This window comes from Erigeron canadensis, chromosome 2 (genome assembly GCF_010389155.1).
Source record: "Erigeron canadensis isolate Cc75 chromosome 2, C_canadensis_v1, whole genome shotgun sequence".
In the NCBI taxonomy this organism is placed as follows: Eukaryota; Viridiplantae; Streptophyta; class Magnoliopsida; order Asterales; family Asteraceae; genus Erigeron; species Erigeron canadensis.
In genome coordinates, this window is record NC_057762.1 from 20,455,201 (window position 1) to 20,599,379 (window position 144,179).

At 35.1% G+C, this 144,179-nt stretch overlaps 8 protein-coding genes across 9 annotated transcripts in view; 6 read left to right on the top strand and 2 right to left on the bottom strand.

Annotated features, from left to right (window-relative positions):
- LOC122587051 (uncharacterized protein DDB_G0287625-like) overlaps positions 1–1,959 on the top strand; it is a 13,239-nt gene extending 11,280 nt beyond the window's left edge. The window contains exon 4 of the mRNA XM_043759121.1: positions 1,631–1,959. Coding sequence (XP_043615056.1) covers positions 1,631–1,660 — 30 coding nt within the window. The 3' untranslated portion in view covers positions 1,661–1,959. The remainder of the gene's footprint in view (positions 1–1,630) is intronic.
- Positions 1,960–30,471: 28,512 nt separating this feature from the next.
- Positions 30,472–31,380, bottom strand: LOC122587842 (uncharacterized mitochondrial protein AtMg00810-like). Its single transcript, XM_043760007.1, has one exon. It carries the CDS (start codon positions 31,378–31,380, stop codon positions 30,472–30,474), a length of 909 nt encoding a protein of 302 aa, XP_043615942.1.
- Positions 31,381–44,652: 13,272 nt separating this feature from the next.
- LOC122588811 lies at positions 44,653–48,930 on the top strand. 2 transcript variants are annotated; one of them, XM_043761019.1, is made up of 10 exons: positions 44,653–44,981; positions 46,125–46,190; positions 46,667–46,747; positions 46,828–46,881; positions 46,964–47,032; positions 47,332–47,394; positions 47,827–47,909; positions 48,023–48,088; positions 48,199–48,287; positions 48,717–48,930. In XM_043761019.1, exons 1-9 carry the CDS (start codon positions 44,748–44,750, stop codon positions 48,239–48,241), a joined length of 759 nt encoding a protein of 252 aa, XP_043616954.1. In that variant the 5' UTR covers positions 44,653–44,747; the 3' UTR covers positions 48,242–48,287; positions 48,717–48,930. The 2 variants fall into 2 exon arrangements, with proteins under 2 accessions (XP_043616954.1, XP_043616952.1); XM_043761017.1 differs by having other exon boundaries at positions 44,654–44,981; positions 48,199–48,278.
- Positions 48,931–49,380: 450 nt separating this feature from the next.
- On the bottom strand, positions 49,381–56,245 carry LOC122586894 (transcriptional corepressor SEUSS). The gene is made up of 10 exons (XM_043758914.1): positions 56,065–56,245; positions 54,206–55,377; positions 54,006–54,125; positions 53,739–53,787; positions 52,851–53,065; positions 52,704–52,772; positions 52,257–52,354; positions 51,473–51,566; positions 51,039–51,108; positions 49,381–50,536 (listed from the first exon to the last, which is right to left on the bottom strand). The coding sequence occupies exons 2-10, from the start codon at positions 55,181–55,183 to the stop codon at positions 49,890–49,892; spliced, it is 2,340 nt and encodes a 779-aa protein (XP_043614849.1). The 5' UTR covers positions 55,184–55,377; positions 56,065–56,245; the 3' UTR covers positions 49,381–49,889.
- A 13,603-nt stretch (positions 56,246–69,848) lies between these two features.
- Positions 69,849–76,489, top strand: LOC122588982 (small RNA degrading nuclease 5). Its single transcript, XM_043761207.1, has 14 exons — positions 69,849–70,096; positions 70,382–70,438; positions 70,526–70,591; positions 70,783–70,916; positions 71,294–71,400; positions 71,592–71,717; positions 71,818–71,888; positions 71,999–72,058; positions 72,400–72,455; positions 72,909–72,969; positions 73,081–73,348; positions 73,664–73,845; positions 74,510–74,805; positions 76,043–76,489. Exons 1-14 carry the CDS (start codon positions 70,013–70,015, stop codon positions 76,164–76,166), a joined length of 1,692 nt encoding a protein of 563 aa, XP_043617142.1. The 5' UTR covers positions 69,849–70,012; the 3' UTR covers positions 76,167–76,489.
- Positions 76,490–81,586: 5,097 nt separating this feature from the next.
- Positions 81,587–82,567, top strand: LOC122587843. Its single transcript, XM_043760008.1, has one exon. The coding sequence runs from the start codon at positions 81,587–81,589 to the stop codon at positions 82,565–82,567; it is 981 nt and encodes a 326-aa protein (XP_043615943.1).
- An 8,294-nt stretch (positions 82,568–90,861) lies between these two features.
- On the top strand, positions 90,862–92,267 carry LOC122590213 (transcription factor MYB54-like). Its single transcript, XM_043762547.1, has 3 exons — positions 90,862–91,018; positions 91,543–91,826; positions 91,863–92,267. The coding sequence occupies exons 1-3, from the start codon at positions 90,862–90,864 to the stop codon at positions 92,265–92,267; spliced, it is 846 nt and encodes a 281-aa protein (XP_043618482.1).
- Positions 92,268–104,104: 11,837 nt separating this feature from the next.
- On the top strand, positions 104,105–106,418 carry LOC122587844 (protein FAR1-RELATED SEQUENCE 5-like). Its single transcript, XM_043760009.1, has 5 exons — positions 104,105–104,898; positions 105,010–105,114; positions 105,256–105,674; positions 105,765–106,300; positions 106,374–106,418. Exons 1-5 carry the CDS (start codon positions 104,105–104,107, stop codon positions 106,416–106,418), a joined length of 1,899 nt encoding a protein of 632 aa, XP_043615944.1.
- The last annotated feature ends 37,761 nt before the right edge of the window (positions 106,419–144,179 follow it).

Genomic DNA, 144,179 nt, shown 5'->3' on the forward strand with positions numbered 1-144,179 from the left:
ACCCCCAAATATTTTTTTAGGTTTCCGGCGAGCACAAGAAAAAAAAAAAAAACAGTCACAAAGTACACGCTCCCAACGTTCACAAGGATCGGCCAAAACTAGCCGATATATATAGCCAATACTAACCGATTAAACTTGCCGATACAAGCCGATGGAGATGCTATAGTGTAGCCGATTAGCCGATGCTTGCCGATGGTTTTTGCCGATAAAACTAGCCGACTACACCCTTGCTCCTAAAGGGTAACTTAGCATTAGAAATTTTTACATAGATATATTTTGAGCAACATTAGGAATCAGAATGTGAGGGGGTAATATAGGGTCCAGTTTATGCCTCACATGATCAAATTATTAGCTGACCATGTCTCTCGTAATGGGGTCATCTCCTTCTCTTTTCCTTTCAAACTATGTTGTTAATACTCAAATATCGGTTATAACGGTCGAGGACCGATATTTGATATACCGGTTATAGTGGTGGTATAACGGTGGTATAACGGTGATTATAATAATATGCAATATATATAAATTCCAAAATAATTAATACATAATACTTAATAGTAGTATTAAAAGTCAAGCTTAAAAGTATTTGAAACATGATAGAGAAGTGAAGACAGAGAAATAGATGGATCGCTTGAGAAGTGAAGACAAAGGAGAAACCCTTCTGATTGATCGCTTGATTGGAAAATTAGGGCTGGACTTTTGTTTTTATAGGTTTATGTTAGAATTAGGGCTGAAAAATTGAGCTTTTATTTATTTAGGATTGGACTATTAAGTATCTATTGGTTTTAGGCCCCAAAAAAAAGAAAAGAAAAAACCTGTATTAACACCGTGAAGACCGATATTTAAAAAGCTAAATATCGGTAAATACCACCGTTAATATCAGAACCATTATTTTGACTGATATTTTGGGGAAAGATCAATAACCGTTATACCACTGTTATATCAACGTTATTAACAACATAGCTTTCAAATGAAGATACCGAGAGAGCCGACTTCAGTAATCATACCTTATGATTGTAGGTGGCAAAATGACTTGGTTATGTGACAGGTCAAAAAGGGTCCGGGTCAAAAAAGGTAGCTTTTTGAGTTTTGGTATGGGCAAGACGGCCCAGATCAGTTTGACCCTGTAACACTTTATATTAAAGATTTATAAGTGATTTCATATATATTTACCGTGTCAAATATGATTTTTTGGTTTAATGTCTTGAAATACATCTTTAGTGACTTCAAACTGAGTGGCCCAGATTAGATTGACCCTGTAACACTTTACAATTTACATTAAAGATTTATAAAGTTTTTTTTTTAATATCCGATTGGCTTGTGATAGATTAAAGCTATTCCCATAATGAGTCGAAGTTATCACTTTAGTATTACATTCCTTGGCTTATTAGTGAGCCGTGTTTTAAGTGCCTTTGCCTCTTGTTCTTTTGTAATGTCATGTTATTCTTATCCTATGTTCCGGATCACACCAGCTCACATTGATTTCTTAATTTTTCTTCATGTAATCATGTCTGAAATTCTGATATATTTGTTATGCAGGGAAATATCTTCTATATTAAAGCTGATTTGTCATTACATCAGTCATCATGTTTGTACAATTTTGTAGTAATTAAATGTCTCCTTATTCCTGTAGGCATATGTGGAAAGGCTTCTAAAAGAATAGCTGGAAATGCATAAGAAAGTCGACTTTTTGGAACATAAATGCTGGAAGTTGTTTTATAGGCATAGCTTGACAAATTACATTAGGTGTATGTTGGGTAATCGACTAAACGTGGGAAGTTTTTCTGTGGTTGTTAGAACCTTTATTTGCATTTGCGTTGTGATTTGCCTTTAACTTGATAAGCAGGCTATCTTTTTTTTTTTTTTTTTTGAAGTTTGAAAACATGAGTTGAAGCTCTGAGATGTTTGCAGGTTCTTTTGATGACATGTTTTAAGAGGTTATTTACATCTGGTTATGTTTTAGTTGTTTACGAGTTCAACATGATGAATTAGGTAGAGATTGCAACATGAACAGGTCTGGTAAGTAGCTTAAACTTATCAAAACATGTAAATATTCGGTATCGGATTTGAGATCAACTGGAACAATTTTTGTCTGCGATTTTATCAAAAAATACTTAGTATTTCCATTGTTCCATTACTTCCATATATGATTTACATAATTTGTAGCGTTGCAGTAAAAAAATACAATGGTCTAGAATATTAAATGTTTTACGGGAAATGATATATAATTGTATAAAATTAGCTTAACAATTATTCTAAACAATTTGATTATATAACCAGTTTAATTCATTATTTAAGGCAATTTTGGGATTGTTTGACTTGGATTTTATTTTATTAATACTGTATTCCAGCAAGGCGCCAAAGTAATAAAGATATAAATACAATTAGAATGAAAAAGTTGGATTCATTGACCATATTGGCTAATAAGATATACTACCATATTGGCTAATAAGATGATACACCACCAGAAAAAGGTCAACCCGATCAGGGTGCCGCTAATGATGGGCTCGACATGAGGGCAATGATGACTGACAGCCCAATACCAATACCAATACGTCACATCACGGGTATTAGCGGCGACGTTGCCGCTAATACTGCCACGTGGCACTTCAAGAATCATTTCTGCCAATCATTTGATCTGACGTAAAGGCGCAGACTTTGTCCCGGTCAGAGTATTAGCGGTTGAATTTCAATATATATGCATGCATTCTCAAAAGAACCATCACCTTTTTTTCATTCAATCGTTTACATTCTCAAAAACTATAGCTTTAGCTTTAGAAGATTTGTCGTCGTTATAGTAACAAATATATATCTTATGTGTATATATATATATATATATATTATGACTATAGATATAGATATTATACTTATGTGTAATTATATATATAATAAAATATAGAATTGTTTCAGATGAATAGTTTGGAAGATATTTGGACAGACCTAGAAAACGTATGTATTGAAGTGTCGGATGATGTGTTTGAGACACCTGATGCAGACGGTGAACTTGACTGTGAAGCTGGAGACTTAGAAACCGAGGAGGTGTTCGCTTCCGTCGAAGAATTGACGGAGTGGGCTCAAAGAACAGTAATGGAGTTGGGTTATGTTCTAGTCAGACGGCGGTCAAACAAAAACTCGTTATAGGTGGTCAATAAAGTAACACTAATATGTCACCATGGAGGACCACGCGATAAGAGGTTAATTAGGCCACCCAAGCGGTCCAACAAGATAAGCTGTCCCTTTACTTTGGATGGCCGCCCCGGGTATGATGGTGGTTGAAGGGTAACTGTTAAGGACTGGAGACACAATCATGATACAACTACCGATTTGCATGGGAATACATACGCGAGATGGATGACGGATGACAGAAGAAGAAAAGGAATTTGTGGGAAAACAATCGGATCGCGGTATGTACCCACGCCAGATCCTGGTCAAAATTGAATTTCCAGGAAACTTGACTCGAAGAGGAGACATTACCAACTTTCTGAAATCGAGACGGAGGTCGGGCCAAGCAGCGCATACTCCAATGCAGGTACAAACATCATATTAGTGATTATGTACTACGTTGTTGGAAGTGACTTATTTACTATATCTTGTTCAACTGTCGCAGGTTATGTTCTCACTGCTGCAGGAGAAAAACTACTTTTACCAGTTCACTACAAATAGTAAAAATGGACAGTTGGAGAACCTCTTTTTCATGCATCCAACATCAATGATCCTATGGCACGCATTTCCCTAGGTTATTGAAATAGACTCCATGTACAAAACCAACGTGTACAACATGCCGCTTGTTGAGATCATCGGCGTGACTACAACGGGGAAGACCTTCAGTTTAGCATATGAATGCCAGTTTAGCATATGAATGCCAGGCTGTCCTGAAATTACATATGAGCACTACCAGAGCTGCCAGCGTACATTCGACCTTACGTTGTCGGCGCACAGAATGTCAAAGGAGATGGCAGTTGTGGATTTCGAGCTACCGCTGTTGCTTTGAGGCTAGACGAGGGCTACGGTTCGGGGTGAGTTCGTATGCAGATGCTCGAGGAGTTCGAGGAGTTTGAATCTGACCTCCAGGGGTATATGCGAATGTATGGGCCTGAGGGCCCACGCATATTAGAGTCGCTGCAAACATCTTATTATAAAAATTGGCGACCCAATAATCATGTGGTTCCATATCCTCCTGGCCAACAAGTTGGGTATAATAATCAACTGCATAAGCCTACGTGACGCCCACACAGTATTCCCGATGCATCATGGCTTGGATCAATTAAAGTTGGATCAACCGATAACTATTGCTCCCATAAATGACGAAACCCATTTTGTTGCAGTGGAATTAGCAGGTGAGTACCCAATGGCTTACAAGAATCCAGAATGGACTCACCACGCAACCGGTCCTGCACGTGTAGTGGCATCAATGTACACACATCAAGAACAAGCGTTTCAAGAATGGATGTATGCAAACTGCCCAAGAATACCACCTGGGCCTCCTATTGTTATAAATGATTAAATTCATTACATGTTGTATGTAATTTTTTTGTATGTTTTTATTAATAAATCGAAGATAGATTGTATTATTTTTTTTTATATGTTTTTATATTATCTTATTTAATCGATGTTTTATAAAAAACATCATAGTCAAATATATACTTACATTAAAATAATACATATTCAAAATAATGATAGAAAACTTAGATAAAAATTGTACATATGCAAAATAAGACATATTCAAAATAACGATATAAAACTTAGATAAGAATATTACATATTCAAAATACTACATAAACTTTTTAACGGAAACCGTCTTCAGCTTGCAAATTATAATATGTTGCAAAGTCGATTTTTTTGGCAATCAACTTTAGCAATTTCTCAAGTTCAGAAGTTATTTCTTCGAAACTTGGTAATGTCGTTATGTATTTCTTCACTTATAATGATTTCGCTGCTCCTTTTCCTTATTTCTTTGATTTTCTTCTTATGTTCGAGTTTTCTTTGTTACATAAGAGTCTTACATTCATTAATTTTTTGATAAAGTTCATACCCGTCATCTATATCCTCTTTACATTGCATGAAATGTTACCGTAGGAGGTGATGATGGGCCAGATGACGATGAAGAAGCCATTAGCTTTGTTGATAGAGAGGGTGATCGCCGGAAAATGGGATGATGGCCGAAATAGAGAGAAAATGGTTGATGGTCGGATGCTAGTTTTTGTTGTTTGAATTGTCTGGCTTATGCGGGTAGTTTAAAAAGAAAATTAAGTTTTAGCATTAGCGGCGATTTTGCCGCTAATGCTTGTCACTATCGTCAACAGTGTCTGCAATCCGTCAGATGGGGGGTCCCAAGGCATTAGCGGCGACATCGCCGCTAATGTTCTTCACGTGGCACATCGGGGATCATTTATCTTGTATATATGTTGGGTATAGTAAAAAAAATTGTTGATATGTTTGTATGTTTATGTATCATGCTCAATTATTTATATAATGTAATAAACTTATGGTTAAAAATGTTAATTTCACATAAACCTACACATTTTAATTTACACCAACAAAACTTCCAAACTTCCTTTTTTATACTTCCACATACTGGATAAATCCTCAGTAAACTTTGATTTTGTTGTTGATGATGATATTGAAAAGAAGAAGAAAAAGTTGTTTTCATCAAAAGGAGGGTCATCTGGATGCGGGACCTCCACATGTAGTCCTTGGGTTCCCCTAACAATATTCCCAACCCCGCGGGTATGTCTCCATCAGGCCCCGAAAATGTGCAAAAACGCCTTAGTTGGCGGGGTGGGGTTGGGCTCTTGAAAAAGTATCCTCTCGGATTCCTGAAGCCGGGCCTGCACCACATTAAATCATAAACAAAAAAATAAGTTAGCTATACTTAATAAAAATTTACAACAAATAGGAATTTAAGTGTTGTGCAATAACTTACATGTAAGGGAAGAGCTCTTTGTTGCACTCTCCCATCGCGGTATGTGTGGGCCCGCAAAAGGAAATCAGCTGGGGTCTCCGGTTGCCCCTCATGATCAGCCTGTATATGCATTCATTAAAGTTAAATATATGTACGTGTATCTATATATAAATATCTACATATAACTTACTGCCCAAACATGTTGGTGCTGAGCGTAGGACTGGTGACTGTGAGTACTAACAAGATCATCTTGACCATGCCTGTTATTCGCGTTTCTTTGAGCAACAAGCATTCGGTTTTCCCTGGTCCAGAATCACAGTAGACCCCCCCCCCCTTCATACTTCTCGAGGCATTCCATGCGGCGGAACACATTCGAATTCGACGAGTCTATCTAACTCACCCCTTCTGATGAACCATGTCCCCTTGAATTTAGATTTTTTATCCTTGTAGTTCTTTAAGGCATCCGCCAAAATCATACTTTCAACAGCCTTACGTATGGCGTCATTTGGATCGCGATGTAGATAGAAGTCCAAGTCGAACCGTCTCTGCAATTTAGTAGTAATAGTTAGCATCTACCATATTTTTTTTTATGATGTATTCAATTTGTAAAATAACTTTTTTTTTACCTCGATCCAGGGAATAAGTTCGTCCCTGATAGGTTGGGGCACCTCTGTCCACGACTCGTAAGTATGCGGGACGGTAGCGACATATGAACCTAAATATCTCTTGTACCATTTGGCGTTTTCACTGATAGCCTGCCACATACTTTCACCGGCGTCAAAATAAAGAGGTAAACGAAGTCCATTCCTCTGAAACTCCCGCTCCTGTAACACCCCACCGTTGGCGGAAACATGAGGTGTCATGAAAAGTACAACACGACATGGAATTACATAGATACTGCTAAATGAAATAGAATATAATAAATATATTCCCAAAAACATGAGTTCAAAGTCATAACAGTGCTAATATAGCTTATTACAACCAAGTCCATAGAGAAATAATCCAAGGCATGTAGCCTTAAAGTCTGACAATAAATAAAGGAGCACTAATCTCTGAAGTCCAAGCCTAGCATAGCAGTCTTTCCCCCTGATTAGTTTGAGTACTTGAAAAGTATACTAAAATGTGTCAACACAAAGGTTGGTGAGTTCGTAGGTTTTAGTCAAAAAGTCTAATCATGAAATAAGTCTTTTGTCGATTCTTTTAGGTCAAACAAATATTTGTTCAATATAAAATGAGCAGAGTTACGCCATCACCAGTTTCAAGTCTCAAGTCCCAAAGTCTCAATGTCACAAGTTGAAGTCACGAGACCCAAAGTCGCAAAGTCCGGCCTTACGGTACCTGACTTAGTCCAAGTCTCAAGTCTCAAGTCCCAGTCTCAAACTCACACAATAAGCACGTCCAAAGCACAACATACAAACACATAATCACACACATACAAACAAGATCAGGGCTCGACAAATAGCACAAGTAACTCTATACGCACAGGCTCAATATTGAACATAAATAGAAATCGACAAAACTGTTTAAAAAGCACAAGTATACTTGCCACCCCAAAAACGTGTAAAAAGAGGGGCTACGAAACTCACCTGAAAGTAGCACAAGTATAAGTACACTAAGTCAACGAACAAGAACAGGAACAGTCAGTACACCTGAAACACGTTCAATATCTGTCCAACAGTCCTACATTATCCACAAGTCATCCAGTAAGTACCTACTTAAGTGCACAAGTCCATGTCCTATACTAGTGTCTTAGGAAATGCCGTTATACCTCGTCAAATGTCATAATATATATTATAGTCCCGTTGTCTTTGAAAATTGTCCAGATGTTACAATTGGATTAATAAAGTCACGTTTTATTGTTTATATCCCGTCAAGTCTTCGTATGGAACGTCGTAATAAAATATGTTAAGTCCAAAAAGTCGTATTGTTTATATAATCCTTATAAGATCCTTTTTAAAGTAAATGACTTCATTTAACTTAAGTCTTGTATATATATATATACATATGTAAGTCATTTTAAATTAATCCTCATATATATATATATACGTCCACATTAACTTTGGTATTAAGACAATTTGGTTTTAATTAATAACATGGCTTGAAATGACTACACCAAAATCTGATTTTGACCAAGAAAGCCCCAATTTTGACTTTGACCAAAAGACTCTAATTTTGACTTTTGACTAAAAAACCCTAACTTTGACCAAGTAAGAAACCTTAAACAATTTTGACCACAAAAAGTCCAATTATAACCCAAACCCTAATTTTGACCAAAGGACCAAAATAACATACAATAATTCTGCCCTTTGACCGGCGTTGATCGACAGATGACCGGCTCAAACCCAAAGACAAATCTAGATCCAAACACAATTACCAATTCAAACCACTTTTACAACCCGGATCTAAGCTAGATCTAATCGAAAACCAACAAAACAACTCGAAAATTACATGTTATTCACGGATTTAATAAATGTCGAATTTATATATATATTTTCGGGCCTCATAGGACAAGAACATGAATCAAGAACACATCCCAACCTCAAATCTTACCAAGAAGATGAATTTCGGACCATAGATTTCGGATTTCAAGAAGATTTCGGTTCAATGTTTTCGAATCTAGGGGATTTCGAATCTTACTTTTAGAAGTTAAGAGATTTCGGTTCATATAAACACATTAACATAACCAAAACCGAAAAGTTTATATATTGTTGTCAAGGATATCGGATCTATAAATATATATCAATATATATATCCAGAAATATATAAAAATGTATAACATTTTCGGATTTGAAAAGGGATTTCGGATTTTTAGAGAAAGGAGAAGGTATATAACCGTTTTACATATATATTCTTGTAAATATTTCGGGTTCTTATATATATATATCTCCTTATGATCCACAATATCAAAAGGCTTTCCAACGAAGTCCAACTTAGTGTCAGTCCGAATTTCGTCTATAGATACATGGTGTTCCTCTTCGGCTAGACATTTACGAAGATTCGAGACATGAAATTCGTCGTGAACTCCTTTAAGCTTTTCCGAGAGTCTCAATCAATAAACTGCCTTACCAACTCTTTTCAATACTTCAAAAGGTCCGATGTATCATGGTCCGAGCTTTCTATTGACAACCCTAACCATTCTTTTCCACGGGGAAACCCTAAGAGCTACATGATCCCCAACACTAAGTTCTAAAGGTCTACGTCTCACATCAACATAAATCTTTTGTCGTTCACGTTCTAATCTAAGTCGTTCCTTAATCTGAATTATTTTCTCTACGGTCTTTTCAATAAGCTCAGGTCCAACCAAATGACTATCACCAAAGTCGGCCCACGCGACAGGCAATCTACATTTCCGTCCATACAATGCCTTGAAAGGTGCCATATTAATTCTCCCGTGATAACAATTATCGTAAGAACATTCTATCAAATGTAGATGGTCATCCTGGTTACCTCCAAAGTCTAGGACACAGGCTCTCAACATGTCTTTTAAGGTCTGAATTGTACATTCACTCTGATCATCGGACTGAGGATGTACACCGTACTCATATCTATTCTAGTCCGAAAGGGCTTCTGAAACCCTGGCCAGAATTGAGAATTAAAGCGAGTATCTTTGTCCGAAATAATCGAAACCGGTACGCCATGCTTCGACACGACTTCCTTTGCATACTTTCTCACCAATTTCTTGGTGGGGTCCTTTTTCACGAATGGCCAAAAAAATGAGCAGACTTTGTCAATCTATCAACGATCACCCATATAATATCACGACTCTCCTTTGTCCCGGGTAGTTTGTAATGAAATCCATAGTCACACAATCCCACTTCCATTCAGGGATTTCTAATTGTCTGACTAATCTAGCAGGCTTCTGATGTTCTACTTTCACTCATAAACACGTCAAGCATTGACTTACAAACTCAGCAACATCCTTCTACATGTCAGCCCACCAATACAACTCACGCAAGTCATAGTACACCTTATCAGCACACGGATGTATCGAATACATTGAAGTATGAGCTTCGTTCATGATCAATGTTCTCAAATCACCAGTGAAAGGAACCCATAGTCTGTCCACAAAATACAAGCCGTCATCGTCTCTTTTATCCAAATGTTGTTCAATACCTCTTAATTCCTTCTTAACAAGTTCTTCAACACTAGCAACCACTGACTGTGCCTCTACAATCTGATCTCTAACACTTCTTTGCACTTTGATACTCATAACACGTACTCGTCTAGGCCTAATTCTTTCCTTACGGCTTAGAGCGTCAGCCACTATATTAGTTTTTCTTATGTGACAACGAATGTCACAATCGTAGACACTAAGTAACTCAAGCCATCTCCTTTACATCATATTCAGATCTTGCTGCTATATGCATCAGACTTTTGTATTTCGTGTAGATTACACACTTGGTTTTATACAACTAGTGCCTCCAGCACTTTAATGCAAAAACCACTGCTCCTAACTCCAAATCATGAGTTGTGTAGTTCTTCCCATAAACCTTTAATTGTCGCGAAGTGTACGCGATCACTTTGCCCTTTTGCATGAGGACACAACCTAATCCTTGACACGATGCATCATTGTACACTACAAGATCATCTGATCCTTCAGGCAGATTTAAAATCGGCGCATTGCACAACCTATCCTTCAAAATCTGAAACGCTTTTTCTTGTTTCTCGTCTTAAACATACGGCCTATCTTTCTACGTCAATTGCGCTAGCGGTAGCGTAATCTTAGAAAAATTTTCAATGAACCTTTTATAATAACATGCCAGACCAAGGAACTGTCTAACCTTAGTCGACGACTCTGGCGTTCTCTAATTCTTAACTGAATTAACCTTGCTAGGATCTACATGTATTCCATGCTTGCTCACATCATGTCTCAAAAACTGTACCTCATTCAGCTAGAATTCACATTTAGAGAACTTTCAATACAATTTTTCTTCCATCAACAGTTCCAGTTCCTTTCTCAAATGTTCAGTATGTTCCTCTTTTTTCTTTGAGTAATTTAGAATGTCGTCGATAAACAAAATAACAAAACTTGTCTAAATACAGTCGGCACACTCTAATTGTCAATTCCATGCACACTGTTGGAGCATTAGTTAATCCAAATGGCATCACTGTAATTTCGAATCGTCCGTATCTTGTCTTAAAAGCGGTTATTGGTATGTCTTCTTCATGTACACTCTATTGATGCTACCCTAAACATAAGTCAATCTTGACAAACACTTTGCACCTTGAAGCTGGTCGAACAAATCATCAATCCTAGAAAGAGGATAAAGATTCTTCACTATTAGCTTATTCAGCTCACGATAGTCAATACACGTGCGAAATGAATCATCCTTTTCTCTGATGAATAAAACACGCGCTTTCCACGGTGACTGACTAGGTCTAATAAATCCCTTGTCTTGAAGTTCTTCTAGTTGTACGACCAATTCTTGTAATTCAGTCGTCGCTAGTCTATAAGGAAATTTTGCTACATGAGCTACGTTAGGAACAAGACAAATACGACAATCAAGTTGTCGAGACAGAGATAAGTCGGGTAAATCATCAGGGAAAACATCTAGATAGTCACGAGCGACATGGTCATTGGTCAAGCTAACCTCATTTACAGACGCACTGATGACACAACCCTCAAAAGACTCAGATCTCTCGCTCTTAACTTCCAGTATCTCGCCATTAGGTAAGGATAAGAAAATGGGTTATGTAGGAAAACGTTAGCGTCGATTTCTCATAGACCATGAAAAAGATAAGGAAATGGTGAAAGTTACAACCCTTTTGGAACCTAATCTTCTGAATCAAAAGTTATAAGGGAATTCTAATAATTTTTGCACTACATAGTATCGTCGCATCGACCAAAGACATCCAGTCCATACCAATAATAACGTCAAAACTCCCCATTTCAAAAGGTACTAAGACAATAACGAAAGCATAGTCAATAAGAACTAATGTGCACAAACGAATGACCCTGTCTAGTCTAACTAGCTTTCAGTTAACCATTTGTACGTCAAAATATATATATGTAAGACTCGGTCTAATATTCAATAAGGAAACAAAACTAGTCGTGACAAAACTATAATCAGCCCTATAGTAAAAAGAACAGTAGCATAAAGATCATTCAGAAGAAGTTCCCTGTAGCACAATCGAATCATTACGAGTCCCTGTTGCATTTAGTACGTAAGTACGACCTCTAGTTGCTTGAAGTTGATCATCTCTATTTTGATGGGACCAACAATCTGTAATTGATTAGGATGAACTTCCACTTGAACCTGTCGCCCAACACACTAAACCAGCTCATTAGTCACATCCTCAGATCTCAATACAGCCTCTTCTAAGGTAAGCAGATGAACAACAGCCATAGTCGACCTAACCTGTGGGATCAACCTACGAAGATAATTTCTCGATTCCTTTGTTCTCGGAATTAACCAAATATGAAACAAGCCTTAACAACTCATTGAAGTGTGTAGCGTAACCAACATGATCAACACCAATCATCTTATACTCCAAAAGTTCTCGATATAATCTTATCAGTTCAGTTGCCATACAGAATTTTTTTTTTCGTCAACAACTCCTTAAAATTTTAACATGGCATCGCTTCGGCCACTACTCTTCCTCTGGCTCGACACTGACCATTCCACCAAGACAACACATCCAAGGTAAAGAAATTTGTCACATAACTGACCCTCTTACCAGGAGTACACCTACTAATGCCAATCACAGCTTCCATCTATCTAACCATTGAATAAACTTGACTGCTCCACCTCTGTCATCTTAATCTTGCATACCACAATCCTTGAAGTTTTCGTAAGTAAAACATCTGACACCACTTCTAGGATCTCTTTGTACATTTCCAATACGGATTCTCTCATCAGCGTCTTCATAGTGTCTTCATAGTATTCACTGGTCTCCTCATTCACTACTTACTCAACTTCAATATAAGTCGATCCTTCCTTCGTCACAATTCGTGTATTTTGTGTCAGGACAACATTGATGACTTGAATAACCGCGACAATTGTCTCCGTTCGCATTAGCTCTCATCTTACTGTTATTCCACACACGTTAGTATATCTCTAGAACGTTAGACGCGATGAAAGGCTCGAAAATGTCAACGTCTATGTCACATGTTACACTCAGCAAGCTCTCTCGTCTTATGGCCTAAGGGATGCTATCTAGAACTTAAACTAGTCATGCAATTTATGTCAATGCAATACATATATATATACTAATAATATATAACCCTAAATCACAGTTAAAATTTGGTTCGAATCTAACACCTACATCCGTTGCACTAGTTGTGTATGTATACAGGGTGTACCAGCGGTTAACCCTCCACACCCCTAGTACATCTAATGCAAGGTCGGATCACGGTACTGGTATGCTCTCTAGGTATTGGCTCGGTATGTATACAGAGTGTACCAGTGGCTAACCCTCCACCTAACCAACACCCATTAAACAGCCCACGGTAGCTACCACACTCTCACTACAAGTGCAATCACTAATGTCAATAATTGTCGCAAGGCATGGCGCTAATCATAGAACAGTTGATCAGACTTTTCTATGATTATCGCTATGCGATACTAGTTAGCGCCATCACTTCATCTTGCTCTAATACACATAAATAATCACAATAACACCAAAAGCACATAGTCACCAAATGATAGTCATAGTCAAAATAAACACAGGGATAATAAGTCTCAATAGGATATGAACTCAAAATATAAGCGATGAAAGTCCCTTTGCCACCGGATCACATGAGATTAAGTATCTAATGTATAAGTACGGAAAATCTTATACACTAACAATCAACACAATATATGAACACGAACACGAATATGAATAAACTGAAACCGTATATTACTTCGGTAAATGCAATTACAAGTAAATACCAAGTTCCTAAACACGAGAATATGGAAGAAACAAAAGCTAGAAGATTAACCTTAAACATAAGGTTTAATCTCTATTTATACTAATGCACATTGATCGTTGTCGTTGGACCCATCAAAAATATCAACTAAATACCACTAATTAGTGAGGGTAAGTCGAATATCGTTCCACAGGGAATCACGGGAAATTGTTAAACAAGTTTACAAAGTTAATTAATCTAGGCATAAACTTAAAATCGATTGATTGATTGATTTAGTTAAAACTAAAAATGATTATGAACTTAACACAATAATTCAATTAAACAAGATAGATCATTCTCATGCTCCCAATTATGTTTTCAAATATGTAATCTAACTTATACTCATTGGAAATCACATAGACATGATTCGTTATAATATTTGGATTGAATGAATTCAAGAATTAAATTGATCGGTTGTGATGATTCACGTAATGAAAACCGGGGAATTGACACAACTAGACTTCTAATTCATTGAAGTAAAACTACAAGTTCATGAGAGATTCTTTCAATAATCCATGATAAACAATAATTTGAAATCAAAAGATAGATGAATTTCATTCAAAGTCATAAACAAGTAATCATTCAAACAATCCAAACAACATTAGATGTAAAAGACTAATGAGAATTAAACATCTAATCCAATATGAGTATGAGAAAGATTGAACATAAATGGCTTACATAATTGTTCACATGAGAATGATCAAAAGAAAACCTAGCCTATCATCTTCATCATTGAATCTTCAATTTGAATTGTCATCTTCATGAATTGGTGATTTGATGATGATTTTGGGGTCTTCTCTATGTTAGGAACTGATATTGTGAGTGAAAATTATTAATTGTAACTTCCCAAGTCGTCAATTGAATGGTATATAACTCAAAGTTAATTAAAACCATAAAAATCGGGTTTCTGATCTGCAACTAGCGTAACCTACTACCCCCCTGGGCGTAAGTTATGCCCCTTGGATTTTCAACTGGCGTAACCTACTGCCAAGTCTGGCGTAAGTTACGCCCTTTGTAATTTTAGAATCCCAGATTTTTGCTTCTTGGTTCCTTGACTCGTTTCTTGATTCAATTAGCTCCATTTCATCACCTAGTGCCTGAAACACTTAACAAACATAAAGGTACCCCTAATCGTCTATTAAGCTTCACAAAACAACTTGATTTTACATCTTAAAATCATGCATTCTAGGCGTTTATCACATTCCCTTACTTAACTCTTTTCGTCCCGAAAAGACATTCATCATGTGTCAAAGCTAATTTACAATCCTATAATACTTCCTATCATGAAAGAAACACCATATAAGAATTATATCAACTATACATACTTGTAAACTCAATTTTCAAGCAACCTTCAAAGTACACTTGGGCAAAACTAAGCAATGCAAACCAAACTACATAACACAACCAACTCATGAGACTTACAACTATCAAAAGATTTACAACTAGCAAATAAAAATATATAAATGTGCAATTAAACCTAATAAACCTCAAATTCGTCACAATACATGCATCACACTCTCACAATGTGCACTCCCCTCGCTTCATATTTGAGTGAATTAGCAAAAGATGTGCCAATATATATATATATATAAAGCTCTCAACTCATTATTGCACACTAAAAGTCATAGGCTAGTAGTACACAAATCGAATCAAGACCTCATAACTCAAACTATTACTTCGGTATTCATACAAGATTGATGGAATGAAACACGGTAATGATTCTCAATTGGCGATTTACTAGAATGATTTTGAAACAATTCACTTTTGGTTCTTTTGGATCAACTTACATGGATAATTGACTTGAATTTGACTTTTAACCATATACTTTGATTTTTCAACCGGATATTTCAATTTGACTTCAATTTGTTCTTTCTTTGGATTCATTATCATAAACAACACAACTTTGAACTATTAACGGATTTCATAACGAGGTGAAGTGAACTATGGAGTGATTTGTATGATCGTTTTATGATTTTAAGCACATAATTCAAGCTAGAGGTCTCGACACGGTAAGTATACTAGTTCTAACCTAATGTACAATAATGATTCACACGGAATGAAAAAGACATATATGGTAGAATCGTAACCATAGAATATGATCCGAATCGAAATGCATACATTTGTCTCATACACTATAGGGATGGTGAGAAGAGATATATTTTACATCCCAGGGGGGGCTATAATTGGAGATACCATTGTTTCTGGTACAGAAGTTCCTATAAAAAATGGGAAATGCCCTACCTTTGAGTGCGGTTTGAACTAAATAAATGTGATACATGCATTATGACTCACAATTGGCATATTACCTTCAATTGTACATTTCTATGTTTTTACTTTCTAGCAACTCTATCAAGCGGCTTATAACTCAATCATGTCATGCAATCTAGCCTACACTACCTAGCTCCACTTACATGTACTCATCCAATCACAAGAAAATCTCATTTTACAAATATGTATAACTAATATAACTCGAACATTTTGGCTCTTTGATTCAATTTCATAATACAAGAAAGTAAATTAACAAGAAATTAACAAGAAATTTGAAATCTACCTATGAATTGAAAATAAAAAAACACAAAAACAAACAAATAGTCACATAATCACACAAGAAATAACAAAAATAAAAATGAACAGAAGGTACCAATCACTGCCGTGGACCTCGTGATCCAAAAATCGATTCCATCAAACCCCGATAGAGAGATTGGGCTTCAAATGGATCCGAAGCTGCTGTTGGTGCATCCGAAGTATCCTCGACCCGACCGACACAAGAATGTCGGGGAAACCATTCAGAATCATAACTTTGAGGATATGCTGGATGAGCTGCAGGATTAAACGGCTGTGTATAATCGTATGGTGGGGGAGTTTCTACATAATCAAGACCTGCAATGTGGTCCTGATGATGGCGGACCTGCTCATAATAGTCGAACTGCTGTCTTCTATTCTGTTCATGAGCATACGCCATAGCTAATTCATAACTCCGCCTCTGTACACCACTATGAGCAGTAATATCCCACATACTCCTCTCATAGGAGGTCCACTGATCATACTCCTGAGGCCTATCATAACCAAAACTCGGCCCTGTACCTCCTATCCCAGCTCCCAGCAAACCATCTCTTCTTCCTTGAACACCTTCTTGAGGCTTACTTGATTCACCCCTCTGACTAGCACCCATTGATTCCACAAGTGCTATTGCCTCTTCCCGAGTAACCCCCTGCTTAGGGGCTACCAAATACCCACCAACCTTCAAATCTTTAAGGAGTTTAAACTGTGGATGATCTTGAAACTCCCATTCATTCCCTTTCAACAATTTCTTCCTTGTATATGGAGTACCATCCAAAAACTGTAAATTGGTATCCTTTGGGACTACCTTATTGATTTGAAGTAGGCGAGAAATAAGTTTCGGGTGAGGGATGATAAGCTTGTTCCTCTTGTTCCTTGCCTCCCAAATATTAAACATCATAATCTGTCTAAGTGATAAGGCTAGGTTCCCCGTTACCAAGGCATATAAAAAAATAACATCCTGATGCCTAACCATACTTTTATCACTGGTTCTGGGGCAAACATTCCAAAGTAACATTGACATTATCAACCGGGGCAGTGGTTTCAACAAAGAACGCTCCAACCTAAATGTTGTGCTCAAACTGTCTCTTCTAACATCAAAAATCTCAGAAAGCATATCAATCCAATTAGGTGGCGTTTCCGCCCCTGCCAAATATTTCTCATCCACATAATCACAAGCCCTTCCCGATGTAGCACCCGTGTCAAATTTTGCTATTTTATCTAAAGTAGCAAAAGACATTATCACCTTCTTTCCATTTACCGTGCCTACTAACTTAGAAGACACAGGAGGTTACTACCATGAATTAATTCTAAGGTACTTAACCAATCCATAATACCATTTAAGTACACCTTAGAATTATCATTATTGGTCCAAACCAAGGCTTGTTTCCACCCCATTTGCTCAAAGGCCTCAATCATCCCAAATCCCTGAAATTCTGACAAATCAAGTGGCCTTTCCCCCAACAATTGATCCTCAAGATGTCTAGCCTCCCCCATTTTTTCTTTAAACAAAATCGGTTGCCATTCAAGAGGTAATGTAAATAAGGGGATACCTTGACGCCATTCCGGTTTATCCACTTCAACTTCCATTTCATCACTTCTCTGCTGTGAGTTTTTTTCTGATGATGATGATGATGATTCTTGAATAACCACTTGCCTTCTCTTCTTCTTTTGTTGACTAGAAGAAGTGTCACCTTTCTTGCTTAAATTCTTGAACATCTTTCCTGCCTTCTTTAGAGCATCCATGTCAACAACTAACACAAAGTAACAAACTTTAGCAAAGGTTAGTGAATTAAACAAAATTTAAGAAGAAATTTCAAAAAATTTGAAATTAAACTCACATGAATCTTGAAAATTAGGCTGAAATTAAACAAACAAAGATAGAGGTTTTGTAGCCCTCGAAAAGTTATGCAATTTAGCCTAAAGAATTGTTAGAATTGATGAAGAATTGAAGAAGTAATTAGATTGAAGGTTAGGGTTTTGTGGAAAATAATTGGGGAAGAAAGAATTGAGAGATAAAGATATGTTCAGATATGTGTGGGTGAAAAGAAAAAGAATTCTGGTTGTGGTTGTAATTAAAAGGTTTTAAAATTTTCTGGATTTTATTAAAATAAAAAAAATTTCGACCTTCTGTTACCGTAATTTACGCCAGGCAGGGGCGTAACCTACGCCGGTTCTGTTTTCTGTTTCCGTAACCTACGCTGGGAAGGGCCGTAATTTACGCCAGTTGTATTCAGACATAAGTCTCAGTTACACCTACTGTAACTTACGCCAGGAAGGGGCGTAACTTACGCCTATATGGAAATAGCCATTTTGGCGTCTTCGGAGGCGTAAACAGAGGATTTTTGGCATAAACTAAAACAAGCACTTCCAGGGCACCGTAACCTACGCCAGTTGTGGCGTAGTTACGCTAACATTGAACTTTTGCAATTCCTTTGTACCGTAAGTTACGCCAGTTAGGCCGTAGCTTACGCCCTTATGATGTTTTTTTTTTAACTACAGCCATAAATCATGTTTAACATTGATTGTAATTGTTTATAAAATAGACTCCCTTCCCCAACTTAAAGGCACATTGTCCTCAATGTACGCCCGAAATTAGAGATGAGTTACTCAACTACATAACTTGCAAAACGTTTTCCTTGTTCACCCAAACCGACCTTCCCCAACTTAATTCTCAAACATGAGTGTTGGGGATTAAGTTTTCATGTGTGATTATGCTACAAAACACTCAAACAAATAAATAAAAATGCAAACAAGCTAACTTACCGAAAATGAAGCTAGAAAACAAACAAACAACGGGTTGCCTCCCGTTTAGCGCTAAGTTTATTATCCTCAGCCCGACATTACCTCAATTTGATTTATGCAAGATCATAAGATGGTGGACTTGAGATGAAGTTCACCATTTCCTTTGTAGAGACATTAATGTCACTTTCATCCAAATAAGGCTTCAAACGATGCCCACTGACCATTTGCTTCACTCCATCCTTTGGATCCTCAATTTCAATTTCACCAAACTTTCCAACTCTTGTAATAACATATGGACCCATCCACTTGCTCTTGAGTTTTCCCGGAAAGAATTTGAGCTTTGAATTGTAAAGCCACACCTTTTGGCCAACTTCGAACACCTTTTTCTTTATTTTGGCATCATGAACCGCTTTCATCTTGTCTTTGTATGTTGATGCGCATTCATATGCTTCATTCCTCAATTCTTCTAATTCACATAGCTGCAACTTTCTTTCCTTACCTGCACTCTCAAAATCCATGTTAACGGCCTTAACGGCCCACAAAGCTCTATGTGCAAGCTCAATTGGAAGATGGCAAACCTTCCCATAAACCAACCGATATGGTGTAGTGCCAATAGGTGTTTTAAAAGCGGTACGATAAGCCCATAAAGCATCATTCAATTTTGTTGACCAATCCTTTCTATCGGGCCTAACCGTCTTTTGCAAAATTTCTTTAATTTGCCTATTGGAAACCTCAACTTGACCACTCGTTTGTGGGTGGTAAGGAGTAGCGATTCGGTGGTTCACGCCATACCGTTTGAGAAGTTTGCCAAACTGAAAATTTTTAAAATGAGATCCCCCATCACTTATGATCACACGAGGAATTCCAAATCTTGAGAAAATGTTACTTTGAACAAACTTGCAAACAACGGTATGGTCATTGGTTCTAGTGGCAATGGCTTCCACCCATTTGGAAACATAATCTACGGCCACTAAAATGTAGTAATTACCAAAAGAATTAGGGAAGGGACCCATGAAATCAATGCCCCAAACATCAAAAATATTAACAACTAAAATTGGTTGCATGGGCATTTCGTTTCTTTTGGTAATACTACCTAATTGTTGACACCTAACACATTTCTTGACAAATTCAGCGGCATCTTTAAAGATACTAGGCCAAAACAAACCACACATAAGAACCTTATAACCTGTCTTTTGACCGCTGAAATGACCTCCACATGCAAATGAGTGTGCATGAGTCAAAACCTCTTTAATTTCTTCTTCCGGAACGCATCTTCGCACCAATTGATCCGGGCTAACTTTGAACAAATCCGGCTCATCCCAAATGTATTGCTTTGCTTGCGCCAAGAATTGTTGCTTCTTTCTGTTAGGCCAATGTTCCGGTATCTTACCTGCAGACAAGAAATTCACAAAATTTGCATACCAAGGGACAACAGAAACGGTTAGTAAATGTTCATCCGGAAACGTTTCATTGATCTCCTTGGTTGATCCATCATCCATTGATTGAATCCTTGACAAGTGGTCCGCCACCACGTTCTCACTTCCTTTCTTGTCTCGAATCTCCAAGTCAAACTCTTGTAGTAGCAACACCCATCGAATTAGCCTTGGTTTTGCATCTTTCTTCTCCATCAAATGCTTGACCGCGCTATGATCTGTGTACACTATGACCTAGCTACCACAAATGTAAGAACGAAACTTGTCAAGTGCATAAACAACAGCAAGCAATTCTTTTTCGGTGGTTATGTAATTCAATTGGGCATCCGATAAAGTTTTGCTTGCATAATAAATCACAACGGGTTTCTTGTCCACCTGTTGTCCCAAAACAGCCCCAATTGCAAAGTCACTTGCATCACACATAATTTCAAAAGGCATGGACCAATTAGGTGATTGCAAAATGGGGGCTTCAACCAATTTGTCTTTCAAGGTTTCGAAAGCTTTTAAACATTCTTCATCAAAAACAAAAGGTACATCTTTTAGTAACAAATTACACAAGGGTTTTGTTATGACACTAAATCCTTTGATGAACCTTCTATAGAACCCGGCGTGTCCAAGAAAAGAACGGACACCCTTGACATTGGTTGGAGGGGGTAAAGTATAAATGACTTTGATTTTGGCTCGGTCAACTTCCATGCCTTTATTTGAAATTACATGACCCAAAACCGTCCCCTCTTGAACCATGAAGTGGCTCTTTTCCCAACTTAACACCAAATTTGTCTCAACACATCTTTTCAAAACTTTGGTAAGCTCATCAAGACAATTATCAAAGGTTTGACCAAAAATTGAAAAATCATCCATAAAGATTTCTAGTGAATCACCGACCATATCTGAAAAGATACTCATCATACACCTTTGAAAGGTGGCTGGAGCATTACACAAACCGAATGGCATTCGCCTAAAGGCAAAAGTCCCATAGGGGCATGTGAATGTGGTCTTGTGTTGGTCATCGGGGTGGATAGCAATTTGATTATAACCCGAATAACCATCTAGAAAACAATAAAACTTCTGACCTGCAAGTTTCTCGATGATTTGATCAATGAATGGCAATGGGAAATGATCTTTTGAAGTAGCGGTGTTCAACTTCCGGTAGTCAATCATACCCTCCACCTGGTGATGGGTCGAGTTGCAATTTGCTCACCACTATCTCCTTTCACCACTTGAATTCCAGCTTTCTTAGGTACCGTTTGTGTTGGACTTACCCATGTACTATCTGAAATTGGATAAATGATTCCAGCATCCAACTACTTTAGCACCTCCTTCTTCACAACTTCACGCATATGAGGATTCAACCTTCTTTGAGCATCACATGAAGGTTTTGCTTCAGAATCGGTGATTATCTTATGCATCACAATTGATGGACTAATGCCTTTTAAGTCGGCAATTGTCCACCCAATGGCCGCCTTGTATTCCTTGAGCACTTTTAGCAATGCCTTTTCTTGCACTTCTTCCAAATTTGATGCAATAATCACTGGCAAAGTTTGTTCTTCTCCCAAAAATGCATACTTCAAATGAGATGGGAGCTCTTTCAACTCAACTTGTGGTGGACTTTCAATGGAAGGCTTGAGATGAGTATCAATATGATCCGGTAGACTTTCCACCAAATGAGTCCATGGTGGTCTACCTTCTTGAATTGCCATGATCTCCCAATCCTTCTCTTCCTTCTTCAATGTTTCACTATGCTCCGCAATTAACCTGTCAACCAAAGCACAAGACTCCCGTGTGTCCTCCTCATTTTCATGAGAAATACACTCATCAATGACGTCCGCCATAAAGCATTCGTCACTAACTACGGGGTTAGGAACACTAGCAAAAACATTCAATCTAATCTTACGGTTGCCAAAGGTCATTTCAACCGTACCCCTTCTACAATCAATTAATGCATTAGCGGTGGCCAAAAAGGGTCTACCCAAGATAACGGTGGGTTGCCTAACATTACCGCTTGGTGCAAAATCAAGTACCAAAAAGTCTACGGGGTAGTAAAAATCCTCCACTTTAACTATGACATCTTGGACAATTCCCCTAGGGAGTTTGAGTGACAAATCAGCCATCACCAAGGTGGTGTCGACTTTTTCCAATGGTCCAAAGTCATATTGGTCATACAAAATACCCGGTAGGATACTCACACCCGCCCCAATATCCAAAAGTGACCTTTTCATTTTAAAATCACCAACTTGAATTGTAACCAAAGGTGCTCCTGGATCTTCGAGTTTGGGTGGGAGTATGCCCATCACAACGGCACTAACTTCCTCATTTAAAACAATTTTCTTTGGAAGCTTATGATGCCGTTTTTGGGTACACAAGTCCTTGAGGTATTTAGCATAAGCCGGAACTTGCTTAATTATATCAATAAGAGGTATATTGATTTTCACTTGTTTAAAAATTTCCCACATTTCTTCCTCATGGGGACCTCTTTTCTTAAGTGTAGGCCTAAGTTTTGGATCAATCAAAGCCAAAGGAAAAGGAATGGTATTACCCTCCATATCCTTTCCTTGTTTTCCAGAAAATTTTTCACTAGACCTATTGTTTTCTACCACTTTAAAAGACACTTTTTTACTTGGTTTAGGCAAAACAAATTCTGGTTCATGCTCACTATCTTGGTCATCATCAACATCCTCCACCACACCATCAACAAGTGATGATGGAGGTTCAACTTTATTATCATAAATCCTACCACTACGAAGGGTACTTACATTGTTTATCTCCACATTCTTGACATTTTTCGGACCGCCACTTTGATGTTGTGGATTGATCTTCGTGTCACTTGGTAGCTTTCCCGGATTCTTCCTTAATTCCGACACATCCTCTGCTAATTGACCCACTTGCTTTTGCAAAGATTCAACCGTTTTATCCCGAATCTCATTCTTCCTATCCATCTCTTTCAAGTACTCCATAATTTCCCCGGTTGACACCTCATTGCTTCCCGATGCTCCACCTTGGTTATTACCTTGTTGAAAGTTTCTTGGGTAACCTCGATTGAATCCTTGATTTTGGCCACCTTGGTAATTCCCTTGGTTGTAGTTTCGGCCTTGGAATGGTTGAAATGGTGCTCCTCCGGTTTGGTTATTTCCTTGAAAGTTTGGGTTGAGTTGATTTGAAGAATTTCCATACCGAAGGTTTGGATGGTTTCTCATTCCCGGATGATAACTATTGGAATTCATGTCAAATGATCTCTTTTCTCCATACACTTGATTAACTTCTTCAACTTGTTCCGAGATCAATGGACATTGCAAAGTCGTATGTCCAAGTTCATCACAACTTTCACAAATTGGATATTCTTGAGAAACATGAGCAACACCTTGACTTTCAACTTTCCCCAACTTAGCAAACTTCCGTTCCAAAGCTTCAAGTCGATCTTTGGTGGCTTGATCACTTGTAGATGATGATGAAGCTATTGGATGCCTTGCTCTCCTATTTGATTGAGCTTGTCTCTTTGAATTCACACTCATCTTCTCCAAGAATTCCCAATCAACATCTTCGGGATTTGTCAAGAAAGTACCATTGCTAATAGAATTCACATCTCTTTTCTCTTCCGGTAATAAACCGTCATAGAAAGCCGTGATCAACTCCCATTTAGCAATCCCATGGTGTGGACAAGTTCTCAACAACTCATTAAACCTCTTGAATGACTCATGAAATGTTTCACCCGATTGTTGTTGAAAGGTTCTAATGGAGGTTCTTGCATCACTAGTCTTTTGCATTGTATAATACTCATCCAAGAATTGTTGTTGCATTTCAGCCCATGTGAAGATACTACCCGATGGCAAAGCTAAGAACCATTGCTTCGCTTTATCCTTTAAAGTGAACTGAAACAAGACTAGTTTAACCTCATCCGGTGAGAATCCTTGACCTCCAATGGTACCACAAATAGCCTCAAACTCTGACAAATGCAAATAAGGCTCCTCCGTTGCTTTTCCATAGAAACTCGGTAATATACTCAAACATTGAGGTCTTACTTCAAAAGCTCTACCCCTCAACACCGGTGGTACTATAGGTGAAGCATTAACGGCTATGGTGGGTCGGAAATGACTATCAACTCCTTGTGGTGGAGGTTGATAGTTCATGTTTGGAGCAGCTCGGTTACGTGGTGGGTAAATTGGGTGGTTTCCATGACGGTTGTGGTTTGGTGGTCCTTGAGGAAATCTTTGGTTAAATAGAGGTTGGTTAAATTGCGGGTATTGGCGGTTTGGTGGTTGAACATAATCCTCCCCATCATTCCATTCATACCCATCCGAATGGTCATCAAACCTCCCATCATCCCAATTAGCAACTCTATCATACACATCCTCCGTATACCGTGATCTATCTCCAACATAGGTTGGTGTTCCAAATCGGTGAGGAGTTGTAAAACCACTCCTCTCGGATCGGGGTGGTTGTTGATATTGGTCTTGATGTTGGTAGTTTGGTTCAAAGTTGGGTTCATGTTGAATTCCAGCGGGTTGGGTCTTTGGTGGAATGTTTCTTTGTGAATTACCGGGGTCACTCATAGTTGCACGGTGAAGTACTCGGTTTCTCCTAGCTGTTTTCTCAATTTCCGGATCAAACAACAATGGTGACTTCTTCTTTGAATACCTCGTATGCATATACAAACAACCTGTAGCCTACACACAATGAACACACCTAGCGTAAAACTGAAATACAAGAATAAAAAGGAAATAAACAAACTAACAACTAAAACTAGACTACTTCTTTTTAGATTTTTCTGAAAATTTTAACAAATTAAAAACAAACTTTAACACTTTGCACACCGATTCCCCGGCAGCGGCGCCAAAATTTGATCGTTGTCGTTGGACCGATCAAAAATATAAACTAAATACCACTAATCAGTGAGGGTAAGTCGAATATCGTTCCACAGGGAATCACGGGAAAGTGTTAAACAAGTTTACAAAGTTAATTAATCTAGGCATAAACTTAAAATCGATTGATTGATTGATTTAGTTAAAACTAAAAATGATTATGAACTTAACACAATAATTCAATTAAACAAGATAGATCATTCTCATGCTCCCAATTATGTTTTCAAATATGTAATCTAACTTATACTCATTGGAAATCACATAGACATGATTCGTTATAATATTTGGATTGAATGAATTCAAGAATTAAATTGATCGGTTGTGATGATTCACGTAATGAAAACCGGGGAATTGACACAACTAGACTTCTAATTCATTGAAGTAAAACTACAAGTTCATGAGAGATTCTTTCAATAATCCATGATAAACAATAATTTGAAATCAAAAGATAGATGAATTTCATTCAAAGTCATAAACAAGTAATCATTCAAACAATCCAAACAACATTAGATGTAAAAGACTAATGAGAATTAAACATCTAATCCAATATGAGTATGAGAAAGATTGAACATAAATGGCTTACATAATTGTTCACATGAGAATGATCAAAAGAAAACCTAGCCTATCATCTTCATCATTGAATCTTCAATTTGAATTGTCATCTTCATGAATTGGTGATTTGATGATGATTTTGGGGTCTTCTCTATGTTAGGAACTGATATTGTGAGTGAAAATTATTAATTGTAACTTCCCAAGTCGTCAATTGAATGGTATATAACTCAAAGTTAATTAAAACCATAAAAATCGGGTTTCTGATCTGCAACTAGCGTAACCTACTACCCCCCTGGGCGTAAGTTACGCCCCTTGGATTTTCAACTGGCGTAACCTACTGCCAAGTCTGGCGTAAGTTACGCCCTTTGTAATTTTAGAATCCCAGATTTTTGCTTCTTGGTTCCTTGACTCGTTTCTTGATTCAATTAGCTCCATTTCATCACATAGTGCCTGAAACACTTAACAAACATAAAGGTACCCCTAATCGTCTATTAAGCTTCACAAAACAACTTGATTTTACATCTTAAAATCATGCATTCTAGGCGTTTATCACACATGGACTTAAACGGACCTAGAATGACATGGGCCTAAGCCTTGACTTGACCTTGAACTCGACCTGGTCAAAGGTCGAGCTCGACCTAGTCAATGGTCAAGCTTGAGTTGGTCAACAGTCAAGGTTGACTTTATTTAAACATGATTAATATTCGACTTTACATAAACGAAAGATTCAAACTACTTTTCACGAATGCTGTTGTCACTAGGAAATGCACCAACAAACTACTTTTCAAACTACATAAGCATTGAATTTCATTAAAAAACAATTCTACCTTTCGGCTTCTTAGTAATAGGGTCGACTTCATTCGGTTTAATCAACAGTAGACCCTTCTGAGGACGAAAATTCTTAAAATAACCAGTACTTACTTCATATTTCATCAGATGAACAAAATGATCAGCATGTGGACTTTTACCGTAATTGAAGAAAAGAGCCTTTGCAACATCAACAAAATCCCTTTTTGGTAGAGTACTCAATGCTATTTTACTTGATCTGAAATACATTACCCCAGAAGTTATTTTCACAGCAAACGCATATATTTCATTATCCCAAAAGAAACTCAATATACATCCACCAGTGTTCGGTAAAGAAGAATCTTTAAAGTTGCTTATATAAAGAATCTTAGAAACTTTCTTAATCTTCTTTTCACAACATTCTTCTTCTCCATCAGAAATTCCTTCACGAAAAACTTTCTTTCGTGCTTTTCTACTTAGAGAATCCTCAGTTGTCTTTATCGATTTAGATTTTTGATAGACAACTTCAACAACATCAGCATCAGCATCTTCAGTACCAACGATCTCATCATTAGAAATGATTTGATCTAAGTCCACTTCCTTATCAACAGGAAGGTCTTCAGATACACTTTCACTTCCTATTGCATTAGAAGTCTCAACCTCATCATCAAGAATAACAACATGAGATTTTCCAGAGCTCCTTTTGCTTCTAGATGCATCAGACTCCCCCTGAGTGGTAGCAACACCTTGAGCATGAGATGTCGACCACTTTGGCATCTTACCACCTCTAGATTCATTAGGATCATCATCTTTATCATTCGGCCGTACATTACCAGAAGAATTCCCAACCTTACAAGCATCAGAAGGGATCACTACTCTCCCCCTAGATGCCAAAGTCGCGAGTCGATCTTCAAAATACTTTACCCAGCTCGAAACCTTATCAAGTGTATCCCAATGACTGTTTATCGACTGTTGATGAGCAACAAGTGTGTCATTTAATGTACCCAGCAACGTCTTCGCATCTTTAACTCTATCATCCATAGAATTCTCAATATTATCAGCTTTATGAAGAAGTTGTGCCCAATTCTTATCAGAAGCCGCCAACTGTGTACTCAGATCTGTAATAGTCGAGGACAATCCATTAGCAAGAGTTTGCACATCGCCAATTGTCTTGTCATGACGAGCCTGCTGTTTCTCCATTGCATCAGCAAGATTACGAATTTGACCATCAGAATGTTCTTTCAAAGCAGCATTGGCGGATTCACTATCAGCCAGTTGCTTAAGGACCACTCCATAATCATGTTCGAGCTAAACAAGACGATCGTTTTCAGATGACAAAACAGCAACAAGGTGAGCTTGATCTTTAATAACCTTATTCTGATCAACAACTTTCTTCATCAGAGTATCCATCAAGTTCTCCAAGCGAAGAATCCGCTGAGAATCATCCATCTCAGACACATGAGGGATAGAAGAAGTTTGCGGAGGCGAAGAATCTGTACCTATCTCGGTAAATGGCACAGAAGTAACAACAGTAGATTCCACAACATCAGTAGAAATAACTGCAGGAGTAAAAATAGGAGTAGAAACAACAGTAGCAGGAATCTCAGAAGACATAACACCCATAGAAGTCACAGAAGCACAAGAAACAACCGGTGTACCAATAACAACCGCACCAGGTTTACGAAATACACCTTGTTTCCGACGTTTTCAAGGAACCAACTTTGCTTTTGCTTTCCCTTTCTCAGAAGTCTTCTCAGCCAAAGCAAGTTCATCTGATCCTGGTTCATAATTTTCATCTTCTTCTTCAGAATCCTTGCGCTTGCGCTTTCCTACTGGCGACACTGAATCACTTCTCCCATATACATACTCCGAAGGCGTGTCATCATCAGTTAAAAGAGAAGTAGAAACTGAATATGGAACTATACCAGGATGACCATCAGACGGTCCAAGACTAGTAGAAGGTCCAACAGAAGAATCAAGGCCAGGAGTAGAAAAATCAAGCCCAAAAAAAAACTGTACCAGAACCCCAATCAAAAGATTCATCCAAGCTAGTACTGTCAGCAAAGAAATCACCATCCGGTATAGATAAGTGTGACATATCAGGTAGAGGTCCATCATCCTCAAGAACATGATCAAGAAAAGCATCTACAGGATCAGAAGGTCTATGCACTGGATGGTCTCGATGAACAACATGTACCTCGGGAACAACAACCGCCGGATCAGGTAATGGAATCTGAGGATCAACAATAGCAGGATCTCGTATTTGACCCTCAGGAGCAACAAAATCATCATCCTCCCAGCCATCATTAACAGGCGCAACATAATGCTCATCCTCCAAATGACCAAACAACGGCACCCGTAGTTCTTCATCAGGTCTACCAGTATCATGAGAAGTCATGGTATGGAAGATACGTGTCCCAACAACATTAACCTTCAACAATTTGCCGACAGGCACCAAACCAGGCAACCGATCATTAATGATAGCGGTGATAAATCTCGGATACATCAAAAATCGACTATCAAGAGCTGTAGAAATATTAGACCGAAGAGTTTCCAACAAAAACTTAGCAAAACTGAATGGTTTATTGTAAGTGAGAGCTATCATCATGGAGAACTCTCATCCATTCAAAGAATCAAAACCGCTCTTCTTCTGTCCAAAACAAGAAACAATAATGTGAACGAAAAACCTCCGTTGTTCAAAGAAACCAGGTTTTTTGATACCCTTGTTCTTAGGAAACGAAAAGAGATATCCCATTCTATCTGCAGCACCATTTTGCAAAGTCAAAGGAAATTCAATCCTTTCATCAAACTGAGCCGCATCTCCAAGCTGTAGTGATGTACACATCCCTTGCATAGTACACGTTAGCTCTCTTCCATGTACAAGCGCCCGAATGTAAGCCTGATTACCATCTCGAGCTGGATGATATGTAACACTAGTCCAGAAATCATTAACATGACGTTCACAAATAACTGGATTCATAGAAATCAAATGACGTATGCGAGAACGTTGTAAGAACTGCATCAACGGATGATATGCTTCAGCAGTCTGGTCTTCCATAAAAGGATCGTACACACAATTATGAAGAGTCGCAAATCGTAGTGCTACTACAAAACAAACACAAGACAAACGAAAATGCACCAAGACGAAAATATAAGAAACACAATTCAACTTATTCTTTAAAAAACTCATAGCTTTCACAAAAGAATAAAAGAACATCAAATATACAAACAATGACTATCACAGTCCAGTTATATACTTGATTAATAAAAGAATAAAAATCCGAATTTTTATTTTAGAATAAACCGACCCATGATCGTAAGTCAAAACCTTAAATTATTTAAGTCTACAAATCTCGAACTTGATTGACCCAATTCAAACCAAAACTCAAATGAGTATTCAAGTTCAAAATTAGTACAAGTCTAGATCCAAACTTAAATAAAATTACAAGTTCCTTACTAAAACAAAACCTAAAATTGTTCAAATTTACAAGTCGCTAACTTGATTGACATAACTTGAACCAAAACCCAAATGAGTTTTCAAGTTCAAAATTAATACAAGTCGAGACCTAAACTTGACCAATTTTACAAGTTTTGTATAGATCATAAAAAAAACTTTTCATATTAATCACCAACGTTTCAAAGTCACTAGCATTTTTATTTTTTTTAAATATATGACTGAAAGTAAATGACATAAAAGTAAAGAACAGAAAACAAAGACACATACTATGCATGTTTCTTATGCAAGATCCGTTACTCGGGATTCCTCATTCCGTTCGCTTGAAGCAAAAAGTCAAAACGTGACCTGTCAAATGCCTTAGTGAAAAGATCAGCATAGTTGTAATCAGAATGAACTTTAACCATATGAATCAAACATTTTTCAGCACAATCACGAATAAAATGGTGTCTGATTTCAATATGTTTAGTCTTACTATGCTTAACCGGGTTATTAGTGATGGAGATTGTGGATTCATTATCAACCATAATAGGAGTGTTAGTGAAATTCAAACCGTAGTCCCGCAACTGCTGTTGAATCCAGAGAACTTGAGAACAACAATTGCCAGCAGCAACATATTCAGCTTCACACGTCGAATTAGCAACAGACGTTTGCTTCTTGCACTGCCAGGATACGATCCTTCCTCCTAAAAATTGATAACCTCCAGAAGTAGACTTTCTTGTCAGATTACAGCCTCCATAGTCAGCATCAGAATAAGCTACAAAATCCAAATCACCCTCCGAAGGATACCAAATTCCCAGTTTTGGTCTTCCTTTGAGGTAACGAAAGATTCGCTTCACCGCTGATAGGTGTGATGCTCGTGGATCAGCCTGAAATCGAGAACAAATACAAACAGCAAACATAATGTCAGGGCGAGAAGCTGTTAGATACATAAGAGAACCTATCATCGCTCTATGAAGAGTGGGATCCACAGGCTCATCACTATCTACAACAGCTCCAAGTTGATGATTGACCGGTATAGGAGTAGCAATTGATTTTGCATCAGTCATCTTGAACCTTTCTAAGATATCATTCACATACTTGGTCTGATGGATAAAAATGCCATCCTTTTTCTGATCAACTTGCAACCCCAAGAAGAAACTTAATTTCCCCATTGCACTCATCTCAAACTCACTTTTCATTACCCTTTCAAAATCTTTGCACATGCTTACATCAGATGAACCAAAAATGATATCATCGACATATACTTGAACTAACAGAAAATCCTTATTCTTCCACTTAACGAATAATGTGCTATCAATCTGCCCTTTTTCAAAACCATTCTCCAGAAGATGTTTTGACAACCTTTCATACCAAGTGCTTGATGCAATCTATACAAAGCCTAATCTAATCGATAAGCCCTATCCGGATATTCTGGATCAGCAAACCCTGGCGGTGGATCTACATACACTTGTTCTTGGACTTCACCATAAAGAAAAGCACTCTTTACGTCAAGTTGAAAAACCTTGAAGCCCTTATTCGATGCAAAAGCTAAAAACAAACGAATAGCTTCCAACCTAGCAACCAGTGCAAATACTTCATCATAATCAATCCCTGGTAATTGTGCACAACCTTTCACAACTAACCTTGTTTTATTTCTTACTACAACACCTCGGTCATCTCTTTTACACTTAAAAACCCATTTAGTACCTATCGGATATTCACCGTTAGGCAAATCAACTAAATGCCACACACTAACTTCTCAAATTGAGATAACTCCTTTTGCATAGCTTCCACCCACGAATTGTCTTTCAAAGCCATCTGAACATTTTTCGACTCGACTTGTGAAATGAAACAGCTATACAAACATTCATTAAAATCTCCCTTATCCTTAACCTCAGCATACAAACTAGTTTGTCTTGTCAGACTTGATCGAGTTTGCATCCCATCATCCAAACTACCAATTACATTGGAGATTGGATGATCCTTATGCACGTGATAATTCCCATAAACCTCAAACAGAACCTCACCTTCAAATTCATCTTCATTCTCCATAGTTTCAAATGAAGGAGATCCAACATCATCAGAAGGTGCAGAAGTCCCACTCGAAGACGAACCATCATGTATCGGTGGAGGAGATCCAAATTCAGAGGTGTCAGATACAGAACTCGGTATGCTTGATCTTGGTGTAACTCCATCATCTTCATTCTGCAAAATACAATCTGGATCAATTCCTGTAGTACCTGCATCCACAGACATAGAACCAGTAAACGGGGTAAAAACTGCATCATAATCAAATAATGCCTCGTGTCCTTCATGACCTTCAGATTTATAACTTGAAACAACAATGTCAAAAACCCATTGAACCTCACGAACTCTTTTGTTCCAAGCTCGCTTTATTGGTGAACTAGACTTATAACCAAGATAATAACCTTCGTCAACTTTCTCACCAAACTTAGGTTGATTTCCTGTTTTCAACACTGTAAATGGGACGCCGAACGGTTCAAACCCTGTTAAATTTGGTTTACGGTTATTCAAGAGTTCATAACTAGTCTTGTTAAAACGCTTAACCGTCAAAACCCGATTTAAGACATGACACGCAGTATTCACAGCCTCCCCCCAAAATATAGCAGGAAGTTTCGAATCTGCCAGCATCGTCCTTGCTACCTCTATCAGTGTCCTATTCTTCCTTTCAGCAACTCCATTTTGTTGCGGTGTGTAGGGTGCACTAAACTGATGTTGAATTCCCTTACTCAGGCAATAAACTTCCATAGCATGATTCTTAAATTCCGTACCATTATCACTCCTTATCCACTTGATTCTTGTATGATACACATTCTCAGCTTCAGTGAAAAAGTTGATCAAAACACCTACCGTCTCACTTGTCAAAGCTAAGAAAAATACCCAAGAGTATCGAGAATAATCATCTGTCACAACCAAGCAGTAATGTTTACCACCAACACTTTTCACATGGATAGGACCAAAGAGATCCATATGCAGAAGTTCAAACGGAGATTCAATTGAATTTATTGTCTTCAATTTATGAGGCTTCTTATGTTGCTTCCCTTTCAAACAAGAAACACGTTTATCCTCAGACACAAAATTCTTCAATGGCACACCTTGCACTAAACCATTTCTCGTTATATAGTTCATTTTTCTATAATGCAAGTGAGCCATCCTATGATGCCAAAGAACTGAATCGGACTCAGAAGCTTTAGATAACAAACATGTAGCATCCATATCGGGATCGTCAACACTCATATCCATGATGTAAGTGTCTTTTACCCGTGGTGCTCGCATAACTATCCAATCTTCAGGTATCACAAATCCCAGTTTGAGTACCACAGCTTCAGTCACATTAAAATGTACTGCATTTCCTTTATCACAAATTTGAGAGACGCTCATTAAGTTGTGATTGAGTTGCTCAACAAAATTCACCTTTTCTAACGTAATCTTGCCATTAGAAACATTTCCTATCCCAGTAATGCTTCCACCATTTTCTCCGGAAAATTTCACATGACCACCCTGAACTGTTACAAATTTACACAGTAACCCCCTTTCCCCTGTCATGTGCCGAGAACAGCCACTATCTACATACCACTTACTGATAGCCCTCCTTAACTGTTCCTGCACAATCAAACAAAAGATCACTTCTTATTGGGGACCCAAGCCACTATCGTCTTGGGTCTTCCATCCTCCATTACAATAATCTCCCTCAGTTCCCCATCATATTGACTCGGAACAAAAGATCTTGTAAAAGAATGCGTATTGGATCCTGAAGGCCTCCAAACCGAAGGATTTACCGGCCTTCGTAATGGTGGACCGGTATCTATACGCAATTCAGGGACATAATTAGTAGAAGTTCTTAAGTCACTAAGTTGACTTCTAATTTGATGAGGCAAAGGGGCACTTGTCACATAGTGATGTACGGGAGGTTGATTCTGAACCATTGTTGGAGGACGAACTTGTTGAGAAGTTCTCCCCCTTAACGGTGTTATAGGTCTGTTTGTGCTAGTTCCAACTGACACATTACCTTTAGTATAAGCTTGCGGTTGATTTTTTACAGTGACTCCATGATTCAAATTTTTACCCAAACCATTAGTTAACCCATCAATTTCTTTTTGGATTCAACTTTTGCAGAGTGTGAAACAGTCACAGATTGGTCTAGTGGGTCACTACTTTTCTTGTAAGGACAAATACTTGCAACATGTCCTTTCTCACGACACTTAAAAGAAATCATTTGTTCAACTGGTTTCTTTTAAATACTCTTTGGCTCATCAGTTAAACCAGACGATCAAGAGTTCGATGTCTAAAGATTTTCAATGTGTGCAACTTTGTTACTACTTTCATCAAAATGTACCTTTCTAGGTAACTTTGACGGTGGAGTTAAGTACAAAACATCATTTTCTTCAACACACCATACCTTATCAATTTTGTCAGGATTAAAACTATCCAAACTGAATTCTTTTTCTGTAAACACTTGAGACTTTCCTTTTAAAGTAAAAACTGTTATCATTTTAGGTTTTTCTAAATTTGAAAACGAACTCTTCACAGTTTCATGAATCTCACTTGGGATTGAGTGAGATTTAACCAGCTTATCATCTTCAATTGACTTATCACTTGTCGGATTTGTCTCACCCAGAACCACTGTCGTTGACTCATCAGACTTAACTTCCTCAGAAGTCGGAACCTCAGGAAGTTCAGTAGTTCTAACTATCTTAGAAAAATCATCAGGCTTAATTGGATTCAACTCTATTTCATCAGTTTTGAGAAAAGAATAATTATTATTAAAAGGAGGTTCTACTTCACCATAACCCAACCCATTCTTCCCTTTTTTGTTAGGTAATGGTTCAAAAGCATCTATCCTCTTTTGTTTCAAATGAAGATCATCTATCTTAAGTTTTAAAGCAGTAATTTGAGCATTTGCCTCAACTAATTCCTTTTGAGTTGTGCTCAATTCTTTAACTTTGTTTTCAAAAGTTGTTGTAGCCAGATCGATGATTTGACCTTGCTCACAAACTTTAGCTTTCAAAACAGTACGATCTTTTTCATCCTCTCTCATTTTCGACTTTAAATCTTTAATTCTTTCTCGAAAGATAGAGTTTTCTTCTTGTAAATTATGAATAGCTTGCATTCCCAAAGCATATTCATCATTGAGTCTAGTCAAGCCCTCATTTCTTTTAGACAAATTAACATACATGGCACAGATATCAGCAATAAAGTTAAAGTTGAAAAGTACCTTTTTGTCTTCTGGAGCATAAACTCGAGCCATATAACCAATGGCTTCTTCAATTTTTAATCCTTCGACAATATTGGGCTTAAAGACTTCTCCTCCACCATTCTTTTCACTAGTACTTTCAATAACTTTATTCTCAGAAGAAAATTCTGATTCCGTCGACTTAGGTGCCTCTTCTTCAGCTGATGTCACATGATCAACAATTTCAGCCATAAAAGCATTGGCTGAGTTTCCCGATTCATCTACGAAAGTACTCCAATCAAATTTCTCAGCCTTTTCTTGCGCAACCAAAGCTTTAGATCCAGTAGAGGACCCATAATTTTGATTTCCAACAATTTGATTTGGTTTCGAGAAACTAGTGGTTGCCTCTTGTTTCGATCGGTGACACTCTCTAGCAAAGTGACCGAATCCATTGCAGTTATAGCACTTAACCTTAGTTTTATCATACTTTACTTTTCCATTCGTCAAGTCTCTTCCAGTACGCCCCATAAATCTTCTAGCTCTACGAGCAACCATAGCCAATTGCCATTTGAGATCCATTTCTTCAAGATCATCAGGATCCAATTGCTCATACTCTAGATCATCAGATTTCCAGAAACCAATGCCTCGTAGGATGTCATGAAAGCAGCCAATAAACTAACATGACTTTCAGCGGATTTGACACTTAGAGGCATAGACTTTAGAGTCCTTTGAGAACTTCCAACTAAATCTGATGAACCTTGATTTTTCTCCGTCGAAGCAGCGACAAAGCAATAACTATTCTCATCTCCCAACATCTCAGTTTGCTCAACAGAATTTGAAAAGAAAGCACTTGCTCTTGACCCAGATGGTTCAACCGTATTTGGCTTCTTAGCTCGATAAATCTTCAGATTTTGTATGACATCAGTTTGAGTTTCACGTTTCTTAATATTCAACTCACACCCCCTCAAATGCGCTATCACTATATCAAGAGTCATCTGAGCATATGTAGGATCAAGTTTGATCAATACCGAATAAAAATCCCACTGAGATGGTAAGGCATCTAGGAATTTCTCATTCTTTTCAGCGTTCGTTAGAGTCACTGTATGATTTCTCATCTCCGTCATGAGATGGTAATACCTATTCACCACTCATCAAGTGTCTCATTCTTCATCGCATTGAAAACTAAGTGTTGAGCTTTCAGAATTCTTGTTTTCCCTTTTTCACTACGTCATCTCCTTCATACCTATTAGCCAAGGCATCCCAAAGTTCCTTTGACGTAGAGTATGATTCCTGCTCAAAAGTGTGCATAATATCCTCTGGCAGACACATAGTAATACAACCATATGCCTTGTGTGCGGCCTCGAACATCCTTTTGTCATCATCCGAAAGAGCAGTCCATTTAGCCTTTTCTTTAACATCTGCAAAACTTACAGTTGCTTGATTGAAGCCATCCTTAATGCAAATCAGCATTCGAACATCCGTCCATCTTAAATAGTTCTCAAATTTAGTTTTCCAAGATGGATATTCCTCAATCCTTAGAAGTTTCGGAGGAGATGTGGATTTACTCACAACATGTTCCATCTCCATCAAATGACTCAACAACTTTTGATCCATATTAGAGATTAATGAACCTAAAATTGCTCAAGTTTTCAGATCCAAAGATTGAATTACAGAAATTGAACCAAAGCTTCAAGAAAGTTTTCAAGTTCAAAGATCAAACAATTTCAAACCAAAATTTAAGCAGGATTTCAAGTTCAGAAAATCGTATGCAAGAACCAAAGATTATCCAAGCTTACAAGTTCAAAAACTTGATTAACAGAAACCAAACTTAAACTCAAGAGAGTCACAAGTTCAATATTCAGACAAGTCTCAAACCTAAACTTAAATAAAGTTTCAAGTTCTTTGAAAAATAAATGAGTAAGATAAAAGAATCCAAACTTGATCACGATTACAAGTCCAAAACTTGTTCAACCGAAATCAAACTTAAACTCAAGAGAGTTATATGTTCAATAATTAGCCAAGTTCAGACCTAAAGGTGAGCAAGATAGAAAATTCTCGAAAAGTCATCTTCTCAAAACCAGAGTAACAAGTTTATATAGGCTCACCCCTTAAGAACTCCGAAAAACAGAAGATAGAATCGACTAAGAATAGGTCAAGGTTGAGCTCGGGCTAGAACGAGGTCGAGCTAGGAAGGTCGAGGTCGAGCTAGGAAGGTCGAGGTCGAGCTAGGAGGTAGGTCGAGGTGAGGGTCGAGCTTAGGAAGAGGTCGAGCTCGACCTGGTCGAGCTTAGCTTGCTTGGTCGAGCTTGGCTTGATCTGGACGAGCTTGACAGGAGCCTATGATGCTTGATTGTTCCGAATACTTAATTGTGATTGAAACCTTAATCCCAAACCAATAAAATACCTCCAGTGGCTCTGATACCACTTGAAAGTCCCTTTTCCACCAGATCACACGAGATTAAGTATCTAATGTATAAGTGCGGAAAATCTTATACACTAACAATCAACACAATATATGAACACGAACACGAATATGAATAAACTGGAACCGTATATTACTTCGGTAAATGCAATTACAAGTATATACCAAGTTCCTAAACACGAGAATATGAAAGAAACAAAAGCTAGAAGATTAACCTTAAACATAAGGTTTAATCTCTATTTATACTAATACACATGGACTTAAACGGACCTAGAATGACATGGGCCTAAGCCTTGACTTGACCTTGACCTCAACCTGGTCAAAGGTCGAGCTCAACCTAGTCAATGGTCGAGCTTGACTTGGTCAACAGTCAAGGTTGACTTTATTTAACACATGATTAATATTCGACTTTACATAAACGAAAGATTCAAACTACTTTTCGCGAATGCTGTTGTCACTAGGAAATGCACCAACAAGCGACGTTAGTATGTCTCGAATGCATCTATCATTCCTATCGTAAATGCTATACGGGGTTCTTAGGTTATAGTCTAGGCTTTTCCACCTAATTCTCTACAACCATGGCTCTGATACCATTCTGTAACACCCCACCGTTGGCGGAAACATGAGGTGTCACGAAAAGTACAACACGACATGGAATTACATAGATACTGCTAAATAAAATAGAATATAATAAATATATTCCCAAAAACATGAGTTCAAAATCATAACAGTGCTAATATAGCTTATTATAACCAAGTCCATAGAGAAATAATCCAAGGCATGTAGCCTTAAAGTCTGACAATAAATAAAGGAGCGCTAATCTCTGAAGTCCAAGCCTAGCATAGCAGTCTTTCCCCCTGATTAGTTTGAGTACTTGAAAAGTATACTAAAATGTGTCAACACAAAGGTTGGTGAGTTTGTAGGTTTTAGTCAAAAAGTCTAATCATAAAATAAGTCTTTTGTCGATTCTTTTAGGTCAAACAAATATTTGTTCAATATAAAATTAGCAGAGTTACGCCATATCAAGTCACCAGTTTCAAGTCTCAAGTCCCAAAGTCTCAATGTCACAAGTCTCAAAGTCACGAGACCCAAAGTCTCAAAGTCCGGCCTTACCGTACCTGACTTAGTCCAAGTCTCAAGTCTCAAGTCCCAGTCTCAAACTCACACAATAAGCACGACCAAAGCACAACATACAAACACATAATCACACACATACAAACAAGATCAGGGCACGACAAATAGCACAAGTAACTCTATACGCACAGGCTCAATATTGAACATAAACAGAAATCGACAAAACTGTTTAAAAAGCACAAGTATACTTTCCACCCCAAAAACTTGTAAAAAGAGGGCTACGAAACTCACCTGAAAGTAGCACAAGTATAAGTACCCTAACTCAACGAACAAGAACAGGAACAGTCAGTACACCTAAAACACGCTCAATATCTGTCCAACAGTCCTACATTGTCCACAAGTCATCCAGTAAGTACCTACTTAATTGCACAAGTCCATGTCCTATACTAGTGTCTTAGGAAATGCCGTTATACCTCGTCAAATGTCATAATATATATTATAGTCCCATTGTCCTTGAAAATTGTCCAAATGTTACAATTGGATTAATAAAGTCACATTTTATTGTTTATATCCCGTCAAGTCTTCATATGGAACGTCGTAATAAAATATGTTAAGTCCGAAAAGTCGTATTGTTTATATAATCCTTATAAGATCCTTTTTAAAGTAAATGACTTCATTTAACTTAAGTCTTGTATATATATATATACATATGTAAGTCATTTTAAATTAATCCTCATATATATATATATACGTCCACATTAACTTTGGTATTAAGACAATTTGGTTTTAATTAATAACATGGCTTGAAATGACTACACCAAAATCTGATTTTGACCAAGAAAACCCCAATTTTGACTTTGACCAAAAGACCCTAATTTTGACTTTTGACTAAAAAACCCTAACTTTGACCAAGTAAGAAACCTTAAACAATTTTGACCACAAAAGGTCCAATTATAACCCAAACCCTAATTTTGACCAAAGGACCAAAATAACATACAATAATTCTGCCCTTTGACCGTCGTTGACCAGTGTTGACTGACAGTTGACCGGCTCAAACCCAAAGACAAATTTAGATCCAAACACAATTACCAATTCAAACCACTTTTACAACCCGGATCTAAGCTAGATTTAATCGAAAACCAACAAAACAACTCGAAAATTACATGTTATTCACGGATTTAATAAATGTCGAATTTATATATATATTTTCAGGCCTCAAAGGACAAGAACGTGAGTCAATAACACATCCCAACCTCAAATCTTACCAAGAAGATGGATTTCGGACCATAGATTTTGGATTTCAAGAAGATTTCGGTTCAATGTTTTCGAATCTAAGGGATTTCGAATCTTACTTTTCGAAGTTAAGAGATTGCGGTTCATATAAACACATTAACATAACCAAAACCGAAAAGTTTATATATTTTTGTCAAGGATATCGGATCTATAAATATATATCAATATATATATTCAAAAATATATAAAATGGTATAACATTTTCGGATTTGAAAAGGGATTTCGGTTTTTTAGAGAAAGGAGAAGGTATATAACCGTTTTACATATATATTCTTGTAAATATTTCGGGTTCTTACATATATATTTTCATATAATCCGAATATATATATATAAGTACAAGAAAACGGATTTTTGATGAAGAACAACGATAACTTACCAAGATCTAAAAGAAAAGTAAAGAAAATGATGAAAAGTAGTGGTGGTTCGTGGTGGTTGGAGGTGGCGGCCGGATTTTAGAGAGGAAAAAGAGAGAAAGGGGCGGCCATAGAGAGAAAGAGATAGGATGGAGAAAGGGTTTGTGAGAAATGAGGGAGAGGTGGGAAGATTTGAGGGTTTTGTTAGGTTATAAGTTCCCTAGTCTCACCCTTTGACTTTCTATTAAAAAGGTTTGACCTGACAATTTAAGAAAACCCGAGACCCGTTAAAATATTTCGTCGACATATTTAAATGTAACTTTTCAATAGCTTTCTAACGGATATAAACATGTCTATAGTTATTTTCTAAATCTTTAATTGATTGAATTTAAAGTATTTTACTTAATTTGGCATTTCCACAAGACAACTAGCATTCCTCATGTTTTCGAGTCCACGCACAATTTTTCTAAATTCTAAATGCTCATAAAGTCCGAATAAAATATAAGTCCACTTATTTCATCAATAAAGTCTTAAAGTTTAATGACGTGCAGAACGAACTAAAATGACCGGAAAAGTACTTTGGAAAATACGTTCAAATGACGGTTGTCACAGCTCCAGTTCCTTGTTAGCAGCAGCAGCTCTTCTTGTGCTCATCCCTGAAAAAAACATAATTAAGGAACAAATGTATATATATATTTGACAAACATCTATATATACTTACCCCCACTACGCCTACGACCCCATTGAGGATAGCACCCCCAATTCGGAGGGTCATTGCCACCATCTCCGCCCTGAACGGCAGCCATTTTAACCTACATAAGTTATACATAAGTTATAAATCAATAAACATAATTATCAACGTTGAAAAAGACCCAAATGAAATTAACATATTTTGGACACAAAACTCTTTGTATAATGAATTTATATTTATTATACGTAAAATGAGCACATTTTTTCAACTTATTTTTATAAGCTTCTTTTTTAACAATAATACTTGGAATCATATTAACCTAATAACAACTATATTAACAATTATAATCATACTAACAAGTGTTTTCTAACATAATACTAACAATCATATTAACAATAACCATAAAATTTCTATCATATAATTTCTAACTATGATAACATAACATTTTTAACACTAACTACAATCATAATAACTTTTCTAACATAATGTACTAACAATCATGTTATGAATAATCATAAACTACCAATACTTTCTAAAAATCATATAATTTCTAACAATCATATCATTTCTAACGATAATAACATTACCTTTTTAACACTAATTTCTAACAATCATAACAAAATGGCTTTTCTAACATAATACTAACAGTCATATTAACAATAATCATAAACAACCAATAAATTATAACAATCAAATCCTACAAATTTCTTACAATCAAAATAACACACGTATAATTTCTAACTATAATTTAACATTTCTATAACAATAACCTATATTAAAAATTAAAACAACAAATAAAAGTGTAAATGAGTGTTAGTAAACATACAAAAAAAAAGTCGGAAAAGTGGTCGCTGGAAAAGTGGGGTGGCCGGATTTGGAACCGGGTTGCCAGGAAAACAGTCGCCGCTAAACTTCTTCTGAAAAGTGGGGTGGGGTGGCCGGAAATTTTGCCTGAAAAGTTGCCGGAAAATTAAGCGGGTGGCCGGATTTTCGTCACCTAAAAGAGGATGGGGTGGCCGGATTCTTCATAGAGAGGGTGAGGGGATTGATGGCCAGAATATGGACACAAAATGGTAAAACAGCCGGATGTAGGGTTTTTTTGTTAGAGAGGGATGGCTGGATTATTTGTAAAAATAAATATGTGTGAGTGAATCGTCTGGTGCGGCTGCGTTATAAAAAATTAGGTTTTAGTATTAGCGGCGATGTCGCCGCTAATGCTAGGGGGGCCCAAGCGCGAACGGCCACTAGTCTCTGCAGCACGTCCAATGGGGGCCCATAGTATTAGCGGAGACGTCGCCGCTAATACTCCCTGGTGGGGGTACACTTTTTTGCCTGGTGGTGTTACGCGCCTCGTAAGATATACTAGCTTTCCTATCCGGACTGAAAATCCAAAAATAAAAATAAGAATAAGAGATGATAGGTGGGATAGATAGGAAAGCATCACTACACGTTTTCTCACTATCCCGATGAATGACCTGATTCCTCTGCTATCAAAATGACCATCACTAAACTAACAGGTAGCTTTCAAGTAAAGCTTAAACCTATAAGGGTATCTCCAATAGGGGTGTCTTTGGATGCCTTTAGGTTCCTTAGAATATTCTTTGTCGTTGAAGCTTGTCTAAAATTAAAGATTTTTTGAAAGATGCCCTTACTTAAGGTCATGCCCTTACTTGTCCTTATCATATTTTTGTTTTTAGTTGGAGGTAAAAATACATGTAAAGATATGTAAGAATGTTTGTATAATTGGAGATAAAATTATAGGATTTGAAGGATTTATAAAGATGTATAAGAATTTATAATGATATGATGTGGCGGCTCAAGAACGCCTAAGGACGTCCTTAGCATTGGAGATAGCCTAAAAATATTAAAGCCTAGTAATAGGCTGATCAATACCAATCCAACGATTTATTTGTTGCGTCATTTTAGTAAAGAATGAGTAACTCGAGTACAAATGGGCAATAGATTCGACATTTTGACTACATAACAAGTAAGATATGTGATATATATTCCAACTCAATAATCGAACCAAAATTACTCGAAAATTTAACAAAAATAATATAAACGACGAACCTTTGAGATACAATCACACCGCTCAAGATTCGAAGAGCAACATTGATACTAATTAACGATAAAGCTACACCACGTCAATTATAATCAGAACCAAAGTTCACCTTCTAAATGTGCTAAAATTAGAATAGGAGTAGATAAGTTTTAGCCCTAATAAGGTACATATAAATCCAGGGGTTACAACTTACAAGGTCCACGAGAAGCGTAAAAATAGGAAATTACAACTGATACTTTTTAACTAGCAAAGTTAAAAAGCTAACTAACAAAACAGCATACGAAACTAATAGTTAAAAAAAGAGTATTCACTAGGGCTTCCTGTATTCTTGTTGGCTGCGTATGTATCAAACTAACCTAACTCAAATTAACTTTCTGGTTGTCGTGGTTCTTCTACAGTAGTATACCTCGCCACCTCGGCCTAGACTCCATTCACCATTGTTCCACATAGTATTGTCGTATTGACCATAAGTTACTTTGATCCATAATTAGAAGTAAAAACATAGACACACCGATTTGCGGTATAAATAAGTTTTAAAAATTGTCTTTAATCACTAGGCTTTTTTTTTTTTTTTTATAAAAAAAAAAAGAAGATAAGTATAGTTCATCCAATTTGATATCAAGTGGAGCTTGGGTTAATAGACGTTGACATGCATAGTATGACTACTCTTTTTTGTAAGTTAAATGATTATTATAAACTAACAATTCAGAACTAAGAAGTTTGTTTAGATATTTTTAAGTTTAAATGGTCAGTATTTATTGTTGGAAAAAAACTAAAGGGTTACTACTCATGTATTAAATTCTCACTTTACTTAAATTATTTAATCATATGTTTTTCTCTGTAAAAGATCTTACACACTTATGACAAAATTACGGTGGTTATTTAGTATGTAACACGTATTTATTCTGAGTATCGTCCATGTGTTGAGATCCGCATACCAATAAATCAGTTTTTTGGTTTTCGGTTTTGAATAACACGGTTCGGCCTAGTTTTTTATTTTCCGTATACTTTTGTTATTTTAATGTTGTGATTTTTGTTTTTGGGTGAACAAGTGAAAATTAGTATGACAGATATAACCCTGTTTGATTGATCAACTTCACCGATGAGTTTTATTTTATTTTTAATTTATTTGTTATCACGACTAATGACCTGTATAATACTCCATCAATACTTAAAAGAATGTTTTCTTTATTTCAATTTTTATATGTTTTCTTTATTTCAATTTTTATAAAGTAACTGTATCCTATCCCATATAATATATGTATATTGTATGTTCATTATTATCTTTGAATTTTAACCTTTGATTTTTATCTAAGGGCCAAGATTAGAGTACCATGACTAGCTTGAGGGAACCTTGTATGCTCATATAGTTTGATATAGTATGTTTGAGGGCCAAATGAAACCAACAAATAACTGGCAGTTAAACAAACTGACAAAACTACCCTCGTATTCAAACCAACAGATAACAGAAAACTTTCCAACAAAAGTAATCAAACAAACAATGGCTGCTGCTACCATACAAAATGCTTTACTTCTTCTACCTTCCTCATCACTCTCCCGTTTCACTGCCACAATACCCTCTAACAATTTCTGCTCATTTTTATCTCCCTCGCCGGAGCTAACTTGTGGTCTCCGGCGACCCAAAAATGTGGCCCGAACAAGAAAACTTGTTGTTCGGGCCGCTAGAGTTGAATCTAAAGGCATTTCTCTTGGTTCTCGGGCTCCTGATTTTGAGGTATTCCTTTATCATTTTTAGTATTTATAGTACCCCATCTTCAATGCCCACTTTGAAAAACACATGGTTTTCGGAAATCATAATTATTACGTAGTTAAACAAGCAGAGTTGGATCGGATGGAAAAACCCTTTGCCTTTGGAAACAGAGGTCTCACCCCCTGCAATTTGGATGGATGTCCCTTTGGAAACATCTTTCTACTTTCGGGTAGTCTCAATGCTGTCCCAAGAGGTCCTTTTAGACGGGCCTCTCTAATTTCGGGTTTGGGCAAAATGCTTTCTCACCTCTCTCGCACACCGTGGAAGACGTTATTGGCATTGGGCACACTTCATTTAATTTATTATTTTATTATAATTTTTACATAGCTAGTTGACATATTTATTTTTGCTCTTTGAATAGAAGTTTATAAATCTAAGTTCGTAAAAAAATAATCGAGCTATAATGGTAAAATCATTGTGTTACTTTGGAAAGTAAATGTTTAATCTGGGACAAACCAAACTAGAAATGTGGATGTCGGAACATATAAGTTTCGGAATTTGCCCATTTGGGTAACTACGATACTTAACTTTTGTAGTTATATGTAAGTCAAGTATTGGTTCATATAAGAACTATAGGGAGTCCTGGCCTCCGGGTGATTAATGTAGTATCTGCGTGTTACTTTTTGATGTATTTACCTTCACTCTTTACTCTTCTTCGATCCATACGCGATAAGTGCATAGACTGCATCGAGTAGAATCAGTTATATTAAAGTGTATAAAGTTGAAACATCATCCTTCCTATACTTACTATCAGACACTCTCTCTAATACACTAAACAGAAAAATCTATCCAAGCCATTGTGCTCTTTTTTGGTGTGTTATGCACCTAAGTACTTATAGAAAAAATAAAAAATCCATCTAAGTCATTGCCAATGGCTATATCATCACCTTGTTACCGGTTAACTCAAGAAGGTGGGAACTATTGACAATGATATAATTAAACGGAAAAAAAAAGTACATTTACTTAGATTCATTTTCGGAAAGTAAGATTACTCCATAGTGCATAGTGCATTAAGTCATTAACCCTTACTGTTATATGGCATTTGCGAACTTTATAAACATGTCAACATTTTTGTGTTGTGAGTAATATGGTCGTAAACTTGTACAGTTGGAGGAGCCACTCACAGGGAATATGTGGAAACTGGAGGACTTTGAATCCTATCCTGCATTGCTGGTAATTCTGTTATATTCTCGTCATTTAGTTATAGGTTAATTTTCTATAGAGAAAACATAGTAGAAGATGCTGATCAAATCTTTACATGAAGATACAAAGTAAGTATTAAAGCATAACTTTATGGTGCATGGCACAACGATTTCATGAAATATTAGAATCAATGTGTTGAAAGTTGTGTTGAGGCTCTGGCTATATTTGTTTTACTTTAGTTATAAGACTCAGGGAAATTGATGCAATCTCGTTCCTTCGAACCAGATTGATATGTAACAAACACATTACCTAGGTTGGATACATATGGGGTTGTCAAATATGACAGTTTAAAAAGGTAAAATGCCAATATAGATAGTATACTGACATTCATAGTTCAAGACCTAATGTCCCTTGGATACACAGTTATAATGATTTATATATCTCTTTGTAGCTTTGCTTTGTTGGTGTTTAAAGGATGCGCTATTACTAAATTATATCTTTGGCAGGTTATGTTCATTTGCAATCACTGCCCATTCGTTAAGCACTTGAAAAAAGACATTGTGCAGCTTGCAAACTTATATATGAAGGTAGGCTGCTTACTGGTACATTTTCGTTTTATATTTTATTACCTGTATTGATCAGTCACTATCTTTGTTCTCTCCTACAGAAAGGGCTTGGAGTAGTAGCAATTTCATCAAACTCAATAATTACTCACCCACAGGTTCCAATAACATAATAATTTTCAAAAACTATGTGAATGATATTTGCTTTCCTATTTTCAAAGTTTTCTATAATTCTTGCAGGATGGACCTGAATTCATGGCAGAAGACGCAAGACTGTTTAATTATCCTTTCCCATACCTTTATGATCATGTAAACTTCTAATGTATTTCTGATCATGCCCCAATTTCCTTCCTTTTGTTTATGTCCAGCTGTCTCATTAATTTTATCTTATATCCACAGTTCATGTTTGAGATAAGTACATACAGCTCAAAAATCTATAGTCTTTGTAAAATCCTATGTAACATCACCGTGAATGAACTAAATAATGTTAGATAAATACTATAGAACACCTAATATCTTGGCTATATTGTGGCTTTAAACTAAATAGCGACTTATAAAAAGTTTGTAGATTGATGATTAGATTGTTGATGATGATATATTATTTGCAGACACAAAATGTTGCTAAAGATTATGGAGCTGTTTGCACACCCGAATTCTTTCTTTTTAAAAAGGTGTGTGACACTCACATCGATTGGTATGTTGAATTTGTTGTCCGATCTGATAATTATTAGTAGAGCTGGGAAAATGGGTGAGTAACAGGTATTTTCTTTTTGTATGGATTGAAACGGGTTTGATTGGGTTGACCCAAAACAACTTGCTTGCAATAAATCAATTCCTATAGAAAGTTATTACAAAGGCTATACTGTTTCAGAAAGTTACAGTGTAAAATTGAATGAATTTGAAAATTTTGGATGACTTTCAATCCATTTGACCCGTTTAACCTGGTTCTTTTCTAATTGATAACTTTTTATTTTTTGTTTGACTCAATGGAGATTGAAAATAAGCCGAATCGATCCATTCATAAGCAAATGATTTGTATTGCCACCTTGACTGCTCAATTTCTTGAATCTTGGTGACAATCTGGACTTGTAATCTCATTACAGGATGGACGCCGACCCTTTGAACTAGTATATCATGGTCAGTTTGATGATTCTAGGCCAAGTAATAATGTCCGTGTCACAGGAAGGTTGGTTATATGCTGCTTTACGTCTTCCAGAATGATACTTGAGAGTGTATCTTATTTCTATCAAATGAAATTAGTTATTTATTAATTTTGAAATTTTTAAATATGTATGTTAGGGACTTGAGCCTGGCAATAGACTGTGTTCTTAGTGGCCAACCATTACCACCAAATCAGAAACCCAGGTACCTATATTAGTTGTCTTCATGGTCTACAACTTCTAATACATCCCCTTCTGTAAAATGAGATTCGTAACCTATGTTCACGAGTTCTACTAATTTCTCTCTGTTAATAGTGTTGGATGCAGCATAAAGTGGCATCCGGAGGGAAATGTGTGAGTGGTGGCAAAATGGGCATGTTGTACATGTAATGAAGGTGCTAAAGGTTTCCTTTTACACATAATTATGGGGCAGTACTAGAATGCTCAATATAGTGGTGGCCAAATAAGAAGGTTGGCGGGTTGGGTAACGGGTCAAGACAAAGCTCTTCAAAACAGGTTCTTATCCAAAATAGTTTCAAAAAAATTTATAAATCTACTAATCTGATTCGGACTAAAATCATTTATTTATTCTAATAATAAATATTTTTTGATAAAATGATATAGGGTGTTTAAAGTTTAATGCATCGATAACTCTCAATCCATTTGACACCTTTTTATTCGAGTTATTTTTATATATTTTTTACTCTTGAGAGATAAAACATAACTTGGATCAACCCACTTCATAGGCAGTGGGTTGAAACGGCCACCTCCAAGTTGTTCATACTTGCAACCATGAATTTGAAATTGTGCTCCATTCTTTTGTTTCACTGCAGTCTAGGGAACATGAGACATTGACTAATAATGATACAGTTGCAAATCTTTCATGTATATGTGAAACATTTGACTAATTATTTTCTGTTAAATAGTGACAACGGGAAAGGCTTATCATACCATGTAAATATGGTGATGTTAAAGTCTATCTTACATTTATGTGTTTGCGTATCCAAATGGTTAGACAAATTATATATTTATCATGTTTCACACTAATATGTTCTACATGTGTAATTTACTACCTCGTGCAGCCTACATTTGTGTTAGTTATGTTGGTTACAACTTTATACAAAATTTAGCTTATAGTAATTTCCTAAATGTTTCCAACAAACTTTTGGCGTCACTCTCTACCCTCAGGATGCTATCTCATCCAAACTTTTGCGGGATTGGATATCATTGTTTTCCGACAAAACACTACCAGTAGAGAAAAAACATATATGGCCTATGTTATGCTTAGCTTGCCTAGTTGCCTTAAAACTCGTCTATAAAATATCACTACTTAAAGCATAATCGAATCCTGTCATCAATCAAGTTCCTGGCATACAATGACATTTATTGTTGACAAATTCAAAGTATTATATACATGCTGATTGATTTTAAAATTGTAATCTGAAACGAAAAAAGAAAAAAACCATGTACACTAAGACATGGGTCAAACAAATCAAAGATTCTAAAAAATGTATTCAAAAGTTCTCTAAAATATTCCATTTTAACCAACAAAGGGATCTTTTAACCCCATTGCTTGAGCTGCCTGTATTGCCCAGCTCATGAACACAAATCAATATGCTAATTTAAGTGATAATCACTACATTCTACAACATTCCAAATGACATACTTGTACATGAGAAAGAGAAAGACCAGCACATTGATTAGGCATATAGACCTACTTTAAAAAAAACAAGCAATATAGACAACATTGAAAACAAAATCAAGAGGTCGAGGAAGAAAACACCACTCTATTCTATACGTTCATTTTCCTCCTTTTTCTCCAAGTGGGAAACTCAACACAAGCATCATTAAATAGTTCCCATCATTTGTATCTATGATATTCATATATTATGCCCAAGCAAGATTCCAGCCTTACTCCCACTGCATAACCAGCTTCCCTTTGAACCCGTTACAGCCAACACTCAACAACACCGCCATCATAAAATAATAACAGAGTTAATTCTATTCTACGGGGAAGTTTTCCAATCAAATGGGAGATTATTAAATCCATTTGCAGCACCTACCCCATTAAGCAACTGATTTCCAAGATCCTGCTGCTGCTGTTGATGATGATGATTCATAGCCACCCTTCCGTTCATGCTCAAAGAATTATGACTCATTGCTGCTTGAATTCCACTGATCATCCCAGATTGCCCATTCCGCAAATAACCCGAATTACCAACATTTTTCATGTCACCGCCACTTCCTCCAAGTTGGGAAGAAGACATCATCTCATGTAGTATTTTCTGAACGGAGCTTTGGGGATCCGCATCACCAGATTGAGTGGAAATATTTGGGGAGTTAACAGAATGCATATTTGCTAAGGGACCATTTTGTAATGTTTGCGGGATATTTATAGAACTTTGTTGGTGTCTTGAGTTCATGGAACTTTGGTGTAGTAGGCCAGCAATCGTACCATTGGAGGAAGTTACAGGTAGTGGGTTAGAGTTATTTACAGTAGACACGCCATTGGAGTTTTGTTGTTGTTCCTGTTGTTGCTGCTGTTGTTGTTGTTGCTGTGGCTGCGGTGATTGTTGTTGAAGATTAGATGGTTGTGATTGACTATGCAACCCAGATGTTGTAGATGTCCTTCGGGGAAACTTCGCTAAGCTCTCTATGAACAGGAAATGAACACAATAAGATATTTTATATCAGCGATATTTAGTATCAGCACAAGTTAACAAGTAACATATATTCTAGGAACTTAAACATCCCTCAATAACTTTATCTTGAAAAATAACCAAATACCTGTCAGTGAACATACTTAATAGGAGCTTAAAACTAGACGTTAGATATACATGACAGAAGTAGATCAACAAGTAATATGGTGAACTGGTGAAGATTCAAAAACCACATTATTCTCTTAATAATGCCCTACTTTAAATTTAAATGTCAAAAATTGCTTTCAGTTCTAAGCTTAGTATGAATATATTAACTTTCTTCAATGTCAAAGAATTGCTTTCAGTTATACACGTAATATGAATATATTAACTTAGAAGAAAACAAATGCCATATAAGATAATAAAATACGAATTACATATACGGACATGCCCCAAGTGTACATTACATTTTCTAACATAGTATACGGACTAAATCTAATGACATTACAATCTTACCCATAGGTCCAATGCTCCTTTCTCGGCTGTAATCTATAAGATCTTTCATACTATTAACCACTTCTGATATCTGCAGAGTCCGCCAAAAAGATACAATGTTAAAAAGCAACCACTTAGCAGATATGGATTGTAGAAAATCAAATACTCGACTTTTTTGAGCATCTGAACCTAGTAGTGCACCAATATCATCACATATATCTTTTGTTTCAAATTGACTTCTCTCACTTTCTATCTCACTCGTTTGCAAAACATAAAGTAATTCTTCCATCTCTACTCGTTACCTACATAGTGTTGATTAGGTCATTCCTATCCATCTCCCACTATTTATAGGCTCTTTTAATTTCCATGGTTTAACCAAATGAGTCATTCTGCTGCTTGGGCGGCACATTCTTAAAATAAAAATGATAACGTAACCATTTAAAAAGCAGAATTACCTGAAGGCACCGAACATATCTTTTTGTATATCCCAAATCATTAACCAATGGAACTTCCAATGCTTTTGCCAACTGACGAGCAGAAGCAACAAACCTGTAATGTAAAAGCTCAAACTTTTAAAACTTTCATACAGTTTTGACAATGTGATTCTTGTAATCAACTTAACAGATCCATGCGAGGTTGGTAATATATCAACTTCTCATGTGGTTTGTTAGTATCAAATTGTCCTTTTTATAAGTCATCGTCCAGCACAAACCCTGACCTTTTTTAGCAAAAATTCATCAAGTGAGGACAACAATCTGGTAAACTATTTGCCAATGGAGAGGCCATCATCATCAATTTCTGCTCCTTATGTATAGTCATTGTTAACACCCAATACAAAGTCACTTTTTATAACATTTATGTTCCTTGACTTATTTGTTTGTGCATTTGTTGATACAGTCGTCTCAATTTCATTAGCATAATAGCATCAATGACAAACTAGCAATTAAGTGAGATTTAAGAAAGAGAAAACATCAAGGATAAGTGAAAAATTGTCCCAATAAAGGTAAGTTATGCACAGAAGAGGATAACGACATAATATTGACTTCTGTGAAGTGAGGAAAATGACCATAATATCAACTTCTATGAAATAAGTACCTGATGTGTTCATACTACTGACAACCAGAAGAGATTAGACAATCTAAGACCCTAAATATAGAAGAACCTCGAGACATTTGACAGTCAAAATATAATTATGCATGCATGTCATTCAAAGGGAAAGACAATGAGACTGGGACCTACATATTGCAATTGCTCTGCAAGTCTGGTACATATTGATTTGATGAAGCATTATTAGTAGAAGCCTGGTACTTCTGAGCTGCATTACCAAGCTGGCTAATCTGCAAAGAAAAGTAAGAGTGTCAGTATGAATACATTGAAATTTAGAAGATTTGTCACATGTGAAAGACTTTGGTCTCCGATAACAAACTGAAAACTTCATGAAAAGAATGCTGTTGACAAGACTAAAGTGATATACTGAATATTCCACCACAGAAAAGTTGACAGATAAAACTTATCATGTGGAACTGAGTACTTAAAACCTAAATTTGTTATACATACGCTAATAATTGTGCCATAACAGACCATTTATTTTGATAACTGTTCAAATAGAATACTGGTTTTTCTTAGATTCAGACATTATACAGAGAAATGCTATAATTGTTTTATCAACTGAAATCTAGATATAACCTGTGGTATTAGCAATCTTCTAGGAATAAGCTCCTCGTGATGACGAGCACAGAATTCCCACGAGCATATCTGCATGGTATAGAAAAGGGTCCATAAGTATACAGTTAAGCAGATTCTATCAGTTCACAACAAAAATCAGAGTCTAACCTTTAAATCTGGAGTAAAAACTATCCTTAGTTGGCCATCACGAACAACACGCAGTTGCTCAAAAACACTCTCCTGTATGGCTTTTGCATAGTCTAAAACTATTTGCCCAGATGAATTTTGATACTCTCGGGGCATATCAACGTATAAGAGCTCCTCCAGAGTACCACTTTCATATTTAATTTTGAAAAGCCTGGGCAGAACTTCAGCATTGGCCTCTAAAAGTACAGTAACATAAGTTAGATACTGCAAACAAATCAAAATATCTGAACGGGGTTGACAGTTAGAAGTAGGTGGCAAAATGGTAGGGTCCAGTGAGTTGGGTAATGGCTTAAAACAGGCTTTCAACTGAAATAGGTTGGTTTTAATACTAAATCAGAAAGGATTAGGTTGTGTAGGGTTGACTCCTGTAAGATTTACTCATATGATGATGGATGGTTCTCATTCTCTATATTTCTTCATTTAGTTTGTGTTTTCTTCACAAAGCAGATCAAAATGTTAGGCATATACCAACTCAGCCAACATGTTTAATTTCTACAAATGAGGGTTTCAGGTTTGATGCATCAAAACAGGCTAGACGAGACCCTTTTGCCTCCGTGAATTAATCAAGGACAAAGGTAGGTACCTAATACATATGATTATAACTAGTTACTGGTACCAACATTTCACATCTGTAAATATAAGTTGCAAATAGGAATCTATGCCTGGGGATGAAGAAATAGCTCTATAATGCTTTTATAATCAACTGTTAAATCAGATAGATGAACTTCTACGATTCCGTAGTCTAGAAAAGAGAATATATTTTGCTTTTGTACGGGAATACAAGTGATAATAAGAATACTTGATAACATAAAAAGTAATTAATTTACAAGCAAATAGCAGCAGACTTACCAAATCCACGGCCTGGCTTCTTATTGCATATTTCACAATGCCATACGTCCTGTATAAGTGCACACAAAAATTGCATTCATTATTATTGCTATTTAGCATCAAATCAATCTTCAGAACTAATATTTGATGAAAGTTCAGCACTAGTTGATATGTGAAACCAATAGCCAAATAAGAAATTCAATTTTTAAATTAATTTTAGTAATTATGATGACTGATTATTGGCTACCCATATACCACTTGAAATTGACACTACAAGTAAGAACTGACCTGAGGGAAAACTCCTGTAGTATGGCGTCCACTTCCATACAAGGAAACGCACCATTTCTTCTTGGCATTAGGAGCAAAGTATTCGGCCACAAATTTTCTCCAGAACTCAATGTTATTGTCCTGCTCGAGAAAATAAAATACTACAACTTTCAACAACCATGATTATCTCTTTCTAAAAAGATAGATTGTAAAAGTCTTACTTCAGGCCTATGTTGTTGCTGATACATATAATGCGTTAGCCGTCTTGCACACATTCCTGGTTCATACACAGGTTTTGCTGGAGATCGTAATGCCATATTTTGCTGTTGAAACTGTGGATGCATCGCAGGCCTTTGTTGAGGAATGTTTTTCAATAACTGCTGCTGCTGATGTATCTGTAATAATCTCTGTTGCTGTAAAAGGTTAATTTGTGCGGCAGCTGCTGCCTGAGGGGATTGCCTGGACACGTTAAGAAATTGCTGCTGTTGCTGCTGCTGTTGTTGCAAAAATAGCGACTGATCAGAGTGTTGGGGCTCCAGTTTTACAGGCGGCAAATTACTCAAGGACTGAGAATGTTGTGGCTCCATTTTCACTGGGCCAAGATTCATCAAAGCTTGCTGATAGTTTGTCGTCTGTGGTTCCACCTTAACTTGCCCAACACCACCCAATCCACCTCGGATATTTTGATATTGTTGTTGTTGCTGCTGCTGCTGCTGATGGTTATTTTGAAGGGATTGCTGAAAGTTTTGAGATTCAAGCTGTTGGGCTGATTGCTGGTCCGACAACATTTGGTTTCCTGATGAGAATTGCTGTGCAGATATGTGACCCGACACATTTGGGTTCACCATATTTGATGAATTAAATGATGATGAAGGGACGTTACAACCCATTCCCTTTCTTATGAGAGACAAGGGATCAGACTCGCCTCCAGCATCATTTACATCCCTTTGGCCCGAAATCCCTGAACTTTGCCCACCATTACCATAAGATTGATGTATAAGGTTAGCAACATTTGGCACATTCCCAATCATGTTTGTCGTATTAAACTGAGTACGTGGGGAAACAAGGGATGCAAAGCCAGACTGAGAAGACATGGAACCTCCCCCTTGACTGCCTATCAAACCTGAATTTGACCGCAACAACGAAGATGGAATAGAGTGTGTGCCACCTAGTGGAGTTGGTGGCCCTTGAGGTACCATCTTTTTGAAGAACAAACCGTCAATCAAGTGAATAATTTTTCTTAGAAACTGAAATAACAAACGACATCGTGTGTATGTGTATCACTCTTATTCCTTTCTGTGTACCAATACATGCCATTGCGGAATCCTTGACATCAGAGCTTATAGTATCGAGTGTTTTCAAACACGTACAATCGCCAGAGATACATTTGTCTCTGCAGAAGTTTGTCATTTTTGTAAATCAAGATATTTAAACCATCTCGATAAGTAAACATATACAAACTAAATAAAAGCAGGGAGCATTCGACAAAAACAAAACAGAAGGTACTTCTCAGTTCTCACTCAAATAAAAAAAAAAAAAAAAGCTTTTTTATATAAAAATAAAATAAAACACATCCAATATCGATACGCTCTAGTGTATGTACCAAAAACTATAGTTCATTCTTACTCTATGTTTATGACCTCTTATAGCTAGTATACCATTGACATGACACTCATTTAGTCATTTTAATTACACAGCAACTTATACGGCTGTCAGGCCAGAAGAACATAATATATCCGAAACAGAATAATTAACAAATCCTGTACAAACAAGGAAACAATTCAAGTTAATTATTAATATTATACAACAACTATACCCAATCCGGTCAAAGGCGAGGGTTGAAGAAGCGAGATGTAAACAATCATACCAGAGAGTATAGGAAGACCTCAAAATGATATTCTACATTTATATATTTACTTTATACTACTAAATGAATAAAAAGGTCTACATATATATATAAATATATATATGTGTGTGTGTGATTCAACTACAGCCAAATTGAGTGTGAAACAATATAACAGTTAAAAATTTGCTAACAGAATATGCTGTAAATATTAATAAATAAAAGAAATAAACTGACCAGAATATATATTTAACGAATTCAACAGTGATAGAAATATAGTGTTGTTTGCTTGTTTACTATCACTTATTTTTTGGGTTCAACTTTCAGACAAATATTATTATTATTGTTATTATTATATGTATATATGTGTGTATATATAATAATAATAATAAATATTTGTTGAATGTTATTGTGTAGTGTTTGTGTTGAAAGATATTTATATTTTTAGTTTGAGTAAATTGTATGAAAATGAAAATGAGAGAGAGAGAGAGACAGAAAGAAAGAAAGGTGGAGGGATTCGAGTGTTCTTGAGCTGTAGGTTGAGAGAGAGAGAAAGGTAGAGAGAGAATATGCTGTGGCTGTTACTTTAGAATGGCGGACCTCAAAGACGTATTCAATTGGATTTTATCATTTATTTGATTTGATTAATCGATTTATTAAAAAGAATAACGGGTACCCGCACAATTCGGTGATAATGATGTTAGTGGGGAGATATGGTGGTGACGGTGAGTAATGTAGTTAATAAATGTAAAATAGTATTGCATGTATTTTAAGTAGGGGTGTTCAAAACTATCCGTATATAAATCAGTAAAAATCCGATCCGATATTATCCGCATCGGATATCCGAGTTTTCAGATTTTGGTTCAGAAAGTGATTTTTGAAAATTTCAAATATCCAAAAACTATATTATTAGCTGCGTAATATATGAGAGAACACATAAAAAGTATAAAAAATATTCAAATAGAAACACATTTTATGACGAAACCCTTAAACGTAGGAAAAACTTCTCTTGATTAGAATTGAACCTATGATTTTTTTTAAAACCTATATGTTACTATTTATATTCGACTAATAAAAAATCCCATGTTATCGTTTTATATACTAAAAGATAGTGGTTCTAATGACTTATAAATCAATCATAAATCTTGATTTCTTCAAATTGACTTTTGCTTTCAATTTTGACTTTTGTTGTTATTATAATTATAATTTAAAAATATAACTCCACGAAAACTTTAAGTATTAATTTAATAAGAGTAAATTACAAAAACTGTCCCTATGGTTTGTTCATTTTATCGTGAATCATCCATCATCGGAAGTTTTTTCTTTAATAGTCCCTATAGTGGTAAACGTACAGTGGTCAAGCAGTTACAAAAACCGTTTTACCACTAATATTATTTTACTTTATTTAAACTAAATATTATTTTTATCATTTATTTAAGATTTATATATTAAAGAAAACTATCACCAATTCTCTTTTCACCTTTCATCTTTTTACATTTAATTTCTCAATCCCTTTTTAAACTTCATGCATTACTATATCTAAAAAAAAAAAAACTTCCTTGATTACTCTCGGATGTTTAAATAAAAACTTGAAGAATTGGACTCATCTATGATAATATGCAAATTTGAAGCTAAAATAGTAAGAAGTCAGATTTTGTACACCATATATAAAAGTTTAACTTAGAAAATTGGTCAAAAGGAAAAATAAAATATCTATAACAATTAGTATTTATATCGGATTAAGATTCTCTCAAATTGAAACAACTTCGTTCTTAACATTTGGATTAAAATTAAGGGTGAAAATTTAAAAATCAATTTAAATCCTCACCGTTGATTTTAATAGTATATTTTCATCTTTTGTTATTATTAATTACTATATTAAGAGACAATGTCGTTGAGGTTAAATTTATCGTTTAGAAAGTAATTATTAGTTGACTAATTATAAACTTCAAAATTTTATAAATAATGTAAATGTTGATTTATGATAATTGTCAACCTATGTTACTATAAAAATTTAACATGTCATTAAATTATATTGTTTATCGCGTATTACGCGGGTAATAATCTAGTATATATATATAATATATATATATGAAAAACCTTTTAATTTTAAAATGAAAAAATTTGGACCTGAATGAAGTTTATTTTTTAATTATAACTATTAGATCAAAATGATGATGTCATATATAATTTTTTAACTTTTTTATATTTAAATATAGTTTTGATCAATTTAAATATGTTTATTAATTATAAAAAGTAATTGCTACATTTCATAGTTATAGAAAGTAATTATTTTAATGATATAATTATGAAAAATATTTTTTAAATTATATATTATCTTTTTTATAACAGCTTTTTATTTTTATTTTTTCTTTTGTATGTATGTCATGATCAAATTATGACTTTATATGGTATTTCTATCATAAAACATAGTAAATATTGGTATAAGTATTTAATTTTACATCGTTAGGTTCTTATGATATTTAAATAAAAGATATTATCATTATGTAAATGGTTCTTATAATAATAAAAAATAAAACATTATAAAAATGACAACTTCATTGATATTCAACATTTTTTATCTATGTTTATTAAATTATGATATTATAGATATTTAACATGTCATATTCAACATATTTTGTATTTGTACGTTTTATAAGCGGGTTTAAAATCACGTTAATAATATATATCCTATAACTAAAAGAGGAGGTTTAGGTTACATTCAACCCATTAAAACCCTTGAAATTATATTTGCAATTCTCTCTCGTTTACTTTTTCTTTTCTTTTTTTTTTCATTTTTGTCTGTTTAAAGATAAACCTTATTAACAAATTATCTAAAGTTCAATCTATTACATTTTATAATCATTATAACTATTTTTTGTATCAGTTAGTTCCTTTTGTTTGTTTTATATCCGTAGATTGTAATATCCTGAACTTTTTAATTAACAGTTGACTTGAGTCGTAAAGTCAACACTACGTGTCCGTTAAGTCTTTAGGGGATTTAACACTTAGATGTGTTTGATGTGCTAAACGTGTGAGGCTTGAATGCCTTAATGATTGATGTATTAATGTGTTTAAGGTGTACTTATATGCCTTTAAAGGTGTTTAAAGTGTTTAATGTGTTGTAAGTACTCCCAACAGGAGTTTTGAGCCAAATATGAGCTCTATGGAAGTTCGGGGACTAGTTTTGACATAGGTGGAAACCTAAAAACGGGATTAAGGGTTTTGTATCAGCTTATTTGCCCCTAATTGCAGAAAATTAATCCTTTCTTTGAACCCTAAACCAACCCCTAGCCTATATCAATCCTCTATTTGATTTTCTACCGATTTCGGGTCCATTAGGAGCAATTAATCACTTGTATATCGATCCGGCAATCATCTTCAAGGTAAGGATTGTATTCTCCACTGATTTTAGGTCATTCCTAAGTGTTCATCTCGGTGATTTCGGTTATTTGTGTTTCGTTGCTAGAATCGGTGATTTCGGATCGTTCGGTAACCATTATTTCGATCAATTGAGGTTTAGTGATTTCCTAAAGGTATGAATGTGATATTGATGATTTTTTTTTATGATATTATGTATTTCATATGAGTGTCACATCTGGTCTTGAGGTTTGATTGGATTCGATTGCGTTTGTGAGTTAGGTCATTCGGATGTCAAATCGATTGTAAAATAAGTATAATGATCCATGAATCAATTAATGATTTGATAATTATAATTAAGCCTTAATTTGATGTGTATGAACTGTAGAGGTCATGGTGGCTTGACATGGATGTTTGATGGTGGAAATTGTTTGCAAAACAAAGGGTTTATTAGGTCAAAAAATTCAGTCGTATTGCAAAATCATATCTTCTTTATATGAACGTATTAAAAGATGAATCTTACATTTTTGAAAACTTCTTTGAGTCCCCTACGTTTGTTAAGAACTGAGTTTTCTCTCATTTGGTTGTCTTGTATGCCAAAAGTAGTCTACAAAACTGAAAGTAGTCAAAATATGAAAGTAGTCTACAAGATATGAAAGTAGTCTACAAAAAGAGTCAAGTGAGTCAAGTAGTCTACATAATGGTATAGTAGTCTACAATAGGTGAAAGGAATCAACAAAGACTATTATACGACATGTATATAGACTATAGGCCGGTTTAGCTTCATTCATGCTCGTTAATCGGTCCTATGTTTGTTATAGGTAGTCGGGAATACTTGTTTTGCACGATAACCCTAGTTATCGTTTGTGTGCACTTCTACGAGGTAAGATAACATCTTTTTATCACCTGGTGGTACAACAAAACACGTTTTTCATAAGTAAAACCTTCTAAACGTTTATGTATGATTAAAAGTAAAGTAAAGGGGATTATGAGAGGTTGATATGGGATATGATGCTTACCTTTCTATGATGAATGACATGTATATGCAGGTTGCAAAGGCATAAGGTAAGTTCCCATATTATGGAATGAAGATATGCATATGAAATGTGAATATGATATGATGCCATGTTATGTTATATGGTCATGATACGATATTATGCTTAAGCTAAATGATCATGATATAATGTTATGCTTTTGAAATGTGAACACATAATGGTGACATGTTTATGATATGATTACATGTGTGGCTTTATCACCTAGTCACTAGTCCTTTGATTAGAATTGCCATGTTCACGTGCACGTCAAGGGCCCTAAAGTAAAGATGATATGTGATTAACTTAGGTGATAGTGTAGCCTACGTTAATATAAAGTAAAGATAAAAGTGATTAGTTTAGGTGAAAGTGTAGCCTAAACTAATGTAATAAAGAAGTCTCAAGCATATGTAAAGTTGTGTTAAGCTTAACCTGTGCTAGTTGTAAAGCTAGTGCGTACGTGGTCACTTGAGTTGCTTCTTGTGGCATAGTTATGTTTGTTTATTCCGGGTGGAGTAACTAACTACCAATTCGTAAAGGCATAAACGGTTTATTCAGTTGGAAATGACTTTGTCTTTCCTTAACGACGTCGATGGACCCCTTATTGGTTACCCATCATGTCAGGTGTGAGGACTCCCTGTATGGTCTATGACCGCCTACACACAACCCCACATCCCTAAGTATGTGTGGCTTATGTCACATAGCCTACGTCTAGGCAAAAGAAAAGTAAAAATATAAAGAAAGTAAAGAAAGATGAAAAGTAAAGCTTTATGATGATAGGCACACTTAGGATTATGATGTTCCTAATGTGTTATGCTATATGACGCTTACGATGTTTATGATGTTTCTTATGTTTATGATGTTTATGATGCTCATGTGATATTAACATATAATGATGATATGATTTTGTTAATATATCTAATCGACAAATGTTTTCAAATATGTTATTCTTCTAGCTAATTTATTAACTAACACTTGCTCTTTGAAAATGTTGTGCCATCAGATTAGATGAGTTTGGAGCTAAAGAAAGGATAGCTTGGTGAGCATGGATAGAGACATTAAAGACGATAGCATTTATGTTCTTGATGCTTAAGCTACCCTTAGCCTTTTGTTTGGCTACTTCATTTACGATATTATGATTAAAGACTATGTAATAATGCTTGGCGTTAATGTTGGTGCCAAGACTTGGATTTTCTTTTATTATTTCGATGATGCATATAGTAACACCAAATGTTTTCAAATGTTTCATCCGATTACGGATGGGTAGCTTTGTATGAGATCCTTTTCCGCTATTATTAAATGCCATTAGGCGAAAGTTTTTGAAAATCCAGGTTTTTAAATTACGGGTGTTACAAGAATTATCATAAATATTATTTTTGTATAAATCTACTAAAACAAATTCATTCTTTATATATATATATATTTGAAAGGTGTGGATAATTTGCTCGCAACACGGGATCTAGCTTACGTTGTCTTAACTGAATTCGCGCTAGAGAGCCCCATCACCCTCAATACTTAGTAGGAGGAGAAACCCCCAACTAAACCGCCCGAAGGCACGACATTTAATTGGGGTAAAACTCTGCCTCCTCTGCAGGATTCAAATCTGCTTCACTGGAGGACTTTAATTGTGAAATACCTTTGAAATGTCTTTCCCATGTCTCGAACTCGAGACTTTCAGCATGAAAATCTGGTGCTCAACCATTGAGCTATATGAAATAGTTTTAAATTTTAGTAATTATCTAACATCTAAATATTTTAATCATTTTTTCGTACAAAAAGCTAATATAAATTATGCAAAGTAAAACCGGCTCAAAAATGATTATTGTTTTAATTCGGGTAAAGTTTATTCTTATATATATTTGTATTGTGTTTTAAATATTTTAATTACATCCTTTAACATTTTAAAATCAACATTATAGCTATAAAAGTTATATAAAACTGTTAACATCAAAATAAATTAATAATCTATAAAAGTGATTTTAAAAATCTATTAAATTATATTTGGGCCATAGTTAAGTTCGTATAACTCCATTTAGGTTTACTCAATTTCCATTTAACAGTATTTCTTCATTTTGTTATTTTAAAGCTCAAAATTAGACTCTTTAACAAACATTCAAACCAATTAATTAGTTGCCTTGCTTAGAATTATTGGTTCTTCACATACAATGTAACCATAAGTTTCTTTAATAGAAAGTTGTATTAGTTTAATTAAAATTTAAAAATAGTAAATGAGGTAAGCAAATCAATCCAAAGGCTAATATTCATTTTTGTTTTTCGTCCAATGGCTATAACTTTTTCAAAAGTAAATTTAGAAGGCAATTTATAATTATTGAGAGATCCTACTTTTTTTTTTAATTATTTCTTTCTAATTTCATTTGTTGCAGTTAGGGATGGCAAAAATACCCATACTCGATGGGAAACCCGATACCCGCACCCGATTTGACCAGGGAATCCCCGAGTTGACCGGGAACGAGGACGGGTATGGAGATGTAAATCTAATCCCCGATGGAATTGGGGATGGGGATGGGAAACCGTAAATCCCCGATCCCCATACCCGAACCCGAAAATATTATATATATATATATTTATTAAAATCACTTTAAGTCCTTATTTATATTCTAAAATCAATTTTAAGTTTATAGCTTTTATTTAATACTCCATCCGTCCTACTAGAAGTGTCTTGTTTCAAGTTTTCAAAATCTTACTAATCTAACTTTGACCTTATTTTTTTGTATTAGATAATACTTGATGAAAGTTATACGAACTGATTGTGTTTAGAAGTGTTTTCATTGATATAATTTTTTACCAAGTTTTATATAACACAAAAATATATATTTAAGGTCAAAGTTTAAAAATAAAGACTTTGAATATTCAAACTAGGACATTTCTAATGGGACGGAGGGAGTACTTTTTATGTGTTATACTTTATTAATCATTTACTTAACATATACATTAGTTTATACATAGAAAGAAAATGTCGAAATACATATTCTCCCACGTATTTTTTATTAAGATAAATTCATGTTCATTCAAAAAAGGTATCCCCGATACCCGACGGGGATCCCCGAAACCCGATGGGGACAAGTATGGGGATGTAATTTAATTCCCCAACGAGGATGGGGATTACAAGTGAAAATCGGGTACAGGGATGGGGATTAAGATCCCCGACAATTCCCACCCCATTGTCATCCCTAATTGCAATATGACATAGGTTTTGGGTTTAAAGAACTATCATAGTATCATGGCATGTAAACATTTTTAAGACAAATGTGAAAGTGATTTACGCTCATTAGTATATTTGTAATTGTTTATTTGATCATCTTTTGTCAACTTATAATCATTCATTCTAATTCAGTTTAACACTCTTATTGTTGTAGCCTTTGAAACCTAAAACTAAATAACAATGAGAGATGAAGTTAGTCTTTGGTAAACTTTTCAATGTTTCAATACTTTAGATACATTACTCTTGTTCAAACTTAAAATGAACCTGAACATTTATAGCTTTATAACTCAAATGTTTTGTTTTCTATTTAATGTCAAGAACAATGCTATTCTAAGTAAACAACAATATCATTATTAAGGTATTAAGAAAACATAAACTGATATAATTGAAGATTTTTTATTATAGATTTTAATAATTCTCTTAAGATTCAAATATTTCGAATATTTGAAATTTTCGGATATTCAAATTTCGGATATCCGATTTTTGGATATATTTATAGCTTTGAGATATCATAAATAAAAATTTATAGACCTTTATCTATCTATATAAAGATTATACATCATTATTAGTTATGAAAGGGTCATCTTACCCTTAATGAATTATCTATATTACTAGTCTCTTATTATTTAAAATTAGATCAATTACTTTACATTAATTACTCTCACTACTCGCCACCGCCATCATCACCCCTGTAGCCATCACCACCGGTCGCCGCCACCACCATATCACCGCCATATTGCACGGATATCCTTCTATCTTCGAAAATATTTTTACCACCACCTTTACATCAGCTATAGTTATATTAACCTACAACACTTGACACCGTCACCACCACCAATAGTCGCTCGACCACCTTCAAATAATAATGACAGTCTTTGCTGCATTATATCCCTTAGTTGGGACCGTTATTTATACAGGTTTTAATTTTTTAAAAAAAAACAAATATTATCAATATAATTTAAAAAGTTTCAAATATTGTTTTGTGGGAAGTGTCAATTTTACCAGACTACTAGTGATAGATCTACTACACATAAGCAACACTGAATTGCATTGTATGTTAGAAAAATGTGTATCTGGTAGATTAATAAAAAAAATGGTACAATTATTATTTTCTTTGATATATTTGTCTATGAATTTTTTTTTAACCGTTGGGATACATCCATACTTTGATATTTGGAAAAAGAAATCCTTACCTAATAATATTTTGAAGGATATCCTTAGCTTTGTTTATATTTTTTGTTAAATTTATCTTTAAACTCTTCAATTTCACTATATATTTTTACTTCACCAACATTTCATTTTAACTTACCAACATTTCATTTACAATACTTCATTTAAATTACACATGTAAGCACACATCTATGTCAATAACAGTCTAGATTGTTTGTGCTTATATATTGATTGTCATTAATAAATTTTATATTATGAAGTATTGAATGTATGTGTATATGTGTGAATTACGACCTCGTAATTCAAGAGGCAATTGCGACCTCGTAATTGTAGGGTCAATTATGATGTTAAGGCAAGATTGCGACCTCACAATTATGTCGAGTTGGGCTGGATTTGCGACCCCATGCAGATATAGCCCAAGTCGAATTGTTTCTCTATAAATACCAAACCTTAGCGGGTTTAGGGTTAACACTTGTCGAAATTTCTAGTAGATTTACAGGTTATTTTCGTGATCAAGCTGTTCATACGGCCTAAAGAAGATATGTGACCTAGCAGATAATCTGAAGGCTTTTTCTTTGCCGTTCTGAAGTACGGAGTTATAGTGAGGGATTCCGCACCTCAAGATAACTATAACAAGCTATTAACGATCTCGTTGCAAGGGACTTACAACACACAATACTACATTTAATTTTAACCTAACAACTGATATTATTACCGAAACTCTACCCATTCTATAAACTAAAAAGAAAATTCATCATCTATCATCAAATTTTTATTTTATATCATGAAATTTTATCACACACAAAAGAAATGGATCCAAAGCTATATCTAAACTCTATCGAGTTGTTAAATTAAGAAATTATAAAACAAAACCAAAACCTACCACTTTCAAACTTCGCGTTTCCACAAACACAAATAAACCAACCATTTCAACAAGCTTCACAACAATAGCAATAACTTATGTTCCTGCATTCTTAGCAAATGTCATTCCAACAATTTCAATAATAAGACGCCAACAACGCTAGAGTTTTATTATTTCAAGCACCAGAATACACCAGTGGTGTTGGGTTTTATTAATCGCACAACTACTTTGTGATTACAATGAATGTTCATCTTTTGAAAGGTTATCAGAGACTTTATTAAAACCCAAGGGTTTAGAGTGTGAATAATTAAAAACTCTTAATTATTTGGGAAACAATTTTGATTTAATGAAAACAAGGTAATTAAAAACTATGAACATTCTTAATTAATCTTTATTAGTCTTACGTAAACGAATTAATAGATCTAGTTTAATTATTAAAAACTAACACTATTAATTATAAGTGCGGAATATAACTAATAAAACAATTAAACTAATTTTAATTCCCTAATTTAGCCAATATCATCATGCATGCAAATATAACAAACTAAATTAAAATAAATAAATAAATAAAATAGATTGAATATTAACCACCTTTGGATGAGCTAAACAAGTCATGCTGGTGAATTTTGAAGACTAACTGGCGTTCAATATGAGTTATGCCTGTTAGGAAAAAGACAATAATTGCAAGTCTACCCGTTAAGTTTCCTTGCAATTCCGTTAACAACACCCTCATGCCACCACTTCAAGTTTCATTTCTGTATGATAGAATTTTTTATATCGCGGGTCTTACCACTTAATCTCTTGGAATTAACTTCTTTAACCAACGAAGGCTTGCTAAGAATTTTTTTATATCGTGCGCCTTATGACTTAATCTCTTATTTTATCATATATGTCCTTGTTAACCTCTTAAATCGCATGTTTACCCACCTAAATTACATAATAGCATAAATATCTACATAAACACTTAATTCATCATATATACCCATTTAGACAATTATAATACTCCCTTCGTCCTGTTAGAAGTGTCCTACTTTGAATATTCAAAATCTTTATTTATAAACTTTGACCTTAAATATATTTTGTTGTGTTATATAAAATTTGATAAAAGTTCTATCATTAGAAAACACGTCTAAAGCACAATCAATTCATATAACTTTCATCAAATATTATATAACACAAATAAAATTATTTAAGGTCGAAGTTACAAATGTTAGACTTAAAAAATTTAAAACATGACACTTTTAATGAGACGGAGGGGGTATTAAATAAAACCTTAACAATTTTAATAAATATAATTTAAAGTTCTTTTGACCATTATGCCCTCATAAATACCCATTTAGTCAATCCTAGTGTTTGGTCTTCTGCCTATAGTTGTCGTGCTCGTCAATAGTTTTTGTGGTATTTTGATTTTATTATATATTTCTGGTGAATTTTTAAGAGTTGAACAAAAGATTGGAGCTTTATTATTTATTGAATTTTTGTTTGATAATCATTCTGTGATATTTCATTTGTAAATGGGTAAATGCTTTGTGAGTTCTTCACGTAATGACTAATAAGAATTCAGTTTTGGTAAGTCTACAAATATCCGTTTTTATCCACTAAATCTTTTTGTTGTCAAGTAAAGAGTTTGAGTTACTAATGTCGCTTGCTATTACTATTTTGCTAGTGTTATTGATTGCAAGTTTTCATTTTTGTATGGTTTAGAGGATAGATATCATTGTAAGATTGTTGGTACCATATATATTTCGATATCCAGTATATATTTTGTGCATTAATATATTAGGGCAAGATTGGAATTCAATTAAGTAAAATTATTTTTATCAAATGTTTAAATGAAATGGTTAAATATGATAGATTTAACACTTAGATTGGTTTTATTTGATATTTTGTTATTTAGTTGGGTATATATGTTATTTTCCAAGTTAATAAGGGGATATATGAGATTAACCCTTAAATTAATTTCTTTAACCATTGAATGATTGTCAACTCAACCTCCCATCGACCCATATTCCCATCCTCACAACATTCACATTCCTATTTCATCTTGATTAGACTTCTTGACCGAGCCAATGAAATAAAAAACTAGCCCATTGCTTGTATTTTGGGTCGCTAGGACTCCAACTCACTGATCTAAAATGACCCAATTCTTGAGAAACCATTTTTCATCTACCACCAAATCCACCTTATTTAACTACCAATTCATCGTCAAATCTATCATGATACATTAAATCTAAAATCAACTCATTATCACCCAAAATTTAAAATATGACAGTCTTAGCTTGAAATTGAGAATATTACTTTATTTTCATATTTTGTAAACATGATTATAATCTGTTTATGTGTGATGATTTGTGTTTGTGTTATGGATTTTAAGTAGTTGTTTTGGTATTTTTGTTTAGACTTTAATATGTTGTTCTTTTTTTTGTTAATGGTTACATAATTTTGGTTGACTTATGAACATTTTTAAAGTTAAACATAATTATGCATCTAGGATTGCTAGAATAATTAACAAAAATTGATTGGCTTAAGATTTGAATTATACATGAAGGTTAAATCATAAATGCATGCTTGATGTAGATAAATGGGTAATAATCGAATTTGATAAGGACTTTATTTTGGGTACAGTGAATATAACTAGGACCTATACTATTTTGGTCTAGTGAATATAGCTAGGATCTAAACTGTAAAAAAGTAATCCAACAAATCTTAATTCTATATAAGTATAGTAACAAATAGACTATATGTTATAGATGATTAGATGTGATCTCAAACAAGTATACTTATAATACTAGCTAATAATCCGGGTTCAACCCGGACTTATTAATAAAAGTTTTGTGATATTAAGTTACCTCAATATCTAAGAACTATGAGATAGTTCAACCATACTCATAATCTCGAAATAGTACACATTATATTTTGAATATACGAGTATGGTACCTGAGTAATGCAGCGACAGTGGTGGGGAAGGTGGTCTAGTGGTGCCGGTGATAGTACTATTGGTGTTGGTGGCGGTGTCAATTGGTGTAGGTTGATTTAATCGTGTCCGTTTACATGTCCAAACTCGATTGACAGAATTCAAACCTAAACTTAAAGATTTTACAAATTCAATATACAGACAAGTAAAGACTTTAACAAGATTAAAAGTTCAAAAATATTACTTAAATGAGAGCAAAGGATGAATTTAAAGTACACAAAAACTGAACCAGATAATCAAACTTTAATTAGCAGGAGTAGGTCGAGTTCGACTATCAGGCTTTACTGGGTCGAGCTCGAATGTTAGGCTCGAGCTATATGCTCGAGTTGGTGGATTTTGATGCCTTATTGTGATGATCAGACGAAAAATCTTAATGAAACGTGCTGAAACTTGAAAGAAAGCACCTTACCAATTGTTGAAACTATAACCCCGGACCAAACAGAACATGATTAGTGGCTTTGGTACCACTTGTAAGTGCCTAAAGCCACAAGGATCCATTGGGTTAAACAACTAACATTTAAGTGTCAGAACTCTTAAACACTACATAACAATCAATAGTATGCAAGTAATACGTACAAGGAACGATATAAATAGTTGGAACAAGGGATAAGTTTAACATCTATTTATATTAAAACTAAGGGATAAGTTTCCTGGAATGTAACAAACTTTGTACGAATGTCTATAGTAGGAAATAACTAAAGTTTTGTGTATTGTATGTAAACAACTTAAAAAATGGTTATTGTATATAAGAAAACATACGTGGCAACCATATAGAGGTGCCACTTGACTGATTTTAATTGGTTGAATACATTTTCTTACATACAATAAACATCATTTTCGAGTTGTTTACATACAATACACACAACTTTAGTTATTTCCTACTATAGACATTCGTTCAAAGTTTGTTACATTACAAGATACTTATCCCTAAAACTAATGGATCAATCAAATCTCATGGTCCATGGGCGAAACCCAACTCGACTCACTCATTTGACTCGAGGTTGACCTGGTGAAACTTGAGTTTGACCAACTCGAGTCTTATACCAACACAAATAAAAACTTAATGTTTAGCTTAATCACATTTTCAAACGACTAAATACAAAATTCTAAAATGCTGTTGTCACACGGAAATACACTAACATATTCTCAACTTTATCATATATGTAATACAATTCAGTTTTAACACATACAAAATAATGTTAGTTCAATATTCAAAACATATACTCTAAAAGTTATGATATACTCATTGCGTATTCGATATTCACATACAAAATAATCATAAAAATAACGTCACTAGTTTTCATGATGTACTATATCAAAATATTAATGTACTATAAAACTTAAAAATTTGATAGAAAAAAGAAAGAAAGAAAAAATTTAATTAATTAATTAAAGGGTTGAACTACCGACTTAACCTCTCAACTCACTTCTTTTGGCGGAAAAGAAAAACCCCTAAATAACTCGCATTCCCTTCAATTCTTTACGCCGATCAATTACATATTTCTTCTGTATGCTTTGTCTATCATTCGTTCATTAAATACATACAAATACAAATATATAATATAATGACCACTTCTATACACAATCACAACACAGAAGAAGGGGTATCCACCACCAACACCACTTTTTTGAACATTTATGGCCCTCAGGTTCAAATTTAATCCCATAATTTATTATTTTTTATTTATCTTTTAATTTGTTTGTGAATATATGATAGAATACCCACTTGGGGTCTCTGTTTTTGTAATGATATTTGATTTTTATTACCAATTTTACATAATAACTAACCCCAAAATATATACAAGTGTATCTATATATTGCTATATTGTATCTACTTTGGACTATTTTGAATATAATTCCTAGTGGTCTTGAAGATTGAGATGAAATAATTTGAATGTTATGTTTTGGTTGTGATGGTCGATATTCGAATGCAGGCGAAAGCAGATGTCGAATTCAAGACCCCGAAACCGAACTCAACTCTAAACTTTGAAGTCAGTGAGATATTTTTTTTTATATTCTCATACATTTTGTTATACAAGTCTGCAAATGCTTATAATTTTGGTGTTTTTTTATGACAGGATATTCAGGGGCTTGTCACTTGGGTCCTTGGTGAAGGACTTATGCCATCATGGGTTTTCGTTAAGGTTGCAATCCCATTTGTGTCGTATAATTTTGCATATATATGTTGAGTCAAAGTTTCTTTATGTTTAGGTTTAGTTTGAATGTGAATGTCGTTTGGTAGATAATATCGTTAATGGTCAAAGTATATGCGTATTTCGCTTTATGTATGATCAGATTTTCTGAAACTTCTCGGTACGATACTTTTTGTATGCAGAACAAACCCCTGATACCAAAAGTGGTTATGATTTACGTTCCTGGCCTCGATTCAGCAATCTACCTGTCGCAGATGAAAGTACTACACAGTTTTAGAGAATGCTGTGGCATTCCTAGGGCAGTTCAAGCACTAAGGTTGGATATAATCAGACATGTTTTAGATTACATTTGATCTATTGTGAGTAGAGGTGGCAATATGGATAAGTCGGGTAATGGGTCAAGATGGGTAGTTCACAGTACACCATGAAACGGGTTGGGTCAGGCAAGCACAAATACTAGTCCAATTTTTATAAAGAGTATTTGTATTAAATATCATTACAGGAGTTCTATTGTTACATCTGTATTCATTAAAAAGTAGACTTTGGACGACATTCTGACCCATGGGACCTGTTCCCGTTTTTGGAAAAGGGTAAACATGTCGACCACTAATAAGTAGATGGATTGTATTGCCACCTCTTGTTTTGAGTTTATGTTCTCTTAGCAATTATGATCTGTTATCTCTATTGTGCTAGCTGTGTATCAGATGGAATGCAGACTATTGATGCCCTTCTAACATGCAAGGTTAAAAAAAGAAAAATGGAAGATGATACATCTACAAAGAAATGTGATTCTGAACCAGGTAAGGAGTGTACTCGGTTTATTTACTAACCATCATGAACATGCAAGGATAATGTATCTAATTTATTAATTATTAATTGTATTGCTTCATTGTGTTGTCATTGTTTTCAAATAAATGCTATAATCACGTATACGGGAAAAAGATTTTGATAAACAATGCAACTTAAGTAAGAACAATTGTTAATTATATAGGTACATCTCCTGTTCAAGCTGGTATGTCGTTGGCTGAGGTCTTGAAAGATATTCCATTTCCCATTTCGTACTATACCCTTACAGCAAAGGAATTGGAAGAGAATGGATACATTCATGATAAACCAGGTGCTCAGAATACTTTTTTTATTTACCTTTTTTTTGCTCGAGTTTTGAGACAAATGATATGGTTTTCAATTAATCTGTGGCTAATATACGGGTATTGCAGGTTTTATTTCAACTCTTCCTGCGCCATTAGGGAAACCTACCCATGAAATGGTGGGAGTTGATTGTGAAATGGTAAAGTGGATTAATATGTAGCACTGATATGTTGTTAAAGAGATAATGCACTATATGCTAGAAAAGTTTATCTACTTTATTTTTATTATTATAATTTTTCCTTTATTCAGTGTATAACAAGTGAGGGGTTCGAGCTCACAAGGATTACATTGATAGATTTTAGAGGACAGGTATAGATTCTTCTAATTTTTCTTTCCAACTTGATCTAGTGTTACAGCTTTAACTAAGTTACCACTTGTTTTTGTGCTAATAAAAGATCTGAAATCCATCTTTTTCACACTAAGCCATCTTATTATTTTTATTATTTTTTAGAACTTATAATACAATAACACCATGGATATAGTAGTCTTTTAGGGGTGTCTATATGACTGCAGAAGTTCTGCTTATTTACAATTATCTGATTGTTTGCGACTTTGAAAACATATCATTATATAATACAGTTATTTATAGCTTTGAGTATGTTGTAAGTTATTTATAGTTATGCACTTGGATTAACTTATTTATAATGCAGGTGCTATTGGATAAATTGGTTAAACCATCAAATGCAATAACGGATTACAACACTAGGTACTTTTTTTCTTTATAAATGTCTTTATATGCAAGGCTTTGAGTTTCTTTGGAATGTTTAAGACTGATAATGGTCCGTGTATTGTTTCAAATGGTTAAGAACTAGCACTTATTAAAATAGAAACGGGTCCAAAGTTGCCCAAAGCACGAAGTGCATGTAAATGCATAAAACCTGTTAATTTTTTAAAAAGAATATATTTTTAATAGAATAGTCTTTGAAATAATATTTAACACATTAGTTATTTATCAAAAGAACTAGAAGCAAGTGTTTCATCTCATAACAATCTAAATGGGCTCGTTTATTACAAATGCTACTCGTCAATTTGTCATTACATGCCTGCCTGCTTTAGCCTATATTGCTACCCCTAGTATAAAACATGTATATACGTATGCGTATGCATTTGACCGTTTGTAATCTATCATTAAATATTGTATCCGTGTTAAATTATTCAGGTACAGTGGAATAACAAGAGAGATGATGGATGGAGTCACAACCACTCTTAGAGATGTCCAGGTTTCCATGTTTCCCCTGTTTTAACCTTTATTTTATCAATATGTCCAGTATTGACTGATAACCATTACTGTGTCTATATTATTTTGATAAGTTAGCTGATTCCTATTTCAGGAAGATTTTCTACAACTTGTTAACAGAGAAACAATTTTGGTTGGACACTCATTGGAGAATGATCTATCAGCTTTGCAAATTTCACATAGTTTGATAATTGACACTGCTGTTAGATACAAGTATTCACATGGTGGAAAATATAAAATTGCTCTTCGGGTGCTCACTAGAAAGTTCCTTTCTAGAGAGATACAAAATTCGGGAAATGGGCATGATAGTATTGAAGATGCAAAAGCTGCAATGGATCTGGCATTTTTAAAAATTAAACATGGTAAGTCACTTGTTTGTTTGTTTTTTATATATTTTTTTGTGTGTGATAAAAGAAGTGTAATGGATGCCTTCTGTTTCTGCTAAACATATAACAAATATTTATCTAATGAGTGAAGATCAAAATGATGAATGACCTGTTATTTGCTGCTAAAAGATGCTATTATTCTTTAGTTCTTTAATTCCTTATTATTAGCGCTGGTGGTCCTATCTACTCTAATTGCACATTGTGATTAGTAACCACTTGTATGTGATTCAGTATTTTGAATAAGTTACATATCTGAGCTTACATGATTGGGATCTGATGATTTTCATACAGGACCCCAATTTGGCAGACCTCGATCATTGATGAAGAAAAAGTTTCTTACGGTTTTGGGCGACTCAAGCAAGGTCTCATCTGTTATTGATGATATGGCTATAGTGAAGCGATATGCTTCAGAATCATCACATTCCATTCCTGTTGCTTCTGATGAAGAAGTTCTTTTAAAAACCATCAAAGAGGTAGTGTGTTACTCTGGAGTTGGCAACGTCAACCCTTTTACTGAATATTCTATGTTATCAATAGCTGTTAGGGGACCTCGGTCAAAATAACTCTCGTTATTATTGTCGCTCTTTTACCGATACGGCGCTAGAGCTTTTCTTTGTCCTAATTTTCGGCCCAAACTTAAACACAACACAATAAACGCTAATGTTTGCAAGTATTAACACTAATGTTTCATATTGACACTTTTAAGCTTGACTTTTGATGGGTGTATTAAGTATTAATTATTATATTATTGATCGATAGATATTGCATAGTATTAAAATTACCGCTATCTTAGTGCTATCCCACCATGATAACTGATATCTCAAATATCGGTCCTCGACCGTTATTTGATTCTGGACCGCTATAACTACATAGTTATTAATTGGTTGATTCGGGTTATGGCATATTTATAATGGGTCAACTGTGTTTAAGAATAATACATGTCAAATCGGTTGAAGTTTGAATGGGTGTAAAATCTCCCACAATCATTTAATTCAAGAAACTATTAAATATATTGTTGACAAAAGTAAAACAAATTAATTTTGCTCAACACATCATGACCCTTTCTTTTCCTGTCTCTAGTTTCTATCTATCTTGTCATATTGTGGAGGAAATTTGCATTAACTTATGCTACCACAGGTGAAAAATGACAGAGTACATTTTGTCTGGGCACATTTTACGGAACTCGAATCATTTTATAAAAAGCAAGCAGAAGATGCTGAGGCGTTGGGTAAAAAACTTGCTGAGATGATAGCATTACTTACTTGCCAGAATAAGTCAAAGGGTAGAAAAAACGTCAAGTACACCGTCACGCCCGATTTAAAGGATGTTCTTTATCGTCTGAATTCCAGAATCAAAAGTATTTACTCTAATTTACCTAGCAATGCTATGCTTATAGTTTGCTCAGGTCATGGAGATACTGCAATTGTTCAAAGGTACATAATATTATAAATTGTATTTCATTATTTCTGTTGTACCCTTGTCTGAGTTATATATGCTTTAATATGATAAATGGAGGAGGTTTCTTTTGTCAGGGTTACACGGGGATGATGAGTCTTGTTGACTCAGATGTGTGTGGTCTAACTCGGGTATCCCTGTGACCTTTTCGGACCATTTCCCTGGTGAATCCCAAGTTGATTACCCTGGGAAGTTTAGAACTCGAGACCTCCCGACAAGACGCCTAACCACTAGGCCACCTTAATGGTGGTTATATGCATTAATAAGATTGATGATCATAAATTTGTATTATATGTTGCGTTATGTGCGCATTGGGTAATTGGTCAGCATAAGTTTTGGTTGATCTGAAAATATTTTTTGTGCATTTCAAATAGTTTACGCATCAGTTATGCTTGAAGGAAACTATTTTATGACCTATATGATCTGTTTTTTTCTAAATTTACATGATTTACGAGACTTTAAACATTAATAAACACATCGGGTGACTTTTAACCTGCTTGGCCGTATTTCTTTTAGCTTTTTTCTTTCATTTACTTGATTCATTAGGAATAACAACTAACCCAAATCAGTCAGTAAATAGGTCGAAATTGCCGCCACTAACTTGTATCTGCGAAAGTGCAAGTGTTTTAGCTATCATGATAGGGTTTTTAGAATGTAGAAAAAGTTCTGTTTCTTGTTACGTGTTTCCGTTTTTGTTATATGGGCCATCAATCTCATGATTATTAAACTCCTCTCCGTCTATGGTCCCATGAATTTTCAGTACTTTTCAATTTGGTTAAAGGAGGTTATAATTTCCGTTAGGCGTTAGCTGATTACCACAGCTACAACTTTTTTGCTGCAATGCATTTTATTCACAGGTTTTGTTGATCGGTTTTATTGAAGGTATTTTAGATATATGACGAATAGTTGTGAACCTCCTTTGTGTTACGTGCTAAGTCACAGCTAGGTAGTTTATGGGACTATATTTTAAAAACAACAGACATAAGGGACTATTTTGTCTACACTTGTCTTACCATGGAAGAAGTAAGCTTTGTTTTTCCCGTTAAGTCAATAAATTAAAGTCTTGAAAGATTTAGACTGTATGTTATTTTCTGTCATTATCTGAGTAATTGATTACATTCTTTAGCCTAGTAATATGAAATAACTTTGAAACTCAGTTTAGCAAATTCCCATAATTATGTGTTTCAACTGTTTTCACTTTGTGCATGGATAAAGAATGAGGAGGATGCTCGAAGAAAAGGTCGACACAGACATACCTCGGAGTCATCTTGTAAAGGTCCTGGAAGAGCTGCAGGCACAGGCAGAAGTTGGTTTATGTTTTGTTGGTGTCAAACATTGAGTAGATGCAGTCATGTTGTAAGCTGCATTCATACCCTTATAGCTTCCTTTCAATGATATTCAGTAGGCTCCTTTTGCTAATTAGTCATCTAATTTTGAAAGTAAACGTCCTATAATATTTCATTCCATATGTAGAAATTCCACTGGAAGTTCAACTTTTTTTTGACATTTGGTTCAGTTTCACCCAATCTGTTGGGTGAAGCCTTTGCCTTGTCAGATTACAAAAGCAATTTTTAACTTTAGCCCACTCGTGTACCTGGTAATTTTGGTTCAAGTGGATTCAAAATCTTATATGGAGGAATGTTGATTGAAGTTGCAACTTTATATGTTTGCTTCCATTTGCTACATATTTGTGCTTATGACATGTTCTAGTTTGATCTGATATTCTTGCATCGGAATGTTAAGCTTTGTGAAAGATGATTTACTGAATCATGCAATTCCTCAACCCAAGAGTTTGTTTCCTAAACTTCATAACAAATAAAGTTAGAATTGTCGAGGGAAAATAGTTTCAACATATTGTCGAGGGCAAATAGTTTCAACATAAAACAAGAGGTCTAGTGCAAATATGACTGAAACCACCACCAAATTGTATAATGTGACCTGTTTCCTCACAATATGTCTTAGGTTCGAGTTCTACCTTAGGTATATTTGGGGGTGTATATAAGTATTTAATTTTCATCTATGTTCTGTCCGAGTGAGTTTTTCCTTCCAGATCTTTGAGTGATAAGGTTTCTCATCGAGACGTCTAGATTCATGATCTATTCTGCGACTGGTTTTTTAACCCGTCATTCGCGAGTAATTTACATCTTTCGAAAAAGAATTTTGAACCAAGTCGAGGTAGCTTTTCAGTCGTATTGCCAAGCACAAATACATAAAAACAAAGTTTATAAACACATATAATCACGTAGTCTCTAAGTGATTATTCTACTCTTTTTGTTTTCTATTTAATTAATCGGCACCTCATTCTCACAGGGGAAGGGTAGTCGTTGATAACTATATGTACGAACTTATGTTTAAATCAACAAGCATTAGAAATATGGGTTTTACCATTGAAATGATTAAAAATCTAGTAGTTGGAAAGAGATAAGCTTATTAACAAGGACTAGACTCATGCTCGCGTAATGTGATGATGATAGTGGTAGTGGTGGTGGTGGCAACTGGTGGTTGTGGACTTGTGGCGGTGTTATTGATGTGAAAATGGTAGTGTAGTTATTTTAAGAGTTAGAGAGATGAATTTTGTAAAATAAATTTATTTTTGCTAGACCATGTGTTTTAGGTGTTTTTAATGTATATGGGCAATTTAGGCTAAAGGGTTCTTGTGAAATTGAGGGGATAGGGGGAAAGAAGTCATTTGCGTAAATCGTAGATAAAGAGAAATGGAGAAAATTAAGATAAATGAAAAGTAAATTGTTCAAACTGGTGTGATAGATGTGTGCAAATTAGTCTTAATTTTTCTCGAGAATATCCCACGGTTCAAGGAACAACTTGAAGTTTGAGGCCATGGCGCTAGGTGATTAAGTCAAAGAAAACATTCAATTATATATATATATATATATATATATGGGGTAATATTCTCATGAGAACGGTCTTAAAATAAGAACGATGTAAACACTTAAAAAACATCATTTTGATGCATTAAAAGTCCATAAAACTAACATAGTGCTTAACTAATTATCATTATTTAAGTGTTTAACAACACATTGATCTGTCAAAATCGAGAAAATCACGTTTTTTGTTTTGTGCATCCATCTTGGATGCATATTCATCAAAATGATGCATCCAACAAAAAACGTGATTTTTTCACTTTTGACGGATCAATGTGTTGTTAAACACTTAAATAATGATAATTAGTTAAGCACTATGTTAGTTTTATGGATTTTTAATGCATCAAAATGATGTTTTTTAAGTGTACTCACCGTTCTTATTTTAAACTGTTCTTATTTGATTGCTCCCCTATATATATATATATATATATATATTATCGGTAGAGCAGAGAGAAAAAAATAAACTTAACTTTTGATCTGGACCATTGAAATTAATAAACAAAATAATCTGAGCCTTTGAAATTAGAATTGCAGATATGGTAACTAATTAATTAATAAACTAAAAGTCAACTTTGACTATTATATATATGGTAACTCTTTTTATTATATTTAATATATACGTTTGTAATTATAGTAACTATTTAATACCGAGTACATAGTAATTACGTTCAAAATGACTTGTGTATTTTTACCATAACCATGATAATTATATACTGCATGGTAATTACTTTCAATTTAAACAGATTTTATGTACGAACTAAACATTAACTTTTGATGTCTATCAACCCCGTACGGTGTACGAAGAAACTATATTTATTATACGATTGGTTTTATTTTAAGAGAAAGAAAATATAATTAAATAACCGATAGCTAAAACTTTTATTATATGAAAATAGACATTAACTTTAATATTAAATAATAAAAATAATAATAAAAGAAGATGCATCTATGACATATATCCATAAGTTCCATCAAAACAATACATAATTTTATTATATGTATGTTATATATATCTTATAAGAAAAGATAAAGAGTAAAAGATAAATTATAAATTTAAAAAATAAAGAAAAAAGTGACCAAGAGAAAGAAGCGGGAAAAATTATCCCAAATTTTATTTTAAGAAAAGCTCTATAATATGGTTGACGGGTTAACTGGTTGATTTCAATTCAAATGGGCGTGTGTTATCGGATCAAACAAATTCATGGGTCGACCTATCAAAAGATATTATATAATTTTTTGTATTTTTGGGTTAACGGGTTGACCTAATAACCCAAAAGATCAACCAACCCCGACAAAAAAAAATCAAATTGGTGGATTACCGAGTCAGATCTTACGACCCTAACCCAGATTTTCGTATCGGTTTCAAGTTAAATTTTGTGTAAGGTCGAGTATTATAATCATAATATATATTACACCGACTATATATATGTTATATAAAATGTTTAAGACTTTATTTTAACATTATGCTCGATGTAATAATAAACTTTATTGTTAGATATAAGTCTCTTAAGTTTACTTGGTAACCCGGTCACCGACCGGGTATTGATCTAAAAAATAAATGAAACTTTTAATCTTAACCATCTAAATTCATAAGCAAATTAATTTAGGCTCTTTTAACTAAAAGTCAAGTTTGACTATTTTAAATATGGTAACTCTTTTATTTCATTTGATATATGCTTTCGTAATTATAGTAGCTATTAAATAGATAGAACATGGTAATTATATACTACATGGTAATTACTTTCATATGACTTGCATGTCTAATGCACAATTCGATTTTTTATATGTATTTCAGTTAATCCATAATTAGAACATTAGAGCTGATATATAAATTAATTCTAGATGCATCATGATGTATTTTAACAAAATATATAAAACTTAATATATTGAGAACATAGATGCATAACTGGCTAACTGCACACTCAACAAATATATAATACTCGAGATTATAATTACTGTCGGTTGTCTATCAACACATAAAATAGTCAAGATTATAAATTGATGGTTAAAATTTATTTTTGCTTCTTTAAAAAAATTTATATTGGTTATGTATCAAAGTGCATCACCGATTTTTCTTGTGTTTTTTTTAAATGCTCTTGATTACAGTACAATATTTTACGGTTATTTTGTTTTAGTTTTGGAAGTAGATCAATATGCATTAGTTTTGTTAAGGTTGTGGTTGTTATTATTATTACTATTTTTGTTATTATTATTTTTAATTACTTATTATTATTATTATAATATAATATAAAATCCATTTACTTTTATAAAACATCTTTTATTTAATTTTCATAATTGAAAGTAAGAAGATGAGTTATTTAGGGGGGGGGGGGTGGTTGTTTGCATAACCATTATTGTCTATAGACTACCTGAGTTATATATTTATAAAATCTAAAATGGCATAATTTACATATTTCTGTAGATATAAAGAATTATACATTTAGTTAAGTTATTTATAAATACGTTTTTAAGTTATAATGAGCTTTTCTATTTCAATAAGACTTTTATTAAGCTTAAAATAAGTTAGAAACTTTTTTTTATAAAGGATATAGTATACATAGGATGTCGTGTCAGGGTCAACTGGTTCGAATTGACGGGTTAAAAATACCTAACTTGAACTCCACCTGATATCACAATCAGTATAGAAATTTCAACCCAATTTTCTCAAATGGTTATTCCGAAACCATCCCATCGACACAGGATAATCGAGCGTCGGGTTAAATTGGTTGGTGGATTAATTTTAGTTTCAACATGTCATATGGCTTGGTGGGTTTGTAGGTTGGCGGATTGATTTCAGGTCAAACAAGTAATGGATTCTTGGGTCTTATGGGTTGGTGGGTTGACATATTAAAAGTTTATATTTAAGTTTAAAATATTTTTTGGTTGACGGGTCGACTTCTTAATTTGAAAGGTCAACCCGACACGAAATAATCAACTTGGCGGGTTAGAGAGTAAAAAATATGCAAGTCTAACCCGGTTTTTTTCGCGTTAGTTTTGGATTAGATCGAGTATTGATAGCCTCAATGTGTTATAATAAATATATATATATATATATAACACTTATATATATAAGTGTTAAAAGGTTATCTTATTACGATACTCGATTTATACTAAACTTCATCTTTGTATACTACAGGGCTTATACTTTTCGTTCATTGTTTTTCTACCAATCTTATATCTGGTTTTGCGACGTTTCATGTTACGTCTTTCTAATAAACATTGGATATTTACACTTTTATTAATTCACTCTATCTTTATAGACGAACTTGAACATGTTTCAAGTACTTTAAACATACTTTCACTTTTGTTAATTTATTGGGATACTTGCACTTTCGTTAATTCATTGTTCTAACCCGGTCAACGACCGGGTATTGTTCTAGTTGGTAAGTATTACTGAGAAAAACTTAAAAAACTCTCCGGAACACAGAGATAAAAAACTAGTTTCCCTTTAATAATAGTCTACCTAGTGCCTGTCCTTCATTGATTTAAAACAGGAAATATATAAAGCAAAACTAATGACATAAAACAAAAGTGAAATCCTAAATCCTAATTAACTGGCTAAGAGCGTTGACAACGTTGAATGCTCGCGGTAGTGAGGCGTCCGACCACTCACTTGCACACCACTGCCAACGCAGGACGACCCACGTGTGAAGCAAAGTGAGTGGTGGGAACACTCATTTTGAAGAGTGAGTGGTTCAGTTTTCTATGCCTATTTGACCATTGCAAACAACTATTTGCTTTTTTTTTCAAGTTTATATATATATATATATATATCAATACACATCTTCTTTCATACACACAAACAACACATATTCAAACACACACACACAAACAACACACTTTTCTTTCAAAAAATTACAAATCTTATCAAACAATAATGGAAAGAAGAATTGGTTCTACCACTTTGCTAGATGAACCGTTCGAGTGGTTAGACGATAGTAGTCTAGAGGTGTTTGCAGCCGCAATTGAGGAGGACGAAGCTGAAAGTTCTAGGTCAAGGCACAAAGTCGTCAACCGTGACCGTTGGGCCGCTTCACAAAGGTTGCATCGCGACAACTTTTGTGAGGAACCCAAATACGATAGTGATTTTTTAGAGGATAGGTACCGCATGCCTAAACACTTGTTTTTAAAAATCGTTCGAGATCTTGAGGTGAGATGCTCCTATTTCCAGGAGTTATACGATGCTCGACTGAAAAAAAGTTTCACACCTATTCAAAAGTGTACATCTGCAATTAGGCAACTCGCAACCAGTAATACGCCAGATGAGTACGACAAGTACTTAGAGATGGCACAACGAACATCACGTGAATGCCTACAAATGTTTTGTGACGCTATTGTCCAGACGTATGATACAGAGTTTCTGCGTAGCCCTACAACCCATGATATACTACGGTTATATGAAGCGCACGAAGAGAGACATCACATCCTCGGGATGATCGGCAGTCTAGATTGTACACACTTGGCTTGGAAAATGTGTCCAAACGAGTTCAGGGGTCACTATAAGCGGGGAGATCATGAACACCCCACTATTATGATGGAGGCGACGGTGTCTCAAGATTTGTGGATATGGCATGCATTCTTTGGTCCTACAGGTTCACTAAACGACATCAACGTTTTGCAACAGTCTCCCTTGTTCCTCCCTGAGCGTATGGGCATTGCGCCTAACTGCCCATTCGCTGTTAATGGGCATACGTACAAACGTGGCTACTATCTAGTCGATCGAATATATCTTGCGTGGTCTACGTTTGTTAAGGCGTACAAATATCCTATTGATCCGAAAGAAAAAATGTTCAAAAAAGCACAAGAGCCGGCTCGCAAGGATGTTGAACAGGCTTTCGGTGTTCTGAAGCAAAAATAGGGTATCCTTGCTCGACCATTTCGTCAAAGTTTGATAAAAACAATTAGGAATTTGGTGTATGCGTGTGTGATAATGCACAACATGATTATCAAAGATAGCGGTCGTGCGATTAGCCCAGTTCATATAGGAGATCCCGTAGTCCAGCCGAGTAGCCACCGGGACGGCTCACCGGAGATACAAGACGAGGAGACATGCTTCCGCTCCGAAAAGATCTGACAGAGCATACCGCGGCTCAAAACTTAGCACACCTCTAGCCGACCCAGCACGACCTTGACATTGAGGAGGAGAACTAGTATTTGGTTTATGTTTTTTTCGTATTTGTTTTATGTGTTTTAGTATTATTAATGTAGTGTTTTTTATGTTTTTAGTAATATTATGTAATGTTTTTTAATAATGGAATTTTAGTGTTAAAAATAAAAATAAAATTGTGGTGAGTGATGAGTGAGTGGTGGCAATGCCATCAAAAATTGAGTGAGTGGTGAGTGAGTGATGGGTTTGAGATGACATAATGTGATTGGTTGGAAGTAAGTGGTGGGTGAGGAGTGAGTGATTGGGTTGCCAACACCCTAACTGCAAGGAAGTGTTGAATCGGGCAGAAGCTTTGAGCCTTTGAGAGTCCTTTTGGGTCCTCTTGATGGGTGATTGGTTGCAGCCTTCTAGGCTGAGTTGTTGGGCTTGTTACCTGGGCTTGTACTGTATCAAATTGTCAGTGCATCATTATGCATGTTTGGTATGATCACACCTTTTGGTATTGAAAACTGTTGATATTAATCTCTGGAACCCGACCCTCTATTTCTATATGAAATTTTTAGATATAAATAATCTACCTCACACGTCCTTCATTTTGCTTGCCACAAAGGATTTGGTCAAACAAATAACAAGACTCAATTCTTGCAAATGAGATTTGGGAAAGGTGAGATGTATATGGTCTTACACTCTTACCTTTACATACAGAAGGTAGAGATACTGATTTCATACGAAACTCTGACCAAACAAGCAAAATCATGAAAGCGTAAAAGGGTTTATCAAAAATACTTGTCTGCCATGATTATCTGACTACATTAAGAGTTGAGGAGAGAAACGCAAAGCCAATAATACGTGGTAAATAATAACCCATTGGAACATATAAGACATCGACATAGAAACCTAATAAAACATAACCTCATATAAGTAGAAAATATCTAGGGAGTTTTATAGCGGGATGAGCCCGATAATAAAAGACAATATGCACGTACAATCGCACATTATTCTGGATATAAAGAGAAAGGGTTTTTAAAGAAAAATATATATAATGAGATATGTCACCCGGGCGTTGCCCCCGGGAGACATTACATTTGTGTGAAAGTGAAAATAGTTCGCATAAAAGTTTAGTGCTAAAAGTGAAAGCAGTTCGCATAAAAGTTTAGTGCTAAAAGTGTAAGAGGCTTAGATATTGTCGTGAAAATAAAAGAAAATCAAAAGGTATAGAAATTTAGTGCTGAAAGTGTAAGGGTTAAAATGTTGTAGTGAAAACAAAAAGAATAAAAAGATTACTCTTCCGTGCACTTTACCGTTAAAATACTAATTAATAAAAGTTTTGTATGAAAGTACAAGTAGTTTGCATAAAAGTTTATTGGTGTAAGAGGCTAAAATAATCTAGTGAAAATAAATAAAAATAAAAAAGTATCAAAGTTTAGTGCTAAAAGTGTAAGCAGTAAAATGTTGTTGTGAAAATAAAAAGAATAAAAACGGTACTATTCTTTGCACGTGACATTTAAAAAACAAACAGTAAAACTTTTGTTTGAAAAAAAATAGTTCGTATAATAGTTTAGTGCTAAAAGTATAAGACAAGAAAAATATTATTCTTAACACGTTTTCCTGTACTTTAAGATAAAAGAAAAATCAAAAAATATGAAAGTTTAGTGTTAAAGTGTAAATAGTTTAAATATTGTGGTGAAAATAGAATGAATAAAAAGTTTACTAAAAAGTATTATAGTTTAGTGCTAAAAGTGTAAAAATTGAAACTTTTGTACTGAAAGAATAAAAAATATTATATTTTTTACTAAAAAGTATTATAGTTTAGTGCGTAAAATGTAAAGATGGAAACTTATGTGGTTAAAATAAAAAAATAAAAAGTATACTATTCTTTGCACGGATCACCGTAGCTTTATTTTTAATATATATATTAATTTATCTATAGTTAATAAGAGTAGTGTATTTATGCGGGTGTTGCATTATACTTGGTCGATGTTTGTAGATATCTTTATCGATATATTTTTATCGAACTCATTAAAGTTTATTCTTTCAAAGTACACAAGTACTACACAAAATAATATTATTAAGTTATCTCTCTATATAACTAACAGTATATAACTAAGAAATGATACTTTTTTGATTATTTTTTTTTTTTGACGTTTATAGATTATATTTTTATAATATAAAGATAATTAATCACTATATATTTCGCACTAAATTATGTTTAATTTACCGTACATCATACGAGGCTTAATCTAGTTAAGTTACTGTATCTATACTATATTATAAAACAGATCTCCCCTGTTTACATTTTAAGTTTCAACATTTACTTTCCCAAAATGTCTATATATCAATTCTATATTTACCTAACACCCTTTCTCTCTCATCAAATCTCAACCAATCATTTTTTTTCTCTCTCCTCCAAAAATCATTTATTCCTCCAATTCATTCAAAATCTGTTATCTCAAAAATCGTACATCGATAAATTATAAAAATTGTATGAGTGTTCTTAAAATTTAATGCTCTTTCATTAGAGATGTCATTCGATATACTTTCGACGAATTTTTAAATCCGAGGGCGGAGCCTGTACGGTTAAGGCATTTAGCTATCACACTCTATGACCTATCAGCCCCACCATCTCACCGCCGCAATGCGCGGATACTTGCTCTCGTTAAGTATAATGACATAAGTAAATAATGCTTACTATTAAGTTATTTCAACCATAAGTAAAACTATATTTGTGTTACAATCCCAAAACAGATTGGTCTTATATCAAGTGGTTAGTTGATTCTTTGGGGAACTAGTAGAGAAAATGTTGCTATGGAGACTTAAGATCCATTATTGATTCATCATGATTATTACCTTTTGAGCGTGTGAAGATACATGTTATCACTCCTGTTCGACATGAGTGTGCGAGTTTCAACTTCCAACAAACTGCACACTACTCCAACAGATAATTCATTTAATTTGTTCGCATTCATTTCTACACACTTAAAAAAATGCGTAGATATATAGTTATCGTTATAATAAAACAAAATATGACTTTTAAACAAATTATATTAAATTTTTAACTAATTTATTCTGAATTCTAAATATTTATTTCAAACTTTCGTACAGGTACGTATTTCAAAATTTATTCACATGCTTTGCAATACGAGACTCGATGTGTAAAAATGTATGCAATCTAGTAATCCATGTACATAAAGTCATAAAGGAAACAAACAATATATTTGAATGCGGGCCTTCCTAACAATTACGAGTATAATCCACCTATACAAATAAAAACGGCCTCTTTCTTTCTTGTTTATATATTTGATCACCACGATATATATATATATTTTTTTACAATTAACGTGCATGTTTTTGTTTTATAAGAATAAGAAATTACTCCAACATATTTTATATCATATGATAAAACATTTTACAATTACGTACAAAGTTGCGGAAAACCACGTACATATAAAGACTTGGCTAAAGAAATTTATTTAAATGCGTACACCTAGCACACCATGTCTACGACATTTCCTTTTATATCCACCCCAAGACCTTTTTTTGTTGTTAAATAACAGTAAAATTAAGTTCTTTATTGTTATCATCCTATTTTTGTTTTTGTTTTTTTTTCTTTAAATATGTGTGTATTTTATATGTAAGGAGTTAATTAGATATGGTGGTCAAATCCAAGAAGCACATCTATCATCTATTGGTTATGGTTTAGACACCGATTTTACACCAACTTTTATTTACTTGATGATTGAGTGATGTTTATGTATAACCATGTATTGTGGTAAACATATATTGTTAGTTATCCTATCTACTTCTTTTTATATATTTCTTTTAAACTAAAAGCTATATAACCACTCTTTCAGTTCTTTCTAAATCGTTTCATCATTAAATTTGATCATTCAATTAAGTGGAAAATATAAGAAACCAAACAAAGTTTAATTAATTAAGTGACAAAATTAATGACAACAACCCTACTATCTAGTCACGTGGCACACACGAGATAATTTGATGAAAGTAGTTTAGTTGAATCTTAATTTGATACACATACTACTTTATTTGATTGCAAAAAAATGTTGTAGTTATTAGTATTTTGACTAGCCATCTGCAACGAAAAGTTGACCGGTTAACCATATCTATACACATAACACCAACTCGATTAACCCTAAAACTAACTAACGTGTGCTACTTAGCAAAAGAATAATATACAGTTTTAAGTAAAGGAATAAAAACCAAATAACAAGTGTTTAACAACCACAAGTTTTAAACTGTATAAGATGCTATTTGAAGCAGCAATAGATACTCATCTCGTCAAGATATATATATAGTATAAAAGTAGTATAAAATAAGCTAGAGTAATGAATTATAAGTATAAAATCTATTGGTGTAAATATTACGTACTAATAAATTTTATGATTGGTATGGTTATGTTTTTTCTCTCTCTTTTTTTAACGGTCAGACTAGTAACGATATCAGGGAATACTTCACTATACAAGCATGAGGTTTTGTCAATTCCACCAGTGGCGGATTTTGAAAGTTTTAGCGGTAGGGGTTTGAATTTTTCTTTTTTTGCCATCGTTATTTCCAGGTATTATATTAGGGTCATGTAATTCACTATTTCATGTAATAATCTAAGTTTTTCATTCAAATTATCAATACATAGTTTTCAATCAACAAAAAACTACAAATACTTATGAAAATACCAAGAGAAAACGCGTGTATCAAATACTGGAGTTACAAGTCAGCGTTATGATCTTTAAGCTCTTTGAACACATTGATTATTAATAAGGTATTAATGTTTTTAGCAATTTCTCTTTATATGTAAACCACTCAAACTAAAAAAAAGTATTAACGGACATAACGAATTGGGCTATAAAAACTAAAAAAGTAAAATTTTATTAGTTTGTCTAGCTATAAATTTATCAATGTCATCTCATGTTAGTAATAATTAAGCTATTGTAATTCTGATCTATATCAATATAATACGATGATTAAGGTTTTGATATAAGTGTTTAAGTAAATCTCGACCAACTATTAATAATCACATATAGCTAGGAAACTGATCGAAAGCATTACGTACATGCATGTTTGCGCGGTGCCAGTGGTGCCGTGGTGGTTAGAATTAAGCAACGTTCGGCCGGTAGGCGGTGGTGGTACGTAGGAGGTGGTTATTTGGATCATCGATTGATGTCATGAATGGATCGATATACGCTGACTCGCGAGAAGCACACGGACGTCCTCAAAATAGAAACACAAAAAGGAGACATTTGTATTTTGTACGTAGTGGCTCAACTCAATTATCATTGTGTTTAAAGGTTGTATACATATATAGCTAGATTTTCTGCTGTGCGAAATATATAGATTCTTGCCCCTAGACGTTAATTAGCCACACGACCGAAACAGACAAATTCGTATTCGGATATTATTTAATTTAAAATTCTAATAATTTATTATGTTACATTAAAAAAATTCAAATATGCTTTAAAACTATAAACAGATTTAATGGAAGTAAAGTTATTTGACCAGTGGAAGAAGTTAAACACACGGAATAAGTTAATCTTTCTTATTAATTAAAGGAGTAAGCAATTTAATAAGTAACCTAGTTAATTAGTTAGATCAACGTTCGGGAATTAATTAAGAAAAATGCTATGTGCTGCATTTAATGTACAAGCTCTTCCATTGAAATTTTATATTAAATATATAATTATTTAATGCACCTAGCTAAGGGCTGCGTTTAATAAAACCCACTAATTAGTCATTCATTTGCAAAAAAAATAATATGAGTGAAATAATTTTTTTATTTTTATTTTGGGTTCGTCACGTTATAGTGCACAAGCTAGTGGTGATTTATCGACTTTATGCGTTTATTAGATGCTAGATCATTGTGAAAGGAAAGTGATATCTGTACCACTTCTTTTAATAGATTTATCACAACTGTGCAATATCAGTTTGTACAGTCAGCTGTAAAAGTTATACCTTGTGATACATAAATCAAAAATCGTGGTACGAATATCACCTTTCATTGTGAAATGTAAATTAATAAGAATTTTTCTATAAATATTAATATAATTAATAGTCAAAACTTTTTTTGTCACAAGATTTTCTAACTTATAACTTTAGTTATGACACATGAAAAATTAAATTTAAAGGCTAATTAACCTTTTTTATCAGTTAATAAATACTTATGTTAGTTGTCAATAAAAAGAATTGAAATGGGAGTAAGTCTTGAAATGAGGGCTTTTGATTGGGAAGATCTAGGTTCAAGTTTTAGCAACGTTACCAATGAGTTTAACTATTAATTTATTGTCGTGTCTACGGACAGACGAGTTGAGTAACGAACCTTGGCTTCGTTTAGCTCGATTGGACCAGCTAGTCATCAGATAGTCCTTAGCCATCGGGTTGTCTTAGACGAAGTTCGATCAATAAAACTAGTTGGCAGTTAATAAAATATATGTACTAGTGGTTTTAGGTAAAATAAAACAAGTATTAATGTAAAACAAATAAAACAATAGGTTTTTATTCAGTGATAATCACCGTGCATCATGAAAATCATCGTACATCAATTGCTCCATTAATCTTCATGCATCAATTTAACCATGATCTAAGGGTCAAGATCTTGTATTATTTGTTTTACTTTAATACTTGTTTTACAATACCCAACCCCATATAGTTGTTAAGGTATATATTTTAACATTTAAATAATTGTTATATATATGTATATATGTATATAGGGGACCTTTATTTTGAGAACCTATTTTTTTGTAAGAACCGTAAGAACTCCTTAATTTTTAATTGGATCACATGTTTTTTTTGTTCATTCACATGTGAAACATTATAAAAATATATGTTGCAGAAGAAATTTTTTTTCAAAACCTTATATATAGTCGTTTGTCACATGTGAATAGAAAATGTCAACAAATTCATTCACAAGTTCATAAAAGGCTACTTTGAAGGTTTATTCAAAAAGTTTCTTCTACAACATACATTTTTATATCATTCACATGTGAATGAACAAAACAAACTTGTGAACAAATATATAATTTAAGAGTTCTCATAGTTCTTAAAAAAATGGTTTTCTCAAAATAAAGAAACTTTATGTATATATATATATATATAGGAAAGGATTCATGTGAGAACCATTTGAATTGAAAGAACCATGAGAACTTTTATATTAACTTGAAGTTCAAATGTGAATGGTATGTGTGAACATATTCGTTCACATATGCACTATCAAGTAATAGTTATAATTACCCATGTTCATATGTGAATAATTCTTAAATGAACCTTACCATATATATATATATAAAGTTATTGATAGATAGTTTGCACAATGCGGTGGCGACGGGGGGAGGGGGGGTGGCGTATATAAAATTAATTGATATAAATGAATGTATTGTAGTTATTTTAAAGGTTAAAGGATCTATGTTGCAAATAATTCATTAAGGGTATGCTTTATAAGGTAGTTAAGATACATGGTATTTAAAAAATAGAATTATTACATAGAAAAAATACATGTATCCTTTAAATTTTACATTATGTGTCAATTAAAAAATATACTTGAATTTTGGTTTAGTATCATTGGATGTCATGATAATATTGCATATCTTTAAAAAGAAAAGGTAAAAAATATGGGCATTTGTTATTGTGAGATTGGAATCGATCACCAACAAACACTTATTCCCCTTAATTCTAGGGTTTAAAAATATGGTTACTACATTAGTTGTATTAAATATTGTATGTATAGATTCTTTAAAAAATAAATATATTTAGAAGATACAAAATACAGATAAGGAAATACGAAGCGAATTAGTAGAAAGAAAGCAGCTATCAAAACTAAGAACGGCATTGGTATAACTGTAGACATACAATTAAGTCTTCATAAACGAAAAAAGAAATTTGATTGAGATAGAAAGTGTCGTGCAAAACCAACAAAAGTGACTGCCTATCCACAACCCTAAACCAACCCACTTTCCTATAAAATCTTCATGTATACTTTGTGTTTCCACCTTTGATCTTCACCTTTATTTTCTTATTAGACCTTTTTTGACCAAGTTGATTACATGGATGAAAACACCGCTGGCGGCTCTACCGATTACTCACGAACGTGTCCTAGAGGTCACTGGAGACCCGCCGAAGATGAAAAGCTCCGGCAGCTTGTCCAACGATATGGTCCTCAGAATTGGAACTCTATAGCTGAAAAGCTTCAAGGCAGATCAGGTGTGATATATATATATAAACACTATATATTTCATCAATTAATCTTATTTGTCAAGATTTATTATTAACTTGTATTGGTTAATAATTAGTTATTTTACTGTTTTTTAAAAAAGTTTGTTGGTATGATCTAACAAATTTTTATTTTTCTTACATGTCTTATCTCTAACAACCTAAAAACATGTAATTTAGGTCATCAAAATTCATCCATTTATAATTGATAATCATCTATAAATATGTTTTAATTTAATTAATTTGTCTTAAAAAACCGTTCATATATCGATCTCTTTAATTAACTAACTATTTAGGACTTACCCTAGAAAAGCATATATGTAATAGTAATAGTTAAATATTCTTTTCATGTGTAACAGATAACATGGTTTTTTAGTACGTGCTAGAAACTTGGTTGAAATAGATTCGTGTAAATTCCATACTTTCTGTGAACCAAACGACCCCTTATGCTTCTATTATTGTGAAAGAAAAGGATTATATACATGTTATGATGATCAGCTCGCATAAATTTGCAGGAAAGAGTTGCAGATTAAGATGGTTTAATCAACTTGACCCTAGAATTAATAGGAGGCCATTTTCGGAAGAAGAAGAAGAAAGGCTGTTGGCAGCTCACCGCGTACATGGAAATAAATGGGCTCTCATCTCACGGTTATTTCCAGGTCGAACTGATAACGCTGTCAAGAATCATTGGCATGTTATTATGGCAAGAAAGCAAAGGGAAAAATCCAAGGTTTGTGATAAATCTGCAACAAGGTTTAATAAAGATGATTCACACACCCTTTCTAGTGTTGATAGTATTGTGCACCACCAACATTTAAGCTCTCATCATGAAGAGTCTAGCTCGAAATACTTTCTAAAGTTCGAGAATGGGAATAGAGAAAAAGTTAATTCATGGTCTTTTATGAGACCAAGTACAATGTTAGCAACCAAAGCATCATCTTCAATGGATTTTAGTGGAACACGACAAGGTAAAGATTGCTTCGTTGGCTCCAGGGTGTTCAATCACGATAGCAATTCACAACTTCAAAATACGTCGTTGGGACAAACGTTTGTCAGGAATTACTACGGAGGATATAGAGTAGCCGGGGATTATCAAACGTATAAAAAGGTCACACTTGCAAGCTCTTTTTCTATGGTAAAGAGGCAAGAACTTGGTAAGCAAAAAATAGATGAGGATGAAGCCAAAAATCAGAATGATGTACCATTCATAGATTTTCTTGGAGTGGGAATATCTTCTTGATTGCAAAAACAACATAAATTATTGGATGTATTAGATTTTCTGGTAGAACTAGTTATAGTGTGTAACTTAAATTATATATACATAGATTCTATTTTGTTATTTTGTATGTTTTTCTTAACATGCACAATATTAATTAAATTATTTATGTGCAAGAATTTGACCAAATGTATTGGAATTGGAATAATAATTATACATCAGGTTTTGTTATATGATTGTGTCAAGATTCCTACCATATATTGTTAATAAGTTAAATAAATAATTAAAATTAGTTGGCGTATGTAACTGACTTGAAGAGGACATGATCAATCTCAACAATAAAGGTGTTCTTCAGTTTTACACAAGAAAATCATCTGTCATTAGCATGATGCTGAAAGTTGAACAGAACATGTTATTCTAAACATGAGTGAGAGTTCAAATGCTTGAGTTTATTATTATTATTTTTTTTGAGTCCGAAGTTGAGTAAACTCTATAGAAACTTCTATGGGTCGACCAATGTATTTGACACCCATTTAATTGTATTATTTTTTACCTATATATCTTTTTAGTACTACTTTAATTTTCTTGATGCAAAATCATAGAAATTAACTTTGCATACTAGCTAGGCAAAATCAATGGATAAATATATTCAGTTGATATGGTGATTCTTGTCAAATTGTTAATCTCAAAGAAAATTTTCAAACACATGCAGTTGATCACTATGGATGTTGCACTGCAACAAATATATTATATGTTTGTATACCGTACATCTTTTATTTTAAATTTTCAAAAGATGCATATAATTATATTGTTATTCCAAAGATTGGATTCAAAATTAACTGTAACGATTTGCCATTGATATGTGTCATTAGCGGGTAATCGATTGTCAACGACCCAGTAACACGCACAACAATGACCGGATTACTGTCGTAGATCCAACGATCAATAGTCAATAATCTTAAACATCCATATTGTTAGCTAGGGAAGTGATCTGTACACTGCCAAATTTTGAACGTACACCACAAAACATGCTATATAGTTTGGTACTGTACAACTCTTAGGGTTCCGACATGAGACATGATGAGATGGATGCATTTTGATAAAGGAAAAAAATGATCTATAATGGTTTTTAATTTATTTAGGATTTTTTTAAAGTAACCTAAGCCCCTGTATTTGTATGTATGTTTCTTTATAGTTTACATAGAGATAGGTAGATCAAAATGTTTTTTTTTTTGAAAGTGTGGATCAATTACTCGCAACAGGGGATCTAGCTTACGTTGTTTTAACTGGGTCCGCACTACACCCTCAATACCTTGTAGTAAGTATGAGCATTTGGACCGAAACCCGTGACCTAACCTGGAACCGGTCCGAACCGACCCGCCCGACTAACAGGTCGGGTCACGGGTCACTTTTTTAGTGCATTCGCGGGTCACGGGTTGGACGGGCCGGGTCGGATGAAGCCAAAAACCGAAAAGTTGAGGAAACCCGTGAACCGCCCGAACCTGACCCGAGCTGAACCGACCCAGACCTTCACGGGCCGGGTCACCTTATAGATCCGTATAGATCCGCATGTTGGGTTCGTTACTTACATTAGTTCATTATTTGTCAGAGAGATTCGTAGTTCATTTGTTAGATTTATCCGTTAAATTCGTCTGAAATATTCGTTTGACAGATTTGTTCGTTAGTTCATTTGTGTAACGACCAAACTCATTTTGTAATAAATAAAAAGATATAAGAATTTTTTTTTCACCGAGCTGCAGTGGGAAGTTTCATCCCCCACCGCGCCGCAGTCACAGCCGAGATAAAACAAAATTTTCCAGAGATATTCCATTGAGCCGCAGTGGGAGTGCACAAGCTCCACTGAGCCGTAGTGGGAGCCCAGATTTCTCAAAAACCACATGTTGACACTTAAAAACGACTTACAACTCATCCAACTCAAATCCAAAGTTCATAACACATAATCCTGAACCCAAACATTCATTTGACATGAACATACATCAATTACAAACATAGTCTTGACCAAAAAGATCACCATCATACAAATGGGTCATTTAACCTAATAAATGACCTATTTACCTTAAACATGTCAAAGTGTAAAATTCATTGACTCAAAATGCTACTTGATTGCAGAATTTATATACCAAAAATAGACATGTTTACTCAAAATGACATGTACAAAGAGCCATAGCCATCAAAGGGATTATCTACTATATTTACCCAAGTTTCCAAACTTCAAAGAGTCCAAAACCTTGAAGCTTACTTCAATTGATCAACTCTTTGCTCTAGCTACTACCAACTCCTATAAAAGGATCAAACAACTAAAATATAAGCAACGGTTAGTGAATGCATACACATATGATCATAATCAAGTTGCCAAAACATCAAACATCATTTATAGCCTATCTTTTGATAGCCATTTCATTCATAACAATCATAAACATAAAATTAACACAAATCATTTTTTACATGGCCATGGATCATGCTAGTAGGACTTTACCCACCTACTAGTCTTTATCATATAAATTGGCTAGTAGGAATTTACCCACCTACTAGCTCACATAATCAAAATCACATTATGCTAGTAGGAATTTACCCACCTACTAGCTTTCATTCATTAAATCAACATTTTGACTAGTAGGAATTTACCCACCTACTAGTCTTCATATTCAACAAATATATGGGTCATAGGAATTTACCCACCTATGACCTCTAATAACAAGAATATGATCATATGCATATACACTCACCTCAAACTTGGCTATTTGGCACTGTATGGCTATTAGGCTTAACAAAATGATCTTCACCACCTACACATTATGCAATATATACCTATCATTTCTACAAAATCAACTCTTTCACAATCATCTAACTAAATTCACTATGAACTCTATCATTATGGTGTTTGGCTACTTAAAACAATTCATCACAATTTTCATAATAATTTTCATAACATAATACTAGCCAAACACCCAAAAACATAAGGTTTATCACTATGGGGTTTTATCATAAAAAACTTCATTTGTATTAACCCCAAATTTCCCCCTTTTAATTCCATTAGGGTTTATTTCTAAAATCCCCAAAATAACAAAAACCCTAACTCCATTAAACATGAACCCTAATTTCATAACTCAACAATTAGGGAGGATTTTTACCTCAAAAGAAATATAAAACAATTTAAATCCAATTTCCTTCTTTTTCTTCTTGCTAAATTCGAAACCCCACAAGGCCACCACAATCTCTCAATTAGTTTCTTAGTTATTCAATTAGATAGAAGAACTTATGGGTGAATTTCATATATTAATTTTGTGTAATAGAAGATTGTAGAATAATTTGGAGAGGTAAGAATTTGAGAGAGTTGTTAGTGAAATTATGAATCATCAAGTAATGAGGCTGGATACTCCCTCAACATGCCATGATATTTTTCAATTTTAGTGGGTATTATACCTACTAGCCATTAAAGTTTCAACTAAATTAACCCCTTATCTCAAAAGAAAATACTAGAAAATTAATTTAATGTCAAAACTATGACAAGGGTTAATTTTATATTACCTTAAAGTATTGGGATGTTACAATTTGTTAGATTCATCCTGGTTCGTCTCACAGTTTTCTGTTAGATTCAATCGTTTGATTCTTCTTAAAAATTCATCTGATAGTTTGTATTTCATATTCTTTTATTAGTTTCGCTTGTTATTTTCATTCGTTAGTTTTGTCAAAAAGATTCGTTCATTAGTTTCATTTAACAGATTCGTTTGTTGGTTTCATTTAAGCATCAGTCTTTCGTCAAATTATAGTTAGTCTAATTTAATCTCATCAAGTAATTTAACATATCATAAACACATAACGAACCTTCAACATGATCTCATAATGGCATTTCTTGTAGGTCAAGGTTATCATACTTAAAACGACATTGACCAAGTATAACACCCGTCATTTTAAAATATGAATTTTCAAAACTTTTGCCTAACGCCGTTTAGAAATGCAGAAAATAGAATCATTAAAACACAACTAACCCTTAACGGATAGTCCATTTATAAAAGTGGTGTTACAACATACATATCATTAAAATAGTGTAAGATAATCCAGGTTTGGCACCAACATAATTGCCAACATAAACAATACATAAGTCATATTAAAAGTAGTCAATCATCATTAAGGCTAACATAATTGACTAGGCGGGAAAACTAAATGTCTTCTTCATAGTAACTACCCGCCTCACCAAGCTAAGTCTTTCACTAGCTCAACCTGCTTAACCTGAGGGAACAACATTTTTAAAAAGAGTAAGTGTTAGCTTTAAAAGCTAAGTAAGATAACATGAGTTTATGAAAACATTTCCAATTCATTATATATTAACAAAAACATTTCATACTATTAATATCACATATTCGTCATAGCACGTTAAGATCACCACATTACTATGGTGTCCATCACATCATACATTAGCAAGATCAAATCATCAACATTAAAGCAACATACATAAGTTAACATATTAGGAATTCATCGTAGTCCTAAATGTGCCTATCATCATAAAGCTTTACTTTTAATCTTTCTTTACTTTCTTTATTTCTTATCTTTCTTTACTTTCTTTTCTTTTGCCTAGACGTAGGCTATGTGACATAAGCCACACATACTTAGGGATGTGGGGTTGTGTGTAGGCGGCCAGAAGACCTTACATGGGGACCTCACCCCCGACTTGATGGGTAGACCTTACGGTGGTCCATCGTCGTCGTTAAGGAAAGACAAAGTCAATCCAACTGAGTATACCGTTTGAACTTTGCGCATGTAGTGGTTAGTTACTCCACCCGGATACACTCAAACATAAATATGCCATGGGGAGGTATCTAGATTCCCACACCACGTGACCACGTACACACTAGCTCCGAAGAACTACCATGGGTTAAGCTTAACACAACTTTACTTATGCTCGAGACTTCTTTATTATATTAGCTTAGGCTACACTTTCACCTAAACTAATCACCTATATCTTTCTTTACTTTATATTAACTTAGGTTACATTTTCACCTAAACTAATCACATACATCTTTCTTTACTTTAGGGCCCTTAATCGTGCACGTGTCATGGCAAACCTATAGAAGTCTAGTGACTAGGTGTTTAAGCCATGCAACTAATCATATGACATACATACATCATCATGTCGTCATCACATATTAGCATCGCATCGTCATATCATTTTATATTCATATCAGCGTATCATTCATAACATCATATCGTTATTTCATATAACATAATATCGTCATGTCATATTAGCATCATATCTTCTTAACTTGATAGCAACATATCATCATATCATTTCATTATCATAACATCATAGCATTGCGTCATCATATCGTCAATTGCATTATAACATCATATCTTTATATTAACATAATATCTTATCGTATTAACATCATGTCATCTTATCTTTGCATCATAAACATTTCATCTTATCACATACTTTATTCCATGATATCATCATAACATAACATAACATATACACAGGGCTGGTCTAATAGGTGGCTAAAGTGGCCGACGGGCCGAGGCCTGATTTTTTAGGGGGCCCGATTTTTTATAGTTTATTATTATGTATATACGTGTGTAATTATTTAAGCTTATTGTAAACTCTAACAATGATCTAAAAACTAAAACATACAATTTAACCGATAAAAAGCCGACGTATACACCTTTTATTTGATTAAAAAAAGAGTTATCATTACTTATCGGAAACTCGGAACGGGTCAAGAAGCGCCTTTGATATATTTTATTGTTCTATTTTTCATTTATTTGACATGACAAGTATTTACTTTTGTTTATTATTTATTGTAATATGTATTCATATAAATAATTTATTATTATTAAATGATATATAAATTATTATTGTTATTTAAAAAACAATGACATAGTTGTTTGTTATTTCTTTAGGTCATTCTATGTTGTTTTAAACTTATTGAAATTTTATTTGTCTTTGGGCTTTATATTCCATTTATTGATATAACATTTGTTGTCATTTTTAGAGATAAATTTATATAATATAATTTGTTACGTTTAGCTTATGGGCCTTATTTTTGCTCTCGGCCTACATCTATAAATCTTCAGGGACGGCCCTGCATATACATATTTCATTTCATCATAGCATGCTTAAGCATACCATTCATCATCAATGGTAATCATAATATACCCCATAGTAACATCACATTCATTCCCGAATATATACAAGCATATAAACATTCATTTGGGGAAGTTAACTTATGAAAACTATGTTTTGTTGTCCCTCGTGTGGTAAAAGATGTTATCTTACCTCAATAGAGTACTCAACAATCACAAATGTGTTTACCGTGCTTGACAAGTGTTCCCGACAACCTATGATACAAGAAGGATGGAAGTATAAGTCAACTAGATACTTAAACGCGCTTAGAACCCTTCTCCCGGCTGGTATCGCCAAGCCTATGGGTGGTCTCGTGGATATCAATTTCCAGACTTACACCCTTCACTTGCAGGAGACTTTTTGACCTCAATACGACCAAATGAGTCAAAACTTAGTTCTTAAGAAATGTAGGGAATGTAAAGACCTTTCCAGAAATATAAAGTTTGACTGTTGAACATCTCTAATGAATGATTTATGACGTTTACAAGATAGGTCTGCAGAAATCGTCTGAAATTCGACCACTTTTGGAAATCGACACTTTTCGGCTATTTATGGACAAAATCACCAGAAACTTTGTTCATATAGATTCAAGGGGACACATAGACCTTTTTAAAAATATAAGCTTCGTCTCCTAACTTTTTTAAGTGAAAGAGATATGATTTTTGCAATATTACTAAATTTTCAGATCTAGTAAACCCTTAGTTTTGTAAGCAATTTCGACCATCACACATATACCATGACATCTACAGTTCATATACACCAAGTTATGACTTAGTTATCCTTATGAAATCATAAATTGATTAATGATACCATTATACTCATTTTACAATCGGTTTGACACCCGAATGACCTAAATCGACTCACAAATGCAATCGAATCCAAATCAAACCTTAAGACCAGATGTGACACTCATATGAAATACATAATGTCTTCAAAATATCATCAACATCACGTTTATACCTGTAGGAAATCAATAGACCTCAATTGATTGAAATAAGGGTTACCGAATGAGCCGAAATCACCGATTTTATCAATAAAACATATTCGATTGATCAAGACCATATATGAATGAATTGAATAGATGAACATAACCAAAAACCAGTAGGGATTACCATCCTTACCTTAAAGATGATTAGAGATTCGATCTACAAGCGTTTAATCACTCCGATTCAACCCGAAATCAAAGGAATTGAGCAAGGAAGACAAAGGGAGGCACACCTTCAATTACACACACTTAATTCTGGAAAAGTTTAGGGATTAGGGCTGCCTAATCCCCCTCAAAACCGTCCACTCCCTTTCACAATTACCAAAGTGCCCTTAATTTAAATCTAACGACCGTTAACGCTCAAACTAACGAATTGGGAACTCAAACGACCGATGGAGCACCTTAATTAGTATCCGACAACTATAATAACATCTTATGACCATTAATAACTAGTTCAAGTATTACATTTATCATTCAAACATCAATAGTTAATTACTTAAGCATTTAAGCAACTAGCAGTGTCAAAGTCAACTAACGGTCAAAGTCAAAGCAATGATAGAAAAGTTTAGGATGTTACACTAAGGCTTGTGTTATTGTCTTGTAACACCCGTCATTTAAAAATATGGATTTTCAAAAGTTTTCGCCTAACAACGTCAAAAGATAGCGAAAGTAATCCTTAAAAGACCAAACCACAAGGACCTGTTTGGTTCATTTATTAAACGGTGTTATTAGCAATGTCATCACAAATAGTTCAAATTGAAATGGGTTGCCCAATATTAAACAACCGACATCCAAGGTAATTACATAGTTATTAACATCTAAATAAACGTCAAATGTCTAATGAGAAGCAACTATGGGTAAACTAAAGCCAACTTCATTGCAATCCACCCATGCCTCGCACTTTATTCATCATCTAACTCAAGCTTGCTGAACCTGAGGGAGCAACACATTTCAAGAAACAAGTGTTAGCTAACGAATTAACTAAGTAAGATAACACATAGTTAATAAACATTTGTCCATTTAAACATTACGAAAAGTCACATTTTTGTCATTAAGACACATATCATAAGTCATCACATCTATCATATCACATCTTGCATTAAACATCTTTCAAATAGGATGGATCATCTTAAAGGTGCCTAGACATCTTTTACATCTCACTTATAACATCTAACATCTTGTAGTTGTGACAGAAGTCACACATCTTATATAAGTGTAAGTTTGTGTGTAGGCGGTCATTAGACCTAAAAGGGAACCTGACACCCGACTGGATGGATAAGCCTTACAGTGGTCCATCATTGTCGTTAAGGAATGACAACCCAATCTGGAGTAGTCCGTATGTTAAAGACAATGTGGCTGGTTAGGCCTCCTGGAGTTACTGAATCACATCTTACCATGTTGCAAGGAGCCACCAAGTAACCACATCCTCGCACTAGCCAAGCAAGGGAAAGTACGGGTTAAGCTTAACACTTTCATTTAAATTACGAGCTTGATTCAACATCTCATATAGTTTAGGTGTGCACATTGCCTATACATTCATCATATAGTTTCATCTTAACATTTGGGCCCCTAAGCGTGCACGTGTCATGGCAACTTACAAAGTCTAGTGAACTAAAGAACAAACCATGTAATCATCACACTTCACATCTATACAAGCACATATGTTTATCATCTATCATTGCATATAATAGTTCATCACGTATCATATGTGATTCCATATCATCTTTCATCTCATATCATATATCATTGCATATCATCTATCATCTCATATCGCATATCATTTATCATCTCATATCTTGTATCATTACATATCATCTATCATCTCATATCATATATCATTACATATCGTATTTCATACATCTCAAAGCATTTCATAGCATTTCATATCACATCATATCATCTCATAACATCACATATCTTTGGGGTAGCATTTCAGGATTCAAAAGTCACCTACATAACCCATATTACCTCTCGTATAATCCCCAAAATCCATAACCAAACAAGATATCATTTGTGGAAGTTATTATATGAAAACTATGTTTGTTGAATCCTCAGCGTGTCAAAGTTGTGTATTTTACCTCAATGTTGTACCCAACAAACACAAATGAGTTTGTTGTGCTTGACAAGTATTCCCGACAACCTATGGTACAAAAATGATTGAAGTATGAGTCGACTAGACATTTAAACACACTTTGGAACATTCCAATGTATGATATCGTGGTGAATATCATGGTATGTATCGGAGATATCGTGTTCTTAAACAAAAGGACCATACAGTGGTCATGAAGGTACCTTGGTGGATATCGGTGGTATCGCAGACCAGTACCAAAATACCAAACAGTGGTCACGAAGGTACCTTGGTGCATATCGGAGATATCGCAGACCAGACAACCTAGGTTTTCTGGTTTCAACTCTTTTCGACTCCCAAACGACTTTAACATATCTCTAGGTCTTTTGAACGTCAATTACACTTAAAATAGGACCTTAATGACTCATTGAAAACACCTATCTATACTACTTTATAAAAACTATCACACCACATTTTTAGAAAATAGTTACATAATAGTTACATACGAAATTACGAAATTACCCTTAATAAACACCCACTATGGAAAGAGTTTTTATAAAATACCAAATGTTTCCCTTAATGAATTATTTTACACTCTAAACCTTTATTTTAATAATTAACAATTTAAGCCCACCAATATTACCATCACCGACATCACTAGACCGCTTTTCCCACTATCGTAGCTGCATTGCGCGGGTATCATGCTCGTTGATTGTTAAATCATTTACCAACCCTATACAACCGATTTAACACTCATAATGACCAAAAGTCGATTATAAATGTACTTAAATCCAACCCAAACCCTAAGACCAATTATGGACCGATCGATTCATACAATTGAAACAACATAAAATCATTGTTGTTATTCATCAATTACCTGGATATTACAAAGAGGATGCAAAAGGCTTGATCAATCACACTCGAATCAATACGTTTTGGAAGATTTTGCAATTGAGTTGAATAGGGAGAAGGGAACCGTTTGGAGAGACAAAAGGGGTAGATTAGAACTAATCAATGTCAATTAGGTAAATAATTTGTTGGGTCAAAAATCGACCAAGTTTAATTTGTTAAGAAATAGTTGGAGTTCAGTGAAGAATAGCTATACAAAATTTTGAACCTCTTATGAATAAGTTCAATGAAGCTTCACTTCAGTACTGATCAGCCCAAACTGAAAGCATTCATTATGAAGTCGAAGAATGAAGACCGAAGAAAGAGAATCAGCTCAGACGTGGAGCTCAGAAGTTAACTCTATCTGATCGAAGTTTGAAGCATCTCGGTGTAAAAGTACCTACAACGCTTTTACACTGATTACGAGGAAGCCTTTTTGACTTTATCTCTCTTTACCCGGTTAACAACATTATACCTGGTAAAATAATAGATTGAGTAAAGGGGGTTGGTAATAAAGTGTGAAATGTCACATCAAATGACTTTCACACTTAACCTTAAAATACACTTTTTAAGGAATCAATTTGAATTCCTGTTAGGTCCAGTTTTGTTTAAACTAGCCAGTCTCCAATTGCATCTGGAGACCAGAAGATTTGTCCAGAAATATATTGAAGTCTAGTTGCAGCGTACAGTTAATGCAACTGAAGACTTCCTCCAGTTGAGATCTGATCAGAACTGAAGACATTCCAATTGATGTCGAAGACATCAAGTGGAAGATAGAGAATGACAATGGCAATGAAGCCCAGTTGACATTCTACTCAGATAGAAACTGGAGAGCATCAGTTTAAAGCAATTACAATGCTTTACACTGTTTACGAGGAAGACCTTTTTGCTTTGTGCAGATTTATATAGACAATATCATTTGCCTATAATCAAAGTACAAAAGTGCATAAAGCAGCTTGGATAAAGTAACATCTTGACTTACCTTATCAAGCATTTCCAAGGAACTCATCTAGCTTCCTTAAATGCTGTCAACCATATCTATACGACAAAGTTGGAATCCCAATGCCAACTTTGTCTATAAATAGAGGCCTTTGCACAACAAGAATATAATTTTGCATATTAAGACTTTTGCAATATTCTTGGTGTACTTGTGCAATATTCTCTCAATCGTAAAAAGGAACACTTCACAACTTTAAGTGTTTCGATTGTGAAAGAGGATTTTCAAGTATAGATCAATTATATTTCATAGGTTGTTAGGATATTTACATTTATGTATTATCTTGGTTCTGCAACAACCTTGTATTTTATTTAGGGAAAAGGGAATTTGTGGCTGACTTGTACCCAACATTGGGTATAGAACCCATCAAAACTACGTCGTTTCATTAAAAAAAAAACAAGGCTCTCAAATAGAAAAAAGATCCTCCACATCAAAAACCCAAACATCTCTCAAATCCCTAAATCCATCCCCACTGCAATACAATCTTGATCATAAGAGGTTTCCATTGGAATTTCAAGTCTCGAAGTCTTCACAGTATCGCAAAAACAGGTTCGATTATCATCATATCATGGTAAAAATATTTATTTTTAATACCTTAATATTAGATTATAATGTTTCCTTTGTTCAATAACGATATATTTAGACTATTATTAATTGCCATCATGAATCATAGCTGAATTATAGCTTGAACACAGTCTATGTATACTGGCTTTTTGAAAGTATAATAATAGTTTTCTTTATATTTTATTGCACCTGCCCTTTTTTTTGTTTGACGTAGGAACTTATGCATTTAGATAATATACCAAGAAACAAGTTGGTTGAAACTCTTTTGATTGATGATATCGATGCAAATGGTTATTTGGTTAACAGTGTGGATTTAGAAACTGAATGTAACAGTCAAAATGTGGATGTGGATTTAGGTACTGGTGAGTATCTTGATTCTTATGAAGATGGAAATACATTTAATGATGATAATATTATCGGGAGGGTGTTTAATACCCATGAAGATGCATATACGTTTTATAATCAATATGCTTTTCTACATGGATTTGGTATACGTATCCATTGGGACTATAAAAATAAAACAACAAATGAGAAATATCGGAAGTTGTTTGTGTGCAACAAAGAAGGCTTCAAAAAGGTGAAGGATCATGGTTCTAGTGGGGATTCTAAGAAAAGTCAAAGAGAAACAAGAACAGGTTGTGACGCTCGACTTCGCGTTTCAAAAACAAAAGACGGTAAATGGCGTGTGGATAAGTTTATTGATGCACACAATCATGAGTTAAGTACTACACCGCAAAAAGTAATGAAACACCGTTCTCACAGTAAGTTTCACCGCTCCATGGCTTGCAGATCTCTTATGTTGAACCTTGGTCAGTCGGGTTTGAGGCCCTCACAAATCAAGAAAGCTGTAAATGCAATTAAGTCTCCATTTGAAATTGAAGTTACCTCTAAGCAATGCGTTGATGTTTTGTCTCAGCAACGAAAACAATACAAAGGCAAAGAGTTTTATGGGCTAATAAAACATCTTCAAGATAAATCAAAAAGAGATTTGAACCAGTACTTTGAGATTGACTTGTTTGCCGACAGATCTCCAAGAAATATATTTTGGGCTGATTGAAGATCAAGAGATGCTTATTTGAAATTTGGAGATGTTGTTGTGTTTGATGTTACGTATATGACCAACAGATTTAGGTTGCCATTTGCTCCATTTGTCGGGGTGAATCATCATGGTCAATCTATACTTTTTGGTGGTGCATTGCTAGAAAACGAAAAGGAAGAGACTTTCCAATGGTTATTTGAGCATTTCCTAAAGTGCATGTTTAACAAGTATCCTGCTGCAATAATAACCGACTAGGATAAAGCTATAGGCAATGCAATTTGCAAAGTTTTTCCGAACACCCGACATCGCTATTGTGTTTGGCACATTAACAGGCACGAGTTGGAACATTTGAACCAATTTGCATCCCGCTTTAGTGATTTCCAGGAGTCTTATAAACGATGGGTAAAGAGTGATACAACCAAGGAATTTGAAACCCAATGGGAAGTCATAAATTCTAAGTATAACTTAGATAGTAGTAATTGGATGGTGGAGATGTATAAGCTACGAAACTTTTGGGTTGAAGCTTTCTTCAAAGATATTTTTTTGGCAGGCATGACAACTAGCCAACGAAGTGAGAGCATCCATTCTTACTTTGATGGATATGTTAATTCAAATACCATGTTGAATGAGTTTGTAATCCAATATGATAAAGCTGTTGATGATCGGAGGGTTGCCGAAGAAGATGAAGACTTTCAGACTATAAACACGTTGCCGGTTCTTTCGTCGGTTCATCCAATAGAAGCAAAAGCTGGTAAACTTTTAGTATCCATAATGTTTCTTGGTTTACATTTTTATCTTTTAATTTATCTAATTATATCATATCGCTTTTTTTAACTGGTAGGTGAAGTTTATACTAGAAAGATTTTCGAGGTCTTCAAAAAGGAATGGATAGAAGCAACTAATAATTTAACTCATGAGACTTTAAGTAAGAGTATGGAAGAAAGTAGTTATAAGGTTGGTCAACTGAATGTTGATAAAAAATATTGGAGAACTGTCAAGTTTTGCTTCTTGAATAAGGTGGATGCTAGGTGTTCATGTGCTATGTTTGAAACACATGGGATATTATGCAAGCATATCTTATATGTAATGAAGAAGAAGAATGTTGAGACCCTTCCTGATCATTACATTCTGCCTAGGTGGACAATTGCTTCCAGGTATAGGGTTGGTAGTGTTAGTATCGAAGACCCAAATAGTGAAAATGAAGTTAGTGCCTTAACTTTATGGTGTGTTCATAACAACTATACAAAAGCCGTTGATCAAACAAGAGACTCTCTGAATGAAATTAACAGGCTAAATGCTTTCTTCTTGAAGTTTTTAGAAGAGCAAATGAAGCGTAAAAAGCCAACTATGCTTGAGAATAAAAATAAAGATTCTAATGTACGAATTTCTCAAGTAGACGCGATGCCCCAAATGTCAGTCAGGGATCCTGCTAATCGTGCTAACACTAAAGGGCGCCCAAAAAAGGCAACCAGAATTAAGCCTTTTAAAGAAGTAAGGAAAAAGAAGACATGTTCCTATTGTGGAGGATTGGGTCACTACAAAACTGGGTGTCCAACAAAGAAGGTACCTTTATTAATATGTATCAGGTTGATTGATAATTCTTTCATTGGTCATATCACATGTTTCATTAGTTTACTTGTATGAATATGTATCAGGTTAATGATTCTTTGGGAAAGAAACAGTGACACTTTTGGTGTAGGTTGTTGTGATTGCTGCTCGTGGGCTAAAGAGAATGCTGGATTTTGTTAGAAAGCTATCAGAAACATCTTGGATATCATGATTTTCGTCTTTATTGTGAAATAAACCAATGTGTCATTGGTGGATTTTCATCCATACCGTTACTTATTTTGTATCTTTGTGTCATTAGAAACCAATGATTTTCATCTTTGTTTTTGAATCTTGTGTGAAATGATCAAAAGCATTTTTGCTTCTTGCATACAGTTACCTATTTTGTATCTTTGTTTGTTATTTTGTTTCAAGAATGCAGCAAGTTATGATAAACATGACATTTCCCTTTAGTGTCCATTTCCCTAAGTAAGTAGAATACAAGTAAGTTAATGGGTCACAAATTTACTGGTTAACTAGTTAAGCAAGCGGAAACAAGGATCGACTACCACACGATATTGCACAAAAAACTGCAAAACTTTATTACGCGTAAAAGTATGCATTCACCTTTGTACAAACAATGATACAAAAAGAACAAAACGTCATCGTGAAATTTCATCTCAGAATAGACACATGCTGGTCTTCTTTTGCCCTCCTATATCCATTTTCGTCTTGTCTTGCAAAGTTAGTTGACTTGAACCTGGTATTAAGATGTATATGAAATATTTTAATGAAACATTTCCTCGAACAAGTGGTATGCATTCTATAAAACACAAATTACCAATGAATGTTAAGTCAAATCTTTCACCAAAATAAGAATGAAATTCAATCACATCCCACTAATTCATATCAACGCAAGTGTTATCGGATGAAATTACCATGAAAAATGAATGCGAAATAACATTAAGAAAATGGGAACACCTTATAAATCAAATTAATCTATCAAAAAAGAGATACCTTATAAATTACATGAATAACAATCTGGTAACAAGGAATACAGTTTTGAGGATCAAGATTGTGTTGTAGTGGGGATGGATTTAGGGATTTGAGATATGTTTGGGTTTTTGATGTGGAGGATCCTTTTTCTATTTGAGAGCCGTGTTTTTTTTAATGAAATGACGTAGTTTTGATGGGTTCTATACCCAATGTTGGGTACAAGTTAGCCACAAATTCCCTTTCCCCTTTTATTTAACATCAATAAAGAAAAATACATTTGAAAATTACAACATATTCTCACCATATTTACTTTATTGTATTTATTTATTGCAGTGTCATTTACTTATTGTCACCTTTAAGTAATCTAACCAATAACTTGGTATACATTCACTGCAACTGGTTGTCTCCAGTTTAGTGTTTATATTGCAAAGTATTCTCACCATCGACATAAAGGTGTCTTCAGTTAGTACCATCTATTGAGTTGAGACTTATAAGTGGTATCAGAGCAGAAGGCTAACATAATTGCCTAGATCTGCTAGGATGTCTACTACTGAAGGTGAGAATGGTTCTCATCATGATGAAAACATTAATGTTAACAATATTGTACCTAATTGATAAGCCTCAAATTGTACATGTTTCCCCACACCGAATTAGACGTTTTGTACTAGTTTTATAGCCATTTATACTTGTTTTGTGGTACGTTATGGTATTTGCTAGTTGTTTCAGGCCTACAGCAGGTATATTGCCCCATATGGTAGAAAACAGCTCAGAAATGGTCCATATGCACTAACCGAAGAAGAACGAAGCTGAAACGGCAAAATTCCGCAAGACCTTGCGGCGCGAGGAGGGTCCCTAGCGGCGCGACCTGAGAAAAATTAAGACAGAACTTTAACCTGTAAGAGATAGCGACGCGAGGAGGGTATCTAGCGACGCGAGACAGGGTTTTCAATCCAGTAGCGGCGCGAGTGTCAAGACTAGCGGCGCGAGTTGGGCACTTTCGAAGTCAGAACTTTGGCCTGAAGGAGCTAGCGGCGCGACCCAAGACCCTAGCGGCGCGAGTTTTGACTGACATCACCATTTTCTCTCTCCTTGGGTATAAATACCATCCACCATTCCACCCAAACCCTACTCTGGACACTTTAGCTCACATACTTATAATCCAGCCGAATTTAAAGGGTTTTAAAAAGAGTTTTTCACTACTCCAACATCATTTTGAAGACTTGAAGATTAATTTTAGCTATTGTTACTCATTGTAGCTCGATTGTAACTTCGGTTCGTATTTGTTCTCTATATTGGGTACATCATGTCTTCCTTTCTACTTCAATCTTTAGCTTTTAACATTATGAGGAGCTAAATCCTTATATATCTATGAAGATGAAGTGAAACAATTAGTTATGGTTGCATAGTATTTTGAATTCAAGTTGGTTTTACTTAACATTATGTCAAGATCTTAATGAAGTGATTTCTTCCACTTAGATTTGTGTTCTTGGTGATATTTGTGTTTTTCAATAGTGGTACTAGTTGAATGCAAGTATTATTTTAGTTGTTTGTCTAGGAACAATTTTTGCTAGGTCATGGTATGATAGTAAAGAATATAAGTTTAATAGAAATAACTTTGTTAAGTGAATTTAACGGTTGGTGGTACCACGTTTCTTTCACAAAGATAAAATTGTTATTTAAGTAGTCAAACAAACTAGTTAGTTCAAGGAAGCGTAATAAGGTTGGTGGTACCACTTGTTGCAAGGAGTTAAATTGATTAGGTGATTGAGTCGATTTTACAACCGGAGTGCACGCCGGGTGTGTTTTAGTCTTGTCACGATTATTGTCACCAACAATATTGAATTTTGAGCTTAAACCATATGCAACCTAAACTTCTTGTGTAGCGGATTCGACATAGATGGCTTTTTAATTATTTGTTACAACTCAAACTATTTTCGCATACTCTCGATTGACACCGGTCGAGTATTTAATTTATTTTACTTGTCGATTAATTAGCCTTCTGAAACGCAAAGTGACAACTCGGTCACAAACCAAACTTTCTCTTGATTTACATTTTTACAACCTAAGTACAACATTTAGTCCTTGTGTTCGATCCTGGTCTTACCCATTAACTATATTACATACGAACGGGTACACTGCCCGTAAGTGTGTGGTAGACAGTAAACGGTAGATCTTGTTATAAATTATTAAACTCGATTTCACACATCACTAATTAAAATGTTAATCAAACTGTTAATACCAATCCCCCTCCTCCACCTCCTCCTAATGCCCCCAACCACGTCCATGTCCATTACTCAAATACTCCTGTTCCCAAATTTGATGGGAATGGTGAAACGTTTGGGACATGGAAGGCCAGAATGCTGCTGCATTTTAGTGGGATAGAGAGGTATATGTCAAAAATCCTTAAGGATGGACCGTATACACCCATGTCTCTCGGGGTAAGTCCTCTTCTTGATCCAACTGGAAGAAGAGGCTATAGAGAAAAACCAAAAGACCACTGGTCAGATGAGGATCGTAGACTGGTAGACTTGGATAATAGAATTAAAAACATGATCCTTGCTGCTGTCCCTGAAGACTTAATTCCAACACTTGTGTTGTTTCCCAGTGCCAAGGCAATGTGGGATGAATTGGTCGTTCATTTTGAAGGAGGTAATGATACCATTGTCACCAGGAAAGTTGCCTTAAACAAGAAGTATGAATCCTTCTTTGCTCTTCCCAATGAGAGTTTGACTGGTACCTGTACCAGATTTACTAGCCTCATCAATCAGTTAAGAGGTTTGGGTCTTGAGAAAGATAAGGACATCCTTCTTGAGAAATTCTGTGATATTCTTCCATCTAAATGGGAAAATATGATTCTTGTCTTAAGACAAGATAAAACCCTGCACAGTCACACTCTTGCATCCCTCTATGGAGCTTTCAGATTCAGTGAGGATAACAATGCTGCAAGACTTTTGGCTAAACAGGATGCCATGAACCATGCCAAGAGTTCCAAGGTTACCAGTTACACTGGACAACCTTGTGTTGCCTTAATATTTGCTGAGAATGTCCAGTTACATTCTATGAAGGAGATGTTAAGCAATTTGCTGAACTCTGGTTTAACCACTAAGATCAGTGTTGGTTGTGATGAAACTGACGATGATGATCTAGTAGCCATGATTGCCAAGACCTTTAATAGGTTTAAGAATAAATCTAATCGATTTAATGGTTCCAACAATGCTTCCAGCTCCAATTCTCTGGACAAGGCCAATCTTACATGCTATAAGTGTGTTAAGAAAGGCAACTTTATGAAGGAATGCAGATCTAGTCAAATGAACAATCAAGCTGGTCCCCTTGTCCCAATTTATAATTTGCCTGATGATAAATATAAAGCTAAATATAAGAAGCTTAAGGCACAAATTGCCCTCTTGTCTCTTGAAAAAGAAAAAGAAAAGAACAAATGCATGATGGCAAGCACTAAAGGGAAGTGGGAACTCTCTGATGATTCATCTGATGATGAGGAAAAGATTAGGATATGTGTTTCATGGCACTGGAAGATCAACAACAACATCTGGTGAAAGATGATGTCAATGCGGGGAGATAGGTGGACATCATTTTGAAAAAGGTATGTGATTATAACAACCAAGATGACCCAGAACTAAAACTGGACATTGCTGAATCACTCACCAGTGATTTATTGTTTGTTGAAACTGTTAGAACTAACTGTGAAAGATATCTGGAAACAGTTCTAACTGAATTAAATAATTTAAAACCCCAGTTGAATGATTTGCAAAGCATCCAGTTGGCTCTTAAGGAGTCAGTTTTGAAAAATGAGGTTCTTATCTGATCTGGAAAATGTAAGGTACCCTATTATTGCGTGGATCGTAATAAGACGTGATTCGTTATGTCAAGAGTGCGGAATCCTCCTGAGATAACTAGATTCCTATTGCCTTTTGCTGATTAATGAGTAATTAACCAACCCAAGGAGATGCACAACACTTGTGGTTCGTGTAGGAGGTCACACGAAGAAACAAGTGACTTGAATTCGTAAATTCGTGAATATCTTCAAATGATTAACTAAGATTAACCTAATTCCGTAGATTAGGTTTTGTATTTATACTAGTTGTGTATTGGATCGTGTGGGCTTCGGCCTTAATTAGATAATTAGGCCCGTAATTAACAATAACCAATCTACCTCGTGTTGACGTCAGCACGAGGGTAATCCCATGTGCTGATGATGTCAGCACGAGGGACGTGCCTTTAGTCCTTTGTTTTACTTCGTTTGGCTCGTACATAACATTCAATCATCGTTTAAGTGTTTTACAACACTTATAAACCTTGATTCTATGTTCTTGTACCTGCCAAACAATATATAACACACAAACACAATACAAAACATAAACAAATATAATATTGAAGTTTAAACGTAATCATTAAATATCAACACAAGTTCTTATTTAAATGATTACAAACATAGTTCTTAAAACATAAACGATAATCAAATCTATATTGCGATTGTCACAACGAATCTGCATCTACAGACTCCCCCTTGACAGTTGCAACTAGATTTCTTTAAAGTCTTTTGAACTTCAAAGCTATCCGTTAAACAAAAGCCTTGTGCTATTCGCATGAATTCTCTCTTGTAAGCAATGTGCGAGAATGTTGCGATAGCGCCTTTCTTCAACTTTCCAAAATTCCACTGCTGAACAAGGTTTATCCAAAAGTCTTCTCTGATCACCTCTTGACAAGTTGACAACCTGCATTGGATCATACATGCGTAGCAACATTTGTTCTTGTGAATCATCAACAAACATCTGTGCTTCGCCTGACTTGATATCTATTTGCCAAAATGTCATCGCTGTCAGCATATCTTGATCCCATCTGATAGCGGGAACTTTCTTAACACATTTTATCCTTCGCTGTTCAAAACGAAATGTGCCATCTTGATTCTTAATCTTCTTCAAAGGTGTTGGCTTAATCAACCTCTCTTCTGGCTTTAGAACTTTATTACTGAAATTCCTAATTCTTTCATCTCTGAATATTGCTCTGAAGATTAACGAACCATCGTCTTCCCAAATCTATCATGTTAGAATCACTGAGAGAGTGGAAGTGTCTTTGACTCATTCACATATACTGACATCCCTCCTTTCTCTTGATAATAAACAATTTGATTCTGTGATCATAGAACCAACTTTGTATCATTGAGAAGTACTTGGGTGCATCTTTGTCTGAGATAAATTCCCAAAACATTGATGGTTTCAAGTTTCCACCCACATGAAAATCAACACGAGTTACAACCACTGGAACCCTTCTATCAATAATAAACTCAGGGTCTTGCTGCACCGGAGGTATATTGAATCTTCTAAGATCATTCTCTCGTGTAGCATCAATATTCCAGTATAACTCAAAAATATTGTCATGTCCTTCATCAGTTATGTTTGCAGATACAACAAACCTCAAATTTGCTGCATTCCTAGGTTCATCTGGACAGTCTCTGATTGGATTAAGATTGAGATGTTCTACTTCAGCTATTGGTTCAACTTGAATGACTTCATCTTCATTAAGGATGCGATCAGAGTTATAAGGTATATCAAGCAACCTTTTTCTATCAGCTTCTGAAGTAATGAACTCTCCTTCTTCCATATCTTCACCATTGATACTATCTAGTTCATCTTCAGCATCAAGATCGTCCAATGCACCTATCCTTTGAAGCTTATATTAATATTTATCATATAATCTTTATCTATTTTAACTTACAACAATAATATTATATCATAAATATTATGTAACAATTACATTCATATTTATCTTATAATCATTATCAAAAATACAAAAATCATTAGCACTAAGGTTCATAATCCGAATCTGAATCCGAATCTGACTCTGACTCTGAAGATGTATGAGTTAACCCTGACTGTTCTTTCATTTGATCCCTAAGTGATCCTGGATCATAATAATCATCATAATCCATAATCTCTGCTCCAGCTCTCATATGAGCCTATGGATCATAACCCAATCTCTTTTCTAGTCTATGCACAATTAAATGGTGCAAATCTGACTCTATAGAAGCATTGGTAGTAGAATCAGTCTTAGTTGACTCACTATCCTGAGTAGATTTTCCTTTGCTAAGATTTTCTTTATCAATATGATTATGAGGATCATTCACTAGCTTTTCTCGATTCTCCCTTTCTATTCTATCAGAATTAGAATTGGAGTTACCTGAATTGGAATCTTTCTCATCATCATCATTTGGATCATCAGGATCTGCATCTAGAGCAGCCATCACAGCTTTACCTTTATCTTGAGTCCTAGAAGTACTAGCACCAGCTGTACCAACAATCTCTGACTCAGTTTGTCTTGGAGACTCCCCCTGAATATCTGCAGTCTCTGTATCCATAGCATCACCAGCAGCATCTTGTAAGGTGCCCTATTGTTGTGTGGATCGTAATAAGATGTGATTCGTTATGTCAAGAGTGTGGAATCTTCTTGAGATAACTAGATTTCTATTGCCTTCCATTGATTAATAAGCAATTAACCAACCCAAGGAGATGCACAAGGCTTGTGGTTCGTGTAGGAGGTAACACGAAGGAACAAATAACCTTGATTCGTGTATAATCAAAACGATCTAAAACAATTAACCCAGATTCAAAACAATTAACCTAATTTCGTAGATTAGTTCTTGTATTTATACTAATAGGTATTGGGTTCGTGTGGGCCTCGGCCTTAATTACGTATTAGGCCCGATTAAGCAACTATTCGATATACCTCGTGCTGACGTCAGCACGAGGTCAGTTCTTCATGCTGATGACGTCAGCACGAGGTTCGACCCTTTGGTGCTTTGTTTGACTTCGTTTGGCTCGTACATAACATCCAATCATCGTTTGGCTCGTACATAACATCCAATCATCGTTTAAGTGCTTTATCTATTTTAACTTACAACAATAATATTATATCATAAATATAATGTAACAAATACATTCATATTTATCTTATAATTACAAAAACAAAAAAATCAAAAATCATTAGCACTAAGGTTCATAATCCAAATCTGAATCCGAATCTGACTCTGACTCTGAAGATGTATGAATTAACCCTGACTGTTCTTTCATTTGATCCCTAAGTGATCCTGGATCATAATAATTATCATAATCCATAATCTCTGCTCTAGCTCTCATATGAGCTTGTGGATTATATCCCAATCTCTTTTCTAGTCTATGCACAATTAAAGGGTGCAAATCTGACTCTGTAAAGACATTGGTAGTAGAATCAGTCTTAGTTGACTCACTATCCTGAGTAGATTTTCCTTTGCTAAGATTTTATTTTTCTATATGATTATGAGGATCATTCTCTAGCTTTTCTCGAATCTCCCTTTCTATTCTATCAGAATTAGAATCGGAGTTACTTAAATTGGAATCTTCCTTATCATCATTATTTGGATCATCAAGATCTGCATCTGGAGCGGCCATCACAGCTTTGCCTTTATCTTGAGTCCTAGAAGTACTAGCACCAGCTGTACCAGCAATTTCTGACTCTCTTTGTCTTGATGACTCCCCATGAATATTTGCAGTCTCTGTATCCATAACATCATCAGCAGCATCTTGACCTTGACCCTGATTCTCTAGATCACCAACTATTTGTTGTTGATTTGGATCTTGAGCTTGATCTTGATCATCATGATCATCATCTCTAGTCTTCTTAGCAAGCTCATCATCCTTACAACTACTTTTATCTCCCCCTTGAGCCAAGAATTGGTCAAGTCTAGAACCAAGAGACTGAACAAGAGCTGTCATCAAGTCCATCTCTTCCTGATGCTTGTCAGTTTGGAGCTGTAGCTTATTCTCCAAAGCTTGAACCCTCATCTCCAACATCTTCTTCTCAGAAAATAAACGACTCAGCTGCACTTGAACAGGAGCAACTGGACGTGACGTAGAAGCAACATTAGATGTAGAAGCATGGGGTGGCATCGTAGCTTCAAATGAAGGCATACGAGCACTGAAAGTTCCTGTGGGAGGCATCTGAGGTCTTTGCAGAGGAGCCAACAGACGTCCCATGATTGTAGAAACAGGAACTGTCGCCTGAATAGGAGCAGACGAAGGCCTAGGAGCAACAAGTGTTGGCTCTGGATCTTGACGAACTGTAGACTCCGGAGCAGTAGGAATCGTAACAGTTGTAGCCTCAGTAACAACTTGTGCGCGAGAACCAATTCCTCTAATGATAAACTTTGGTCTCGACCTTCTCTCCCCAACAACAACACCAGCAGAAGTAGCAGACACAGAAACAGGAACATCAGAAACTGAAGCTCTTAAAGCAGCAACCAATGGAGTATCACCAACATTAGGTGCATGAGACCTCTCCATGGCTTCATTATAAGCAGTAAATTCTCTATCAACTTCAGCTTGAGATCTTTCTTGTCTTCTTCTTCGCTTCGGCAATCTTTCTTCCTCTTCTTCCTCTTCTGAATCCTCAACAACATTAACAGGGAATTCAGAAGGACCAACATCAGCATCAACTGGAGCAAAGGTAGAAGAAGAAACTCCAGTAGTTGGTGGCACAAGATTTGCGGGATCATCAACATCCTGCATAAGAGCATCCATATCTGGATCATTCTCCAGATCTCCAGCACACAGAGGAACATCATTGAGTCCCTCAAACTGATCAGCTCGCTCTTCTTGAGGATCTTCTTGAGCCTGATCATCACCAGCAGCAGCAGCAACGGGTTCTTCATCTTCCCAACCTTGTCTAGGAGCAACATAGTTAGGATCAATCAAATGTCCAAACAGAGGTGGAATATCAACATCAACCGGAATATTTCTACCCGACAAGTGCTTCATACTTTCAACAAGTGCCTTATAAGTAAGACGACCAAATGACCTCAACTGCTTCTCCAAATTATCAAAAATGTACTGAGAAAAGCTATACGGCTTGTTCAGCACCAAAGCAACCATCTGAGAAGCGTTCTGAATATTCATCTGGTCATAGCCTGTACTCCGGTGATTAATAGACCTCAACAAATAATAAGCAAACAGCTTCCATTTGCCACGAAGATGATTCCTGAAGTATGGGTGAGAAATAGCACCAGTGTAACCTATACGACGTAGAGCACCGTCCCAAAATTCTTCTAAAAAATCAGTCGGACCTTGCTCTATCTCGACATCACCTAAGTGTAATATCGTCCGTAAGTCTCCAGCCGAAAACAAGAAAGAAAGTCCTCCAACAGTAGTGCGAATGTACATATGATCACCCATCTGCACTGATCGGGCTGAGCTCCAAAACTGCTGAATGAGACTTATCACCAACGGAGGGTTCTCTGTCACTGCAAAATGTACACGAGAACGTGCAAGAAACTGTAGGACTCCATGAAACTCTGATGTGCACCCCGTCTGAGTAATACTGAGATCGAGTGCAACATTGTGCTCCTTGACGAACACACGAGCATTATTACCTTGTCCTGCCATACCTGCACAAAAACAGACAAAAACGACAAGAAAACGAAAAGTTAGAATAAACGAAATCAAAAATTAGGGTTTTGGTATTCTGCTTCGTGATGACGTCATCACGAGGAAGATCCTCTTCGTCGTGACGTCAGCACGAGCTTCAAACGAAACCCAGAAACACGAAGCATAAACATAACCATTCGATGAATAAATGAATTTAAATCATCAACTTGCACTTGTTTTGCTTGACTATCATGCCCAGAAATCAAAATCGAAACTAATTCGATGAACACAAAGTTGGTTCGTGTTCTTCATGTGAATAGTGACCGAAACACAAATCTCTTTGATTAATCTGGATTTAACACTTGTTTACTTAAATTTTTGTTAGATTTAACATGTTTAAACATCAATTCATCTAATTTTAAGTCCAATTTAAGTACAAATCATCAAATATCAAAGATCTAATTCGTGGTTTGTCCGAGTTACTGTTCACGCGAGGTAAAATCGAAAATCGGGCATTATAACGACTTGTAATAGATGATTTTCGAAGTTAAAACATCAATAAACTATCCTAGATCATGAATGTACCAACAAATCTGGATAAGAAACGGAAAAGGGGAATGAAATCGATCAAATAGAGATCACGAATGAACAGTGGCACGAAGGATGTAGTTTGTGTGAATTACTTAGGGTTAATTTTCGATTAATGGTAATTAAGGAATAGTAATAACCCATATTTATATTCGAATCCTCATGGGCCGGGCCGAACACTCAGTTCGTGTGCTTCGTGATGACGTCAGCGCGAGGCATGCTGACGTCAGCATGAAGGACTTCGAATTTTCATATTTTTATTCACACAAGCTTCATTCCTTAGCCAAATTTCGTGAATTTTTCAGAATTTTAAACAAGGAAAAATTACGAAAATTCCAGAAACATAAACCTGTAGATACTCGTTACTAAAAACCTGTATCTACTCGAATATGTAATCAGAAATCATCCGTACTAACTTGTCATCACAATAATGTATCAAATAAATCTTACATTATTATCTTGACATAAAATCGATCATTTCTTCATTGATGTTTAACTTTAAACAAATGCAAACTTACATCAAAACATATTTAATGTATAAGTTATTACAATATATCAAAATATCATATCAACAACCTATCACATTACATCTTAGGTTGTGATCTTGATAATACAAAAATAACCTATCACACTAAGTCTTAGGCTATTATAAAAAGACAATGATGCATTCCGCATGTAGATTAATCGTGATATAACCGATCCTACTTGTTTCAACATGGTATTCAAATGAAATTTGATATCTGTAACCTGCACACTAAACAAACTTCATCAATGCATAAAAAACAATAAAAATATCATAAATATGCAAAACAATCAAAATCTTAACCTAGCAATTAGTACAAGATCTAAGGCAAGTCCAATCTTTGTCAAGCATACTTATCAACCAAAAACAATTGAAATTTCAAAAAATTTACTTGAAACATATTCAAAAATATTTTGACTTTTCAATTTTCAAAATCATTTCATTTTCTAAATTAAACAACTTATGTATTAATTAAAAAATCCATCAGAATTTATACCATAAGCAACAAGACTTATATAATTCACTAAGAATTATAACTTTTAATGTTTATCAAATCTCTCGTGCAATAAGAACTAGTTTGACACACAAACTGACACTTATTACAAAAAAAAAAAAAAATGAAACAAAAAAAAAAAGAAAAAAGAATCTACTTTATTTATTTACAGGAAATCTTAAGTTTCTGCAGATTAGATCAGATTAGCATTTACATAAGTCTGCAAGTGAGAAATAATTCTCTTATTATTAGTTATGAACAGTGACCCAACCACGATTACCGGTATATTTGTCCTCTTAAACACTCGGTACTTCCAGTTTCCTTAGAGTTTTGACACTTTCGACATACCCTGGCCAAGGACAGTCACCATGTAACCCGAGTAGCCTAATATGCCATTGAATAGTTTGCGAACTTATGTGACCCACATTCAAATATACTTCCGTAATCGATACAAGCACTAAAATAACAAATGTTCAATATATATTCAAAAACATCCTTAAACAAATCATGAGTCACTTTTTAGATAACAAAATTTAATAACTCTGTTATTTAACTTATTTTCTTTTGCATTTCGTTATTTATAAGGAACCCGTGATTTTCTATGAGACCCATGTAACGAACTTTCTGACAACCTATCCCAAGTTGGAAGCTTTAGGTAGGCTAGGTATACAAAGACACCCCAAGGACATACTTGTCCGAATCTCAAAGACCACATTAGCCCCTTAATTTTCATTCATTTCATTTGCATAAACAATATCACATTTAGCTTTCATCCTCATGATTGATAGATGTTTTTGCCTATACATTGAACAAATCTTATAGTAATGCTAGATCTTTCACAAAATTTAAGGACTAGATCAATTCATTACTGAAAAGCAAGCATTCTCAGCCATATATTCGAATAGGTTTCCCACAAGAACATTGTATAATTTAAGTTCAGATTAAGAAAACCTTGCTACTTTGTGTCTACCAATATATCCCAAATTGTAATCATTGAACTAAGCAATTATATTACGATTAAGCAGACTTAAAAGCTAAGTATCGTCACTTCTAATCATCTTACAGAATTAACTTAAATCTCTTCATATTTTTGTCATTTTCTGATTTTCACATTTTTATGGTTTTTATAACACTAAAAACTCTTTTTGTATTTTTATGACTCTAGCTATTTACAGACACAAACTTACAAAATTAGTTCTTTGAGAGATTTAATATGAATCAGCATTCTTCATCCCATTGAGAAGAATTAACTTCTCAAATCGAGCCTTATCAAATGCTTTGGTATACAGATCAGCTAAATTATCATCGGTTATAACCTTTTCCAAATGAATCAACTTCTTTTGGGCACACAATCACGCAAGAAATGATGTCTAATATCAATATGCTTGGTGATCTTATGCATGACAGGGTTATTAGTAATATCTGTAGCTGACTTATTGTCTATTTTAATAGGAGTATCAAGAAAATCCATACCGTAGTCACGAAGTTGTTGCTAAATCCACAATACCTGGGAGCAACAGCTACCAGCAGCCATATACTCTGCTTCACATGAAGACTGAGCAACACATGTCTGCTTCTTGCACTACCACGATACTAATCTTCCTCCTAACAACTGACAAACTCCAGTCGTACACTTTCTGTCATTGTTACAACCGCCAAAATCCGAATCAGTATATGCAACAAAATCAAATGTTCCTCCCATTGGATACCATAGACCAAGCCCTTGGTTTCCCTTAAGATAACGTAGAATACGTTTTGCTGCAGTCAAATGTGACTCTTTCAGACTAGCTTGAAATCTAGCGCAAAGACAAACAACGAACATAATATCTGGACGCGAAGCAGTCAGATACATCAATGAGCCAATAATAGCACGATAACAAGTTGCATCCACAAGTTCATCTTTCGGATCAAGAACCCCTAAACCATGATTTTGCTGAATAGGAGTACCATATGTCTTGGACTCTAGCATTTGAAACCACTCCAAGATGTCATCGACATACTTAGACTGGTGAATAAAGAATCCGTCTTTCCTTTGATCTACTTGTAGTCCGAGGAAAAATTGTAATTCCCCCATATAACTCATTTCAAATACATTTTTTATGCTCATTTCAAACTCTTTGCACATCTTTATATTAGATGAACCAAAAATGATATCATCCACGAGAACTTGTACAATCAGATAATCTTGCTTCTTCCACTTGATAAACAATGTGTTGTCTATCGATCCTCTTGTAAAACCATTTGTCTACAAATGTGTCGACAATTTTTTATACCACACTCTGGGTGCTTGATGCAATCCATAAAGAGCCTTCTCCAAACGATATGCTCTTCTTGGATAATTCGGATCTTCAAACCCCGGTGGTTGGTGAACATACACTTCTTCTTTGACTTCACCGTATAAGAAGGCACTCTTAACGTCTAACTGATACACCTTTATACATTTGAAACTGGCATAGGCTAAAAATAACCTTATAGCTTCAATTGTTGCAGCTACCTCATCATATAATTCTACCATGTACGCATGATTCAAGGTATCATCAGATTGCGTATCCCATTGATAAGTACCATCTGGATTCTGAACAACAACAGCCTTTGACTCCAAAAATGGTGACGAAACTGGCTGGTGTGGAGTAGCAGGATATGTAATCATTGCTTGCGTTTTATGATTACTCGGAGTAATACCGCCTTGATTGTAATTTTGACGACCAACAACGGTATTATCAATCCTCTTAGGTCGTTGACACTCTCTTGCAAAATGACCAAATCCATCGCAGTTATAACATTTCACCTTGGATTTGTCAAAGCCTTTAGTGCCATTACCTATAGGTCTCCCAGTTCTCTGAGTAAATCTTCTGACCTTAATAGTGAGCATAGCTAGCTGCCATTGTAGATCCATTTCTTCCAAATCATCAGGATCTATCTGATTGTAATCCTCATCAATTACTGCAGGATTAGTAATCTTTCCTCCGATAAATGCTTCATGAGCATTACAAAAGGCTGAGTAAACACTCATTCTTCCTTCTACAGAACTCATACTCATTGGCATAGAATGAAAAGATTGTACATTGCTCTTGACATTCATATGTGTATTGTCATAAGCAACATATCCAACATTACCTTCAGGATCTACTATTGGTGTAGCTTCTACACCACTTAGAAATGCATTGTTTCCCGAGCTAGAACTTGCTAAATGAACAGACTTAGCATGATATAAAGATGGGTCTTGTGTGAAATCCGAGTGAGTATCTTTAATTCTTCTCTTCATGTCTCTGTTCTTTAGCTTGGAAACTACCTTTTCAAAGTCCCATGTACTGTATTCCTGATCATCTTGAAGTTGATGAACATAATCAGTCCATGTCTTAGGCAATGAGTCCAAAAACTTATCAACTAGCTCAGTTTGAGGATAAACAACCTCAAAATATGACAACTCAGTGGTCAAATGACTGAATCGAATAATAATCTCGTTAGGAGATTCTCCTTTCAGTCCATTAGAGGCTTCATATTGGCGCTTCAGGAGTTTGATACGATTCTTCTTCAAGGTTACATCGCCCTCACAATATCTTTCAAGAGCGTCCCATAAATCCTTTGAAGTAGTGTACTTTTTGAACAAATGTACACTATCTTGAGGCAAGGCCATAGTAAGAGTGGATAAGGCCTTTCCTTCAACTGCGTATCTTTTACGTTCTTCAATGGCCATATCAGCATAAGTATACCTACCGATCACTCCATTCTTCTCATGCGAAGGCCAATCAAAACCTTGAGTTATCACAAGCCACATTTCCATGTCGGTGAGACGAATGTAGTCTTCAAAACGTCTCTTCTACATCCAATAATTTTCCATACGGAAAAGCTTTGGAGGTGTATTACCCCGACCAACCTCATGATCGTGCATGATCATCTGGCTGATGAGTAGGGCATTAGGAGAGTTTGCGGCAGCTGATATAGTCGTCATTTCGAATCTTTTGAAAATCAAATCAAACGAAATAGTAAGAAGTTCGTATGTTGCGAAGTCACACAAAGTACACGTGACACGAAGGACACGAAGTCACACGAGTTACACATGACACGAGGTGTCATACGAAGTCACACAAGGCACATGTGACACGAAGTCACACGAGTTACACGTGACACGAGGTGACACACGAAGTCACACGAGGCACACCTGACACGAATTGACGGCTGACGTAAGCAGTACACGAAGTTTACCTCGTGCTGACGTAAGCACGAAGTGACACGAAGAAGAGCACGAAAATACCTTTAAACACGAATTTCGAATCGAATTTGCAAACAATAGCAAATAAAACGATCTTAATCCTTCTGGTAATCAACCTTAGGGCTCTAATACCACTTGTAAGGTGCCCTATTGTTGTGTGGATCGTAATAAGATGTGATTCGTTATGTCAATAGTGCGGAATCCTCTTGAGATAAGGAGATGCACAAGGCTTGTGATTCGTGTAGGAGGTAACACGAAGGAACAAATAACCTTGATTCGTGTATAATCAAAACGATCTAAAACAATTAACCCAGATTCAAAACGATTAACCTAATTTCGTAGATTAGGTCTTGTATTTATACTAATAGGTATTGGGTTCGTGTGGGCTTCGGCCTTAATTACGTATTAGGCCCGATTAAGCAACCAATCGATATACCTCGTGCTGACGTCAGCATGAGTTCAGTTCTTCATGCTGATGACGTCAGCACGAGGTTCGACCCTTTGGTGCTTTGTTTGACTTCGTTTGGCTCGTACATAACATCCAATCATCGTTTAAGTGTTCTACGACACTTATAAACCTTGATTCTATGTTCTTGTACCTGCAAAACAATATATAACACACAAACACAATACAAAACACAAACAGATATAATATTGAAGTTCAAACGTAATCATTAAATATCAACACAAGTTCTTATTTAAATGATTACAAACATAGTTCCTAAAACATAAACAATAATCAAATCTATGTTGCGATTGTCACAACGAATCTGCATCTACACATCTTGACCTTGACTTCTATTCTCTAGCTCACCAACATCTGGTTGTCGTTGATTTGGATCTTGAGCTCGATCTTGATCTTCATGACAATCATCTCTAGTCTTCTTTGCTAGCTCATCATCCTTACAACCATTCTTATCTCCCCCCTTGAGCCAAGAATTGGTCAAGTCTAACCAAGAGAATGAACAAGTGTTGCCATTAAGTCCATCTCTTCTTGATGCTTGGTAGCTTGGAGCTTTAGCTGATTCTCCAAAGTTGTAACCCTCATCTCTAACATCTTCTTCTCTGAAAACAAACGACTCAGCTGCACTTGAACAGGAGCAACTGGACGTGACGTAGAAGCAACATCAGATGTAGAGGCATGAGGTGGCATCATAGCTTCAAATGAAGGCATATGAGCACTGAAAGTTTCTGTGGGAGGCATCTGAGGTCTTTGCAAAGGACCAAACAGACGTCCCATGATTGTAGAAACAGGAACTGTAGCCTGAATAGAAGCAGACGAAGTCCTAAAAGCAACAACTGTCGGCTCTGGTTCTTGACGAACTGTAGACTCTAGAGTAGTAGGAATCGTAACAGTTGTAGCCTCAATGACAACTTGTGCGCGAGAACCAATTCCTCTAATAATAAACTTTGGTCTCGACCTTCTCTCCCCAATAACAACATCAGCAGAAGTAGTAGACACATAAACTGGAACATCAGAAACTGAAGCTCTTAAAGCAGCAACTGATGGAGTATCACCAACATTAGGTGCATGAGACCTCTCCATAGCAGCTTGATACATAGCAAAATCTCTATCAACTTCAGCTTGAGATCGCTAAGAAGTTGGAAGTCTCTCCACAGCATCAACTTCTTTTCCTTGTCTTCTTCTTCGCTTTGGTAATCTTTCAACCTCTTCTTCCTCATCTTCTGAGTCATCACCAGCATTAACAGTAACTGGTAGCTCAGAAGGACCAACATCATCACCAACTGGAGCAGAGGTAGAAATAGAAACTCCAAAAGTTGGTGGAACAAGATTTGGAGGATCATCAATATCCTCCATAAGAGCATCCATATCTGGATCATGCTCCAGATCTCCAGCATATAAAGGAACATCATTGAGTCCCTCAAACTAATCAGCTCGCTCTTCTTCAGGATTATCTTGAGCCTGATCATCACCAGCAGCAGCAGCAACAACGGGTTCTTCATCTTCCCAACCTTGTCTAGGGGCAACATAGTTAGGATCAACCAAATGTCCGAACAAAGGTGGATTATCAACATGTAGCGGGACATTTCTACCCGACAAGTGCTTCATACTTTCAACAAATTCCTTATAAGTAAGACGACCTAAATTGAACGTAAGACCGTCAAATGGCAATTCAGCTGCAAAGTGACGAATGATTATCATCACAAATCTTGGAAACAGAAAGAATTTCTTGTCTGTACCAAATGACCTCAACTGCTTCTCTAAATTATCAAAAATGTACTGAGAAAAGCTGTACGGCTTGTTCAGCACCAAGGCGGTATCTGAGAAGCGTTCTGGATATTCATCTGGTCATAGCCTGTACTCCAATGACTAATGGACCTCAACAAATAATAAGCAAGCAGCTTCCATTTGCCACGAAGATGATTCCTGAAGTATGGATGTGTAATATCACCAGTATATCCCATACGACGTAGAGCACCGTCACAGAATGCTTCCGAAAAATCAGTTGGACCTTGCTCTATCTTGACATCACCTAAGTGTAATATCGTCCGTAAGTCTCCTGCTGAGAACGAGAAAATACGTTCTCCAACAGTAGTGCGAATGTACATATGATCACCCATCTGCACTGCTCGGGTTGAATTCCAAAATTCCCGAATGAGACTTATCACCAACGGAGGGTTCTCTGTCACAGCAAAATGAACACGAGAATGTGCAAGAAACTGTAGGACTCCGTGAAACTCTGATGTGCACCCCGTCTGCGTAATACTAAGATCGAGTGCCGCATTGTGCTCCTTGACGAACACATGAGCTCCTGCACCTTGCCCTGCCATACCTGCACAAAAACAGACAAAAAAACGACAAGAAAACGAAAAGTTAGAAACAAAAATATCAGAAATTTCCTAAGTGTCACGACCACCTTTGTGTGACGTCAGCATGAGGCTAAACCTCTTCGTGTGACGTCAGCACGAAGTGTTCTTCGTGAACCCAGAAACACGAGGCATAAACACCTCCATTCGACGATTCAATGAAGTCAAATCATCAACTTGGACTTGTTTTCATGCATATCATTTATTAAATGCCTAGAAAATCAACAATCGAAACAAATTTGATGAACACGAAGTGGTTCGTGTTCTTGATGTTCTTCGTGTGAATAGTGACAGAATCATAATATCTTCAATTAATCTTGAATTTAAGTATGTTAATATGAACTTATTTTAGATTTAAGGTGTACAAACATCAATTAATCCAATTTTAAGTCCAAATTTAAGTCCAAATCATCAAAATTTGAAGATCAAATTCTTGGTTCGTCCTAGTTACTGTTCACGCGAAGAGGATTCAAAATTTGGGCATTATAACGACATGAAATCGTTGATTCTCATAGTCAAAACATCAATAATCAATCATAGATCGTGAAAGTACCAACAAATCTGAGTAACAAACACGAAAAAGGGATGGATTCGATCGAAAATAGCAACGAATGAATAGTTCGCACGAGGGAGGCAAGTTCGTGTGGTAATTTTAGGGTTTAATTTTAGATAAAAGTAATTAATTAAGGTTAAACCCATATTTATATCATAAGTTCGTGGGCCAGGCCGAAGGAGTCCTTCGTGGGCTTCTTGCTGACATCAGCGCGAGGATTGCTGACGTCAGCACGGACGAACTTGAAGTTTAATTACACACGAGCTATCAGCTTCAAAATTTTGTTAATTTTTCCAGAATCTTACATTATAATCTTGACATAAAATCGATCATTTCTTCATTCATGCTTAACTCAACAAATGCAAACTTACATCAAAACATATTTAATGTATAATGCATTAGAATACATCAAAATATCATATCAACAACCTATCACGTTACATCTTAGGTTGTGAACTTGATAATACAGTTATAACCTATCACACTAAGTCTTAGGTTAATAAATACAAGGCAATCCATCCTTGTAGCACAGTTCTTGTAATTTCTGAGCAACTTTTATTGTTCATCGCAATGCAATTCTAAAAGCAAGCGGAAACAATTTTGCCTTAAATCACAATCTGAAATTTTTGATGCCAATTTCATGTAAAATGAGTTTATTATCTGTAACCTGCACACTTAACAAACTTCATCAATGCATCAAAAACAATAAAATATCATAAATATGCAAAACAACAAAAATCTTAACCTAGAAATCATTACAAGATCTAAGGCAAGTCCAATCTTTGTCAAGCATACTTATCAACCAAAAACAATTGAAATTTCAAAAATTTACTTGAAACACATTCAAAAATATTTTAACTTTTCAATTTCAAAGTTATGTCATTTTCTAACCTTAAAGAACTTATGTCCATATTAGAAAATCCATCTTTTAAACACTATACCATAAGCAACAAAACTCATATAATTCACTAAGAATCATATAACTTCCTACGAAATCATTAGATGCTTATCAAATCTCTCATGCAATAAGAAGTAGGTTGACACACAAACTGACACTTATTAGTACAAAAATAAAAATAAAAATAAAAACTACTTTATTTATTTACAAGAAATTCTATGTTTCTGCATATTAGATCCAATTAGCATTTACATAAGTCTGCAAGTGAGAAATAATTCTCTTATTATTAGTTATGCACAGTGACTCAACCACGATTACCGGTATATATGTCCTCTTAAAAACTCAGTACTTCCAGTTTCCTTTGAGTTGTGACACTTTCGACATACCTTAGCCAAGGACAGTCACCATGTAACCCGAGTAGCCTAATATGCCACTGAATAGTGTGCGAACTTATGTGACCCACATTCAGATATACTTCCGTAATCGATACAAGCACTAACATAACAAATATTCAATATATATTCAAAAACATCCTTAAACAAATCATGAGACAATTTTTAGCTAACAAAATTTAATAACTCTGTTATTTAACTTATTTTCTTTTGCATTTCATTATTTATAAGGAACCCGTGATTTTCTATGAGACCCATCTAGCGAACTTTCTGACAACCTATCCCAAGTGAAGCTTTAGGTAGGCTAGGTATACAAAGACACCCCGAGGACATACTTGTCCGAATCTCAAAGACCACATTAGCCCCTTAATTAACATTCATTTCATTTGCATAAACAATATCACATTTAACTTTCATGCTTATGAGTTGTAGAGGTTTTTGCCTATATTTTGAACAAATCCTATAGTAATGCTAGATCTATAACAAAAATTTAAGGACTAGATCAATTCATTACTGAAAAGCAAGCATTCTCAGCCATATATCTGAATATGTTTCCCACAAGAACATTGTATAATTTAAGTTCAGATTAAGGAAACCTTACTACTTTGTGTCTACCAATATATCCCAAATTGTAGTCACTGAACTAAGCAGTTATATTACGATTAAGCAGACTTAAAAGCTAAGTATTGTCACTTCTAATCGTCTTACAGAATTAACTTAAATCTCTCCCATATTTTTGTCATTTTATCATTTTTCACATTTTTATTTTTTTTTTATGACACTAAGAACTCTTTTTGTATTTTTATAACTCTAGCTATTTACAGACACAAACTTACAAAATTAGTTCTTTGAGAGATTTAATATGAATCAGTATTCTTCATCCCATTGAGAAGAATTAACTTCTCAAATCGAGCCTTATCAAATGCTTTGGTATACAAATCAGCTAAATTATCATCAGTTATAAATTTTTCCAAATGAATTAACTTCTTTTGGGCACAATCACGCAAGAAATGATGTCTAATATCAATATGCTTGGTGACCTTATGCATGATAGGGTTATATGTAATGTCTATAGCTGACTTATTGTCTATTCTAATAGGAGTATCAAGAAAATCCATACCGTAGTCACGAAGTTGTTGCTGAATCCACAATACCTGGGAACAAAAGTTACCAGCAGCCATATACTCTGCCTCACATGAAGACTGAGCAACACATGTCTGCTTCTTGCACTGCCACGATACTAATCTTCCTCCTAACAACTGACAACCTCCAGTCGTAGACTTTCTGTCATTGTTACAACTGCCAAAGTCCGAATCAGTATATGCAACAAAATCAAATGTTCCTCCCATAGGATACCATAGACCAAGCCCTTGGTTTCCCTTAAGATAACGTAAAATACGTTTTGCTGCAACCAAATGTGACACTTTCGGACTAGCTTAAAATCTAGCGCAAAGACAAACAGCGAACATAATATCTGGACGCGGAGCAGTCAGATACATTAATGAGCCAATAATAGCACGATAATAAGTTGCATCCACAAGTTCATCTTTTAGATCAAGAACTCCTAAAACATGATTTTGCTGAATAGGAGTACCATATGTCTTGGATTCTAACATTTGAAACCTCTCCAAGATGTCATCGACATACCTAGACTGGTGAATAAAGAATCCATCTTTCCTTTGATCAACTTGCAGTCCGAGGAAAAATTGAAGTTCCCCCATAGCACTCATTTCAAATTAAGTTTTCATGCTCATTTCAAACTCTTTGCACATCTTTATATTAGATGAAGGAAAAATGATATCATCCACGTAAACTTGTACAATTAGATAATCTCGCTCCTTCCACTTGATAAACAATGTGCTGTCTATCGATCCTCTTGTAAAACCATTTGTCAACAAATGTGTCGACAACTTTTCATACCACACTCTGGGTGCTTTATGTAATCCATAAAGAGCCTTATCCAGTCGATATGCTCTTCTTGGATAGTACGGATCTTCAAACCCTGGTGGTTGGTGAACATATACTTCCTCTTTAACTTCACCATATAAGAAGGCACTCTTAACGTCTAACTGATACACCTTTATACCTTTGAAACTTGCATAGGCTAAAAATAACCGTATAGCTTCAATCCTAGCAACTGGCACAAAAGTTTTGTTATAGTCATATCCTTCTCGTTGTGCAAACCCCTGAACAACCAAACGTGCTTTATTTCTGGTAACAACCCCTTTGTCATCTCGTTTGCATATATATACCCAACGAGTTCCAATCGGTTCTTTACTTCTAGGCACATCTACTAACTCCCATACTCCAAGTTTTTCAAATTGAGCTAATTCTTCTTGCATAGCTTCAACCCAACATGGATCTTGAAGTGCTGTCTTAACATTCTTAGGTTCTACTTGTGAAATGAAACCAGAATATAAACACTCAGTTATCAATCCAGTGTCTTTCACTTCACAAAACAAAATAGTCAGATTCTTATTCAACTGATTTCTAGTTCAAACAGGTTCTGTAGCATAATAAAGAATATTTTCAACTGGATGATCCTTATTAACTAGATATTGAGGAACCAAATCAACATTCAGACTTTCTCCTAAATTCATTTTAATCTGAAACTCAGGAGAGCTAAAATCATCAATAGATTCTTCAAAAATAAGATCATCATCAGGTAGTGAAACCTTTGACGGAGTAAGTGGTGTAATGTTCTCGGGTTCACTATCATCTGAATCTGGTGTCTTATTCTTGTCCTTACCACTTTCATCAACAACAGTAGTAGACTGAACTTTGGTTCGAGTAGTATCGACATTTTGAGTAGGCGGAGATGTAGGAGTATTATCCATGTGATCTCTTAAAATAATCACATCATCAACTGTCTCAGGATCTGAATAAGAATCAGGACCATGTAGGAGTATTATCACTCCTTATTCTCTTAACGCGAACTCCATAAATATTTTCAGTTTCGACAAAGAAATTTATCAAAATCTGTGGAGCTTCATCTTTCAATTTAAGAAAGAATACCCAAGAGAATCTCGAGTAGTCATCAGTAACCACCAAACAGTAGTACATCCCAACGATACTTCTTACATTTACTGGAACAAATAAATCCATGTGAAGTAACTCAAAAGGATTGGCAATAGAATTTTCTTGTTTCGGTTTATGTGCAGACTTTTGTTGTTTACCTTTCAGACAAGGTACACATTTGTCTTCCATTCCAAACCGTTTCATGGGAACGCCGTCAACCAAACCATGTTTGACAATGTCATTCATCTTTTGGAAATTTATATGTCCCATTCTTCTATGCCGTAGTAAAGATTCAGATTCGTTTGCTTTCGATAACAAGCAAACAGACTCCTTTGGATCATCAAGACCTAACACAAGGCCATTGATGTCTCTCTTCCTAGGAGCTTTTAGCAGGATCCAGTCTTCAGGAATAACATATCTTGGTTTCAATATAAGAGCTTATTTCTCAGTAAAATGGACATTGTTACCCTTGTCACAGATCTGAGAAACACTCAATAGATTATGTGCTAACTGTTCCACATAATTGACTTTTTTCAGCGTAATCGTCCCATTGACAACATCACCTTGGCCCGAGATGTTGCCACTCTTGGGACCTGCAAAACTAACATACGAACCATTTACATCTTCATAATTGGACAACACATTCTTGTCCCCTGTCACGTGCTGAGAGCATCCACTGTCAACATACCAAAGACTGATTGGCTTCCTTGGTTCTCCCTGCACATCAGACAATAAGGTGGTTAGTATCTGAAGGGAACCCAAACCTTTTGAGGTTTAGGTTTTCCGAATTCGTCTCTAATGATCAATTCAGTCCAATATCCATCACTCTGTACTGGAGCCTTGGATGAGGGTGGTGTCACAGACTGTTTCTTAGGTGAAGTGAAACGAGTCTTAGGAGGAGAATTCCTTGGTGAGTGAGTACCAAATCTAGGTTGACTCCCTAATTGATCATAGAATTTAGACGAACTATTAATTCTATAAAGAGGTGATCGATTTTGTTGAGCCATCTTCCTAGGTGAATAACTCCTTTGAGGTGTACGAGAACCACTCGGACTTATACTACTAGAAGTAGTATTAGATAATAATCCCTTGGTGTCTTAGATCTATTGAAAATAATCCTTTGAGGTCCCTGTCGTTTTGGTGTCTTAGATCTATTGAAAATAATCCCTTGATCTATCACAGTAGACTCACCATATGACACATTTTTAAGTAACTTAACATAATTTTGTGCATTTTTATTATCAGGATGTCTTTTTGCATACCCCTCATAATAATCTCTTTTATATGCACTCATAAATTGTGGTGAAGCTACTTGTTCAACTAATTTACCCTTCCCTTTAGTATTAGGAATATCGCCAACATCCTTTGACTTGACTTGAGTGTCATTCTTAGGATTTTTGACCTTCCTATTTGGACATTCAATAGCTATATGACCTTTCTCACGACAAGTATAACACTTCTTTGCTTGTTGTTTTCTAGATTGACCATATTCCATTTCAGGGATTGGTATACCATACTCCTTCATTTCATTTATGGTATCAAGCGTCTGTATTGCTTCTTTCATAGTTCTTGCTGGTTTAAAAGGAGCATAATGTAGTTCCTTATATGGAATTTGTTCAGCTAACCATTCTTCTTTATTTTCCACACACCAAACTTTATCAATTTCTTTATCATAGAAAACTGTATCACAGTCTTTCAATGTGTAGTATAGTACTTCATCTGGATTAAAATCTAATTCCGTTTGTTGGTGATCTCTTTGTAGAAGTAAGTCAAAATCTTTAGTCACGTTACTTTCCTTCTTAAGAATAACATTTTCAGTAGTTAAGCAAGTTAAATTTTCTTTCAATTTTAATACCTCAAGTTTCAAATTTGACACCATTTTACAAACGTCAACAATAGAAAACAAAGAACAAGATACCTTCTGATCTGCAGCCTTGCAATCCGCCATGTATGCAACAAAATCTTCAGTTTTCATACCTTCAGGTATCACATAGTTCTTCATTTGTTCTTCAATGCTCTTCATAGAAGTGTCATCAGCAGGACTCGATGACTCTTCCTTTTCTTCAGATGCTTTCACTACTGTCATAGGTTCACTCTCAAATCTCACAGTCTCAGCAACATTACGTACATTCTACTTAACTATCTCAAATGCACTTTCTTCACTTGAGTATACAATATAATCAATTGTTGCAGATACCTCATCATATAATTCTACCATGTAGGCATGATTCGAGGTATCATCAGATTGTGTATCCCATTGATAAGTACCATCCGGATTCTGAACAACAACGGCCTTTGACTCCAAAAATGGTGACGAAACTGGCTGTTGTGGAGTAGCAGGATATGTAATCATTGCTTGCGTTTTATGATTACTCGGAGTAATACCGCCTTGATTGTAATCCTCATCAATCATTGCAGGATCAGTAATCTTTCCTCTAATAAATGCTTCATGAGCATTACAAAAGGCTGAGTAGACACTCATTCTACCTTCTGCGGAACTCATACTCATTGGCATAGAGTGAAAAGATTGTACATTGCTCTTGACATTCGTATTTGCATTGTCATAAGCAACATATCCAGCAAGACCTTCAGCATCTACTATTGGTGTAGCTTCTGCACCACTTAGAAATGCATTGTTCCCCGAGCTAGAACTTGCTAAATGAACAGACTTAGCATGATACAATGATGGATCTTGAGTGAAATCCGAGTGTGTATCTTTAATTCTTCTTTTCATATCTCTGTTCTTCATCTTGGAGACTACCTTTTCAAAATCCCATGAGCTATATTCTTGATCATCTTGAAGTTGATGAACATAATCAGTCCATGTCTTAGGTAGTGAGTCCAAAAACTTATCGACTAGCTCAGTTTGAGGATAAACAACCTCAAAATATGACAACTCAGTAGTCAAATGACTGAATCGAATAATAATCTCGTCAAGAGATTCTCCTTTCAGTCCAATGAAAGCTTCATACTGGCGCTTCAGAAGTTTGATACGATTCTTCTTCAAGGTTACATCGCCCTCACAATATCTTTCAAGAGCGTCCCATAAGTCCTTCGAAGTAGTGTATTTTTTGAACAAGTGTACACTATCTTGAGGTAAGGCCATAGTAAGAGTGGACAAGGCTTTTCCCTTAATTGCGTACCTTTTTCGTTCTTCAATCGGCATATCAGCATAAGTATACCTACTGATCACTCCATTCTTCTCATACGAAGGCCAATCAAAACCTTGAGTTATCACAAGCCACGTTTCCATGTCTGTGAGACGAATGTAGTCTTCAAAACGTCTCTTCCACATCCAATAGTTTTCCATTCGGAACAACTTTGGAGGTGTGTTTCCACGACCAACCTCATGATCGTGCATGATCATCTGGCTGATAAGTAGGGCATTAGGAGAGTTTGCGGCAGCTGGTATAGTCTTCATTTCGAATCTTTTGAAATCAAATAAAACGAAATAACAAGTAGTTCGTGTGGCACGAAGTACACGTGGCACGAAGTAAAGCACAAAATACACTTGTCACGACCTAAGTCACGAAGAGTAGTTCATGTTGACGTCACACGAAGTAGACACGAGGTACACTTGTCACGACCTGGAGCACGAAGAGCTATTCGTACTGACTTGGCATGAAGTGGACACGAAGAACACTGGGTGACGTAAGCACGAATAAAGAAGATCACCTCGTGCTGACGTAAGCACGAGGTTGCACGAAGCACGAATTAAAACATGAAAATCGAAAGGTTTTTGCAATCAATAGCAAATCAAACGATCTTAAACCTTCTGGTAATCAATCTTAGGGATCTGATACCACTTGTAAGGTACCCTATTGTTGCGTGAATCGTAATAAGACGTGATTCGTTATGTCAAGAGTGTGGAATCCTATTGAGATAACTAGATTGCTATTGCCTTTTGCTGATTAATGAGTAATTAACCAACCCAAGGAGATGCACAACACTTGTGGTTCATGTTGGAGGTCACACGAAGGAACAAGTGACTTGAATTCGTAAATTCGTGAATATCTTCAAATGATTAACTACGATTAACCTAATTCCGTAGATTAGGTTTTGTATTTATACTAGTTGTGTATTGGATCGTGTGGGCTTCGGCCTTAATTAGATAATTAGGCCCATAATTAACAATAACCAATCTACCTCGTGCTGACGTCATCACGAGGGTAATCCCATGTGCTGATGACGTCAGCACGAGGGTAATCCCATGTGCTGATGACATCAACACGAGGGACGTGCCTTTGGTCCTTTGTTTTACTTCATTTGGCTCGTACATAACATTCAAGCATCGTTTAAGTGTTCTACAACACTTATAAACCTTGATTCTATGTTCTTGTACCTGCAAAACAATATATAACACACAAACACAATACAAAACATTAACAGATATAATATTGAAGTTCAAACGTAATCATTAAATATCAACACAAGTTCTTATTTAAATGATTACAAACATAGTTCTTAAAACATAAACAATAATCAAATCTATGTTGCGATTGTCACAACGAATCTGTATCTACAGAAAAGGAACAAATGGTTATCAAGTCATGGGTAAAAGCATCTGGAAAGAATTATGATGCATTTTCAAGAACTATTGATGCCCAGAAAAATGCATGGACATCTGGGGATGTGCAAATGGCTGCACTCATACCATATCTTCATGCATTACCTCAAAAAATTAAAGTTGAAACACCATATGACCAACCTAAGACAATCAAAACTGAATCTGATGAGACCACAACTGTTGAGGTCAAAACTGGAGCCAAACAGGCTAAAGCTCTAGTTAATAAGGCTACTGGTGAAAAGCCTTTTCCTCAAAAGTCAAAGGAGCCTAAGAATCATAAGACCAAGAATCAAACTGAACCTAAGTCCAAGGTTCATGTGTCTGTTGAAAATGAAATTTTGTTGAAACTGGACAGTTAACTCCAACTTTTGTCTAGGCAGGTTCAAAGTTGCACTGCCAGAATCAAAAATCTGGAACGAGCCTCTTCTCCTTCAGTTGAAAAACTGAAAGTGCATGGTAGGATCGTAATCACGAGATCTCTATGGATATAGATGTGCAAAAACCATAAATACTCATTGATCACGAGGCAGTAAAATACACACATGAATATATAGAATCGAGATGATAAAATATGTTACAACATGATAAACGAAATCATGAGGTAGCACCTAATGATCCCGGGACGACCTAAGCGTCTATTCTTTCGTTGACATCTCTAACCTAAGGACCTTTACATGTATTTATAATGACATGACACAAAAACCCTAGCACAAATACGGGCTGGGCTTCTTCATGATATGGGCTTCATGCACTTACGACCTCGCATCTATGTGCAGGTCGTATTCTGCATGTTAAATACGAAATCGTAATTCCTCGAGGTCGCAATTCAGCCCTAACAGAATTCATATAGCAACGACCATAAATTGTACACCAAAACGTGCACTTACAAAAACCAAGTGTCAAAACCCCTTCCAAATCAAAACAATAACAAAACGTTCCCACTAGAACCAAAACTGAAAATAAAATGGGGAATAAATACAATGTACCAATTGTCTTTACTCATGGATCTGGAAATGTTGAACATACTCCAGATTCAGCCTCCAGTTCTACCCCTCAACAATCAACTGTGGCTTCTCAGGTGAAGTCCAGTGAACCCATCAAGAAAAGATGGGTTCACAAAAACAACTAATGATTTTGTGGGTATGCAGGGCGATCGAAAGAAGCATATCTGGTATCTTGACAGCGCAGCTAGACGAACTATGACAGGATGTAAGCCCCTGCTGGAATAGTTCACTGTCCAAGATGAACCGACAGTGACATTTGGTAATGATAGTTGTGGGAAAACTGAAGGATATGGTGTGCTTAACAATGGACAAGTCAAACTCACTAAAGCTGCATTTGTAAATGGTTTGAAATATAACCTGATCAGTATAAGTCAATTGTGTGATGATGGTTTCAGAGTTTTGTTCGATATAGCACAAGGCACCATATTTAACAAGGATTGGCAAGTGGTAATGATTGCACCAAGAAAAGGAAATGTGTACATCATGGATATGGAACCTGCTCCAAAAAAGCATTGTTTCTATACCAAAGCTGATGAGGATTCCAACTGGTTGTGGCATAAGAGACTATCCCATCTAAATTTCAAAAATATTAATAAGTTGTCTCGAAAACAACTAGCAGATGGGATACCTCTTATTTCCTTCAAAAAAGAAAAGCCATGTCCAGGGTGTGAGATGAGCAAGCAGAAAAGAGCCAGTTTTAAAACCAGGCAAAACTTTAGTATCACTGAACCTCTTCACGTGCTTCATATGGATCTATTTGGTCCAGTGAATGTTCAAACTAGAGCTGGAAAATGTTATACTCTAGTTGTGGTTGACGAATTTACCAGATACTGTTGGGTGATATTCCTCAGATCCAAAAGTGATGCAGCTACTGAAATCATCTCTCTCATTAAAAGTTTGAACTCAAGTACACTCACAAAGTGTGTCAGTTAAGAAGTGATAATGGTACAGAATTTCAAAATAAAGTACTTGAATCATTTTGCAATGACACTGGCTTTTCTCAAAACTTCTCTTCAGCTTACTCTCCAGAGCAAAATGGTGTTATTGAAAGGAAGAATCATACTTTGATCGAAGTTGCAAGAAGTATGTTATCTGAATCTGGTCTTCCCGCCAGTTTTTGGGCTGAAGTAGTGGCAACAGCTTGTCACACCTAAAACAGGTTTGTCTACATCAAAAGACATAAGAAGACTGCTTATGAAGTGCTCAGGAATCGTAATCCAAATATTGGTTATTTCCATGTATTTGGTTGTCCAGTTTACATTTTAAACGATTCCTGTCAATTAGGGAAATTTGATGCTAAAGCTGATGAAGGAGTATTTGTAGGCTACTCAGATATTCGCAAAGCCTTTAGAGTTTATAATTATAGACTTCAAAAGGTTCATGAATCAATTCATGTCACATTTGATGAATCCAATGATGAACCAAACCTTGATATTTCTCCAGTTATTCCAGTTTATTTTGGTGTATCTGACCAAGTTCATCAATCAGTTACTACACCAAGAGATGTTTTCAGTCACAAAGACCTGGAACCAGTTAAGAAGACAACTAGTGACACTCAATTTTATCTTTCCATCAGTTTTAATTTACCACAAAAACTGGTGATTGGATCTGATGTTCGTGCCACTCCAGTATCAGAACTAGTTCAAAGTCCAAACTCTCCAGTTGCTCAAGAAATGCCTTCAACTGAAGAATTCCATGACGCAAATCGTGACCTCATTGACTCTGATGAGGATATTGAAGGAGTCTGGACTGATCCTCCTCCAGTTGCAACAACTGTAGAGGTTCCTCAGGCTACTTGCACTGATATTGTTGTACATCAAACTAGTCAATACACTAAATGGACACAAGCACATCCAATTGAGCAAATCATTTAAGATCCAAGTAGTGGGGTTCAGACTAGTAGAGCCATAAGTGAACAATGCTTGAACGTCACCTTTTTATCACTGATTGAACCGAAGAAGATTGATGAGGCTATGGCAGACCCAAGCTGGGTAGAAGCAATGCCAGAAGAGCTTATCCAGATTGAAAGGAACAATGTGTGGGAACTTGTTCCTTGTCCACCAGAGTTGAAGACAGAACCTATTGGTACAAGATGGGTCCACCGAAACATGATGGATGAAGATGGCAATGTTGTAAGAAACAAAGTCAGATTGGTTGCCAAGGGTTATTGTCAAGCAGAAAGTGTTGATTTTGATGAGACTTTAGCTCCAGTTGCTAGACTTGAAGCCATAAGATTTTTCTTAGCTTATGTAGCCCATCTAAAGTTCAAAGTCTACCAGATGGATGTCAAAAGTGCATTCCCCAATGAAACATTGGAAGAAGAAGTGTATGTTAAGCAGACTCCAGGCTTCATTGATGAGAAACATCCTCACTGGGTATATAGACTGAACAAAGCATTGTATGGTCTTAGATAAGCCCCAAGAGCCTGGTATGACACTTTAACCAAACATCTTCTTAAACATGGTTTTCGAACAAGTGCAATAGATAATACCTTGTTTATCTTGAAAGAAAAAGGTAATATTTTACTGGTACAAATTTATGTTGATGACATTATATTTGGGTCAACTGATGATGCAATGTGTAAAAAGTTTTCAAAAATCATTTCTACTAAGTATGAAATGAGTTTAATGGGAGAATTAACATTTTTCTTAGGTCTTCAAATTAAACAAACCAAAGATGGTATTTTTATTAACCAAGAAAAATATGTCAGAGATTTGTTAAGAAAATACAAATATGATTCAATCCCATCGAAAACTACACGAATTGCAGCTCCATTAAACTTAGACTCTGACCTAAATGGCAAACCAGTGGACCAAAAGGAATATCGTGGAATGGTTGGTTCACTAATGTACTTAACTGATAGTCGACCAGATATAATGTTTGCAACATGTTTATAAGCCAGATTTTAGGCTAACCAAAAAGAATCACATTTGCATGTTGTTAAGCGCATCTTCAGATACCTGAAAGGGTGTCCTAGCCTTGGTCTTTGGTATCTTAAAGGCTCAGGTTAGATCTAATGGGTTATTCAGATTCAGATCATGCAGGTTGTAAGATAGATAGAAAATCTACAACTGGTGGTTGTCATTTCCTTGGAAGGAAACTGGTGAGTTGGACCAGCAAGAAGCAAACCTTAGTTTCTATGTCCACTGCTGAAGCAGAGTACATTTCTGCGGCCAATTGTTGTGCCCAGATTCTCTGGATCAAAAACCAGTTACTAGATTATGGTCAAAAATACACAAGGACCCCAATCTTTTGTGACAACACCAGTGCAATTGCTATTTTTCACAACCCAGTGATGCACTCCATAACAAAACATATTGACATCAGGTTTCATTTCATTCGTGATCATGTTATGAAAGGAGACACTGAAATTCATTTCATCCCCACTGATAAACAATTAGCTGATGTTTTTACAAAACCTCTTGATGAAAAAACTTTTAAACATCTTATCAGCGAATTGGGAATGCTAAATCCTTAAAACTAGAGAATTTGTTATGAACGCACTAGTGACACTGATAAAGTTCTTCAATTGAGGAGGTCTAGACGATCTTTGCTCGCCAGGCTATCGAACGCCTTTGTTATACTATCCTGGCACTAATTGACATCTGGGTCATCATTCTAGGGGGGGAAAGACTTAAAATAATTTTCTAACTAAAGTTGTTTTTGTTTAAAAAATTGCAACTGGAGAGCTCTCCAGTTGAAACTGGCATTAGACTATTCTTCTAGTGTAAACGTTTGGTCTTGTCATAAAACTGGAGGTCAACCAGATTTTCATAACGGTAGGAATACTTGGTCAATTTTTGTGACACGTGATGGTACTCGAGTGTTTTAACCCACTTACAACTGTCACAAGACGTGTCATCACCATGTTGTAAGAAGATGCACTTTTTATGGGGATTGTGAAAAGTTAGTGGGCGAGTAGGTATACAAGCCGTCGTAGCATTTAATGCTGACACGGAGAATTAAATATCTTGGTTCAAAATTCAAACTCATTTTTAACAAAATATCTTAAAGATTGATTTTTGGCAATAAAATATTTTGGTACTTCATTGGGATTGTGATTACAGCCTATTTATACCCCTTATTTACTTCGAAACTCATTTACTTCTTTTCACATTTCTTCATTCAATTCCAATCATCAACAATTGCTTCATTTCTCTCTCTTTTCAATAAATCAAAAACCCTAATTCCTAAATTCAATTCAGTTTCAATTTATCATATAGTAAAATTGCTCCTAAATCATCCCGCAACAGAGATATAAATCTGCTTTCTGATCCATATGCTCCAACACTAGATGTTAAACAAGCATCTGGTGCCCCATCAAACCCTAATTCAATCAAACTGAATCCAAATAATCCTTTGGCTAGTTTGATGGGAACCCAGGGGGCTAATACCCTGATTGGGAGAATCAGAAATTTCTTAAAAGATTCTCCTATTTGCCCATCCTTCTCTGCTAATCCACACAAGATGTTTCATGATTACTTGTGTGTATTTTGGTACACGGCCAAACTCAATGAAGACTGTTCTGCTATCACTTTCACACCTAAAAGTGTAACAGTTGAGTGTACCATATCTGTAGAAACATTGAGGGACACACTTAAATTAAACTACTTGAAACATGGAGAATCACCAGTAGTTGTCCCTCAAAATATCAATTTCAGACAAACTATCCTTGAAATAGGTCACAAGGAGTGTCTGGAAAATGGTATCCTGAAAACAAAAGGTGCCATGACAATGAAAGGCCTCACACCATCCTGGAGGTACTTCTTTATTCATCTGGTAGAAAGTATGGGTAGGAGTTCTGGTGGACTGGACCAGATAAACATCTCACAAGCAGAAATGGCCTTCTGCTTGTGGAATGGACTGAGAGTAGACTTTGTTGACATCTTGTTCAGAAGTCTGGTGCAGAAACTGAAAGGCACTAGGGGATTATGCATCCCCTTCTCCAGGTATCTCTCTCTTTGCTTCAAACTTATCTTGGGCAGTGACCAATACAAGGATAATACTTCTCCCTTCATTGTCCCAGATTTGTTGAGGAATCTTGACTCACTTCAGTCTGAAGCTGGTAAGGTTGAGATTCCTGAAAGAATGCAGCTGGCATTCGTTACAACTGATGCACCAATACCAGGTGGGTCAGAAAGACAACTGGGCGGGCCTCAAAACAATGAGGGACCCACCGGTTCGTCTTCTGGACATGTGACAGTTGCCGAACCTGGGCAACAGTCTAACCCCTCCAGCTCCAGCTTGTCAGTTCCTTCCACTCTCACTGGAGACCTCCCAACAGGTCTCCAGGTAGTCAAAAAGGCAAACCGTACACATCATCTTAGGAAAAGGTCAGCACTTGCCACTAACAATAGAGACCTTTTCTGATCAGCCCCTATAACCATTAGTTTCAGTTTCCCCATATTTCTCCACACTTGCAGAAATTCCATTACATCCCTCCATATCACTACTTAACACACTCTTCGTGCCTAGAAATAGGCATGTCCTACCGCCGCCGGGAACCACACCTGAGCATTCTCAACATGGTTCCCAATTTGTTTTTCCTGAGCTTTCTTCTACGACCCCTCCAATTTTTTCAACTGGTGCTACAACAACTAGAGAACCAACCATTGTTCTATCTCCTCCAGTTGTACCTATAGCCTTTAGAGCTAGTCTAGTGACACCTTCCCCTCCATCACCGGATAGCCAGTTCGTGTCTTTCCAAGCCGATATCTCGAACCTTCTTACAAGGGTAGAAGATATTCAAAAGACACTTGATAAAAACACCAAGTCCCTCTCCAAATACCACAAGGAACACTTGACGAATTTAAAGGTGGTCGATTTGGGGATTAACAAGTTCTCCGATAATGAGGACTTGGTGTTCAAGAAGCTTGATATCGCCTATTTTATATATATTTATTTGACGCGATATTGTTTCTTTTATTTATTTTATTTTTGTATTATTGTCAGACTTTTATACTTAATATGTGATTTTATATAATTATAGGTCTATAAGATGAAATGTGACAAAAATAAGCTAAATAAGAGCAATTTATGAAGACAGTGAGAATTGAAGCTGGAAATAGTGTCACGCGAAGTCGTGGACTACAAATGCATTACATAACTTGACCAGATATGATTAAAGTCCATTTGATTTATGGATAAAGGATTAAAAAGATTGTGGGCTAGCAAAAATAAATGAAGAAGATTGAAGAAGGCGACCCACTGTGAATTTCCATATGAATATATGAAGTCAGCATAAATTTGGCAACCCAAACTTGAGCCCCCCTAATCTGTCTACTATATATACAAATATCTATCTATCGAATTAGAGAGTTTTTTTTCGGTGGTTTTCTTAGCCGCCAAAAGAGATCCTCACTTTTTGAGGTATTCGACGAGCAGCAACATCGAGCAATTCGATCACCACCTCAGCCGCATCATTCGTTCGACTTCTTTCACCTTTTATTTATTATTATTAGTCGCTTATTATAAAGACTATATTACTATACAATTATTATTATGGATTTTATTTACTTGATAATTGTTAGTTTTATTTGTCTTGTCATGAGTAGTTAAATCTTTAATCATTTACTAAGATGAAGTGATACAATTGAATGATGGTTGCACTATTTTTATGATTCAAGTTGATTTGATTTAACGTTGTGTCGTGATCTTAGTTTATTAATTCTTTGTTATTTAGCTCTTAATTGCGGATAGTTTTTGCATGATCTTAGTGGTAACTTAGGTTGTGTAGAAGTTATTTTGATTGGTTGGTTAGAAGCGATTGTTTCTATGACGGGTACGGTAGAAAGTAATTAATAGTTAATAAGAGTTAACGGGTTAATGGTTGGGTACAATCAATAGACACAATTGTTATCTAAATAACCAAAACAATTAGTTATCTAGGAAAGTTATGAAAGGCGTCTCGGGGTACCGGTCTTAATAATGGAACTAGTTAATTAAGGGAATTGAATAAAGTAACGAACTTGACGGGTACGGGGTGAGTCTTTGTTTAGTTCTCAGTTATTAATTAACATATTTGAATTGGTTCTTCATTTAAGTGCAGCCTAAATAAGTTGTGTCATGGAGTCGAAGTAGATGATCTTTTAATTAATATTGATATTAAAATTTCTCTTTTCAATAATTTCTACGGAATTTCTAACTCGTTTTAATTGTAAACTAACTTTTCACAATCCAAGGTGACGGGAGTCCTTAAAATCCAAAACTCTTTTTAAACTACATTAAACTTGCTTGCTCTTAATTAGTCCTTGTGTTCGATCCTGGACTTACCTTTAAACTATATTGCATACGAACAGGTCCACTGCCCGAGAGGGTCTATTAGTCAGTTCTAGGGTATTTCTTGTTTATAAATTTAAGACTAGATTTTACACATCAAGTTTTTGGCGCCGTTGCGGGGGATTGATTTTAAAAGTTTAGTTTGAGATTTTGTAGTTTGATCCTTTTTCGTATTTATTTACGAGAAAGTTACTTGCTTTATTAGTTTAGCGTAGTATATTTTTATTTTTATTTTTAATTAGTTATTTTTTATAGTCTATTTTTGTGTTATACACTTGCTTTTCACGGGTTTCTAGTGTTTGCTTTTATAGGTAAAATGGATTTGGAAGAATTCTTGCATGAATTTGGGGAGCCGAGTGATGTTTATTTGTGGAGGAGTTTTTGGAGGAATTTGTGGAGCCCGGAGATATTTTGAGTAAGATAATAATGCAAGAGGCTCTAGACGTTGATTTACTTTCATTGTCATTGGTGAAAGTTGAATTAAAAGAAGTTGATCCATTAGACTCTATTCCTTATGAAAAGAAACATGCAAGTGTGTTTCAATATGATGTGCCTTCAACTGATCATACTGATTCTCCTTTTCATCTTCGGATAGGTAATTTATTTTTTGAAGGTACGCATTACTACTATCATCCCCGCTTAAATATAAGTGTGGGGGGAGACACCATAATTTTTTGTAAATAAGGTTGGAGTCAAGCTAATGACTCGAACAAAAATTAGCGCTTCCGGGAGGCAACCCGAGGTTAGGTTAATTAATTTTAATTTTGTTTAAATGTCATTTTTTTATAAATTTTTAAAAAATCCAAAAAAATTGAAAAAGTTAAAAAACCAAAAAAAAATTGAAAAATTACAAATACAAAAAATTTTTGAAAAAAAAATACAAAAAGATTTTTGATTTTAGTTTAGTTTTTTATTTATTTATTATTCGTATTTAGGATTTTTAGTT

Excerpts from the sequence above, each read along its gene's own strand:
- LOC122586894 (XM_043758914.1), bottom strand. The coding sequence starts at position 55,183 with ATGGTACCTCAAGGGCCACCAACTCCACTAGGTGGCACACACTCTATT. Across the intron at positions 52,773-52,850 it reads TTTTTACTCCAGATTTAAAG|ATATGCTCGTGGGAATTCTG; the intron begins GTTAGACTCTGA and ends TATACCATGCAG. Across the intron at positions 51,109-51,472 it reads GATATGTTCGGTGCCTTCAG|ATATCAGAAGTGGTTAATAG; the intron begins GTAATTCTGCTT and ends CGGACTCTGCAG.
- LOC122588811 (XM_043761019.1), top strand. The coding sequence starts at position 44,748 with ATGGCTGCTGCTACCATACAAAATGCTTTACTTCTTCTACCTTCCTCA. Across the intron at positions 44,982-46,124 it reads CTCGGGCTCCTGATTTTGAG|TTGGAGGAGCCACTCACAGG; the intron begins GTATTCCTTTAT and ends AAACTTGTACAG. Across the intron at positions 47,033-47,331 it reads TCCCATACCTTTATGATCAT|ACACAAAATGTTGCTAAAGA; the intron begins GTAAACTTCTAA and ends TATTATTTGCAG.
- LOC122588982 (XM_043761207.1), top strand. The coding sequence starts at position 70,013 with ATGACCACTTCTATACACAATCACAACACAGAAGAAGGGGTATCCACC. Across the intron at positions 73,846-74,509 it reads TTTTAAAAACCATCAAAGAG|GTGAAAAATGACAGAGTACA; the intron begins GTAGTGTGTTAC and ends ATGCTACCACAG. Across the intron at positions 74,806-76,042 it reads GATACTGCAATTGTTCAAAG|AATGAGGAGGATGCTCGAAG; the intron begins GTACATAATATT and ends GCATGGATAAAG.
- LOC122587843 (XM_043760008.1), top strand. The coding sequence starts at position 81,587 with ATGGAAAGAAGAATTGGTTCTACCACTTTGCTAGATGAACCGTTCGAG.
- LOC122587842 (XM_043760007.1), bottom strand. The coding sequence starts at position 31,380 with ATGTGCAAAGATTTTGAAAGGGTAATGAAAAGTGAGTTTGAGATGAGT.
- LOC122590213 (XM_043762547.1), top strand. The coding sequence starts at position 90,862 with ATGGATGAAAACACCGCTGGCGGCTCTACCGATTACTCACGAACGTGT. Across the intron at positions 91,019-91,542 it reads AAAGCTTCAAGGCAGATCAG|GAAAGAGTTGCAGATTAAGA; the intron begins GTGTGATATATA and ends ATAAATTTGCAG. Across the intron at positions 91,827-91,862 it reads TTTCTAGTGTTGATAGTATT|TCTAGCTCGAAATACTTTCT; the intron begins GTGCACCACCAA and ends CATCATGAAGAG.
- LOC122587844 (XM_043760009.1), top strand. The coding sequence starts at position 104,105 with ATGCATTTAGATAATATACCAAGAAACAAGTTGGTTGAAACTCTTTTG. Across the intron at positions 104,899-105,009 it reads CAGTACTTTGAGATTGACTT|ATTTAGGTTGCCATTTGCTC; the intron begins GTTTGCCGACAG and ends TATGACCAACAG. Across the intron at positions 105,675-105,764 it reads TCCAATAGAAGCAAAAGCTG|GTGAAGTTTATACTAGAAAG; the intron begins GTAAACTTTTAG and ends TTTAACTGGTAG.